The following is a 143,772-nucleotide window of genomic DNA, read 5'->3' as shown; positions in this document are numbered from 1 at the left end:
TTTGTCCAGCCAGGCTTTTGTTGAATTCCATGAGTTCAGAAATTTCCTGGCCAGCTTGCATCTTTTCCTGTATGCTGCCAATTCTTGGTCCTTTTCATGGGGTTAACTTTCCAATCTTCAAAAATCTACAAGGCTCATTTTCAGCACCTCCAAGCTCCATCCTCCGCCTCTTGGCATGGAATTCCAAGTGCCCTCCTAAGCTCTAAGGCTTTGCCTGGCTCCTCCTGAATGAGAAACTTAAAACCAAGGACATGCTTCAACATCACCAGTTTAATCCCCCTGGGGGCTCCATTTGCTCTCTCTGCCAATCTAACTCCTTTATAACTCGTGATCACCTCTTCTGGCTTTGTAGCTTCTCCTCATGCTGGCACTGTCCCGGACTTTGCTTTGATATCCTTATTTCATCCATGGAGGAGATTGTTTCCCAGGCGAAACTTATGATCAGCAAGCCTTTCCTTGAGGTTCTTGTGTTTGCAGCGTGGAATATCTGGAAGCAGAGAAATGCTAAAGTACCTGACAGCATTACTCTTGGTACGTCCTCTTGGTTTTCTAACTTCAAGAGGGGTCTCTTCTTTCTTACAGAATGAAGGATTAGCTTGCTGCCTCTCTCAGACTCTGGCTGGATTGGCTTGATTCTAGCCCGAGCCCTTCTCTCTAGTTTCCCCTTTGTACACCCCCTTCTCTAGTCCTATTATTAATAAAATTTACTGTCGGAGCCTCCAGATGCCACCACTACCAAAACCTATATGAATCATCAGCACATCTCCCTCTATTTGTTTGGTTGGGAGGCAGTATTCCACCCTGGATAAGCTCACTAAACTTGAAGGAATATCCCCAAGAAATGTTTGACAGGCTCATCTCACCCATTTGACCAAATAAGCTCTCATCCATGCACAATTAATCATGACTGTTGGCAATAGTTGGTGATAATTACTGCAATGTTGGCATTGATAAGTGATATAGGTATTCACACTTATGCTTAGTTTCCGGTTGTTGAATCATGTTGTCAACTTGTTCCTCAGTAATTTGTTGTGAGATAAATAGGCACATAAATAGGAAAACGCTGGTTAGCCAACCATAAAGATATATATAGAAGCTGGTTACATAAACATGATGATTTTAATCTACTGAAATGCCAAATGCAGCTAGTGTTAACGTCTGCTGATTAGCGCATGATTACTGTTATTAATGAAAGTTAATGCCATATTTATTTAATTAATAACGTCCATCCATCCCAAACAAAATGCTGCACAATCTCATCCATCAAACATGTGTCCCGACATGGAGTGTTTGTATTCCATCCTGAATTTTCAGGTTGTCCCATCCCATTCAACCTGACCATGTCTAAACGCTACCTTGTGTGAACCACATGAGCCTGGTGTTGCATATCTAACTCACGGAGATTTAAGTAGCATCCGGTAAAAGTTGCCTGTTAAGATTTATACCAAACTTTTCCATGCTAAAAGCTACGGCAGATAAGACTACTGCAATGTCTTGGCAATATAAATTGAATAGTCTCATCTACAGACATATTGGAGCATAGATCTGACCCTTATATGCTGAAAGATGGTATTATGAATTACAGGCTTACAGCTCTATTATGGGGAATAAAAGCCTCGTGGTACATGTTTCACTGAATAGATTGCTTCTTTTAGTGGCCACCGCTCACCTTTTTGTTTAGATATGATGATCTACTCCCTCCTTTCCGGTTTATAGGGCTCAAATCTGAAATCTCATCAACCAAGGTAAATTGTGAGTGGATGACACTAGTTTTAACTAGCCAATGAAATATTTCTCACATATTCAATTTCCGAGGCAATAAATGTAGCACCCTCTTTCTCATTGGACTTGCATGGTGGATGTAGAGAAAGATGCATGCATAGCCACTAATTTCCTTTCTTTAATCTCTATGAATTAAATATGGTGTGGGACTCAAAGCACTTTAATCTGAAATTTTTGAGATGGGCCCTATAAACCGGAAAGGAGGGAGTATCATCTTGTATGTACTCTTTACTAACCACAGAACTCATTTTTGCTGTATGCTTTTTTTTTTCTAGGTTCGTGCAACAGTCTCTGAACTCCAGAACGCCATTAGAGTGTTCAGTCTGCTGTCTGTCGCATCAACGTACCATTCCCATGGTTTTGATGAGAGGAAAATAGACACGCATGTCGAGTATTGCAAACATTTGCTTGATGCTGCCAAGGTTCATCGTGATGCTGCTGAGCAAGCTGAGCAGCAAACCAAGCAAAAATTGGAAGTTACCCGTCAAATTGCTTTAGCTGATGAAGCTCGCCGGAGGGCTGAAGAACAACGGAAATTCCAGGTCTTGCTCGTGCTGCATGCATTTCATCATAAATGTCTGTTTGTGTTTGAAAATATTATATGCTCATGTCTAATGTGGTGCTGGTAACAGTTAGAAAGAAGGAAGCAAGAGGACGAGTTAAAGCAAGTAATGCAACAGGAGCAGCACTTCGAGCGTGTCAAGGTATTTTTATATATTACCGTGCGTGTTTCAGTGAGAGCTATGGATGTCAAGGTTCGTTCATACGAGTGTTAAAGGACGATTCAAATCCACCCGTGAAAACCGGCCTATACAAAGCTTTGAGCTAGAGCTACTAGACTTGCCTGCACATAAGAGCATCTCCAACAGACCCGCGATATTAGCGCCGCGCTGAATAAATTGCATTTTTTGCGCGCGCAGCCTTTCCGAACGCTCCAACGGAGGCGCAAAAAACGTGCGAGTGGCATAAGGGTGTGTTTGGTTGCTGTCACCAGGTGAAACGGCACGGGTCGGACCCGCACCAGAGGCGCGTCCCTGCGTTTGGTTTATAGGTGGAACCGGAACCAGGTCGTTCCCACGAAGCGAATATTCCTCCAATATGCGGAGGAATCACGCGGAATCGCTCCTCCCCACTCGACCTCCTCCTCCCTCCTGCTCGACCCCGCTCGACCTCCTCCTCCCTCCTGCGCACGTGCGCCGCCGCCCCCCTTCTGCTGCGCCGCCGCCGCCCTTCTGCTGCGCCGCCGCCGCCCGTCTGCTGCTGCGCCGCCGCCCCCCTTCTGCAGCGCCGCCAGCCCCCTTCTGCTGTGTCGCCGGCCCTTTCCCTCCCTCCCCTTCCTCCCTCTGCAGCGTCGCGGCCCCTCTTCTGCAGCGCCGCCGGCCCCCTCCATATGTTGCGCCGCCGGACACAAGCGCTGCGCCGCCGGCCGCACCACATCAAGCGCTGCCGACCCCCTGTTCTGCACCGCCGGCCGGCTCTCCTCTCCTCCTTCCCTCATTCGATCTGCGCAGAAGGGCTGATCCATCTCCTCCTCTTTCGATCTGCGCAGATCGAGGCTTGAGGAGTCCATTCCCAGCTACAAGAGCTCGATTCGGCGACGGGGATTGCACGAGCTGCGAGCTTCCGATCCATGGCGGAGTGGTGCTGCACCTGCTGGTCACGAAAGGGATACAGAGAGCTGACAGAGAGGGAGGAGAGAAAGGGAGGAGGAACAGAACCCAACCAAACACTGGAACGGAACCATCCCGTTCCACTTTTTTGCTCATACCAAACACAAGAACGGAACCGACCCGTTCCTCTGGAATGGAACCATTCCATTCCATGACAGTTGGTTCTCCAACCAAACACACCCTAAGTGGTTCAACGCGCGGGGCGAGACGGCATCGCGCGCTGCACACTCGAGCGCCTGCGCCGCACTGCCGCCACCCTCTCCGGCCGCCCCGCCCCGCACCGCCGCCGACGAACTCGCCCGATGGACGGCCGCGCCGACATCACCCTCACCCCTTCCTACGCCCGCGACCACTCCGCCGCCGCCGCAAACCCTAGCCTGGGGAGCTTTGACTTCGCCTCTGCCGGTGCTCCTCCAACTACCATATTGTCAAAATGAACATGTTGCAAGCGCTGGCTGCTCGCGCGCGTTGAAAGTTTAGCCCGTCTATTGGAGCGGCGCGCACGCGCAATTTTTTGCAGCAGCTCGCAAAAAATTGCTATTTCGACATTGTATCCTTATTTTAGCGTGCCGCGCGGTTGCGCGCCTGTTGGAGATGCTCTAATAAAATTGAACTAGCACCCTTCCATCGGTTTTGGTCTGGTTGATTACAACCTGAGATTGAACACCCCCTAGTTCGTGCCAACTACGACCTAAGCACTCGAATATTTATATTTCATTTTGCATGAATCAATAAAACAAATATAAAATTTTCATGATCCATTGACAAAAAGCAAGAGGATAATCAAGACACTCATTCCTTCTGCTTAATACGCTCTCTGTTAGAACTTTAAAGGCCGTATTTACTGTGCCTGCACATTTCCCTTTCCTTTGGGCAACGAAGAGTGCATTCTCCACTTTCTTATCTCGAAAATTATAGCTGTTCTTTTGTTCCCCGGGGAGACCAACTGGGGTATGCGGGGTATGCCACTCCATTATTGAGATATGTTCTTGTTGGTATTGGCCCCAGGCCATTTGCACCTACAGAAGACATAGTCTTTATACTGTCTGATGTGACGGTTGCTTATGTGGGGAAAACTATTCAATCACAAATAAGTTGCAATGTTTCCTCACGCTGTTTGGAACGGATATCTCTCAGTATATGTATTCTCATCTTGCAGTATTGAATCACTGAATAATAGGCACTATTGGGAAATCGTCAATAGTCTTCCAAATATTTGCTATGTATAGCAATGGGGACAGACCATATTTTTCTTATCCATTATGTGAGATCTGCTGCTGATCATGCAACTTAAGCACCTACCTATTAATTTCTCCTAAGCTGTGATGTCACAGACACATTTGTTTTTTGTCTGACAGCTTATATCACAATTTGACAATGTACTGTTTCTCATTAGGAACAATGGAAAACATCCAACAACACCCCTGGTAAGAGAAAAGATAGGTCCAGGCATGAAGATGAAGATGGGGACAGTGGCAAGAGGAGGAAGAAGGGTGGCAAGAGGAGGAAGGATCAGAAGACAAGGATGCAATATGAGGACGATGAAGAAGATCAATACAGAAATGAACCAGAAGAAGATGATTATGCAAACATGACAAGGGATCCTGGTGGTGACAAACCAGAGAAAGCCCCAGATCACCTTCTTGCGGCTGCTGGTCTTGAGGATTCTGACGCCGAAGATGAAACGGTTAGGGTTCTGTTCTTTTCCATAAAGTCAAAATACATTCATTTATATACATCTAAGTTTGTTTTCCTCTTTGGTCCAACACATAAGTGTGAATCAGTATTGCCATTTTGGGAGCTTTCAATGTTTGTTCCTGCCATGCAATGCAAATTATTTTGCTCCATGCGTATTTTGTATTCACTGTTCAGCTCATAAGAAAAGTTATATTCTTTTTCCAACCTTTCTGGGGGTACTTTGGTGCAAAGTTGCCTTGATTAACTCTTTTGTACTTGTAGGGTCATTCTCAATCCGTGATGGAGCGGAAGAGACGAGCATGGTCAGAATCTGATGACGACGAACCGGTGCAGCGATCAGTGCAACCTACTAGCCCCGAATGATCAGAGTGAATGATTTAAGTAGAAGGACGAATCTCGCTCTTGACAGTTAGGATGGACTTGATGTTCATTCGTACATTAGGTTATGATGTTGTTGTAGAGGTCCCAACAGTTTAATTTACTTTTGGGCTGTAACAAACTAATTTCCGCGTTTTTTTTGGTGTGTGTGGAGGGGATTTCTTTGCAGTAGTTCTAGAGCTAAGAGAAGTAGTTCTAGAGCTAAGAGAAGATAAACCTTAGGGGCCGTGTTTGCACCATACTCACGAAGCAGTGTATGTATCTGAAGTCACGATACGAGTTTCTACGTTATCCTGTAGGATGTTTTATGACTATCCTGTCTTCGACGGAAATTGACAAAAATGATCCCTCGAGCAAAAGAACATACGAAGTGAACCCTAGGTGTCACACTACACTGTGTGACGTTTAAGTCGTGGACGTCACACGCCCTGACCACCTGGCAAAGAGGACTCATCCCCCAAGCAGTGTGATGCCTAAGCCTCAGGCGTCGCACAATGTAAAGTGTGGCGCCGAAGGTTTAGGTGCCACACTTTCACTTATACAGCAAAGGGCCAGCCCCCCTCCCCCCCCTCCTCATTCCCCTCCCATTCAAACCGGCGGCTGGCTCATCTCCAAGTCTGAATCCCCTCTTCATCCCCTTCAGATCTGGTGATTTCTTTCGTGGATTGATCCCTCAAGCTTGTCTACGAGGTAATCTCTTTCGTTTTCCATCTCTCTATCCAAATGGAATTGGTTATTTTTCAGATTTGGGTTAGTTAGGTTGATATTCATATTTTGATTGGATTTGAATTGTAGATGAGGAGTTAGGATATGAGTAATATGCGTTTTTTTTAAGATGAGTAGATTCATATGAGTATTTTTTTAGTAATATGTATAGATGAGTGGATTAGTAGATGAGTAGATTCATATGAATATTTTTTGAATATGAGTATATTCATAAGTTTTTTTTGTGATATGTTGGATGGTGTGTCTTTCGAATGATGTTTATGACGTTGAACATCGGGCCTATTTGATGTCGGAGAAGAAAATGGTAAGTAGATTATATGTTAAAAATCATGTATTTATTTAATAAGATCAAACTGTAATGATATCACTCACTCCTATCTGTTTGCAGGAGCTTATGCCCTTGAAGATCTGGTCTCACGGGGCATCGACTGTAATGCAGTACGATGAGCGGTACACACCATATATCGAGATGACATGACTCCTTCCATTCATTCAACTTGTGAGTCGGTCAACGCCCAATCTGAACGCTGCGGCAATCACTGCACTTATTGATCGGTGGAGGCCGGAGACCCATAGTTTTCACCTCCGGACCGGAGAGATGACAGTGACTCTTCAAGATGTTTCCATGATCACCGCACTTCCGATCGAGGGGAAGCCTCTTTGTATGAGCACTGATTCCGAGGGATGGCGGCAACAAATGGAGGCCCTTATTGGTATGTCGCCTCCAGAGCCGGAGGTAGAAGATGGAGGGAAGAAAGATAGAGTCTCGGCCGGCGCTCCTTTCACTTGGATTGCCGTCAACTTTGCTCATTGTCCTGAGGACGCAAATGACGACGTCATCCAGACTTATGCTCGCGTGTGCATGTGATATGTCATCTCTAGGACTATCTTCGCTGACGGCACTGGCAAGAATGCTCCATGGATGTGGCTGAAGGCATTGACTGTTTTCGACAACAAGTTCAGTTGGGGCTCGGCCGCACTGGCCTACTTGTATCGACAGGTAATAAATTGTTAATAGTAAGTACTCTCTGTTATACTTTTCTACTAAACTAATCCATGTTTGTTGTTACTTGTAGTTGGACGATGCTTGTCGCAGGTTCACAAAGGACAGTGGAGTTGGTGGTTGTATGCTCCTACTTTCGATATGGAGCTGGGAATGCCTTCCTGTTGGACGCCCTAAAACCGCTAAGTGGAATAACTCTGGTGATGCACACAAGTTCCAACTCAATCCAATATGCCTGCAGGAAAAACATCTTTGGCTAATGCATTGTCCCCTTATATGCAATTGGGCGGTTGAGTTTCATCTTCCGCATCGTGTGATGCATCAATTTGGGTTGTTTCAGCCACACCCGCCGGAGTGGGTGGACACCGACACACAGCTTCACAGGTAATAAATCATGCACAATAAAGAACTACTGATGGGTTTTGTTTTTAGTGTTGAGCGAGCTACTGATGGGTTTTGTAAAAAGCATGTTGGATAGGAGGAGGCAGCGAAAGATCAAGGATTGGCATAAGCATCATAAGAACTATGTCATCATGTTCGAGCAAAGTGTGCATACAGCTATGAGTACGCAAGGAACCCAGCACCGCGAGCATTGTCTGCTTGCGTTCAACAACTACGTAAGATGGTTTCAGGAGAGTACTCGTGTCGAGATTTGTCCGTCGGCTTACGAGGAGGACATATTGGAAGAACCCACTGAGTACGATGCACTTGCCCATGGCGAATACAACAGGCTAATTCGCGAAGGGTACCAAACTTCCTTCGCCCCTGTCCTGAACTTTGTGGTAAGTGTGCTCACCTATGTTAAGTATGAACGTTAGTACACATATTCACTTGCCTTACATGTCATTTTCTTGTGATCATAGCGCAAAGAGGTCAAGAAACAAGTTGATGAGTCCGTAGCTATTCTAGACAAGACACTTGGAGGAAAAAAGGAAGAATCTGCACTTCGACTTTTCATAAAGGTGTTGTGTCATTATTAAGATTTTGCCGACGAATGAAACATACGATACCTTATATATGTCATTTATATTTGAATCTAACAGGAACAGGGCAAGAAGTTGCGGCGCCTATCCAACATTTTAGGTTGCCGTGATCCTGAATATGTTTCACCTTCGAGATCTAGTTCATCCCAAAGAAATACCCTAGACGATTCAACTTCTTCGGGAGCTCGTATGGACGATGGTGACATTACCTCGACAGCTCATTTAGAGGATGATGTTGACACTCCAGAGGTATGACATAGCCATCATACATTGTGCACTTTCAACCTTCATATGTATGACGATATTGTTTTCGCATCATAGGTTGCGGACGAAATGACGTTGAAGACTTTCCAACGCTCCGCTTACATGTTGAAGCCTAGGAAGGAATTTAGGCGGTACTCACCGGATGATATGCACACAAAGGAAAGAACCCGGTCGCCGGGGGCTCTCGTTTGTCAAGGATGAGAAGCATGGACGATGAGGATGACGATGACGATGACGATGAGTTGGATGAACCGGAGCCATTTGTAGTTGTGAGAAGAAAGAAGCTAGCTTCTAAGAGGGGACGAGGCCCCAAGATGTGAACCGGAGCCATTTGAAGTTGTGAATCATTTGCACTTGTGGGTGTTGCACTTGTGTTGTGAACCACTTGCTTACCGCGGGTGTTGTGAACCATTTGCTGTTAATGCTATGAATTGTGGGTGTTGCACTTCTAAAAGGGTTTAATGCTATGAATTGTGAACCATTTGCTTACGATGATTTATATGCTGTCAATTGCTGTCAAAATATATGTTGTCAATTGCTGTCAAAATGTTGTGAAAGTATATGCTGTAAATTTCTGTCAAAATGCAGATGCGAGTAGGTTTTCACATGTGTGACGCCCAAGGCTTAGGCGCCACACATGTGCAACGCCCAAGGTTTAGGCGCCACACATGTGCAGCGCCCAAGTCTTAGGCTCGACCACATGAACCATGCCCGGGTTAGTGGTGGCAATAGCTCCCAACAAACTAGGTAGTCGGTTGTATGCTTGCTCACAATCACCATACAACATCTTGAATGCGGCTTGCTTTGCTTTCCATGCCTTATCATATTTCACCTCGTACTGAAAGAGGGCTTTCACAAGGTCCTGTACACTTTTGTGCTCATTGTAGGAAGAGAGGAGATGGAGTTGGAAAACCTATAAGCGATGAACTCGGAGGTGAGTTGTCTATGGCTTTGCGACGAAAGGTCACCATCAACCCTCTTGCCTCGACACGTGTGAGGCATATAACTGACAATGTTCCATCATGGTCCTCCTTTCCATGGTCTTGCACGGACAATCCAAGGACACCCTCTATCCTCACATGCAACCGTGTAACGCAGCTTCATGTTTGAATGAACAACTTTGTGTGGCCTATAATGCGTAACAGAATATTCATCCAACCACATCTTCAGTTCAAGGAATGTTTGGAACTTTGACCCCGGCAAAATAATATTCTTCCCATGTTTGTCCCGGTGAGAAGGTGGCCTAACTCCAAACAATATGCCTTCGCCTCCGTCAACCACGGCTTCATCCGCAAGGCTAAGATCCTCGAACAATGGTGTCCGGTGATCCCGCTTTAATACCTTCGTGAAAGCTTCAACCTCCTTTGCCGTGAACCCTTCCTCATCAACTTCTTCATCGGGACCCTCATCGCCAGACTCAGATGCATAGCCACGTAAGTACGGAATAGAATGGTCCATTGTCTCTTGCAAATTATATTTGTCCAAATCACCAAGGTTGTTGTCATGAAGAACAATACCATCATTCTCATCATCATCGTGCTCATCATTAGCCTCTAGCAATGGTTCATGTTGGATACAAGATTGTTGTGCTGAAAGAGGTTCAATGTTGGACTCTTCATTGATGCGTGGGGGACTAGCTTCAACAATCGGAGAGGCAACCCGGTTCAAATCCAACTGCAAGGTAGGAACATTTGTTTCGATGGCAAATAACTCTAGAGCCTTCTCTAGTGATTCGGCCACCGTATCCTTGTATGCAAGCCAACGTTGCTCGGAGTTGACACACATGGTCTTCCAACGAATGTGCATTCCGAATCCCACATTATGCCTACCATCAAACTCAACTACATCACTAGGGTCCATCCAATTCAAATCCTTTCGGACTTGTTCCAACAATTCAGCATAACTAGGACAGAAAAACACCATGTCAAGCTCACCCGGGTCCGGATTAATATTGCCTTTTAAAAAGGCATCCTTGTCCACGTGATGAACATAAACACATGTTCTTCCCATCCCTAAACAACACAACATACAATATTTTTTATAAGCAATCATACAACTACAATATCTACTTACTAAAAATAAACCCTATTCCTAACTTCCAAACATCCATAACACTAACCCTAACCCTAACCCTATCCTACCCCTAACACAACCAAACATCCATAACCCTAACCCTAACCCTAAAACAACCATAATGCAAACATCCAAACAACCCTAATCCTAACCCCATCACACCCCTTATCCTAACATACAAACAAATACAACAATATCATATACATCCCACATTTCATGAAAAACTAGGGTTTCCTCAAATTTGAACAAAATGACCACAAGAGATTTTTGTTTGGATGAGAATGAGGGGATAGGTGGGGATTACCTTAGTGGAGGGATTGAACAACCAATGCCCGGTCCAAACCTTCAGATTTGGTGATTTGGAGAGGGATTTGAAGAAGGGCCGATATGAACACAGTGTGGGAGAGGGGGATGGGGAGGGGAATGAGGAGGGGGGGTGGGGGAGGGGGCTGGCCCGTGGCTGTATAAGTGGAAGTGTGGCGCCTAAGCCTTCGGCGCCACACTTTACACTGTGCGACGCCTGAGGCTTAGGCGTCACACTGCCTGGGGGATGGGCCCTCTCTGCCAGGTGGTCGGGGCGTGTGGCGCCGACGATTTAGGCGTCACACAGTGTAGTGTGGTGCCTAGGTGTCGGGCGCCACACGAAAGGGTCAGACAAGTGAAATATTTTGCGTTAGGGTTCACTTCGTGAGTTCTTTCGCCCGAGGGGTCATTTTTATCAATTTTGCCGTCTTTGACATTGGCGAGGGTAGGCCTGGCGCAGTGGTGAAGTACTCCCCACTTGTGCCAAGAGATCCTGGGTTCGAACCAGCCTCTCCGCATTGCACTATAACAGGGGTAAGACTAGGTTCCTATAACCCCTCCCTAAATGTGTGGGAGCTTCTATGCACTGGGTTTGTCCCTGTCTTCGACATTGGTCTGGGCTCGTCTTGTGGTTTTTTTGGGGTGCTCTATGTGAAGGGTGGAAATGCAAAACTAGTACAGTAACTTTTTGCAAGACAACTAACTATGTTCCCGATGAAGCACACCTATGTCATGGCGGAGCATAATTGAAGCAAACCGGAAAGGAATGCTCTCACATTTCATGTATCCAACGTGGAGCGCACCGATGATCAGCCTCGTTGTGCTATAGCCACTTGTCGTGTGTGGAAGCCACGCGGGTAGACCAAGTCCTATGCCATTGGATAGTGATTTCGGCATGGGAAACGTTTCGGCACGGTGTGCTAGCCGAATGCTTTGGCAGGTCCCGCGCATGTCGTGCGATCCCGCGCGTGGACCCTCCCTTCCTTTTATGCTGCGAAGCGTCATTTTTTGTGACAATTGTTTTTTTTTTTTGCTACTATCGACATGATTTTTGCTGCAAACGTTGATGATTGTTGCTACATTTTGTCCACTAAAAAAGTTGCATCCAAGTTTAATTGTAAACCGAGTTTGTCAGATTTTTTGCTATAATCGTGTTATTTTTTGCTACAACCGGTATCATTTTTTGCTGCAATCGTTCACTAAAAAAATTGTATACACGTTCGTCAGAGTTGCAAACCGAGTTCACTGGATTGTTTTGCTACAAACCCACATTTTGCTTTGCTACCATGCATCATCAGTGTTTTTTTTTGCTATGACCATGTTGATATTTTTTGCTACAACCATATTTTTACTACATCCATATTAAAATTTACTGCATTGTAGCCGAAATTTGCTGCATCAACAATTTTTTATTATATGAACAGATCTAACGATGCAGCCCGCGTGCAGCCGATGGATCGGGCTGCCGGCCGAAAGATTCGGCCGGCGCAGAGCGCTGCCCTTTCGGCATCCATCCGATGGATAGACGTTCGCTTGGTGCATGAGCCCCACGTGAGATTAGCTATTCCTGTTTCTTCCTCTTTTTACTTTTTTACATTCAAGTCCCTCTTTATTCATTGGTCATAATGGTTAGAGGCAATCCTCGTTTTACTGACCACTGTTTCGGGGTTCTTTCTAAAAAATAAGACCAATGAAAAGACATGCAAATACTTTTGCGTATTCACGGAGAAAAGAGAGTAGCAATGACCAGTAAAACCGCACGCACAAGGATATATACGCGCATGTTTCAATGTTGCAGTGCAGCTAACTTACATGCTTCAGTTCACCATGCCCAAGCCAGTGTCTCAGAAAATATTACAGGAAGAGAGTCATTCATAGCGCCACGCGCCATCTCACTGGATGTTTCCCCGTTCAGGCCAGACCGTCAGAGCCCTATGCCTCCACAGAAAATCAGCTGTGCCTGCTTGACGATGCTAAGATTAAGCACTGGTTCGATGTTGAAACTACAGTGATAAGCTACTACTAGTCTACTACCTACCTATAGTAAGCACCGACCGGCAAGTTAATCCAGAGTAAGCAGAGTACAGGGTGATGGAACAGGAGTTCAGTCATCATCATCGTCGTCATCAGAAATGTCTATCAGTATCACCTGACCAGCGGCGATGGAGCATGGAGCTGGTGGTGGCTGTGACTGATCTGCAGGGGTCTGAGTCATCACCTGACCGACAAGAACGTCCATGGATGGAGCTGGTGGCTGGGACTGACCTCCAACTCCAGGGGCTTGAGTCACCAACTGACCGACAAGAACGTCCATGGATGGAGCTGGTCGCTGGGACTGACCTCCAGCTCCAGGGGCTTGAGTCACCACCTGATCGACAAGAACGTCAATGGATGGAGCTGGTGGCCGGGACTGGCCTGCAGGGGTTTCAGCCATCACCTCGACATCGACAGCAATGACCTCCAAGTCTGGAGATGGTGGCTTGGTTTGTCCAGACGAGGCCAACTCATCCGGTCTGACCTTGATGGAGCTTGAACGTGCTCTCTGAACCAAGCGTTCCCTCTGCCTTTTCCTCCGCAACGTTCTTTTGTTTACGAACGGCTCGGCCGATCCACTCGAACACTCCGATTCGTAGAAGTTCTGCCACAGGCTGAAACAAACGTACTCTTTTCTCTCAGCAGAGCCCCCAGCCTTGCTTCCCGCCGCTCGCCTCTCCGGCGCGGCACGGCTCGACTGCTTCGGTTCACTCCGAGTGCGAGGGACGGCGGGCTGAGCGGCTGTTTTCGGGCAGTCTTCAGGCTGCTGATGCTGCCTCCGTGCCTTCGCCGAGGAGCCGGATTTGGTCGGCTGCTTGAGCGTGCTTCCCGTGGCAGCAGCCCGGGAAATGTGTTTCTCCAATGCGACCAGGTCTTGCACCAGCTTCAGTTTCTTCTGAGATGCACAGGGCCGCACACCGGATCTCTGAGGGTCCTTCCCGGAGGTGTCGCTTCTCGGCGGGTTTGCGTTGCTGCAACTCCCTGGAGAAAAGAACCCGCGCTCCTCCGACGTACCAGATGTTTTCTTCCGTTTCAGTCCTCTGGTCCGAGGGGCAGCAGAGAGGACAATCGCCTTCCGAGAGGCATCTGCCTTCTTTGGGGAGCTGCTGCCCAGTGATTTTGTTGCATCGCCGCGACTCCCGGTAAGCAATTGCTCGCGCTTCGCCCATGCGATGAGCTCTTGCTTCGTCGTCAACCTTCTCGGAGGGGCAGCAGACAAAACAATTGCTTTCTGAAGGTCTTCAGGCATATTACTGTTGCTTGCCTTCTTCGAGGAGCTGCTACCTCCTGCATTTGGTGGACAATGTTTCACACGGATGCTGGAAGTACCAAGGTTCACATAATGAAATGATTAAACAAAATAATCACTACAGCAACACGTTCACATGACCCACCAAGTGTACAGCTGATCTATTTTTTGTTAGATATCATGGTTTCAGTTTCAGTGCCACTCAAACACCTTGTTTTTTTTAAAAATTAATTGTATAGCATAAACAAAAGAATCTATAATAGATAAACACCTACAACATCAGCCAAGAATTTTATAATACATGGTAGCTATCTTGATTCTTGAGTGTAACAGGCTGCAGAAGAAAAAACAAAATGTGGACACAGACAGTTGCATGCTGACAATTTAAGATACAAGATTGTAAGAATGACCGTAAACCGTAAATTTCAGGTGAATTGTGTAGTGGTAAAACTGAAGCACGATAGCCAAATTTGACCTCTATACTCGTTATGGTTAGTTTAGAGCCCATAACCAACGGCGTATTAGATACTACTACTTGGTTCTGACATAGTGACATGTACCTTTTAGAGCCATCTTTTGTGGTGTCACTGGTGGTTTGGTCAGCACATATGTACCACCACAATCCATCTTGTGGCTGTAGAAAATAGCATCAGTCAATACAGCTTTGAAGTTTATCCAAACACATACACCTTCGAAGTTCACCATGCAAACATTAGTCGAAAGTAGATATTATCTAGAAACAGAAGTCTCTGAGAGTATTAAAAATAACAAACAAATGGCACATGCATCTAGTTACGAGTTTGAGACGTCATTCTGCATCTAACAGATTCAGAGGCAAATTTCAAAAAGTAACGAACCACCCAGAGTTCAAGCCTTCAGTGGTATATCTTGTCGAGTTTGTGCGAGGAAAACAATTAAGAGTGTGACGTACAATCAAGAATGTGAGTTATTTGTCAGGGTAAATTTGTGCAGTCTTACTTGTGCCAGTGGCAAAGCATGTTGCCACAGGTTGGATGTTGGCTAACATTCTCGATACAGCAGGAATCAGATGGATGTTTCAGCTTCTTGGCCCTCACAAGTGTATGGCCACACGATTCACACTGAAATTTCAAACATTGAACATGCCAGTAGGAGGTAAACCAGACTGAGATTTAACAACAAAAAAGAAAACACTAAAAAGAGAACTGTGGAAAGTAGGTAGTACCTTCCACAAAAAACCCTGTATGTTGCAGGATTTCTCCTGACTGAAATCATGAGTAGTTGTGATACAGTAGCCACCTGTCGGTCTCTGCAGGTTAGGGTGGCGCAAGCAAAAGCCAGGATCATCAGTGGTCTGTAATGGTTACGAACATATCTGCCAGAGAATACTAACCGCGTGATCCTCGCAGGGGCAAGTGTTGATAGCATCCATCCAATCACGAAAAACAGGGCCATGGCTGCATTAATGCAGAGAAAATAAGCAGCAGGCAGGCAGGCTATGAGAAGGCTAAAATTTGGAGCACACAATCTTACTTAAATGGATACAAGTATTTTACCCGAGGCTCGTCAGACCATGCTTTAGAAATATGATTGCGTGAATCATCAGATGCAGCAGGGCGTTCTTCGTATCAGCATTCGTGCGATACTGCAGCGCTGGCTTGTAGAGTGTTATTCTGTGCAGGTCTCCAAAGGAACAGGATCCGAAACACCTGCTTATGTGCAACCGAATCAGTGCTTACTATTTTATTTTATTTTCATGTAAACTAAGTACTCCCAACGTAAAGAAATATAAAAGCGTCTAGACCACTAATTTAGCAATTAAATTAGTGATCTAAACGCTTTTATATTTATTTCTTTGCAGAGGGAGTACAATTTAATAATTGAGAAAATAGCAACTAACACGTGTTTTATAGGCCAGGATCAATCAACATACAGTAAGAAAATGCTCAGCAAGCAGTCAATGGGGGAAAATGCTGTATTTGAAAAGAAGAAAAAACATCAGGATTCGAAGTCATTGCACCATCGGACAAAAGATTCGACTTGGACCGGAACGAAAATCAAAATCTGCCATGTCGATCGAACCGTCAAATGCTAAATAATTACCAAACTTCTTTTGAGGCGATTCGGAAGAATCTACGGCAGCACGATCCTATGCAGGGATCATTCCTGAGAGACGCTAAAATAAATCCAGCGAGCAAGCCATCTCCTGACGGGGGCTCCAGCAAAATCCTGGCGCCCACCCCAACCCCCAGCCCACGAAAAAAGAAAAAAAGAAAAAAAAAATCAAAGGGACGGGAGTGGAAGGGGCGTACGTACGTGATCGCCTTGGTGCGCGGGGAGACCCACTCGACGGAGAAGGCGGCGTCGGCGAGCGCGCAGCGGAAGTAGAGCTCGTCGTAGTGCCGGAACAGGTCCCACAAGCCCGGGTCCTCGTCGCCGGCGCCCGGATCCATGGCCTCCCCTGCCTCAGGCGAGCGGCGGCAGCTTCGCGGGCAAGGATGAAGCAGCAGCAGCAGGAGCCGCCCCTCCCTCCGTCCTCCGTCCTCAGGCGAGCGGCGGCAGCGGCAAGAAGAACCGGTGAGGGGGAGTCTGGCCGGGGTTCTTAAAAAAAAAAAGTTGGTTGGGGCTCTTGATCCTGGAGGAGGCCGCCGCTGCCGGTGCATGCAAGCAGAACCGGCGAGCGACGGAGGCCAGAGGGTAGAGTGGGATGACCGGAGGAGGAGGCGCGTGCGACAGTGTGCGTCGTGGGGGGGGGGGGGGGGGGGTGTCAGTGACGATGACCGCTGACGGGTGGGCCCCCGTGGAGACGCTGGTTCCGCTTCCGCGTGGGTGCTGTGCGTGTGGACGGCTGGGATGCTGCGACGCTTGGATTGGGCGCGACCCGAGCCGCCGGATGGAGAGGTCACGCGCGGGCTTGACGGACTCGCCCTGGCTCTGGCTCTGGGGCATGTGGGTGCGTGGGGTGGGCCCCGCGCCTGGCAGGAGATGAAACGGGGCAAAGGCGCTTCCAGAAAGGACTGGAAGCGCATACCGGAACTGTGCAACTTCTTTTTTTTTTACCGTGCCCGTCTTGTTCGGCTTTTTACTGTTTCTGCCGCGTTACCGTCCAAGGAAGCGCTCTTGTTTCTACAGCGCTCACGTTTGGATTTAAGGAGTTTTACTGGGTTTTCGTAGCGAGCAAAAGCACTGTTTCTACCCCCGCGATTCCACAGGAAACTGAAAAGAGAGAAGGGGGCACATAGTGTACAGTGCGCGGGGGTGCAGATGAGGCGCAAAGTTGATAGAGATTTAACCATAGTTTAGAGCAAGTATAATAGGCTATAAGTAGTACCACGTCATCGAAAATCACTGCTGGAGGAGAGAGAGTGAAGGAAAAAGAAGGGAGCGGGGGCTCCGGTTGTCGCCGACTACAACGCAAGAAACAAGAAAAACAGCAACATGCACCGGTGTGAGCAGTCGTTCATTTTCCTGTAACCAATCAAGAGTGTATTCTTGCCTTCCTTTACATGCAAACATTAAATAGTACTAGCTAGTTTACAGCCAAGCTATTGTACTAGTAGACTTTTATAAGGGCTGTATGTAACATGGCATTGACATATAGCCAGCAGCAGGCTTTGTTATTAACCATGCTCTTACAAAAATTTAGGGATCTGATTTTTTTTTATAATCCGGGTCCATGACGGTAGGCTATAACAGCCTACCACCAAAGATCCTGGCGGTAGGGGTGCATGCCCTATTGTATTTTTTTTAAGTATCAGATACAATGTGTGTTCGCATCTACTATCGGGCACCTTAACGGTAGAGTTGTACAGGTTATAGAAAGCCTATTTGACAAGGTTCCGTCGCGCTGATGTGGATAAGTTTCTTACCGTCAGGAACCGTGGCAGTAGGTTGCTATACCCTACCGCTATAGACCCCGACGGTAGAAAAATGATCAGATCCTAATTTTTTTACAAATCAAGATCAGATCTCGATCAACTATTACAAAAGGGTCAAAACATGAAATTTTGCAGCCTCTCGTCGGAGCTCGAAGTCGGCCAACAGCCATTCTTGTGTTTAACCACCGAGAACGAAGCAAAACCATAAGCTAATTTCTAGTTGCTCGTAAATGTAATGGGTCAACAGAGCGTTTGTTTTACACGCGCCACTGCTAAGTAACAACAACGATTGTTTCTGTCCAGCGTCACTACTATGTATTTGTAATTTTTTAATTTATACACCGTTATACAATTTTTTATATGGCGGCAACGAAGAGGTAGCGAATGAAACACTAATTAGATTGAATTGGATAGTTCCAATTGACCAAGTTGGATTGGTAGGACGATATGATGTTCGGATGACACAAAAATGTTGAATGATAGGCACACTTGTATGACGTCTCAACATCATATCGTCCTACTAATTCAACTTGGTTAATTGGATCCATCAATTATAATCTAATCCATCTTTTTCCACTTAGTGATATAACAACTCATCATATTATCATAACTCATCATAACTCATCCTCATAGTCATATACGAACTCATCATCTAGCATATCACAAGTTAACCAACACTAACTAATTGCTATCATAATAATTAAATAACTCATCATCATTCTACAACATGATGGGTACTAGCTAGAACCTACTACTCTTTTCTTGGTAAAATAGTATAAAAAGATAAACTTCTCCATATCCCCTATGAAGAATACAAATCAACCTATCTCCAACCCGTGGCCTGCGTAAATCCTTATTGTCTTTGCCAAGTGGTTGCATGTATGCTTTTATTTCTTTGCTCCATCCTTCAATTTTCAGGGTTCCATCCCTTCGATACATCGAGTATGAACTTGGGAAACTTACCGGCAAAATTGATCGTAAGCTAACAATATCCAAACAACCTTTCATAAGCATCATGTTAGGCACAATCTCGGATGGGAGTTTTTGTTGAAGAACATAATAATAACATAGTTTGGAATCTAGTTTTGCTTAAGAAGAATATATGCAAAAGATGGGCTAGTGACATAATAGTAAAAAATATTTTACAATGATATCTGAAGTGATGTTAACATGGTTCAACTCATGCATTAGTGACACGTATCTAGTGTAATTGTCGCCAATTAGGTAATTGGTCCTAAAATGCTCAACATCATTAATAAATGAGATCGGATATTTTTTTTCCGACCAAGTTAGCTCGAAGCCTTCAGTGTAGTAGGTCTGGACTACTATCATGTGTGTATTTTTTGGAGATAAGAAATAAGTTGATAATTAAAAACAAACAAGTTTAGTCGGGATGAGAACCAGATATTATTCAATAAGTAATATAAATTACTTAAAATATTCGTTGACAAACTCACATGGAGGTAGAACTGGAATCAAGTGACCCACATACAACCGAATTTCGATAATATTTTTACGATCATCGTTATGACCAAGATCAAAGGTTATTTGCATGTCCTCCTCAAACCCTTAGGCCTTGCATAACGCTCTCCAACTGGAACAACCCAAATATGTGTGATCTACTACAGTTTTTAGCTTAACATTAGAAGTGAAAAGTTTCTTCCTTAGGTGACCTCTCCCGGTCTCCGCACTCTCCATATCTTTGAAATGGAACTTGTCCAAGACATGTAGTCTTGCATGGTAGTGAATGCACTAGTCGAATTATAAAAAAATTACAGGTTAGTTAAAGCAAAAAGGACATGTCATGCTTTACTACAAAAAAATACATGTCGTCGTTACATACGGTAATAATTTGGAAGCCTCTTTTAGCGTGACGGTGGAGGACGTACCATTGTTTAGGTGAGGATAACAGTCGCATATATCCCTGTCCTCGGTGCAGTAATCGCACTCAGGGATCCTATCGTCGTTAAACATTTCCTCTGTTCATGCTTCAAATATTAAAAATCGACGGTGGAGGACGTACCATTGTCTAGGTGAGGATAACAGTCGCATATATCCGTGTCCTCGGTGCAGTAATCGCACTCAGGGACCCTATCGTCGTTAAACATTTCCTCTGTTCGTGCTTCAAATTTAAAAATCAACGACAATTATACCAAGAAATCAACACACATATCACTATTCAGCATGGGATGAATTTTGGTATGTCGAGGCTTCCTTGAAAAAACTCTTATATCTCATGATGTATATGGTGCGTACTCCATCACACTCATATGATGGTGTATATGGTGGACACTCCCTCACACTAATATTATGACCGTCGGTGCTAGTCGCGCCTCCGTTCGTCCCCGCGTGCATTACCAAAATGTCTAGCACACAGGGAAGAAGGAGGAAGCGACCCACATGACAACAATTGGGATTCTTTCTCTCTAATATTTTGATCGTCGGTGATGGTCGCTTCCCCTACCTCTCTCGCGAAGGTATATGTCGTGAAAAGAAGAGGAGGAAGTGAGCCCCACGACAACAGTCGGGATTGCTCCTCTTTGATATTTCGATCATCGGTGATGGTCTCTTCCACTACTTCTCTGACACATTATACCAAGGTATATGTCGGGAGAAGAAGAGGAGGAAGCAACCCCCACAACAACAGTCGGGATTCCTCCTTCAAGAACAAACAAAAAGTCACACAAGGAGCTATGACAGACTCGAAGTCAACCCTAAGCATTAGTCAATTAACATGGCCTATGTTTTGCGGGAATGTCGTTTAATTCCTATTCAGAATAATTACTGGCACTTGATATTTCCTACTTTATAGCAAAAGTCCATCTGAAATCCATGAAAAATTTAGACACGACCTTTGCTAAAACACGACATATCGAACGCCTGAAATTTGCCGGAAAGGAAATGAATCAACATTCCGACAAAACATAGGCCACTCGGAGGTGTTCTGTGCAAAATCATCCCTTGGGTGTCGATCCATTACGATGATGAAATCTCTTCTGTTGACCTTGAGCGTTCCTTTACTTGATGTCTCCAGGTCGCTTGTGTGCTGCTGACACCCTTCTCTTTGTTTGTTTTCTTGGGATGATAAATTCGTTGTCCAATTTGATCCTTCGTGAGATTCTCGATTCCTATGAGAGATCCCTCCAGCAACTTCAAATACCATTGTACGAAGGCCCCACAATGGGCGCCAAATGTCGTGGTTTTGTCATGGCATATGTCCTAGTGCAAGGACTTAGGTGTGAGGCCATCGCAACCATGTGGCAGCTTGGGTCATTATGCAATCATGGTTGCGATGGCCTCACACCTAAGTCTTTGCACGAGGACATATGCCATGAAAAAACCACAACACTATGGGTAAGAAAGGAGACCCCAAGGTTCCAATTTTACCATCCACTACGAGAAAAGGTACGGTTCTCAGCACCAGCGCTACGCTTGATTCACCTTACGTTATGAGTAAGTTTGCTTCACCACCATCACTTGCTGCTTCTACTGAGTCTGTCACTATGCCTGATACTTTTGATGATGCTTCCACTACTATTTATGAGCCCGGTTCACTTGGTTATTTTATTGAGTCTTAGATTGCTAAGGCTGCTAAACAGTCTGGAATTGAATTTCCTGTTACGCGCTACCCCATTGGTAGATCTTTTGGTTACCCAGGCTTGAGTGGTCTCAAGAAAAGAATTCTTGATGATGATTTTATTGAACTTGATGATGATTTATGCAGGGAACTTACACAGTGTGCTGACTCTGACCCTGCTTCTGTTAAGAAGGTGCTTGAAAAGCATTCTATGAAGAACAAGTTTACTCCTGATCCTAAGTTTGCTTCATCTCCTATTTGTATTGAGGATGCTGATTTTGATTTCTTTGTTGATCTTTCACTTATTCCACAGTTGAAGCTCATCCTTTTTATGGCAGAGAAGATGACAATGCTATTGCACACCTTACCAAACTCACTGAGTTGGGTGGCTTATTCACTACGAAGGACATGCAGAGAAATTATTATGTTACTAAGCTACTTCCTTTCTCTTTGAAGGAAGATGCTAAAGCATGATATGATGCACTACCATGTGGTTCCATTAAAGACTCCTCAAGATTTAGCTCAATCTTTTGTTGCTAAATATTTTCCTGCTGATAAACAACATGCTGCTTTACAAAGAACTTATAACTTTAAACAGTTGCACGATGAGCACCTCCCTAAAGCTTGGGGGAGGTATTGCACTTTGCTTAAGGCTAGACTGGGACATGGAATCCCTAAGAATGAATTGCCGACGTCTGAAGAGCTTCGGCTGATACCACGACGTCGAGTACCCATAACTTCTCCCACGTGAAGGTTAGTGCGAAAAGGTCTCCCGACCAACTCAGATCAAATACCCAAATTCATTAGCATTTTAATTAATCTCGAGGATGTGCGGCAAGGACCAGAATGCCCGGCCACACCTCGTCACATTCACGCGGGAATCCACCGGCAACACAACTTTCATGTTCCCAGTAGCACGGTCAAGTAACTGTGTGGTTGTAACATGAGAGGGATCAGACGTATCACCCTCGATGGATTCCGAACGATGTAACCGTCAAGGTGACCAGCAAGGAATCACCCTCGATGGACCATCTTGATGGGTTGTATGATAGAGTCATTATCGGAGTTGGTGAAGGAGGAATCACCCTCCGAGAACCACTGCCGGTCAACTACACTACAGAGCTAACATCAGGAGTACGTATCAAGGTGTCACCCTCGATACTCAATAGTAGCTCTGCAGCGTCGTACAACTAAGGGGGTGTGAGTGATGTAGCGGGTCTTCTCTCGTCGATCAGATGATCGAGACTTGATGAAAAGGCAGGGGCAACTAGACTAAGGGGGGTCAAAGGGGATCACTGCTCCACCTGTACTAAACAGTTTAATGTGTGGTAGAGTAAAGTAGGAGTTCATCAAAAATAGGTTATGCATCAGATATAGGAGCTAACTACAACATTAGCAGAATCTAATGCAAGCATGAGGGAGAAAGGAATAGGCAATATAGGAATGATCAAGGGGGGTTTGCTTGCCTTGTTGCTCTGTGGTGAAGGGCTGGTCGTCAGGAGTGTGGTCGTACCCGATAGCAGCGTCAGTCTCGGGGTCTACCAGAGAGAAGAGGGGGAAGAAACAATAAATAGAATCTACAAATGTAACACGATGCATGACATGGCAATATGCAAGGCTAGGCATGAGCTAACGCAGTATTATACGTCATGGACGGATCGGGAAAATACCTGACGATATTTCCCGGGTCTCTGGCTACTACCACAAAGGCGAAAATGATGGAAAAGTTCCATGTTCGCTATGATAGAGACGCCTCACACACAAACAAATAGCGTATCCGGGTTCGCCTCGTTTACTGATCAACTTTCATGTACAAAATATTTTCATCCGGATTACGGATTATTTTTTATATATTTTTACTAATAATTTAGGAACTAAATAGATTTAATTAAATTCAATAAGTAATTATGACCTCACCATGATGTCATGGTGACATCAACAGTCAACAGTCTTAGTTGACTGGTCAATTCTGACCAATAGGTCCTCATGACCCACAAGTATAGGGGATCAATCGTAGTCCTTTCGATAAGCGAGAGTGTCGAACCCAACGAGGAGCAGAAGGATCTGACAAGTGGTTTTCAGCAAGGAAATATCTGCAAACACTGAAATTATCGGTAACAAGTGATTGTGTGGTGAGATGATTCGTAGCAAGCAACAAGTAACAAAAGTAGCAACGGTGCAGCAAAGTGGCCCAATCCCTTTTGTAGCAAGGGACAAGCCTCGACAAAGTCTTATAGGAGGAAAAACGCTCCCGAGGACACACGGGAATTTCTGTCATGCTAGTTTTCATCATGTTCACATGATTCGCGTTCGTTACTTTGATAGTTTGATATGTGGGTGGACCAGCGCTTGGGTACTGCCATTACTTGGACAAGCATCCCACTTATGATTAACCCCTCTCGCAAGCATCCGCAACTACGAAAGAAGAATTAAGACAAAATCTAACCATAGCATTAAACTAGTGGATCCAAATCAGCCCCTTACGAAGCAACGCATAAACTAGGGTTTAAGATTCTGTCACTCTAGCAACCCATCATCTACTTACTACTTCCCAATGTCTTCCTCTAGGCCCAAATAATGGTGAAGTGTTATGTAGTAGACGTTCACATAACACCACTAGAGGAAAACAACATACAACATATCAAAATACCGAACGAATACCAAATTCACATGACAACTATTAGCATGACTTATCCCATATCCTCAGGAACCAAAGTAACTACTCACAAAGCATAATCATATTCATGAACAAAGAGGTAATGAGTAGCATCAAGGATCTGAGCATAAACTCTTTCACCAAATAATCCAACTAGCATCAACTACAAAGAGTAATCAACACTACTAGCAACCTTACAAGTACCAATCAGAGTCGCGAGACGGAGATTGGTTACAAGTGATGAACTAGGGTTTGGAGATGAGATGGTGCTGATGAAGATGTTGATGGTGACGAGTCCCCTCCGATGAGAGGAGCGTTGGTGATGACGATGGCGATGATTTCCCCCTCCGAGAGGGAAGTTTCCCCGACAGGATTGTCCTGTCGGAGCTCTAGATTGGTTCTGCTCAAGTTCCGCCTCGTGGCGGCGGAAAATCCACGAAAAAGCTCCTCTCTGATTTATTTCCGGACGAAACCCTTCGTATAGCAGAAGAGGGGGGCCAGTGGGCGAGCAGGCTGCCCACAAGCCCTCATGGTGTGGCCTGGGGGTGGCCGCGCCTTGCATGCTTGTGGCCACCTGCACGCGCCCCTCTGGCACTTCTTCGGCCCGATATTTTTTATAAATCCGGAAAAAAAATACTCGTTGATTTTTATGGCATTTGGAGTTGCGCAAAATAGGTATCTCAACTTTTCTCCACTTTCAGGCCAGAATTCCAGTTGCCGGCGTTCTCCCTCTTCATGTAAACCTTGCAAAATAAGAGAGAAAACGCATAAGTATTGTACCGTGAAATGAAATAACATCCCAAGAAGCGATAGATATCAACATGAAAACATGATGCAAAATGGACGTATCAACTCCCCCAAGCTTAGACCTCGCTTGTCCTCAAGCGAAAGCCTAGCTCAATAAATATGTCCACATGTTTAGGGAGAGAGGTGTCGACAAAACAAGATACGAACATGCATGCACAATGATCAAGATCAAAACAGCAATACCAAATATGATCTCTCATGCTAAAGTGATAATTCCTTCACAAAGTATAGCATGGATCAAGAACCTTACCGAGAAGTAACAACCGGTAGCCTTTAGTCATTGAAGCAATTGCAATTTATCACAACATCAGAAAGAGTCAAATAAGAGCTTGTAAAGCAAATCGACATACTCAATCATGCTTTCGTTCTCTGCAATTGCTACAACTCACGCGGTACTCATGAGATCAAAGTTTGAGCTGGACACAGAGAAAGATAGGGGCTTACAGTTTTGCCTCCCAACTGCTTACCTCAAGGGTAATGTCAACAATAATAATTCATGAATACTTACCTCCAAGTTGACATATGAATATAGACTTTCCCAAGCATATGACGTTAGCCAAGACAAAGGCGAAATAGGGAATTGGTGAAGATCACCATGACTCTTTCAAGGGCAAAAAGTAAAGGTACAAGAGAGGCCCTTCGCGGAGGGAAGCAGAGGTTGTCATGTGCTTTTGAGGTTTGGATGTGTGTCCTCTTAGTGCGGAGGAACGTCACTTTATATTGCCTCCTAGGATAAAGAACTTTATTATGCAGTCTGTCGCTTTTATGTCTTTCTCATCACAAGTTCGTACAAAGCTTATTTTGTACACACTAATAGATCATACATATTAGAGAGCAATTTTTATTGCTTGCACCGATGACAACTTACTTGAGGGATCTTATTCAATCCATAGGTAGGTATGATGGACACTCATGGCAAAACTGGTTTGAAGGTTTATGGATGCACAAGTAGTATCTCTACTTGGTGCGGGAGGTTTTGGCTAATATGAGGTGGAATCAATCGTCACATGCTAAGGGATCTCTAGACATATAACATTGTTCGGAACCAAGCAAACACAATTCATTATGTTGTCTTCCTTGTCCAACATCTACTTCTAGGCATGTAATAGTTTAGTGAGTGTTCACAATCATAGATGGTGTCAGAGATGATATATTTATATGTGAACCTCTCCTTCTTTATCACTTCCTATTAATTGCAACCATGACCAAGGTCTACGTTTGCCTACCCTCAACAAGTTTCAATCCTCATTCTTTTTATATGTGAAGCCATCACTTCCCATAAGATCATTACATGATCTTTCATGCTTTTGTTCTATTCTCACTCTTTTGATCATGGCAAGAGGCAAATCCCTTCAACTAAGACACTCTTTATTATATGACTCACGAGCTTGAATACATCAGGGTGACACAAAGCAAAACTCAAGACTAAAACACTAAGACTTTTAATCTACTAGGGAAAGAGAAAAATGAAAAGAAACAAACTAAAACAAAGGTAAAAGCAAAAGATGTGATGGTGATACGATACCGGGGCAACTCCCCCAAGCTTGGCACAAGCCAAGGGGATTGCCCATACCCATGCTCAGTTGTCTTCCTTTGGAGGTGATGGTGATGGAGTTGTTACAACATGAGTTTGATCCTACGTCTTACAAGGCATAGGTGCTCCATCATGGAAAGATGAACGAGTCTCCGGAATCCTCAAATCTGTAGCCAATCGTATTGATTTAAATCTATATTCATACTGACAGTTTTGGTTCTGCAGGTCATAGATCTGGGCCTGGAGTTGATCAATCCTGTCATAGAGCCTGGAGAGATGCTTCCCAATGTCATTGGCATCAATCATGTGCTTGTTGGTGAACTCCATGATCATCATATGGTTGGCGTTTAGTCCACGCTCCACCATCCCTTGGCACTTGAAGACTTGTTGCTCCATTGCTTCGAGCCTCGTCTCCACGCTTCCGGTATTATTAGGCCCCTCAACATCATGGATGTGCAACATCCCCTCACGCATCTCGATAGATTGAGGGTGTTGCACACTCCCGTGAGGTAGGGATTGATGACTTTCTCAAAGATCTTGTCTTTCGGAGCTTTTGGGGAAGTCATAGCGATCTAGATCTGCAACAGAAACAGGCTCGAAACGAAAAACAGAAGAGATCTGCGTGATGCAGGGGTCAGACCAAACGAGAGTATATATAATGATTTTTTTCATACCAGAAGGAGTACCCCGCACGAAAACGGAGTCCGGGAGGCGCACGAGGTGGCCACAAGCCCTTACGGCGCGGCCAGGGGGTGGGCCAGTGCCGTGTAGGCTTGTCGCCTCCTCGCGCACTTTCCGGACTACTTCCAATTTTTGTATTTTTTTCAAATATTTTTTTCAAATATTCCAAAACGGAGAAAATTACCTACTGGAAAAGTTTTGGACTCTGTTTTCTTACCGAATCACATACCTCTTCATTTTCGGAGTCTGAAACAGGCTGATAAATATCCCTTAGGTATTCTTCCGGAGTTATGGTATTGATAATATTGCTTTCAACATTTATGGGAGTATGATACGTTGGAGATAATTTTTGATGGTTTCATGCTATTATCTTGTCAAACTTTGGATGTTTTGCATGCCTTTTATTTATTTTTTGGGACTAACTTATTAACTCAGTGCCAAGTGTCAGTTCCTGTTTTTTCCATGTTTTTGACCCCTTTCAGAGGAGATTTTGAAACGGAGTCCAAACGGAAGAAAATCCCCGAAAAGATTTTTTCTGGAATGGAAGAAGATCAGAGAGCTTGGGAGCCAAGGCAGGGGAGCCCCAGGGGCCCCACAAGCCCCCACCCCGCGGCCTGGGGTGAGGTCGCGCCATCCAGGCTTGCGGGCCCCCTGAGCGTCCCCTGACCTAGGGGTTGCACCTATATATTCCCTAAAAATCCCAAAAAAATCAAGAGAACATCGAAAGTACTTTTCCGTCGCCGCAAGCTTCTGTCTTCGCAAGATCCCATCTGGGGCACGTTCTGGTGCCCTGCCGGAGGGGGGATTCGGACACGGAGGGCTTCTTCATCAACACCATGACCTCTCCGATGATGCGTGAGTAGTTCACCATATACCTACGGGCCCATAGTTAGTAACTAGATGGCTTCTTCTCTCTCTTGGATCTTCAATACAAAGTTCTCCATGATTTTCATGGAGATCTATCCGATGTAATCTTCTTTTGCGGTGTGTTTGTCGAGATCCGATGAATTGTGGATTTATGATCAGATTATCTATGAATCTTATTTGAGTTTCTTCTGATCTCTCTTATGCATGATTTCATATGCTTGTAATTCTCTTTGAGTTGTGGGTTTTGTCTCGCCAACTAGATCTATGATTCTTGCAATGGGAGAAGTGCTTGGTTTTGGGTTCATACTGTGCGGTGACCTCACCCAGTGACAGAAGGGGTAGCGAGGCACGCATCGTGTTGTTTCCATCAAGGGTAAAAAGATGGGGTTTTCATCATTGGTTTGAGATTATGCCTCTACATCATGTCATCTTGCTTAAAGCGTTACTTTGTTCGTCATGAACTCAATACACTAGATGCATGCTGGATAGCGGTCGATGTGTGGAGTAATAGTAGTAGATGCAGAAAGTATCGGTCTACTTGTCTCGGACGTGATGCCTATATGTATGATCATTGCCTTAGATATCGTCATGACTTTGCGCGGTTCTATCAATTGCTCGACAGTAATTTGTTCACCCACCGTATTACTTGCTATTTTGAGAGAAGCCTCTAGTGAGCACTATGGCCCCCAGGGTCTACTCCACACCATATTTTCAGCCTTGCACTTTTTACTTAGTTGCACTTTCCGCCTTCAGATCTCACTTTGCAAACAATCTTGAAGGGATTGACAACCCCTTTGAAGCGTTTGGTGCAAGCTTGTTTGTGTTTGCGCAGGTACTCTGGACTTGACGAGGCCCTCCTTCTGTTTCGATACCTTGGTTCTCAGACTGAGGGAAATACTTACTGCTCCTGTGCTACATCACCCTTTCCTCTTCAAGGGAAAAACCAACGCAAGCCCAGCCTTTGTCAACGTGTCAATTTCTGGCGCTGTTGTCTGTGGGATAGTAGAGTACCTGAGATATATTGCTTGATTCTGTGCCCATTTACCACTCTCGGACAATTACCTTCTGTGTTGTTGATATTGATAGCACCAGAATGATATACTTCCTCAACAACATAGGGACCTTCCCATTTAGAGAGAAGCTTGCCTGCAAAGAATCTTAAACGAGAGTTATATAGAAAGACATAATCACCTACATTGAACTCACGCTTTTGTATCCTCTTATCATGACACCTCTTAACCTTCTCTTTGAACAGCTTGTCATTCTCATATGCCTGAGTTCTCCACTCATCAAGCGAGCTAATATCAAATAACCTATTCTCACCGGCAAGTTTGAAATCAAAGTTGAGCTCTTTGATTGCCCAATAAGCTTTATGCTCTAGCTCTAGAGGTAAATGACATGCTTTACCGTACACCATTTTGTACGGAGACATGCCCATGGGATTCTTATAGGCAGTTCTATAAGCCCACAGTGCATCATCGAGCTTCTTAGACCAATTCTTTCTAGACCTGTTGACAGTCTTTTGCATAATCAGTTTAATCTCTCTATTACTTAGCTCAACTTGACCACTGGACTGAGGTTGATAGGGAGACGCAATTCTATGGTTGACATCGTACTTAGCAAGCATTTTACGGAAAGCACCATGAATGAAGTGTGAACCACCGTCGGTCATTAGATATCTAGGGACTCCAAATCTTGGGAAGATAACTTGTTTCAGCATCCTGATAGAGGTGTTGTGATCAGCACTACTAGTGGGGATAGCTTCTACCCACTTAGTGACATAATCAACAACAACTAGGATATGAGTATACCCGTTGGATTTTGGAAAAGGTCGCATATAATCAAAGCCCCAGACATCAAATGGTTCAATGACAAGTGAATAGTTCATAGGCATTTCCTGACGTTTACCGATATTGCCTACTCTTTGACATTCGTCACAAGACAAGACAAACTTACGGGCATCCTTGAAGAGAGTGGGCCAATAGAAACCTGATTGCAATACCTTGTGTGCAGTTCTATCTCCCGCATGGTGTCCTCCGTAGGCCTCGGAGTGACACTTCTGTAGGATTTGTCCCTATTCATGTTCAGGTACACAACGTCTAATAACACCATCTACTCCTTCCTTATAAAGGTGAGGATCATCCCAGAAGTAATGTCTCAAGTCAAAGAAGAATTTCTTCTTTTGCTGGTATGTGAGACTAGGTGGTATATATTTGGCAACGATATAGTTTGCATAATCAGCATACCACGGTGCACTACGTGAGGCATTGATGACACTCAGTTGCTCATCGGGAAAGCTGTCATCAATAGGTTGTGGGTCATCAAGAACGTTCTCCAACCTAGACAAGTTATCTGCTACAGGGTTATCAACACCCTTCCTGTCGACAACGTGCAAATCAAATTCTTGTAGCAAGAGAACCCATCTGATAAGTCTAGGTTTAGCGTCTTTCTTCTCCATAAGGTACTTAATAGTAGCATGATCAGTGTGAATAGTTTCAGTGAATACTCACAACATATGCCATGGGTAGGCTAAAGTCGGTGAGAACCGAAGGGACAAAGGTGGGCGCTGGGAACGAGGTTGGTACACGCATGGGACACACGATGTACCCAGCTCCAGGGCTCTCCGTAGAGATAATACCCCTAATCCTGCCGGAGTGTTTGATGTATAGGAACGTCGCTCCTGGAGCTGTGTTGGGAGGAGGAAGAGGGGAGCAGCCGGCTCGTCTCTACCTCTCTCTCGGTGGTTGGTGAATGTGTTGTGTTGAATGACCGGTGAAGGATCGGCCCCCGTGCATGGAGGGCGACTAGGGGGTTTTATAGACGAACCCACCGGCCTATAATATGGATAAAGCGTACAAGTGTTGGACCCGGCTGGCAGCTTCGCCAGCTGGCCAGGGGCCCACAAGGGTCTTGTCTTGTCGATGGGGGGCCCGTCGGCTGCATGGTCTCGATTGCTTGTGGGACCCGCCGGCTGGCCAATGAGGCTCTCGCGTAAGGCTGACGCTGAGCACGCGCTGTACGTCAAGCGTCGCCTCGCGAGATTCTTCATGGGCAGGTAGTACGACCGCCTCCACTGTTCCCCACACCGAGTGCAGTAATGGAGTCGGAGCGTGACGGTCCGACACTATGTAGGTGATGGATCAGACCCGGGTAGGTCAGCGGCGTGGCCGCCGACGCTCGTACCTGCCGGGCGCCCTGATCCAGTACCTTTGCTGACGCGTAGCTACCTTTAATCGTGAGGTCTCTTCCTGACCTATGATCTGATGTGACTTGTGATACTCGGCCGGCTAGCCTGCTTGGACAACTGGCTTGAGTGTGGCTGCCTCCTCCCCAGTCTAGCTGGTGGGACCAGGCCGGCTCTGAAGGGGAGGCCGCCTGGATTCTAGCCGGGAGGGGTTGCCTGGCCGGCCAAAAAGGTGGCCGCCTCGTCCTCTAGCGGACAGGTGATGCCTAGCCGGCCAGAAGACTTGGGCCTTGGGAATCTTCATGCGTCCATGTCCGTTGGGCTGGAAATGAAGGAATAGGCTTGATGAGCCTACCCCGGGGTTATCCCCCCGACAGTAGTCCCCGAAGCTGGCGAGGTCTGCCGCCTGCGGGCGGGCAACCTCACCGGCTTGTTGATTTGTCTTGATATTTTGGCCGCTATTCGCGGCGAAGGACGCCGGCTTCGGAACCGGGTGGCTTCGAAGGAACGCCTCGGTCTAGTCGTAACTTCTTCGGAGAATGCTATGTGTCGGGCCCCGCCTGGCGTAATGATGGCGATTACTGCTGACGGGACCGAGCCTGGGCCCTGGGTCCCGCCACGACGCCCCCTCGGCCTCCGCACGGGAGATCCTCCACGGATTTACTCCGCGATGGTTGGGCTTAGGGAAGCGTTACTGCCCGTAATACACGGGACTAATGGGGCCCGGTGCGCACCGGATCCCCTCCCCACGATGCTTCGTGGGGGTTTAAATGGGACACGAGGGTTCCGAGGAGGCCATTCGCCCCCTCTTCTCGCCCTGCATCCGCGCTCTCTCCCTCCTGCGTCCTCAGAAGAAGAGCTCGCGCCCTTCGTTTTCTTCATCCTCGCCGTCGCGACATTGCCGATTACTTCGAGCTCTCGCCACCCGCAGACATGGCCGGCGGTTCTTCCTCGAAGAAGTCGTCGGGCAGAAGGCGTCCTCGCAGGGGGCATGGTGTTGGAATTATACCCTAGAGGCAATAATAAATAAAGTTATTATTATAATTCCTGTATCAAGATAATCGTTTATTATCCATGCTATAATTGTATTGAATGAAGACTTATATACATGTGTGGATACATAGACAAAACACTGTCCCTAGCAAGCCTCTAGTTGGCTAGCCAGTTGATCAAAGATAGTCAGGGTCTTCTGATTATATACAAGGTGTTGTTGCTTGATAACTGGATCACGTCATTAGAAGAATCACGTGATGGACTAGACCCAAACTAATAGACGTAGTATGTTGATCGTGTCATTTTGTTGCTACTGTTTTCTGCGTGTCAAGTATTTGTTCCTATGACCATGAGGTCATATAACTCACTGACACCGGAGGAATGCTTTTTGTGTATCAAACGTCGCAACGTAACTGGGTGACTATAAAGATGCTCTACAGGTATCTCCGAAGGTGTTAATTGAGTTAGTATGGATCGAGACTGGGATTTGTCACTCCGTGTGACGGAGAGGTATCTCGGGGCCCACTCGGTAATACAACATCACACACAAGCCTTGCAAGCAATGTGTGACTTAGTGTAAGTTGCGGGATCTTGTATTACGGAACGAGTAAAGAGACTTGCCGGTAAACGAGACTGAAATAGGTATGCGGATACTGACGATCGAATCTCGGGCAAGTAACATACCGAAGGACAAAGGGAATGACATACGGGATTATATGAATCCTTGGCACTGAGGTTCAAATGATAAGATCTTCGTAGAATATGTGGGATCCAATATGGGCATCCAGGTCCCACTATTGGATATTGACCGAGGAGTCACTCGGGTCATGTCTACATAGTTCTCGAACCCGTAGGGTCTGCACACTTAAGGTTCGACGTTGTTTTATGCGTATTTGTGTTATATGGTTGGTTACCGAATGTTGTTCGGAGTCCCGGATGAGATCATAGACGTCGCGAGGGTTTCCGGAATGGTCCGGAAACGAATATTGATATATAGGATGACCTCATTTGATTACCGGAAGGTTTTCGGAGTTACCGGGAATGTACCGGGAATGACGAATGGGTTCCGGGTGTTCACCGGGGGGGGGGGGGGGGCAACCCACCCCGGGGAATCCCATAGGCCTTGGGGGTGGCGCACCAGCCCTTGGTGGGCTGGTGGGACAGTCCAAGAGTGCCCTATGCGCCAAGGATAGAAAATCAAAGAGAAAGAAAAAAAAAGGAGGTGGGAAAGGAGAGAAGGACTCCACTTTCCAATCCTAGTTGGACTAGGATTGGAGGAGGACTCCTCCTCCCCTTGGTGCGCAGCCCTTGGGGCTCCTTGAGCCTCAACGCAAGCCTCCCCTCCCTCCTCCTATATATATGGAGCAATTAGGGCTGATTTGAGACAACTTTTCAAAGGCAGCCCGACCACATACCTCCACGGTTTTACCTCTAGATCGCGTTTCTGCGGAGCTCGGGCGGAGCCCTGCCGAGATCAGATCACCACCAACCTCCGGAGCACCGTCACGCTGCCGGAGAACTCATCTACCTCTCTGTCTCTCTTGCTGGATCAAGAAGGCCGAGATCATCGTCGAGCTGTACGTGTGCTGAACGCGGAGGTGCCGTCCGTTCGACACTAGATCGTGGGACGGATCGCGGAACGGTTCGTGGGACGGTTCGCGGGGCAGATCGAGGGACGTGAGGACGTTCCACTACATCAACCGCATTCACTAACGCTTCTGCTGTGCGATCTACAAGGGTACGTAGATCGGAAATCCTCTCTAGTAGATGAACATCACCATGATAGGTCTTCGTGCGCGTAGGAAAATTTTTGTTTCCCATGCGACGTTCCCCAACACCTGGTTGGGCAGCGACGTCGACGAGGGGCACATCGAGGCGCTTCATCACCATCGACTGCTGCCCCCAGCCTCCCAAGTATCGGTGCACCTCCCCAGCTTCGAGACCGCTCCCGCGCCCGCCGCGGGAGAGGTCGTGGTCTTCGTCGAGCACTTCTACCGGGGCTTCGGGCTCCCGGCTAGCTCCTTCTTCGCTGAATGGCTCCAATTCTTCGGCCTGCAGCCGCACCATCTGGCGCCGAATGCCATACTGCAGCCGGCCGCCTTCGTGGTCCTGTGTGAGGGCTTCGTGGGGATCGAGCCTCGCGTCAATCTGTGGCGCAGCCTATTCTTCTTCAAGCAGCAGTCCATCGCCATGGAGAAATCCAAGGTGGACAAGCTCCGGGGGCCGCGCCCCATGACGCCGTGCGGGGCCACGTTGGTGCATCATCGCCTGAAGTCTAGCTTCCCCCAGATGCCTCTGCAAGACTCCATCAAGCATTGGCAGAAGGGTTTCTTCTACGTGAAGAGTGCCGACCCGGCCGAGGACGCCCTCAACATGCCCCCATTCGCCATCGCTCCCCTGACGCGGCGGAACTGGGATGCGGAGACTCCCAGGCCGCACCCTGAGGTGGCGCTTATCTGTGCCCACCTCGACATCTTGGAGAAGAGCGGCCTCCTCGGCCGTGACCTGCTCGCCACCATGGTGGTCCGCCGGATTCTGCCTCTGCAGAGGCGGCCGCATCTGGTCTGCCAGATGAGCGTGATCCATGCCGGCTGTCCACCAAGAGGTTTACCCTAGGCGCTGTAGGGCGAAGGGTGAACCTGATCTCCACCGCCCGCATGGATGAGGGCGGGGAATGGACATGGGGGATGTCCCCGTTCAACAGGGCTCACCCGCCTCCGATGGTAGCTTTACTCCATTCTTCTCTGTTGTTTTGTCTTGAAGCCGGTGGCGTTGCTGAGCCTTTGGTTGAATTCTTTTTTTTGTAGTTGTTCGAGACCCTGCAGGGGTCCCTCCGTCAGCCCGCTCCCGATGTGGAGGTGTACGACGCCTCCGAGATTGAGGACGAGGGCGCGGTGGAGCCCCGCTCAGACTCCTCCGCCGGCTCGGAAGATCCCCTGGAGTCGGAAGGGACCGAGCCGTCTGGTGAGTATACACGGCACGCCGTAGCAGACTGGACGGACGCCGATGAGGTAGCATCATTCTGTTCTGGTGCAACCTTCGAGGAAGACTCTGATGAGGTGGAGGAGGTCACCAGCCCACCACTGGCGCATGGCCGGCGTCAAGATGGCGGGGCGACCGCTGTCGACGAGGCAGCCGGGAAGAAGGGCAAGGGTGCCACAGCTTCCCGGCCGGTCTCTAAGCGGCTGGCGCCGGGTCCTCCAGCCGGGTAGCGAGCAGGCGGCACCAAGAGGCACGGTGGTGGTGGCCGGAGGCAGGTCCGTGTAATTGCGGGGTACGGTTTCCTCCTCGTTTCCTTTGCCCATCTTGGGATGAGCTTTGTTCCTTAGGAGCTTTGTTTGACAGGGAGGCAGAGGATGCGGATGTAGACACCGCCTCCGTAGCTGAGCGGGCCGGCTGGGCAGCAGCTGATGCTGCCCAGAGGGAGCTTGAGATAGAGTCCAAGCGCCGGTGGGACACGACTGCGGGGAAGGCTGCCGTGAGTCAGCCTCGCCCCAGCCGGGTCGAGAGGCCGGTGGAGAAGCGTGCGAAGGCTAGACATGACCCCTCCGCACATGCCCGTGCGGAGGAGCCAGCTAGCGAGGCCGCCTCCAGGCCGTCCCGAAGGACTGAGGGGGCCCAGCCATCCGAACCGGCGGCCTCGACGCCGGTGGATCTGGAGACGATCCCTGACTCTCCCCGGGCCGAGGCGGCCCCCGACACGCCGGAGCTGGACCTGACGGCGCCGGACGCGGCCCCTGACGCCCCAGGGGCGACTATGGATGCGCCGGACGCAGCCCATCCGCCTCCTGCGGGGGATCTAGCGCTGGCCGGTACGGCGCCCGAGCCGGCTGTCGAGACGGCACTAGGAGCCGACGCCATCGTTGTTCCTCAGCACGGGCGTGTTGCGCCAGGAGCCGGGGACCGGGCTGGGAGCCGGCCTATGAAGACATGGTGGTCGGCGAACTTGGCCCGCCTGCGACTGCCCGCTGGCACCGTTCTTTCCGGCGTACCAGAGTTGGTGACGATGTTCTCCAGCAGCCGGTTGAAGGTGGAGCAGTCGGCCAGCATGGTATGCGGCGACATGGAGCGCCTGGAAGCCCGCACCCAGGTAGGCCTTGCCTTCTTTGGTTTTTTGTACTTTTGTCTCTTCTCTTGGCGTTAGTGGGGGCGCGACAGCGCACCCACTGGGTGTAGCCCCCAAGAATCGGGCAGGTCGATTGCCGACCGGTCCGAATCTCTTGGAGGCCCTTTTCCCTGCATAGTTTTCTACAGTGGGGGCACGCTAGCGCACCCACTGGGTGTAGCCCCCGAGAATCGGGCTGGTTAGGTTTTTAACCAGGTCGAATCTTAATCCTGTTCCCTTTTTCTCCCTTTTGGCAGGTGCTTTATGATGCTCAGGTACAGGCGTACAACGAGCTACGGGACCAGCACCTGGGGGCCGATAGCCGGATTGCCGAGCTTGAAGCCCGGCTCGGCGAGGTCGTCATGGAGCGTGATGCCCTGCGCAATGCTGGTGGCCGGGTCCAAGAGCACCTGGACCTTCTTCAGGCGGAGAAGAAGGAGCTCGAGGCGGCTGGCCGGGTCAAGTTGGAGCGGCTGCGGGCCATGCTGCAGGAGAAGGAGGCCTCCTACTCTGCCGACGTGGACCGCCTCGCGTCGCTTCACCTCAAGGAGGTGGACCTCAAGGACGCCGCCTTGAGGGAGAAGGATGAGGCCCTTGTCCAGAAGCAGACGCAGCTGGCCAAGGCTCTGGAGTCTGCGGTGACCCTCCAGGAGGAAGTCGCCCACCTTACTCATGCGAGTAAGGTGCGGGAGCGCGAGGTCCTCGAGGTCTCTCATGAGACCGACGGCGCCTTCCATCGTGGGTCTCTCTTCCTTGTCTTATGTTTGGTCTTTTTGCCGTCTCCTCCTTTTGTTGTGTTCTTATGTCCTGGTTGCCGTCATTCCAGGTCTGTTCCCCGAGACCCAGAGCGCTTGGCCAAGTCATGGTACCGGAACCTGAACTTGGGCAAGCTGGCTGCCCAACGCGACAGCTCAGAGGCGGAGCTCCAGGGCATGGAGGAGGAGCTTCACGTGAGAGCCAGCGCCGTCGCCGAGTACGCAGCCTGGGACGACTTTGTTCTGGAGCGGGGTGAAGATGGCGGTGTGATCACTGAAGATTGCACGGCCTTCAGCCCTATGATGCCGACGGCAGCTCCGACGAAGCGGTCCGGGCTGCGGAATCTGCTGTCGCCTCCAGCGGTGCGGCGTATGCCGACTCCGGTGTTGGCGGAGCCGGGGGCCTCAGCAGGGGAGACGGCGCAACCACCTCGGGAGCAGCCGGAGGCGGTGATGCTACCACATCAGGAGCAGTGACCAAGACGACCAATGAGGCCGTTGTCCCGTAACCGGTGTCCTTTTGTGTTTTTGGTTCTACCCCCGGAGGGATGTAATGAACGTGGGATGTGGGCCAATGCTTTTGTGAATGTATATATTCAGCATTATATTCGTCACCAAGCGTGTTGTCTTATGATCCTGTCTTTTGATTCCTGGTTGACTTCTCTTAGCCGAAGCCATCAAGACATAAAGAACAAGACATAAGCCAATCAGAGGTCGGCTTGAATGAGATCGTATGATCGAGCCAACCCGAGCCGGCGACCCAAGTGTAGCCGGACTTTGCATGTATTCGACCTTACCTGGCGTCACCTCACAAACCAGGCGACCGGAGCCAGCTCGCAGGTTCGTACGAGGGACCAGGTATCAGCCGGTACACTATGTGTCCATTTACAAGGGAGGGCGTCCGAGCGGCTAGCGACCCCCGAGCTTGTTTAAAGCCAGCAAGGGGCCGCGCTGCGTAGCCTCCGAGCTTGATTAAGCCAGCAAGAGGTTGTACGCGGTTTAGCCCCCGAGCTTAATGAAGCGTATCAGAGGGCGTACACTGAGTGAAAACTCTCAATAAAAAGAAACATGAAGCATGCTCTTTTTATCGCATTTGTTGTTCCCGCCAATCAGAGCCCTTCTTGAATGAGATCGTATATATGATCGAGCCAGCCCGAGCCGGCGACCCAAGTGTAGCCGGACTTTGCATGTATTCGACCTGACCTGGCGTCACCTCGCAAACTGAGCGCCCGGAGCCAACCCGCAGGTTTGTACGAGGGACCAGGGATCAGCCGGTACACTATGTGTCCATTTACAAGGGAGGGCGTCCAGGCGGCTAGCGAGCCCCCGAGCTTGTTGAAGCCAGCAAGGGGCGCGCGCTGCGTAGCCTCCGAGCTTGATTAAGCCAGCAAGAGGTTGTACGCGGTGTAGCCCCCGAGCTTAATGAAGCGTGTCAGAGGGCGTACACTGAGTGAAAACTCGCAATAAAAAGAAACATGAAGCATGCTCTTTTTATCGCATTTGTTGTTCCCTGAAGAGGGAGGAAGATACATGTGCATGCTATTTCCTTTGCTTGACTTCTGCCTTTTAGCAATAGAACGGGCGAAGCAACACCGCGTTCCATGGACGTTTCGTTTCTTGGCCGGAGTCGTCCCTCTTGCGCTTCCTTGGCTTTTGGGCGTCAATCAGGTAGTAAGCATTGTTGTGCAGCGCCATACTGATGATGAAGGGTCCCTCCCAGGGGGATGAGAGCTTGTGCTGGCCGACAGTGCGCTGGATTCTTTGGAGGACCAAGTCTCCCTCCCTGAAAGAGAGAGGCCTGATCTTTTTGCTGTGGTAGTATCTCAGCTTATGTTGGTAGATGGTTGTCCGGCTTAAAGCTAAGTCCCTTGCTTCTTCGAGGAGATCCACATTGTCTTCTCTGGCCTCCTTCGCCTCCGTTTTTGTGTATAGGGTGACCCGAGGCGAGTCGAACTCGACATCTGTGGGAATAATAGCCTGAGACCCATATACCAGAAAGAATGGAGTGAAGCCGGTCGACCGGTTGGGCGTGGTGCGGAGGCTCCATAGCACAACCGGCAGTTCTTCAATCCAACAGCCTGCTGACCTGACCAGTGGTGCCACCAGCCTTGGCTTGATGCCGGCTAGGATCAGGCCGTTGGCCCTCTCTGCTTGGCCGTTCGACTGAGGGTGTGTCACTGAAGCCAAGTCAAGCCGGATGCCTACCTTGGAACAGTAGAGCGCCAGGGCGCCCTTGGCGAAGTTGGTGCCATTGTCGGTGATGATGCTGTGGGGAACGCCATATCGGACAGAGATGTCTGTGCTGAACCTGACAGCAGTGGGGCCGTCAAACTTTTTGATATGTCTGGCTTCGATCCACTTGGTGAACTTGTCGACGGCTACCAAAAGATGTGTCATCCCTCCGCGAGCCGTCTTGAAGGGCCCAACCATGTCCAGTCCCCAGACAGCGAATGGCCATGATAAGGGAATGGTTTTGAGTGCCGAAGGCGGCATGTGGCTCTGTGCACTGAAGCGTTGGCAGCCTTCGCATTTGTCCACCAGATCCACGGCTTCCTCGAGGGCCGTGGGCCAGTAGAATCCATGGCGGAATGCTTTGTCCACCAGGGTTCTGGAGGCGGCGTGATGCCCACACTCCCCCTGGTGGATGTCTCTGAGGATCTCCTGCCCTTTTTTTGATTCGACGCAGCGTTGGAACACGCCGGTCGTGCTGCGTCGCACCAGTTCATGGTTGATGATGGCGTAGGCGGCGGACCTGCGCTGGATCTGTCTCGCCTCCGCCTCGTTCTGAGGAAGTTTGCCGCGAAGAAGGAAGGCCAGAATGGCTTGAGCCCATGATGGAGCCGACACAAGGGTCGCCTCTACTTCGTCTTGACTGTTGGAGGCTTCTGCAGCCCCTAAGCTTGATGGTGTTTTTGGTGCTATTACTGCAGCCGGCTCATCATCTACCTCCATGACGTCCACCCATTGGGAGGATTCGAGCCCGGACAGAGCCGGGGTTGTTGTTGTAGCTGGTGTCGCCATTGGAGTCGGTTGGACCAATGGAGCCGGTATAGGATCCACAAGCGGTGTGGTTGGTGGAGCCGACGGCGCTTGCACCGTGGATTCAGTCGGTGCCGCATTCGGAGTCGGTGCCGCCAGCGCAGCCGGCGTAGGGTCCGCAGCCGGCGTAAACGGCGGAGCCGATGGCGCTTGTATCGTAGAGTCAGCCGGTACGAAGATTGATGCTGACTCGGGAGACGGCTTGATAGACGGCTTATGGAGTTGCTCGAGGGAGATGCCGGCTGGAATGGCCTGTCTCATGGAGCCGATTTTCGCCACTGTATCGACCGCCTCATTTTCCGCCCTGGGGACGTGGTGGAACTCACAACTCTCGAAGGGGCCGTTGAGCTGCTGGATGAGGAAGCGGTAGCTCGCCATGTTGGCGTCCCTGGCGTCCCATTCGCCAGAAACCTGCCGCACCACCAAGTCTGAATCGCCGAAGCATATGAGCCGCCGGATGCCGATCTCCTTGGCAAGCCGGAGGCCGTGAGCCAGTGCTTCGTACTCGGCAACATTGTTGGAGGCGGCGAAATGGATCTGGAGAGCGTACTTGAGATGGTCCCCCTTTGGATACGTCAAGATGATGCCGGCTCCCAGCCCTGTCCGCATCTTCGAGCCGTCGAAGTGCATCCGCCAATGCGTGGAGTCTGGAGGTGGTGGCTCAAACTGGGTCTCGGCCCAGTCGACTAAGAAGTCGGCCACCACCTGTTATTTGATGGCGGTGTGAGGCTCGTACCGAATATCATGGTCCACCATGGCGATGGACCATTTGGCAATTCTTTCCATGGAATCACGGTTACCCATGATCTCTGAAAGCGGAGCAGTGCTCACCACAGTGATGGCATGCTCTTGGAAGTATTGCTTCAATTTCTTTGCAGCAAGGTAAACACCATAACACATTTTCCGATAATGAGGGTAGTTATGCTTAGAGGCGGACAAGACCTCGCTAAGGTAGTAGACAGGGCACTGCACTGGCAGGGCCTTGCCTTCCTCTTTACGCTGAACTACCAACACTACGCTGACCACGGGAGTGGTCGCCGCGATGTATATGAGTATGGGTTCCCTTTCAGATGGGGCTGCCAAGATTGGCAGGCTCGAGATTACCCGCTTGAGGTCACGGAAGGCTTCGTCCGCCTGGTCGTTCCACTCAAACTTTGTCGTCTTCTTCATGAGCTGGTAGAGTGGAAGGGCCTTCTCGCGAAGCCGGCTGACGAACCGGCTGAGGGATGCCAAGTAGCCGGCGAACTTCTAGACGTCGACGATCCGAGCCGGCCGCACCATCCGCTCGATGGTGCGGATCTTCTCAGGGTTCGCTTCGATGCCGCGGGCGGACACGAAGAACCCCAAGAGTTTGCCGCCTGGGATCCCGAAGACGCACTTCTCAGGGTTGAGCCGGATCTTGTATTTGCGCAGATTGGCGAATGTCTCCTGTAGGTCGTCGAGGAGGCTGAAGTGCTGCTTCGTCTTGACGACGATGTCATCCACATAGACGTGGATGTTTCTGCCAATCTGTGGTAGTAGGCACTGCTGCATGCAGCGTTGGAATGTCGCACCTGCGTTCTTCAGACCGAACGTCATGGTGGTGTAGCAGTAGGCCCCGAAGGGCGTGATGAAGGAGGTCTTCAGGCGATCAGCTGGATCCAGCTTGATTTGATGGTAGCCTGAATAAGCATCCAAAAACGACAGCAGTTCGCAGCCTGAAGTGGAGTCGATCACTTGATCTATCCTAGGCAACGCGAAAGGGTCTTTCGGATAGGCCTTATTCAGGCTAGTGTAGTCGATACACATTCGCCAGGTGTTGTTCTTCTTCAGCACAAGGACTGGGTTAGCCAGCCAGTCCGGGTGGAAAACCTCCATGATGAAGCCGGCTGCGAGGAGTCGGGTGATTTCTTCTCCGATCGTGCGCTGCTTCCCCTCGGCAAAGCGGCGCAGGGGTTGTTTCACCGGCTTCGCATCCGGTCGCACGTGAAGTTTGTGCTCGGCGTACTTCCTCGGAACACCCGACATGTCCTTGGGGGACCATGCAAAGATGCCCGATTCTCACGGAGGAAGTCGATGAGCTCGCCTTCCTATTTGGGGATGAGGCCAACCCCGATGGTGACGCACTGCTTCGGGTTGGCAGGGTCGAGTGGGACCTGCTTGGTCTCTTTGGTCGGCTTGAAAGAGCCCTCGCCAGCTGATTAGGACGGAGGAGAAGGAATCGTTGGTTGCTCGGTAGCCTGGGCCACGAGCCGGTCGATCTGCCGCTTCTCCTCAGCAATCACCAAGGCGTCGGCGAGGCGGCTGCTATCTTGGGCACACTCGAGCGACTTCTTGTAGTCGCCAACAACAGTGATGATGCCCTTCGGACCCGGCATCTTCATCTTTAGGTAGGCGTAGTGCAGAATAGCCATGAATTTGGCCAGAGCCGGTCTTCCTAGCAGCGCGTGATACGGGCTACTGAGGTCCACTACCTCGAACCACATGGACTCTCGGCGGAAGTGGGCCTTGTCGCCGAAGAGGACGTCTAGCTGGATCTTGCCGATGGGCGAGCAGGACTGCCCAGGCATGATGCCATGGAAGACAGTGCTGGTTGACAGGACGTCCGTCTCCTTGAGCCCGAGCTTGAGGAGAGTGTCGAGGTAGAGGATGTTGATGCTGCTGCCGTCCTCGACCAACACCCGGGAGAATCGGCGGGTGAGCCTTTTGGAGGCGAAGGTGGGGTCGAGGATGAGGGCGTATGATCCCGGGTTGGGCATCACCGCAGGTTGGTCCACCCGGCTCCATGTGATTGGTTTGTAAGACCAATGCATGTACTGGGGAACCGGGGGGACAGTGGCGTTTACCTCGCGCCGTCTTTGGCGCAGGCTGTGCTTGTCGTCGCCTTCGCTGGTGAAGACGACGAACGCTCCGTCTTGATGAGGATAGTCTTCTCGGTGATGACCGTCATCGTGAGGCGGCGGTGGCGGAGGCGGAGCATGGTTGGGAGCCGGTGCATGGGGCGCCGCCTGTGCACCCGGAGGAGCCGGCAGGCCATCCCCTTGCGACAGCCGGCGCGCAACGCTGCACTGTCGAAGGGTATGGGAAGACGGCATCGCCCCAGAATGTATCTTGCAGGGGGCGTCGAGCAGCTGGTCGAAGGACTACTTGGGCAGCCAGTTGGGGTTGCTCCGGTTGGGACGCTTTCGTGGAGGGCCGGCTTGAGGAGCCGACGCCTCGCCCTCCACATTGGCCACCAACTTGCTGTTGGAGCGGGGATCCATCTGATCTTCCTTGCGCTTGTAGTTGTTCTGGCCGCCACGTTTGTCCCCAACCGGCTTGGGAGTAGCCGACATAGGCACAACCTTGTCCGAGGGGTCACCTTGATGCACATTGCGGAGTCGGCCGTGGCATACTTGTCCGCCTTGGCCATGAGCACCGCCAAAGAGGTGGGCTCGGCGCACATGAGCTTGTGCTTGAGGAGGGTGCTGTCTCGGCAACCGTCAATGAAGTATTGGATGGCTTGTACCTCATGCACCCCCTCGCAGGAGTTGCGGAGCTTAGTCCACCGGGTGACGTAGTCGCGAAGGGGTTCGTCGGCTTTCTGGACGCACATGGCCAGCTCGCGGGGCCAGCGAGGGCGCTTGTAGGTGCCGGTGAAGTTGCGGACGAACGCCTCCTCGAAGTCCACCCAGGAGTTGACACTGCCGTCCGGGAGGCTGTTAAGCCAAGTCCGGGCCGAGTCGGCCAACATGAGTGGCACGTAGCGAACCGCTACGCGCTTGTTGCCCCTGGCAATGCCTACGGTCGTGGTGTAATCAATCAGCCAGTCTTCTGGCTTGGCCGTGCCGTTGTACTTCGGCGTATCGCGAGGTAGAGTGAAACCTCGGGGGAACGGCTCCCCTCGAATCCGGGGGCCGAAGCATGCCGGACCGACGGGTTCGTCTTCCTCTAGGAGGGCTGACTGGGCTAGGACGATGAGACGCCAGCGGGCGTCCCGCTCATCCTGGGTGGCGTGGGCGCCAGCCCCGGTAGCAAGAGGGGAGGCGCCTCAGGAGCCAGAGGCATGAGTTCTTCACGGGGGAGGAACCTCACACCCCGAATCGCCCTCGTCGCCTCCGCGACGCAAGCCCGAAGTGTGCTCGCTCTGGCGCTGAGAGCGCCGGTCTTGGCTTCCCTCGCCCCTCCGCCCGGAAGGGCGATGCGAGGAAGATCCTTCTGCGTGGTGCTGGCCGCTAGGGTTGCGGCATGCCCCCGAGTTCGGTCCCGGGGACTTCGGTTGAGCCTGACCGGGGTCAAGCCGAGCGTGTTGCTGGTTGGCGGCGTCAAGGAGATCCTTGACACGCTTCTCCTGGAAGGCGCGCTCCTCGCCTTCCAGGCTTGCCATCTCCTCCATGGCTGCCTGCGTCGCTCGCATGTTGGCCGCAGGAGTCTCGTAGGTGGGCAGATCACCGCCTAGAACCTCGGCGATGAACCGGCCGCGGCTGCGGACCGATCCAAGCCGGCTAGGGGCCTCGGAAATCGGAGTGAGGCCGTATGCGGAGTTATACTCGCGCTGCGTAGCCTCCAACCGACGTTTCGCCGAAGCTACGGCGATGCCCTCCTCCAAGATACGCTTGCGAGCCTCCTCCAGCGAGGCCCGAGCGTCTGCACGGTCGGCGGAAGTGGTGACAGGTGTCTTCAGGCCGGCGATGGCGTCCCGAAGAGTATCAGCAGTGGCCGCAGCGGGCTCGCCAGCGCCTCCGGAGGCCTTGCCGGGAGCCGTGCTGGTGCCAACGCCGATAACCATCACCTCCACGGTGTTGGAGACGGCAGCAACGTGGTATGGGGTGAAGAACCCCACCGACGGCGGAGGGCCGTCGAAGATGAGGAGGTTACTGGGGTAAACGTCATGGGCAGGCATCTCAGCGATAGAGAGCCTGCTGAAGCTGGCGCAGAGCGCCTCAACGTCGAGGTCCTCGCCGAAATAGCGCGGGCCGTCGTTGAGACGAAGGTCGCTGAAGAGAACGCTGAGGTTCTCCATAGCAGTGACGACGACGCTAGGGAGCGCCTCGTCATCCGAATCTTCGTCCGAATCCGCATGGCGGACGGGGACGTCGATCATCATGGGTGTCGCCTCGTCGAAAGCGGGCTCCACGGGCATGCAAACTGATCCGGACGCGATGCATCCGGTGGTGTAGGTGCGGGGCCCCGCCCAGCGCGTAAAGCCAGCCGATGCCGCGATCGGCCCCACGGTGGGCGCCAAATGTCGGTGAATACTCACAACATATGCCATGGGTAGACTAAAGTCGGTGAGAACCGAAGGGACAAAGGTGGGCGCTGGGAACGAGGTTGGTACACGCATGGAACGCACGATGTACCCAGGTTCAGGGCTCTCCGTAGAGATAATACCCCTAATCCTGCCGGAGTGTTTGATGTATAGGAACAGAGTACAACGTCGCTCCTGGAGTTGTGTTGGGAGGAGGAAGAGGGGAGCAGCCAGCTCGTCTCTACCTCTCTCTCGGTGGTTGGTGAATGTGTTGTGTTGAATGACTCGTGAAGGATCGGCCCCTGCATGGAGGGCGACCGGGGGGTTTTATAGACGAACCCACCAGCCTACAATATGGATAAAGCGTACAAGTGTGGGACCCCGCTGGCAGCTTCGCCGGCTGGCCAGGGGCCCACAAGGGTCTTGTCTTGTCGATGGGGGGGGGGGGCCGCCGGCTGCATGGTCTCCATTGCCTGTGGGACCCGCCGGCTGGCCAATGAGGCTCTCGCGTAAGGCTGACGCTGAGCATGCGCTTTACGTCAAGCGTCGCCCCGCGAGATTCTTCATGGGAAGGTAGTAGGACCGCCTCCACTGTTCCCCACGCCGAGTGCAGTAATGGAGTGGGAGTGTGACGGTCCGACACTATGCTAGGTGATGAATCAGAGCCGAGTAGGTCAGCGGCGTGGCCGCCGACGCTCGTACCTGTCGGGCGCCCTGATCCAGTACCTTTGCTGACACATAGCAACCTTTAATCGTGAGGTCTCTTCCTGACCTACGATCTGATGTGACTTGTGATACTCGGCCGGCTAGCCTGCTTGGCCAACCGGCTTGAGTGTGGCCGCCTCCTCCCCAGTCCGGTTGGCGGGACCAGGCCGGCTCTGAACGGGAGGCCGCCTGGATTCTAGCCGGCAGGGGTTGCCTGGCCGGCCAGAAAGGTGGTCGCCTCGTCCTCTAGCCGGCAGGTGATGCCTAGTCGGCCAGAAGACTTGGGCCTTGGGAATCTTCATACGTCCATGTCCATTGGGCCAGAAATGAAGGAATAGTCTTGATGAGCCTACCCCGGGGTTATCCCCCCGACAAATAGTGACTTTGGAGTCAACTATGTAAGACCTGAACTTTTCACATGCAAACACGACTGCTAAAAATTCTTTCTCCGTAGTAGCATAGTTTCTCTGGGCACTGTCTAGAGTTTTACTAGCGTAGTGAATAACATTCAACTTCTTATCGACTCTTTGCCCTAGAACAACACCAACAACATAATCACTAGCGTCACACATGATCTCAAAAGTAAGTTCCAATCAGGTGGTTGAACAATAGGTGCAGTTATCAAAGCCCTCTTAAGTATTTCGAAGGCTTCCTCACAATTATCGTCAAAAACAAAAGGAATATCCTTTTGTAAGAGATTGGTAAGAGGCCTAGAAATCTTAGAGAAGTCTTTGATGAACCTTCTATAGAAACCAGCATGACCAAGGAAACTTCTTATACCTTTGATATCTGTGGGGTATGGCATTTTCTCGATTGCATCAACCTTAGCCCTATCGACTTCAATACCACTTTCAGAAATTTTATGTCCTAAGACGATGCCATCATTAACCATAAAGTGGCACTTCTCCCAATTCAAGACAAGATTGGTGTCTTTACATCTCTGTAAGACTCGATCAAGGTTGCTCAGGCAATCATCAAAAGACGACCCGTAAACGGAAAAGTCATCCATGAAGATCTCGACAATCTTTTCACAAAAGTCAGAGAATATAGCCATCATACATCTTTGAAAGGCGGCAGGTGCATTACATAAGCCAAAAGGCATACGTCTATAAGCAAAGGTACTGAAAGGGCAGGTGAAAGTGGTCTTCTCCTGATCAGATTGTGCAACTGGTATTTGGGAAAAACCAGAATAGCCGTCTAGAAAGCAAAAATGTGCGTGTTTGGACAACCTTTCTAGCATTTGGTCGATAAAAGGCAAAGGGTAATGATCTTTCCTAGTGGCTTTATTCAATTTCCTAAAATCGATCACCATCCTATAGCCAGTAATAATCCTCTGTGGGATCAATTCATCCTTATCATTAGGGACAACGGTAATACCTCCCTTCTTAGGGACGCAATGCACCGGACTCACCCAATCACTATGAGCAACAGGATAGATAATACCCGCTTCCAGGAGCTTTAGTATTTCTTTTCTTACTACTTCTTTCATCTTAGGATTTAATCTCCTTTGATGATCAGCAACTGGTTTGAAATTAGGATCGGTTTTAATCTTGTGCTCGCATAGAGTGGGACTAATGCCCTTAAGATCATCAAGAGTATATCCAATAGCAGCACGGTGCTTTCTCAAAGTTTTTAGTAACTTATTTTCTTCATGCTCTGAGAGGCTAGCACTAATTATAATAGGATATATCTCTTTTTCATCAAAATAGGCATACTTAAGAGTATCAGGCAACTGTTTAAGCTCGAACACAGGATCACCCTTTGGTGGGGGTGGATCCCCAAGCAGTTCACCAGACAGATTATTCTTAAGGATAGGGTATTGTTCTAAGACAACTCTATCTATCTCATCCCTTTCATCCATATGCATATCATTTTCATGCTCAAGCAAGTATTGCTCTAAGGGATCAGTAGGAGGCACGACAATAGAAGCTAAGGCAATAGTTTCATCCTTACTAGGCAACTCTTTTTCATGAGGTTGTCTACCAAACTTGGAGAAATTGAACTCATGTGACACACCTTCAAAACCAACAGTGACAGTTTGCTTCTCACAATCAATATGAGCATTGACAGTATTGAGAAAAGGTCTACCAAATATGATGGGACAAAAGTTATCTTGTGCGGTAGCAAGAACGAGGAAATCAGCAGGATACTTTGTTTTACCACATAAGACTTCAACATCCCTAACAATTCCCACAGAGCAGATAGTATCTCCATTGGCAAGCTGAATAGTGACATCAATGGGCTCTATCTCAACAGGTGCAATCTCATCTTTGATTTCATCATATAAGGATTGAGGTATTGCACTAACACTAGCACCCACGTCACATAAATCATAGTAACAATGATCTCCTATCTTAACAGAAACAACAGGCGTGCCAACAACAGGCCTATGTTTGTCTCTAGCGTGAGGTTTAGCAATTCTAGCAGCATCTTCATAGAAGTGAATATATGTCCCTCAACATCGTCGGACAGAAGATCTTTGATAATAGCAATGCCAGGTTCAACTCTAATTTTCTCAGGGGGTGCAGGTGTTCTAATGTAGCCTCTACGTATCATAGTTGAAGCTTTAGAATGATCCTTTATCCTAACAGGGAAAGGTGGTTTCTCAACGTAAGCACTGGGAACAATAGGATCATTATAGGCGATGACTTTCTCTTCAACTGGAGTGGGTTTAACTACATTAACTTCTAAAGGAGGATGATATTTAAACCACTTCTCTTTGGGGAGATCAATATGAGCAGCAAAGGATTCACACAATGAAGCTACTATCTCAGAGTCAAGTCCATACTTAGCGCTAAAGTCACAAAAAGTATTTGTCTCAACAAAGGATTTAACGCAATCAAACGTGAAATTCATACCTGGCTCCTTACCTTCTTCAAGCTCCCAATCTTCAGAGTTGCGTTTAATTCTCTCCAATAAATTCCATTTGAAGTCAATATCTCTCTTCATAAAAGAACCGGTACAAGAAGTGTCAAGCATGGTGCGATCATCATGAGAAAGCCGAGCATAGAAGTTTTGAATGATAATTTCTCTCGAGAGCTCATGATTGGGGCATGAATATAGCATTGATTTAAGCCTCCCCCAAGCTTGAGCGATGCTTTCTGTGTCACGAGGCCAAAAATTATAAATATAATTCTGATCATGATGTACTAAATGCATAGGATAAAACTTTTGATGAAATTCCAATTTCAACCGATTGTAGTCCCATGATCCAGTATCATCACATAGCCTATACCATGTCAATGCCTTATCCTTCAAAGATAAAGGAAAGACCTTCTTCTTGAATTCATCCTCGGGCAAACCTGCAAGCTTAAATAAACCACAAACTTCATCTACATAGATTAGATGCAAGTCTGGATGTGATGTTCCATCTCATGTAAAAGGATTAGCCAGCAGTTTCTCAAGCATACCCGAAGGAAATTCAAAGCAAATATTTTCAGTAGGTGCAGCAGGTTGAGGAGCAACTCTTTGTGCTTCCGTTCGAGGTGAAGATACCCCGAACAAGCCCCTCAAAGGATTAGTATCCATAGTGACAAGTGACAATAAATTTCAGCACACTATATGAATGTTTCCTTACCAAGTTCCACTTGCCAAAGGCGCTTCACTCCCCGACAACGGCGCCAGAAAAGAGTCTTGATGACCCACAAGTATAGGGGATCAATCGTAGTCCTTTCGATAAGTAAGAGTGTCGAACCCAACGAGGAGCAGAAGGATTTGACAAGTGGTTTTCAGCAAGGAAATATCTGCAAGCACTAAGATTATCGGTAACAAGTGATTATGTGGTGAGATGATTCGTAGCAAGCAACAAGTAACAAAAGTAGCAAAGGTGCAGCAAAGTGGCCCAATCCCTTTTGTAGCAAGGGACAAGCCTGGACAAAGTCTTATAGGAGGAAAAACGCTCCCGAGGACACACGGGAATTTCTGTCATGCTAGTTTTCATCATGTTCATATGATTCGCGTTCGTTACTTTGATAGTTTGATATGTGGGTGGACCAGCGCTTGGGTACTGCCCTTACTTGGACAAGCATCCCACTTATGATTAACCCCTCTCGCAAGCATCCACAACTACGAAAGAAGAATTAAGACAAAGTCTAACCATTGCATTAAACTAGTGGATCCAAATCAGCCCCTGACGAAGCAACGCATAAACTAGGGTTTAAGCTTCTGTCACTCTAGCAACCCATCATCTACTTACTACTTCCCAATGACTTCCTCTAGGCCCAAATAATGGTGAATTGTTATGTAGTCCACGTTCACATAACACCACTAGAGGAAAAACAACATACAACATATCAAAATACCGAACGAATACCAAATTCACATGACTACTATTAGCATGGCTTATCCCATGTCCTCAGGAACCAAAGTAACTACTCACAAAGCATAATCATATTCATGACCACAGAGGTAATGAGTAGCATCAAGGATCTGAACATAAACTCTTCCACCAAATAATCCAACTAGCATCAACTATAAAGAGTAATCAACACTACTAGCAACCTTACACGTACCAATCGGAGTCGCGAGACGGAGATTGGTTACAAGTGATGAACTAGGGTTTGGAGATGAGATGGTGCTGATGAAGATGTTGATGGTGACGAGTCCCCTCCGATGAGAGGAGTGTTGGTGATGACGATCCAACGATTTCCCCCTCCGGGAGGGAAGTTTCCCCGGCAGGATCGTCCTGCCGGAGCTCTAGATTGGTTCTGCTCAAGTTCCACCTCGTGGCGGCGAAAAATCCACGAAACCTCTGATTTTTTTCTGGACGAAACCCTTCATATATCAGAAGAGGGGGCTAGTGGGCCAGCAGGCTGCCCACAAACCCTCATGGCGCGGCCTAGGGGTGGCCGCGTCGTGTAGGCTTGTGGCCACCAGCACGCGCCCCTCACGCACTTCTTCGGCCCGGTTATTTTTATAAATCTGAAAAAGAATCCTCGTTGATTTTTACGGTGTTTGGAGTTGCCCAGAATAGGTATCTCAACTTTGCTCCACTTTCATGCCACAATTCCATTTGCCGGCATTCTCCCTCTTCATGTAAACCTTGCAAAATAAGAGAGAAAAGGCATAAGTATTGTACCGTGAAGTGAAATAACAGCCCAAGAAGTGATAAATATCAACATGAAAACATGATGCAAAATGGACGTATGAGGTCCCACACGTCATACTCACATTTTAATTTAGTTTAATTAATAATTAATCAGACTAATTTAGGGGAGTGGGACCCACGTGTCATTCTCTAATTAAACTAAACTAATTAACACATTTAATTAAACAAATTAATTAGTGTTAATTGGGTCTGGTCCCACGTGTCATTCTCTAATTAAACTAAACTAATTAACACGTTTAATTAAACAAATTAATTAGTGTTAATTGGATATGGTCCCACGTGTCATTGGCACATTAATTTAAGAGCAAATTAATTAAAATGGTTAATCTTAATTATACTTAATTAGCTAATTACTTAATTTAATTAGTTGTTTATTCTAATTTTTTACTCATTTTTCAGGGTGCTTGGGCCCCCTTTGTCAGTGTGTAGTGCGGTTAGTGGGGGGGGGGTTAGCCCCCACTAACCAAATCGGCTAGGAGATGGCCGGGTGGCCTCAGGCCGAATTGGCCATGGCGAGGGGCAATGCCGGCGGGCCAAGGGCCCGGAAGGAAGCAACGGCGGGAGGAGTGAGAGGGGCGACATAGCGGGTTGTGGCCAGCGGCCAGAGGCAAGCCGCAATGCGACACGTGCGGCCAATGCGACGTCGGGGCACGAGAGGCGCATGGCGGGGCGACGTAGGGTGCGGGAGCGCACGGGGAGCGCAACCCGTCGCGGCCAAGGTGCGAAAGCGGGGAGCAGGAGGAGGTGCAGCGCGACGCGGAGCACGCGGCGAGAGAAGGGGCGGGTCGAGGCCATCACGCGACGAGCGCGGCGGGGCGAGGTCATGGCCACGGGGACGGGCCGGACGAGCAGAGCGGTGGCTGGGGACGGGATCGTCGGAGCGAGAAGGGAGGAAGAGGAGGGGTTTTTTTGCTCACAACGTTGCTGGGGAGGGGGCGGTGATAACCCACAAGTGTAGGGGATCGCAACAGTTTTCGAGGGTAGAGTATTCAACCCAAATTTGTTGATTCGCCTCAAGGGGAAGCGAAAGAATATTCTCAAGTATTAGTAGCTGAGTTTGTCAGATTCAACCACACCTGAAAGATTAGTGTCTGCAAGCAAAGTATTAGTAGCAAAGTAGTATGATAGCAACGGTGTGAGAAACAGATGTGTTGACGGCACACTATTCCTAACTATTGTATCAATGGCGCCAGTAGGTTGCACGTGGACGGGGAACTATTCTTTCCCAGCAACGGTGTCAGAAAAGGGTCTTGCAACAAGTAACAACGAAGTAGCAAGGAACAGCAGTAGTGACAGCAGTAGCAAGGAATAGCGGTAGTGACAGCAGCAGCAAGTAACAGCAGTAGCAGCAAAGTGGCCCAATCCCTTTTGTAGCAAGGGACAAGCCTCGACAAAGTAACGTAGCAAGGACCAGTAGTAAAAGACTCGTAGGCAGTGGATCGATGATGGATGAGTGTGACGGATGTGATTCATCATGTAACAGCTATAACACGGAGAGATAAGTAACTAGCTCCCGTTCGTCAATCTAATGTAGGCATGTATTCCGTATGTAGTCATACGTGCTTAGGGAAAAGAACTTGCATCACATCTATTGTCCATCCCTCCCGTGGCAGCGCGGTACTAATGGAAACTACGGGATATTAAGGTTCTCCTTTTAATAAAGAACCGGACCGACGCATTAACACTTGGTGAATACATGAACTGCTCATACTATGGTTATCTCCGGGAGTGGTTCCGGCTATTGTCACTCCGGGGTTGCCGGGTCATAACACATAGTAGGTGACTACAACTTGCAAGATAGGATCTAAAACACACATATATTGGCGACAACATAATAGGTTCAGATCTGAAGTCATGGCACTCGGGCCCTAGTGACAAGCATTAAGCATGGCAAAGTAGTAGCAACATCAATCTCAGAACATAGTGGATACTAGGGATCAATCCCCGTCAAAACTAACTCGATTACATGATAGATCTCATCCAACTCATCACCGTCCAGCAAGCCTACGATGAGATTACTCACGAATGGTGAAGAGCATCATGGAATTGGCGACGGAGGAAGGTTGATGATGACGATGGCGACGATTTCCCCTCTCTGGAGCCCCAAACGGACTCCAGATCTGCCCTCCAGATGAAGAACAGGGGGTGGCGGCGCCTCCGTATCGCAAAACGCGATGAATCCTTCTCTCTGATTTTTTCCGGGCGAGACGGAAGATATAGAGCTGAGTTTGGGGGCGGTGGTGCCACGTGGGCCCCACAAGCCTTTACTGCGGCAACAAAAGTCCTCCCTTGGCGCTAGGAATTCTTCTTGTTACTTCTCTGGTTTGCGTCGGTTCTTCCCTTGAAGAGGAAAGGGTCATACAGCACAGGAGGAGTAAGTATTTCCCTCAGTTTGCGAACCAAGGTATCGATCCAGAAGGAGGGCCTCGTCAAGTCCAGAGTACCTGCGCAAACACAAACAAGCTTGCACCCAATACTTCAAAGGGGTTGTCAATCCCTTCAAGATTGTTTGCAAAGTGGGAACTGAAGGCGGAAAGTGCAACGAAGTAAAAAGTGTAAGGCTGAAACTATGGTGTGGAGTAGACCCTCGGGGGGCCATAGTGTTCACTAGAGGCTTCTCTCATAATAGCAAATATCACGATGGGTGAAAAAATTACTGTTGAGCAATTGATAGAACCGTGCAAAGTCATGACGATATCTAAGGCAATGATCATACATATAGGCATCACGTCCGAGACAAGTAGAACGATACTTTCTGCATCTACTACTATTACTCCACACATCGACCGCTATCCAGGATGCATCTAGTGTATTGAGTTCATGACGAACAGAGTAACGCCTTAAGCAAGATGACATGATGTAGAGGGATAATCTTAAACCAATGATGAAAACCCCATCTTTTTACCCTTGATGGCAACAACACGATGTGTGCCTCGCTACCCCTTCTGTCACTGGGTGAGGTCACCACACGGTATGAACCCAAAACCAAGCACTTCTCCCATTGCAAGAATCATAGATCTAGTTGGCCAGACAAAACCCACAACTCGAAGAGAATTACAAGGATATGAAATCATGCATAAGAGAGATCAGAAGAAACTCAAATAAGATTCATAGATAATCTGATCATAAATCCACAATTCATCGGATCTCGACAAACACACCGCAAAAGAAGATTACATCGGATAGATCTCCATGAAGATCATGGAGAACTTTGTATTGAAGATCCAAGAGAGACAAGAAGCCATCTAGCTACTAGCTATGGACCCGTAGGTCTATGGTGAACTACTCACGCATCATCGGAGAGGTCATGGTGTTGATGCAGAAGCCCTCCGTATCCGAATCCCCCTCCGGCAGGGCACCAGGATGTGCCCCAGATGGGATCTTGCGGAGACAGAAGCTTGCGGTGGCGGAAAAGTACTTTCGATGATCTCCTGATTTTTTTGGTATAATTAGGGAATTTATAGGCACAACCCCTAGGTCAGGGGGCGCTCAGGGGGCCCACAAGCCTGTGGGTCGCAGCCTACCCCCTGGCCGCGGGGTGGGGGCTTGTGGGGCCCCCTAGGCTCCCCTGCCTTGGCTCTCAAGCTTGCCAATCTTCTTTCATTCCAGAAAAAATCTTTTCGGGGATTTTCTTCCGTTTGTACTCCGTCTCAAAATCTCCTCTGGAAGGGTCAAAAACATGGAAAAAACAGGAACTGGCACTTGGCACTGAGTTAATAAGTTAGTCCCAAAAAATATATATAAGGCATGCAAAACATCCAAAGTTTGACAAGATAATAGCATGAAACCATAAAAAATTATAGATACGTTGGAGACATATCAAGCATCCCCAAGCTTAACTCATGCTCGTCCTCGAGTAGGGAAGTGATAAAGAATGACTTTTTGATGTGGAATGCTACCTAGCATAGTTGTCCTTTGCAACTTATTTCACGTGGCATGAAGGTTCAGATCCGTAATATTCAAAACAATAGTTTGCTATTGACGTGAAAACAATAATACTTCAAGCAAACTAGCAAAGTAATTATGAACTTTTAAAATAACAAGGCCAAAGAAAGTTATCCCTACAAAATCATATAGTCTGGCTATGCTCCATCATTCTCACACAACTAATGTAAATCATGCACAACCCCGGTATTGTCCAAGTAATTGTTTTCGAACTCTTACTTTCTCAAACTTTTTGTAACTATCACGCAATACATGAGCGCGGGCCATGGATATAGCACTATAGGTGGAATAAAGTGTGGTGGTGGTTGTGAGACAAAAAGGAGGAGATGGTCACATTGACTCGGCGTATCAAAAGGCTATGGAGATGCCCATTAATAGATATAAATGTGAATGAGTAGGGATTGCCATAGAAAGGATGCACTAGAGCTATAAGTATGTGAAAGCTCAAAAGGAAAACTAGTGGGTGTGCATCCAACTTGCTTGCTCATGAAGACCTAGGGAAATTTTGAGGAAGCCCATCATTGGAATATACAAGCCAAGTTATATAATGAAGATTCCCACTAGCATATGGTAGTGACAAAGCAAGAAGCTCAATCATGAAGAACATTTTGCTATCATGAAGCACAAGTGTGGAAAAAGATAGTAGCATTGTCCCTTCTCTCTTTTTCTCTTTTTTCATTTGGGCTCTTAGGCCTCTTTTTTTTCTTTTCTTTTTTTCTTTTTTGTTTTTGGGCTCTTTGGCCTCTTTTTTTATTTCCTCACATGGGACAATGCTCTAATAATGACGATCATCACACTTTTATTTACTCACAGCTCAAATATCACAATGATGATGACTCCATAGGAAATGCCTCCGGCGGTGTACCGGGATGTGCAATGATTTAGCATGGCGTATGACGTTGAAACATCTCGCTAGCTATCTTACGATCATGCAATGGCAATATGAGAGTGACGGCACAAGTCATGAGACGGAACGGTGGGAGTTGCATGGCAATATATCTCGGAATGGCTATGAAAATGCCATAGTAGGTAGATATGGTGGCTGTTTTGAGGAAGGAATTTGGTGGGTTTGTGCAACGGCGAGAATTGCGCGGCACTAGAGAGGCTAGCAATGGTGGAAGGTGAAGGTGCATCTATAACATGGGCTCACATTAGTCATGAAGAACTCACATACTTGTTGCGGAAGTTTTTATTAGAAATCGAAACAAAGTGCTAAATGCATACTCCGAGGGGAAGGGTTGGTAGGTGTAAACCATTGCGCGACCCCGACCTCAACACAAAGGATGACAATCAATTTCTCAATTATGCTCCGACTTCCTAACATAGCGGTTCACCATACGTGCATGCTATGGGAATCACTAACTTCAACACAAGTATTTCTAGATTCACAACACCCTACTAACATAACTCTTAATATTACCAAATCCATGTCTCAAATCTATTTGAGAGGAATCAAAACTTCTCTTTCTACTCAATGCACATGAAGATGGAGGTTTTTGCATCCTCTTTGGGTACCTATCACATTTGGGACTACTTTCATAGGATAAGCCAACTACCAAATCACGCACCGCCGTGCTCTAGAAGATATAAGTGAAGCACATAGAGCAAAAGTATCTAGCTCAAAAGATATAAGTGAAGCACTATGAGCATTCTAGCAAAAATCACGATGAGTGCATGTCTCTCTCTCTCAAAAAGGTGTGCAGCAAGGATGATTGTGACACAAAAAAAGGAAAAGACTCCTACGATACAAGACGCTCCAAGCAAAAACACATATCATGTGGTGAATAAAAATATAGCTCCAAGTAATGTTACCGATGGATTGAAGACGAAAGAGGGTATGCCTTCCCGGGGCATCCCCAAGATTAGGCTTTTTGGTGCCCTTGAATTTGGCTTGGGATGACTTGGGCATCCCCAAGCTTGAGCTCTTTCCACTCCTTATCTCTTTGTCCATGAGAACATCACCCAAAACTTGAAAACTTCACAACACAAAACTTAAACAGAAACTCGTGATAACATTAACACAAGAAAACAAACTACCACTTCTTTTGGTACTGTAGCAAACTTGAATTCTATCTATATTGATGATGAGCTACTGTATTCTCATTTTTCCATGGCTAGTACCCCCCGATACTAACCATAGTTTCATCAAAACAAGCAACCAACTCAACAAAAACAGAATCTGTCAAAAACAGACCAATCTGTAGCAATCTGTATACTTCATATACTTATGGTACCTCAAAAAATCTAAAACATTACGAAGGCCTGGGCAAAAAGCATATAAATTAGCAGCAAAAAGAATCAACTCAAAATATCTTTCTGAATGAAAATGAAAAATCATCTCGTGAACGAAACGTTTCTATCTTTTTCCAGCAAGATCAAACAACCATTACCAAGACTAGTCATAAAGGATTTGCTTGGCTCAGACACAAAAAGAAACACAAAAACACACAATCACAACAGAATTGTGATGGCGTGGACGCAACAAAACAAAAAGAAAAAGATAAATTCATTGGGTTGCCTCCCAACAAGCGCTATTGTTTAACGCCCTTAGCTAGGCACAAAAGTGATAGAATCACGTATCGTCGTCTTTGGTGCTCAAACCATAAGTGGCCCTCATCATGGATTCATAAGGCAATCTTATTTTCTTTCTAGGAAAGTGTTCCATGCCCTTCCTTAAAGGAAATTGAAATCTAATATTCCCTTCCTTCATATCGATGATAGCACCGATAGTCCTTAGGAAAGGTCTACCAAGAATAATAGGGCATGTAGGATTGCAATCAATGTCAAGCGCAATGAAATCCACGGGTACATAGTTCCTATTTGCAATAATAAGGACATCATTGATCCTTCCCATGGGTTTCTTGACAGTAGAATCAGCAAGATGCAAATTAAGAGAACACTCTTCAATCTCATTAAAACCCAGAACATCGCATAAAGACTTTGGAATCGCAGAAACACTAGCACCCAAATCACAAAAAGCATTGCACACATAGTTTTTTATTTTGATTTTGATGGTAGGTTCCCACTCATCATGAAGCTTTCTAGGGATAGAGACTTCCAATTCAAGTTTCTCTTCAACAGATTTTATCATAGCTTCGACGATATGATCGGTAAAGGCCTTGTTTTGGCTATAAGCGTGTGGAGAGTTCAACATGAATTGCATCAAGGAAATGCATTCAAACAAGGAGCAACTATCATAATTGAATTCCTTGAAATCCACGGTAGTAATTTCATTACTACTCCAAGTTTTAACATCTTCTACTCCACTTTTTATGCTTTTAGCATCAAGATAGATGGACTCCAAATCATTGGGGCACTTTTCAACCAAAGTGGATTCATATCCAGCCCCATAATCATTAGGTTTGACACAAGAAAACAAAGATTCAATGGGAGTCACACCAAGCACTTTAAGATCTTCGTGATTCTTATCACGAGAATACGCCTTTTTAAGCCATTCATGTCTAGCACGAATTTGGGCGGTTCTTTCTTGGCTCTCAATCATGGAAACACGCATAGCTTTTAAAGTTTCATCCATGTTGATTTTCGGAGGAGCACATCTAACTTTCAAAGCATCAACATCACAAGAAATTCTATCAACGCTCTTAGCCAAATCGTCAACTTTGAGTAGTTTTTCCTCTATGGACGCATTGAAAATATTTTGAGAGTTGATGAACTCTTTGATATTACTCTCTATATCAGAGGGTAATCTATTGTAATTTCCATGAGTATTGTTGTAGGAGTTGCCGAAGTTATTACAGGAGTTACTAGGAAAAGGCCTAGGAACATAGTTTCCTCTAAAAGCGTTGTTGTTGCCAAAGTTATTCCTACCAACAAAATTAACGTCCAAGCTAGCGTTGCTACTCTCAATCAAAGAAGACAAGGGCATATCATTAGGATCCAAAGGAGCACTTCTACTAGCAACCAAATTCATTAACTCGTCCATCTTAGCACTTAATGAGTTAATTTCTTCTATAGTGTGTACCTTCTTACTAGTAGGTGACCTTTCAGTGTGCCACTGAGAGTAGTTTGTCATGATGTTTTCTAAGAGCTTTGTGGCTTCCCCTAACGTGATTTCCATGAACGTTCCACCTGAGGCGGAGTCCAAGATATTTCTAGAAGCGAAATTCAAGACAGCGTAAAAGATTTGAATAATCATACAAAGACTCAAGCCATGAGCGGGACAATTTCTAATCATTAATTTCATTCTCTCCCAAGATTGTGCAACATGTTCATGATCAAGTTGCTTGAAATTCATGATATCATTACGGAGAGAACTGATCTTAGCCGTCGGAAAATACTTGGATATATAAGCATCTTTGCACTTATCCCAAGAATCGATACTATTTTTGGGCAAAGAAGAAAACCAAGTTTTTGCGTGATCTCGCAACGAGAAAGGAAAAAGCTTCAATTTAATCACGTCATTATCCACATCTTTTTTATTTTGCATATCGCAAAGCTCAATGAAGATATTGAGATGGGATGCGACATCTTCACTAGGAAGGCCAGAGAATTGCTCTTTCATAACAAGATTCAGCAAAGCGGCATTGATTTCGTATGACTCCGCACTAGTGGCGGGAGCAATCGAAGTACTAATAAAATCATTATTATTAGTATTCGAGAAGTCACAAAGTTTGGTGTTTTCGTTCATGGTGACTTCACCAAGCAAACAAGCACACAAGCAAACAAAGAGCAGGCGAGAAAAGGCGAACGAAAAAGGCAAATTGGTGAAGTGGGGGAGAGGAAAACGAGAGGCAACTGCCAAACAAAGTTAATGCAAGAGATGAGTTTGCGACACCTACTTGGATGAGTTCTTGACTTGATCTTCCTCCCCGGCAACGGCACCAGAAATTCTTCTGCTGCGGCAACAAAAGTCCTTCCTTGGCACTAGGAATTCTTCTTGTTACTTCTCTGGTTTGCGTCGGTTTTTCCCTTGAAGAGGAAAGGGTGATGCAACACAGGAGCAATAAGTATTTCCCTCAGTTTGAGAACCAAGGTATCGATCTAGAAGGCGGGCCTCGTCAAGTCCATAGTACCTACGCAAACACAAACAAGCTTGCACCCAACGCTTCAAAGGGGTTGTCAATCCCTTCAAGATTGTTTGCAAAGTGAGAACTGAAGGCGGAAAGTGCAACGAAGGTGTAAGGCTGAAAATATGGTGTGGAGTAGACCCTGGGGGCCGTAGTGTTCACTAGAGGCTTCTCTCATAATAGCAAATATCACGGTGGGTGAACAACTTACTGTCGAGCAATTGACAGAACCGCGCAAAGTCATGACGATATCTAAGGCAATGATCATACATATAGGCATCACGTCCGAGACAAGTAGACCGATACTTTCTGCATCTAGTACTATTACTCCACACATTGACCGCTATCCAGCATGCATCTAGTGTATTGAGTTCATGACGAACAGAGTAACGCCTTAAGCAAGATGACATGATGTAGAGGGATAATCTCAAACCAATGATGAAACCCCCATCTTTTTACCCTTGATGGCAACAACACGATGCGTGCCTCGCTTCCCCTTCTGTCACTGGGTGAGGTCACCGCACGGTATGAACCCAAAACCAAGCACTTCTCCCATTGCAAGAATCATAGATCTAGTTGGCCAGACAAAACCCACAACTCGAAGAGAATTACAAGGATATGAAATCATGCATAAGAGAGATCAGAAGAAACTCAAATAAGATTCATAGATAATCTGATCATAAATCCACAATTCATCGGATCTCGACAAACACACCGCAAAAGAAGATTACATCGGATAGATCTCCATGAAGATCATGGAGAACTTTGTATTGAAGATCCAAGAGAGAGAAGAAGCCATCTAGCTACTAGCTATGGACCCGTAGGTCTATGGTGAACTACTCACGCATCATCGGAGAGGTCATGGTGTTGATGAAGAAGCCCTCCGTATCCAAATCCCCCCTCCGGCAGGGCACCAGGACGTGCCCCAGATGGGATTTTGCGGTGACAGAAGCTTGCGGCCGCGGAAAAGTACTTTCGATGATCTCCTGATTTGTTTTGGGATTTTTAGGGAATTTATAGGCGCAACCCCTAGGTCAGGGGGCGCTCAGGGGGCCCACAAGCCCGTGGGTCGCGGCCTACCCCTCTGGCCGCGGGGTGGGGGCTTGTGGGGCCCCTGAGGCTCCCCTGCCTTGGCTCTCAAGTTTCCCGATCTTCTTCCATTCCAGGAAAAATCTTTTCGGGGATTTTCTTCCGTTTGAACTCCGCTTCAAAATCTCCTCTGAAAGGGGTCAAAAACATGGAAAAAACAGGAACTGGCACTTGGTACTGAGTTAATAAGTTAGTCCCAAAAAATATATAAAAGACATGCAAAACATCCAAAGTTTGATAAGATAATAGCATGAAACCATCAAAAATTATAGATACGTTTGATACGTATCAGCCCTCACGACGCGGCCTAGGGGGTGGCCGCGGCCCATGGGCTTGTGGCCCACTGGCACGCCCCTTCCGGTGGATCTTTGTGCAGGTATTTTTCTTTTATTCCAGAAAAATTCTCCGTAAATTTTCAGGACATTCCGAGAACTTTTATTTTTGCACAAAAACAACACCATGGCAATTCTACTGAAAACAGCGTCAGTCCAGGTTAGTTCCATCCAAATCATGCAAATTAGAGTCCAAAACAAGGGCAAAAGAGTTCGAAAAAGTAGATACAACGGAGACGTATCAACTCCCCCAAGCTTAAAGCCTTGCTTGTCCTCAAGCAATCCAGTTGACAACTGAAAGAGACAAAAGAAAAACTTTGACGAACTCTGTTTGATCTTGTTGTTGCAACTATGTCTAACACATAACCAGAATTTCAGCAAGATCACAAGCAAACCACATAAGCAAATGACATCTAGATCTCACCGTAAACTCATATCAATGGCATAATCAACTAGCGAGCAAATAATAATAAGTCTCAAACGTCAACACTTCAATCAAAACAATCATGAAGCAGTACGAATAGATGGTATCTCGCTAGCTCTTTCTGAGACCGCAAAACATAAATGCAGAGCACCTTCAAAGACCAAGGGCTGACTAAACATTGTAATTCTTGGCAAAGAACATCCAGTCACAGTCATACTCAGCACACTTAAAAGCAAAGCATAAAAATGACAGAGGTGCTCTCTAATTGGTGCTTTTGTAAGAGGAGGATGACTCAACAGGAACATAAATAGACAGGCCCTTCGCAGAGGGAAGCATTGATTTGAGAGGTGCCAGAGCTCAAGCTTTGAAAACAGAGATAATAATTTTTGGTGGCATGCTTTCATTGTCAACGCAATGACTAAGAGTTCTCAACATCTTCCACGCTACACATGTTATAGGCGGTTCCCAAACAGAAAAGTAAAGTTTTGACACCCCCACCACCAATCAATCACACTCCACGGCTAGCCGAATCCTCGGGTACCGTCCATACCAACATCAATCCTGGGGGAGTTCTGTTTGCAATTATCTTTTCGATTTGAGCATGGAACTGGGAATTCCAATTACCGACCCCTTTCTCGTGAATGATAGTGAATAAACACATATCGAGGATAACACGCCTAGCATGGAAGATACTAATAGCCCCCTGTCACCACATGAGCGGTTCGGGCATGCAAAACAGATTATTTCTTGAAGATTTAGAGAGTGGCACATGCAAATTTACTTGGAACGGCAGGTAGATACCACACATAGGTAGGTATGGTGGACTCATATGGAACAACTTTGGTTTTATGGAAGTGGATGCACAAGCAGTATTCCCGCTTAGTACAAGTGATGGCTAGCAAAAGACTAGGAAGCGACCAACTAGAGAGCGACAACAGTCATCAAAATGCATTGAGATTAACTAAACATTGAGTGCAAGCATGAGTAGGACATAAATCGCCATGAACATGAATATCATAGAGGCTATGTTGATTTTGTTTCAACTACATGCATGAACATGCGCCAAGTCAAGCCACTTTAAACATTCAAAGGAGGATACCATCCTATCATACTACATCATAGTCATCTCAACATTCATGTTGGCAACCAAGGCAAACCATTATAAGCTCCTAGCTAAGTAAGCATGGCATAAGCAACTATGATCTCTAAGTTGTCATTGCAAACATGTTTCTCTCACAACAAAGCTGAACTAGGAACAGTGAGCTAGTCATATTTACAAAAACAAAATAGATCGAGTTCATACCAGCTTTTCCAGGCTCAGTCACTTCACCATATATCGTCATTATTGCCTTTCACTTGCACGACCGAACGATGCGAACAATAATAAGCGTGCTCGTGCATTGGACTAAAGCTGGAATCTGCAGGCAAACACAAGGGAGAAGACACAGTAATATGGCTCTTTGAAAGCTAAACAGGTATGCATGCAAGAGCCACTAAACATTGTAACCATGGTCTTCTACCTTGACCCAAAGAAAAAGAAAACTATTTACACGGGAAAGCTCCCAACAAGCAAAAGAAGAAAAGAAAATATTTTTGGGTTTTCTCAAACTAGACAGACACACGAAAAGAAAACGAGAAAAAGAAAATAAACTAGCATGGATGATACAGTGGCAAAGTGTGAACACCGGCTAACAAAGTGAAAGCATAAGCAAGAATGTAAAGTCGGTGAGAACACATACTCCCCCAAGCTTAGGCTTTTGGCCTAAGTTGGTCTACTCCCATGGAGGGAAATAACCAGCTCCGGGGTACTTTTCCACGGGACGCTAAGACAGAAAACAGGGAAAACTATACTAAATCTATCATTTTTATTCTAAGCAACTTAAAGTGAAAGCTTGGAACAGAGGTTTGTGACTCCTTGATTCATCCATCTCATGGTCATCGAAAGAAATCCGTCAATGGGGTTGATCAAATCCCCTCGACAAAACTTCTCGAATCGCAAAAGAAGACGGAGAATTTCTCGAATAGTCACTAGGTCACCTCAATGGGGATGTGTATGTCCCCAACAAGAAAATCATACTTCATCTTGACACGAGGAATAGGGCATTCAAAGCTCCCAATAAGAATCGATGAAGTTTTTTCGATAGCATTGATGCAATGTACTCGATATTGTTTCTTCGGAAAGTGCACCGTATGCTCATTACCGTTGACATGGAAAGTGACATTGCCTTTGTTGCAATCTATAACAGCCCCTACAGTGTTTAAAAAGGGTCTTCCGAGGATGACAGCCATTGCATCATCCTTGGGAATATCCAAGAAAACAAAGTCTGTTAAGATAGTGGTGTTAGCAACCACAACAGGCACATCCTCGCAAATGCCAATAGGGAAAGGAGTTGATTTGTCGGCCATTTGCAGAGATATTTCAGTGGGTGTCAACTTATCGAGTTCAATCCTACGATAAAGAGAGAGGCATAACACTAACACCGGCTCCAAGGTCGCACAAAGCAGTTCTAACGTAGTTGCCTTTAATGGAGCAAGGTATAGTGGGCACACCGGGATCACCTAGTTTCTTAGGAGTTCCAGCCTTGAAGGTATAATTAGCAAGCATGATGGAAATCTCAACCTCAGGTATCCTCCTCTTATTAGTCACAATATCTTTCATGTACTTAGCATACGGAGACATTTTGAGCATATCTGTCAAATGCATTTGCAGAAAGACAGGTCTGATCATTTCAACGAATCGCTGAAAATCCTCATCATCCTTTTTCTTGGATGGTTTGGGAGGAAAGGGCATAGGTTTCTGAACCCATGGTTCCCTTTCTTTACCATGCTTCCTAGCAGTGAAGTCATTCTTATCGTATCTTCTATTCTTAGGTTGTGGGTTATCAAGATCAACACTAGGTTCAATCTCCACATCCTTATCATTGCTAGGTAGCATCATCATGAACATCACTATTGATATTATCATTAGGCTCATGTTCATCACGAGATTGTGTTTCAGCATCAGAGACAGAGGCATCGTTTGGACTCTCAGGTGTAGCAGCAACAGGGTTGCTAGCATGCAGGTTCCTATCATCTTTCTTCTTCTTTCTAGGATGACTAGGTGCATCAGTGCTAACTCCTTGAGAATCTTGTTCAATTCTCTTCGGATGACCCTCAGGATACAAAGGTTCCTGGGTCATTCTACCGCCTCTAGTGACGACTCTGACAGAATTGTCATTCAACTCATTGAGCAAGTACTTGTTCTACTTGAGTAGTAACCATAGAGGCATGTTTACTCAAAAGCTTAAGATCATTGACGTTTCTGTCCACAGAAGCATTTAAATGACTAAGCATACGAGCATTTTGTTCCAATTGTCTGCTAACATAATCATTGAAACTCTGTTGTTTGGCAACAAAGTTATCAAATTCATCCATGCATAAGCTAGCAGGTTTATCAAAAGGAATATCACTCTCATCAAACCTACGTAGAGAATTTACTTCTACTACTTGTATCAGGTTATTGAGACCATGGATCTCTTTGATAGGTGGTAGATTTTTGACATCTTCAGATTTAATGCCTTTCTCTCGCATAGATTTCTTGGCTTCTTGCATACCTTCGGGACTGAGGAATAGAATATCTCTTTTCTTCGGAGTTGGCTGAGGAGGTGGTTCGGGAATAGTCCAAGCATTCTCATTGCACAAGATATTATTCAACAGAATCTCAGCTTGTTCTACGGTTCGTTCCCTAAAAACACTACCAGCACAACTATCTAGGTGGTCTTTAGAAGCATCGGTAAGTCCGTTATAGAAGATATCAAGTATTTCGTTCTTCTCAAGAGGGTGATTAGGCAAAGCATTCAGTAGCTGGATGAGGCTCCCCCAAGCTTGTGGGAGACTCTCTTCTTCAGCTTGAGCAAAGTTGTATATTTCCCACAAGGCAGCTTGCTTCTTATGGGTAGGGAAATATTTTTTAGAGAAGTAGTAGACCATATCCTGGGGGCTACGCACACAACCAGGAGCAAGAGAAGTGGACCAGGTCTTAGCATCATCCTTTAGCGAGAAAGGAAACAACTTGAGGATATAGTAGTGGCGGATCTTTTCCTCACTAGTGAATAGGGTGGCTATATCGTGCAGTTTGGTAAGATGTGCTACAACCGTTTCAGACCCATAACCGCGAAAAGGATCAGATTCGACCAGAGTGATTAACTCAGGGTCGACAGAGAATTCATAATCCTTATCGGTCACAAAGATAGGCAAAGTGGCAAACTTCGGGTCGTATTTCATCCTAGCGTTCAGAGATTTTTCTTTCCACTTGCGTAGTAAATTCTCAACATCATAGCTATCCTTACATGCAAGAAAATCCTCAGCTATCTCTCCCTCCATAACATAGCGCGTATTAGGCATAACAGGCAATTCAGGCATAGTAGCAGGTTCTACTTCAATGGTATCAGCAGTTTCAGAAGTATCATCACATCTAGTAGCAACTCTAGCAATATGTGCATCAAGGAATGCACCAAGTGGCAAGGCAGTATCAGGCATAGTATCAAGCATAGCATCATCAGGCATAGTATCAAGCATAGCATCATCAGGCATAGTATCAAGCATAGCATCATCAGGCATAGTATCAAGCATAACATCATCAGGCATAGTATCAAGCATAGCATCATCATAAGCATCATGGGCAGCAGAAGTAGCATCATCAAGCACAGGCGACATATCAAGATTTTAGCAGGAGTGTGAGTTAATCCCGTGTCCGTGTGTCTGTGGGTATCCATCTAGGATATCTATTCCTACTCGGTTTGGGTTATGTCCAGCTGAGTAGTATATATATACTTGCACTCCCGTGTAAACTTTGTACCAGAAACCAAGAAAAAAGAGCAAAGCAATACAAAGGCACGATACGGGCCTGTTTGCAATAAATCGATCAGATTTTCTGCCGAGTTACTAATCGACAGCGATCCGCCGAAGACGTTCGATCGCTAGCTTAGCTAGCTTTGCCAGGAATCCATCCAGCTGCCTGTGTGCTTGCTAGCTTGCAAGTACACACGATTGTAGCTCCTGGTTGATTGTACGGATCAAAAGCCAACAATTGGTATCTAGAGCCTCGACGATCTACGATCTACGATGACGGACAGCGACGCTGAGTCGGTCAAGTCCGGCAAAGGCGGTCCGAAGGCGAACAAGAACGGCGACAAGGTGAAGAAGGGCGGCAAGTCAGCAACGAGTGGTGGAGGAACGAGCGGCGCCAACGTCCAGGCGCATCGCAACATCCCCATCCAGTACCCGATGCTCACCGACGCCAACTATGGCGTGTGGGCGGTGAAGATGAAGATTATTCTCCGAACCCTTCGAGTGTGGCAGGCAATCACGGACGACGACGTCGATGATGAGTCCGACGAAGGTGCCATGGCCGCCATTGCCCAGTCCGTGCCGGATTCCGTGCTAATGACATTGGCGGAGTTCGAGACGGCAAGAGAGGCGTGGAACACACTCAAGGAGATGAGGATCGGAGAAGATCGTGTCACCAAGGCTCGGGCACAAGTGCTGAAGCGCCAATTTCACAAGTTGCAGATGGAGGAAACTGAATCGGTGAACGACTATGCCACGCGTCTTACTACTTTGGTGGGAGAGATCCGTGCGCTTGGTGCAAAGCTTGAGGAGACCGAGATTGTGGAGAAATTTTTCAGTTCAGTGACTGACAAATTCACGTACATCATCGGCACGCTCGAGCAGCTTTACGACATCGACGACATGACCATAACGGAGGCGATCGGACGCCTGCGGACGTGGGAAGAGAATGCTCGTGGCTGTCGAAAAGGCAACGGAGGAGGTAGTGACCAACTCATGTACTCGCGTGCAGATTGGGAGTCCCCAAGTAGCAAAGGAAGGCGTGATGGCAACGAAGGCTCAAGCAACGGAACGCGTGGCGGACAAACCGGAGAAAGCAAAGGAAAAGGCCAGCCACAAGGTCGTGGTAAGGCAGACCGATCTAAAAGGCAGAAGCAACGAAACTTGGATATGTCCGAGGCCAAGTGCTATAACTGCAACGAGATGGGTCACTTTGCAAAAGATTGTCCGGAGCCTGACAAACGGGAGATCAAGGCAAAATTGGCAAAGCAGGAAGACGAAGGTCCTGGTCTTCTGATGGCCAAAGTTTGTGATCTCGCTGAAACGGTGGTTGTGAAACCAAGCCGGAAGGTGCTAATTCATGAGAAGAAAGTGACACCTAAGTTATCCGGGTATCACAACGTATCGTGGTATCTCGACACGGGTGCCAGTAACCACATGACGGGATGCAAGGAGAAATTTCTCGAGCTGGAATATGATGTTGAAGGCTCGGTCAAGTTTGGTGATGGTTCAAATGTGGAGATTTGTGGGCAAGGATCTGTCCTCTTCGAGGGTCTCACAGGCAAACATCGCATACTCACCGGAGTGTACTACATCCCACGGCTTCGCAACAACATCATCTCTATCGGGAAGCTTGACGAGAATGGATGCAAGGTGAATATCGAGAACAGAGTGATGACGATCTTCGACAACCTCCGAAATGTGCTAGCTCGTGTTAATCGCACACGGAATAGGCTCTATATCCTCAACCTTGATAAATCTCAACCGGAGTGTTGGCTTGCCAAGAGTGATGATGATTCGTGGTTATGGCATGCTAGATTTGGACACGTTAACTTCTACGCCTTGAAGAAGATGTCAAAGATGGAGATGGTATCCGGGATGCCAGTTATCGACCATGTTGATCGAGTATGTGACGGGTGTTTGGTTGGAAAACAGCACCGCAGGCCATTCCCTGCTCAGTCTACCTATCGTGCAAGTGATGCACTCGAGCTGCTCCATGGTGATCTATGTGGCCCTATCACCCCGGAAACTCATGCTGGAAAGAAGTATTTCTTCCTTATGGTAGACGACTACTCGAGATATATGTGGGTCGTTCTCCTACAGTCTAAAGATGAGGCGTTTGAAGCGTTCAAGAAGCTGAAGGCTACAACGGAGATGGAACACAAGTTGAAGGTTCGCGCTCTACGGACAGATCGCGGCGGAGAGTTTACGTCGAACGAATTCAACGATTACTGCGAGAAGATTGGCATAAAAAGGTTCCTCACGGCACCTTACACGCCGCATCAGAACGGGGTCGTTGAAAGGCACAATCGAACCGTCGTTGACATGGCAAGGAGTTTACTCAAGAGCAAGAACCTGCCGGGGAATTTTTGGGGAGAAGCTGTCTCGACGGCGGTCTATCTTCTCAACCGGGCTCCAACGAAGGCGGTGATAGGCAAGACTCCGTATGAAGCAATTTACGGACGTAAGCCGAATGAGTCTCATCTACGGACGTTCGGGTGTGTGGCACATGTGAAGACGGCGGAGCCGCACCTCTCAAAGCTTGCCGATCGTAGCACCAAGATGGTGTTCATCGGATATGAGAGCAGTTCTGGCACCAAAGCATACCGTTTCTACGATCCACAAACCAAGCGTCTACGGATTTCATGCGACGTCGTGTTTGAAGAAAACCAAGCGTGGAATTGGAGCGCCGCAGCCGACGGTGCTCCAAACGGTAACATATTCACGGTTGAATTTCCAACTGATGATGATGCACGGGAGGATGTCCAGGTGGTTGGCAAGACACCCAACCAAGGTGACCACAATGGTAGTGATCATCATGGTGCCGACACCGACGACGACGGCATAGGTCGCAAGGAGATAGCGACGACGCCGCGCACGACACAGGCGGAGATCTCGATGACAACATCGACAACGAGGCGCATAGTGACGACGACAATCAAGATGATGGTCACGGTCACGACGACTACGCCGACGACACAGATGTCGATGATACACCAGGGTCTCAGCCGTCTTCCTCAAGTGCATCAACATCGACACAATTTGTGTCACCTCCTTCGCAAGCCACAACGGATTCCTCAGGGCCTCGTCGCTACAAGACCCTCAAGAAAGTCTACAAGTACACAAAGCCAGTTACGCTCGAATACTCCGGACTATGTCTTTTCGGAGTTGAGGAGCCGGCGAACTTCGTAGAGGCGAGCAAAAGTCCTAGTTGGACGCATGCCATGGATGAGGAGATGAAGGCGATTGAGAGCAATGGCACGTGGACTTTGGTAACCCGACCTCCAAACCAAAAGACGATAGGTTTGAAGTGGGTTTACAATTTAAAGAAGGACACGGAGGGTGCCATTGTGAAGTACAAGGCAAGACTCGTTGCAAAGGGCTACGTACAACGTCAAGGAGTTGACTATGATGAGGTGTTTGCATCGGTTGCTCGACTCGAGACGGTGAGAGTGCTCCTAGCTTTGGCAGCACAAGAGGATTGGAAGGTTCATCATATGGATGTTAAATCCGCTTTCCTCAACGGTGATCTCCCAGAAGAAGTGTACGTAGAACAACCGCTCAGCTGCGAGAAGAAAGACGAACAAGCGAAAGTTGACAAGCTCAAGAAGGCACTTTACGGGCTGATGAAAGCGCCAAGAGCTTGGAATTCAAAGTTAGACCAAAGTATGGTCATGCTCAGCTTCAAACGATGTGCCCTTGATGATCCGAAGGGCAGTCTACAAAGCACCAAAGAAGAGGTGAAGATTGAAGACATGACCAAAAAGGAGTGTTGTCATCAAGCTATGGACGAGCCGACGATAGTAAAGACGGTCCATAAAATGCTACGAGGGACGGCAAAGGCAATGTCAATGATGACAGTTATGAGAAGCAGCAGTCGCGTTTGGGACCCAGGTCGGAATTAAGGACATCGTGATTAGGGGGTGAATGTGAGTTAATCCCGTGTCCGTGTGTCTGTGGGTATCCATCTAGGATATCTATTCCTACTCGGTTTGGGTTATGTCCAGCTGAGTAGTATATATATACTTGCACTCCCGTGTAAACTTTATACCAGAAACCAAGAAAAAAGAGCAAAGCAATACAAAGGCACGATACGGGCCTGTTTGCAATAAATCAATCAGATTTTTCGCCGAGTTACTAATCGACAGCGATCCGCCGAAGACGTTCGATCTTTAGCTTAGCTAGCTTTGCCAGGAATCCATCCAGCTGCCTGTGTGCTTGCTAGCTTGCAAGTACACACGATTGTAGCTCCTGGTTGATTGTACGAATCAAAAGCCAACAAGGAGGTGATGTTGCAAACTTACTCATAACTGAAGGTGAATCAAGTGCAGAGCTAGATGGTAGTTCCTTACCTGTCCTCGTAGTGGAAGGCAAGACTTTAGTTCTTGGATCTATCAGACTCCTCATAGTGATCAGCAGACGTCAATTCCAAGTGACTCGGAGAATATAGTTGTGCCTCCCCGGCAACGGCGCTAGAAAAAGGTCTTGATAACCCACAAGTGTAGGGGATCGCAACAGTTTTCGAGGGTAGAGTATTCAACCAAAATTTGTTGATTCGCCTCAAGGGGAAGCGAAAGAATATTCTCAAGTATTAGCAGCTGAGTTTGTCAGATTCAACCACACCTGGAAGATTAGTGTCTGCAAGCAAAGTATCAGTAGCAAAGTAGTATGATAGCAACGGTGTCAGAACAGATCTGTTGACGGTAGACTATTCCTAACTGTTGTATCAATGGCGCCAGTAGGTTGCACGTGGACGGGGAACTATTCTTTCCCGGCTACGGTGTCGGAAAAGGGTCTTGCAACAAGTAACAGTGAAGTAGCAAGGAACAGCAGTAGTGACAGCAGTAGCAAGGAACAGCAGTAGTGACAGCAGCAGCAAGTAACAGCAGTAGCAGCAAAGTGGCCCAATCCCTTTTGTAGAAAGGGAGAAGCCTGGACAAAGTAACGTAGCAAGGACCAGTAGTAAAAGACTCGTAGGCAGTGGATCGGTGATGGATGAGTGTGACAGATGTGATTCATCATGTAACAACTATAACACGGAGAGATAAGTAACTAGCTCCCATTCGTCAATCTAATGTAGGCATGTATTCCGTATGTAGTCATACGTGCTTAGCGAAAAGAACTTGCATGACATCTATTGTCCATCCCTCCCGTGGCAGCGGGGTCCTAATGGAAACTACGGGATATTAAGGTTCTCCTTTTAATAAAGAACCAGACCAACGCATTAACACTTGGTGAATACATGAACTCCTCATACTATGGTCATCTCCGGGAGTGGTTCCGGCTATTGTCACTCCGGGATTGCCGGGTCATAACACATAGTAGGTGACTACAACTTGCAAGATAGGATCTAAAACACACATATATTGGCGACAACATAATAGGTTCAGATCTGAAGTCATGGCACTCGGGCCCTAGTGACAAGCATTAAGCATGGCAGAGTAGTAGCAACATCAATCTCAGAACATAGTGGATACTAGGGATCAATCCTCGTCAAAACTAACTCGATTACATGATAGATCTCATCCAACTCATCACCATCCAGCAAGCCTACGATGAGATTACTCATGAACGGTGAAGAGCATCATGGAATTGGCGATGGAGGAAGGTTGATGATGACGATGCCGACGATTTCCCCTCTCCGGAGCCCCGAACGGACTCCAGATCTGCCCTCCAGATGAAGAACAGGGGGTGGCGGCGCCTCCGTATCGCAAAACGCGATGAATCCTTCTCTCTGATTTTTTCCGGGCGAGACGGAAGATATAGAGCTGAGTTTGGGGGCGGTGGTGCCACGTGGGCCCCAGAAGCCCTTGCTGCGGCAACAAAAGTCCTTCCTTGGCGCTAGGAATTCTTCTTGTTACTTCTCTGGTTTGCGTCGGTTCTTCCCTTGAAGAGGAAAGGGTGATGCAGCACAGGAGGAGTAAGTATTTCCCTCAGTTTGAGAACCAAGGTATTGATCCAGAAGGAGGGCCTCGTCAAGTCCAGAGTACCTGCGCAAACACAAACAAGCTTGCACCCAATGCTTCAAAGGGGTTGTCAATCCCTTCAAGATTGTTTGCAAAGTGAGAACTGAAGGCGGAAAGTGCAACGAAGTAAAAAGTGTAAGGCTGAAAATATGGTGTGGAGTAGACCCTGTGGGCCATAGTGCTCACTAGAGGCTTCTCTCATAATATTAAATATCACGGAGGGTGAACAAATTACTGTCGAGCAATTGATAGAACCGCGCAAAGTCATGACGATATCTAAGGCAATGATCATACATATAGGCATCACGTCCGAGACAAATAGAACGATACTTTCTGCATCTACTACTATTACTCCACACATCGACCGCTATCCAGCATGCATCTAGTGTATTGAGTTCATGACGAACAGAGTAACGCCTTAAGCAAGATGACATGATGTAGAGGGATAATCTCAAACCAATGATGAAAACCCCATCTTTTTACCCTTGATGGCAACAACACGATGCGTGCCTCACCACCCCTTGTGTCACTCGGTGAGGTCACCGCACGGTATGAACCCAAAACCAAGCACTTCTCCCATTGCAAGAATCATAGATCTAGTTGGCCAGACAAAACCCACAACTCGAAGAGAATTACAAGGATATGAAATCATGCATAAGAGAGATCAGAAGAAACTCAAATAAGATTCATAGATAATCTGATCATAAATCCACAATTCATCGGATCTCGACAAACACACCGCAAAAGAAGATTACATCGGATAGATGTCCATGAAGATAATGGAGAACTTTGTATTGAAGATTTAAGAGAGAGAAGAAGCCATCTAGCTACTAGATATGGACCCGTAGGTCTATGGTGAACTACTCACGCATCATCGGAGATGTCATGGTGTTGATGAAAAAGCCCTCCGTATCCGAATCCCCCCCTCCGGCAGGGCACCAGGACGTGCCCCAGATGGGATCTTGCGGAGACAGAAGCTTGCGGTGGCGGAAAAGTACTTTCTATGATCTCCTGATTTTTTTGGGATTTTTAGGGAATTTATAAGCGCAACCCCTAGGTCAGTGGGCGCTAAGGGGGCCCACAAGCCTGTGGGTCGCGACCTACCCCCCTGGCCGCGGGGTGGGGGCTTGTGGGGCCCCTGAGGCTCCCCTGCCTTGGCTCTCAAGCTTCCCGATCTTCTTCCGTTCCAGAAAAAATCTTTTCGGGGATTTTCTTCCGTTTGGACTCCGTTTCAAAATCTCCTCTGAAAGGGGTCAAAAACATGGAAAAAACAGGAACTGACACTGGGCACTGAGTTAATAAGTTAGTCCCAAAAAATATATAAAAGGCATGCAAAACATCCAAAGTTTGACAAGATAATAGCATGAAACCATCAAAAATTATAGATACGTTGGAGACGTATCAAGCATCCCCAAGCTTAACTCCTGCTCATCCTCGAGTAGGGAAGTGATAAAGAATGATTTTTTGATGTGGAATGCTACCTCACATAGTTGTCCTTTGCAACTTATTTCACGTGGCATGAAGGTTCAGAATCGTAGGATTCAAAACAATAGTTTGCTATTGACATGAAAACAATAATACTTCAAGCAAACTAGCAAAGTAATTATGAACTTCTAAAATAACAAGGCCAAAGAAAGTTATCCCTACAAAATCATATAGTCTGGCTATGCTCTATCATCCTCACACAACTAATGTAAATCATGCACAACCCCGGTATTGGCCAAGTAATTGTTTTCGCACTCTTAGTTATTGATGATGCTGATGGCGATGATTTCCCCTCTCCGGAGCCCTGAACGGACTCCAGATCTGCCCTCCAGATGAAGAACAGGGGGTGGCGGCGCCTCCGTATAGAGCTGAGTTTGGGGCGGTGGTGCCACGTGGGCCCCACAAGCCATCACGGCGCGGCCTAGGGGGTGGCCGCGGCCCAGGGGATTGTGGCCCACTCGCACGCCCCCTCCGGTGGATCTTTGCGCAAGTATTTTTCTTTTATTCTAGAAAAATTCTCCGTAAATTTTCAAGACATTCCGAGAACTTTTATTTCTACACAAAAACAACACCATGGTAATTCTGCTGAAAACAACGTCAGTCCGGGTTAGTTCCATTCAAATCATGCAAATTAGAGTCCAAAACAAGGGCAAAAGAGTTCAGAAAAGTAGATACGACGGAGACGTATCAGGCGGCGAGGCTTGAGGAAGCCGGACGGGGAAGAGGCGGTATGGTGAGGGGGCTCTGGTGACGGACGCCGACGGCTCGCCGGGGAGGGCCGGCTAGATCCGGAGGCGGGACGGGTGCCGCGAGGGAGAGAGCTCTCAGGAGGAGAGGGAAATGTGAGTGAGGGTTGGGTAGTTTTAGGGTTATGCGGGGTTTATATACCCCCCCCCCCGGGTTAGGTGGGCTGGTTTGGGCCGAGTGGCCGAGTGGGGCCTTTTGTGTTTTTTTCTGTTTTATTAATTTTTAGTACTTAGCACTTTTGTAAAAATATGGCACGAGGTCCATTACATTTTTATGATCTGACACAAAAATTGGCAAAGGTTTGAAATTTTCTTAATTTAAAAGGCATCCCATTTATTGTTTAGGCCTTAGTTTTAATTAGTTTTGAGGTACCAAATTTATTCAAAAAATGATGGTTGCAGTTTTATAATAATTTAGGGATTATTTAGAACCCATGCATGAATTTTATTTTCAAGTTTTCAAAACTTTTAAATCCACTTTTGAAATGAATTTGAATTGCCAAAAGAAAATTTAATCAAAGTTTTATTCCAACCGTGATCTTAACTAGATTAGCAAAAGCATTAGCTTAATCTTGACCATCAATGTAGCTTAATTATAATGATTATTGTAGCATAATCCGGGGATGTCACAAGTACACACTGTGAAGGGGACACATACCCTGAAGATTTATATGACATAGGCTTGGAGGAAGATGGTGATGACTCTCAAGAGATTGTAGTTGAGAAGAAGGTAAAAAGGCCTGGGCCTACAAGTAGGTCCCACTCTAGTGGTGCGAGAAGCATGAATAAGGACTGGTATCCATCTTCAGAAGAGGATGATACAGGCTTTAAAGCTTATGATGATGGAAATGAAGCAATGTCTTTTGTAATCCCCTCTGATAGAAGGAGCAGAGCTAAGAAAAGACGACCCACGGTCTAGTATGATGAAGTGAGGCTACATCCACATAGCTGCACTTTTGTTCTGTCTAAAATTAAAAAAATATCTTGTCAATCATATTTCAATAGAGATGTACTGAGTTAATATATGTTGTCAACAATAAATTATTGGCAATTATAACAACACCTAAAATAAATATATGTTGTTAATGATTATAACATCAACTATATTATTTGCACCAAATAATTTAATAGAGCATAATTTTCTACTGACAGTAATAATTTTTTGCACTACTAAGGAGAGCATAATTTCCTAATGGCAATTGAATGGAACAGAAACTAACTAACATTAACTAATTACAGTGCTAAGCAACATACCTTCTCCTTCGCACAAGCAAGAAAGCGTCGGCCAGTGTCCATAGACTCAAATGCAACTAGCGTGAGGCAAGGCTCAAGATGCAGACGACGAGAAGAGAGTTCATGAGCAATGCCAATCCATTCACACCATGGGATAGTCCTAGGAAGTTAAAAAAATTGAACAAATCACCGAGCTGTTAAGAAATCCCCAACTGAAGAACCCTAAACCTAACCGTAAATGCCGGAATCCCCAAATGAACGTACCTGGCTAGTCATTGACTCGTCATCCGAAGAAGAGCTTGACCCCTCGCTCCAAGTAACCATGGCAGAGCGATGGACGGCGGCGAGTCGATGGTGGGCGTCGAGGTGAAGACAACGCGGGGGTCTGATGTGTTCTGGTCCGACCAGCCACCCGTGCGGGCCACTCATACACGGGGAAGGAAACAACCGTCTCCCGCCGTCTAACGACGCCCGTCAGCCCGCGCCACGTCGACCGGACAGGTTGGTCCCACCTATTGGTTTGGCCGTTTTCGATGCCAAATCGACCGGTCAGTGCTCCGCGTTACGCATTAGGCTCACAACCGGTGGTTTTTTGTGACGTGGCTCAAATCTGGTACTAACATGTTACCCTAACCCAAGTGTGATGGTTTTGGATAAATAACTCGTTCTATTCCTATATGATGCTTTATTTTGAGGTAGCGAAATTTGCCGTATGGAGCAAAGATCAACACTAGGAGTACGAGACAGATTCGTAGTACTTCCTTAGTCTTAAAATAAGTGTCTTAATCTTCGTATAACTTTATAATAGCTCTATTACAAAGTTGAGACAGTTATTTTGGGATATAGTGATACTTCGTAGTACTGCACGTGAATTAATCTGTGGTTGGATGACCAGAGAAACTGTGACATTCGTAGCCCATTAGGGTTTTAAGTCTTGATGCTCACATTTATTTCTAAATTTATTTCATGATTTCTGACCATGCACATTCAGTGGAATGAGACGTTTTCGTGAACCAAGAGATGCCTACGATGACTTTGTAAATCTGAAAAATGATATGACGGCTCAGTATTTTAAAAATGTTTATAGAGATATAACATGCACGTATGTATTTATAAGAATGAGTATGTGCACGTGTATGTAAACGCTTGAGTCTGTGTACTGTGTTAATTAAAAAGAAAAGACTCGCAGTGCTGTAGGAAGGGGAAATCCGACACCTCGGCGTGGCACGCCCAGACTTCCAGCGCGCCAGCCCCCCAACACAAACCAACCCGCCCAAAGCCGCCGCATCTGCAGCCACGCTCGCCTCATCGACGCCGCGCCCGGTGCCCCGCACAGCAACCCCGGCACGCCCGCGACCGTGCCACAGAAAGCAGGAACGAGACCACCGACACCAACAGCGCCGCACCGACGACGACGACCGACGCCGTCACGTCGTTCGGCCCGGAGCCGCTTTCTCCACCTGAAACTGAAACGCATCCAAATGTTCAAAACCCTGCGCCTGCGGCCCCACTCCACCCGTCGGGCCCGCGCCCACCCCTACATCAACCCCCGGTCGCGCCACGAGACGCCCATCTTTCGACGCCGCCCGTGCCTTTCTCCGGCGGAACCCCGGGAGGACGCGGCCCGCATGGACATCAAGGAGCGGATCCGCCGCGCGCCGCGGGAGGAGGAGGAGGAGGTGGCGGCGTCGCCGCGCGGGAGGAAGGGCGGGGCGGCGGCGACGCTGCGGTGGTCCCTGCCGGCCGCGGCGCTCGTCATCTGCGCCGTCCTCCTCCTCCTGCTCGCCGGGGGCTCCGCCGCGCGGAGGGGCCGCCTCCTCGACGCGGGTCCTTCCTCCGGCCGCGATGGCCCGCGCCCCGTCCGGCCGCCGCGAGACGGTACGTACGTACTCCGTACGCGGCAACGAACCAAAAGTATGGCGGCGACGGTTTCCATTTTTGTAGTTCGGCCGGACCACAGGTTTTCGTGTAAGGCAACTCTGAACTCTCCGGCTAGTACTGTGGTACTGGTACCTACCTGTGGATGGCGACGTTACGTTCAGGAATGCCAAGCATGGCGCCTTCAACGTCTGGGCTCCATGACTCTGTCCCTCTGTTTCGACATGTGCAAAACTTCCCGAGTTCTTTTCCCAGTATTTTTTTGCGTCAGTGTGGCCCTTAAACTTTGAAATGTTGCAAGTTGCTAGGTTTTGATACGCTTGTTGTTTACTGATGTTTAGAGTGTGTGATGGTAATCGTGCAATATGAGCGCAGTGAACACCATTGCCTGCAGAACGGTTGGGGTTCTGAATGCTGCCCCGAGCTCTCATTACATGTGTGTGTGTGTGTTTGTACTAATTGCTAAATTACTTCGTATAACGTGATATCCATAGCACATGAGCATTGATGCTAAATTACTTTATCATCATTTGCCATGACAAACAGTGTGTCAGTGTCAGATTTGTCTAGTTTATATATGTTCTGTACATGAATTCTGATGCAAAGATTTTTCTGCTTTTGTGTTTTCAGAAGATGGCACCTCAGGATCTCCGGAAGTTGTCAGGGACAAATTACTTGGAGGCTTGCTAGTTCCTGGTTTTGATGAACAATCATGCCTAAGTAGGTACCAATCAGTACTGTATCGTCGAATATCGCCCCACTTTCCATCTACCTACCTCTTGGAAAGACTAAGGGAACAAGAGGCCCTCCAGAAGAAGTGCGGCCCGCATACTGAATTATACAAGAAATCTATTGACCAGCTTAAGTCTGGTCAGCATATTAAGGTTATGGACTGCAACTATCTGGTCTGGACAGCTTACAGTGGTCTAGGGAACAGGATCTTGACAATTGCATCAGCATTTCTGTATGCCATCCTTACAAACAGAGTCTTACTTGTCGACGAAGATAAAGGCACCGCAGATCTCTTCTGCGAACCATTTCCGGAGACTTCATGGTTGCTACCGTCTGGTTTCCCCATTAAGCAGTTCAAGAACTTCAGCACTGGCTCTCCCGAGAATTATGGAAACATGCTGAAGAGTAAAGTTGTTCACCCTAGCCCTGCTTTTGTCTACCTTCATTTGGCTCATGACTATAGTGAATACGATAAGCTTTTCTTCTGTGAAGATAATCAGCAGTATCTTCGAACAATCCCATGGCTGATCCTGAAATCAGATAATTACTTTGTACCTTCACTTTTCCTGATCCCGGCATACCAAGAGGAACTCATGAAGCTTTTCCCCCAGAGAGATGCTGTTTTCCATCACTTGGGACGCTACTTGTTTCACCCTAGCAATGCCGTCTGGGGCATGATTACGAGATACTATGATTCTTATCTTGCCAGAGCTGATGAAAAGTTGGGTATCCAGATCAGAGTCTTCGACACGGAAACTGGTCCGTTTCAGCATGTCCTGGATCAGGTCCTTGCATGTACGATAAAGGAACACTTGTTGCCAGAGGTTAATACTCAAGAGCCAATGGTCTCACCAACGAAGGCCAAGTCGAAAGTTGTTCTAGTTACTTCTTTAAACTCAGGATACTATGAAAAATTCAGAGACATGTACTGGGAACATCCTACGGCAAATGGTGAGACGATTAGCTTCCACCAGCCAAGTCACGAGGAACATCAAAACTCAGACAAGAAAATGCACAACAGGAAAGCCTGGGCAGAGATATATCTGTTAAGCTTATCTGATGCCATGGTGACTAGTGCATGGTCAACTTTTGGGTATGTTGCCCAGGGTCTCAGTGGTTTGAAGCCATGGCTTCTGTTCAAGCCTGAAAACCGCACTGCCCCTGACCCGCCTTGCCGCCAAGTTCTGTCCATGGAACCTTGTTTCCATGCTCCACCTTTCTATGATTGCAAAGCTAAGAGAGGAGTTGATACGGGAAAACTTGTCCCGCATGTAACACATTGTGAAGATATGAGCTGGGGGCTTAAGCTAGTCAATCCGAGTTAGTGGTAGATGTGGTGCGTGTTTTCTATCCAATTCATATATGTATAGTGCAAGCTAATATATGCTTAGTTGTGTGATATAGGGTACAACTCTGTTTCTATATTACAGGAAAGCCTTTTTTGGCTTGATTGATATAGATGCAATTGCATGAACTGCTGCATTTGTTCTCAAAGATATGCTCTGCAGCTTGCAAGACATGCTAGTATAATTTTCCTTGTCTGTATTATTTTCGTGTTCTGCTACTTGCATTGAAGCATATGCAAAAAACCATGGCAGCATTTTTCTGCGGCAACAGCGAAAACATGCCATTTCTGCTGCTGCGGCAGAGTTTTGCCGAAAAGCTGCCATATCTGAGAACTGCAAAAATGCTGCCATTACAGAGTTTCATCGGAAAAAGCGCAAGCATAGATTGCATATTAGGATCAATTGCAAGGACAAGAAGCACCATTGTTTCGATAAACTACAAATGTATCTTATTTGCATTTGAAGAAAATCAATTTGTCACCGCACCTGTACTGTCAACTGTGTAGTAAGTTTTTTATAGTTCCTCCCACGTAAGTTCCACATTCAGTTTTGTGACTAATAGAACCTTGCAAACGAAGGGACCTGAGAAGAAATGCGCTTCCTGTAAGAAACCATAGTGGTCTGTTGTGCCACACCTTCAGATGAGGACAAGGGAAAATAAACGAAGTTTCGAGACAAAGAGTTTTCAAGACAAGGTTAGTGCATGAATGATATTTTTGTTGAACGGGTCTGAAAGATGGGTCAAAAGATTATCGATGGGCCCAGCATGAGTCACGGACGCTTGCACAATAAAGCCAAGCATAGCAACCATCGCCAACCTCCCTGCGATTGGTAGAAATAATATCAGCAAATTACAAATGTTACTACAGGATTATCTTGCAAGCAATTGTACTTAGAGACATCGAACCTACCATTCTTGATTTCTTTCAGCTTCACTTCATTCGCATTCTCTATATCTTTGGCCAGCCCCATTGGGTTAAATAGTGGACCCCCAGGGTACCTGTTCAGATTTGAGAATTGTGATGGTAATTTAATTAAAGCAGAGAGCCAGAAACTTGCCAGGGGAAATGTTTTCAGTCTTTGGTTTGGAGGATTTTGCAGCACTTACCCTGGCTGTAAACCTTCAAGTGAAGCTTCTATACCAAGGAATGTCCCTTCCTTTGCTTGTGATCCTGGACTAACGAAGTCCATGTACCTCTTGGTTTCGACAAATCTGCGGAGGATCAGAGTTATGATAGAAACAGGTCAGTCTTGTCCTGTTTGAAGTCATTACAGTCTACACCATTTAAAACATCCGAGTTACTGGGAGAACTCTTATACAGCTGAATCAATGTTTCAGTTGGATGTTGAATTACCCCATCAAGAGAAGCTGGACAAAGAAGAGTGCTGTGGTGTTGGCAAAGTCAAATTTCGTGGCACCTGCTTCAAACCACACTGGTAGGTTGCCGATTCCTGACACACGGATCAACTAGACAGAAACACACCAATTAGACCATGCTGTATGATAGAAGCTCAGGGGAGCACCGAGGCCATCGATTTCATGTTTGGTTCCTGTAAGCAAGGATGCTTCAATGTGGTAAGAATGCTACTATGAATCTTGGAAAATGAAATCCTGAGATGCTCTTATGGAGCTGATATGTTGGATATGATTTTGCTGGTTGAGATTGTTATTTTCATTTGGATCAATAGTTCCCTGTCTCATATCTTTGGTTTCTCTTCCTATTTTATTTTTTTGACAAGAGGGGATCACCCTTCCATTTCCATTATCAAAATTCAGAAGTCATGCTGGGTTTCTCACTCAGTTTTGCATAGTTTATCCTAATTTAGGCACCCCTACACCTATTTTTTTGCAAAATCAAGCTTGAGTGCTAATGTGCTATGGTTACTGAGAACATGTCGGCATTTTGCAGGAATTAACAAAGAGGTCAAGTGAGCAGCTTACATCGGTTCCGAGGATGCCGGCGACCCCTGCCATGGCGAACCGGCAGTGCACGAGCTCGGCCTGGACGTACCACTTCAAGTCCTCAGGCTGCTCCCCGAGGCCCAGGGGGTCGAACCCGTAGTCACCAGGCAGCCTACAACAACAAACGCCAAGCAAAATCCATCAGCCTATCAACCAACCATCGCCGCCGGCAGAGATTGCCACAGGTGACTGACGTGCCGTCGAGGTACGCCGGCGGGTCCAGCCCCGGCAGCCAGGTCGCGCGCTCCGCGATGGCCCGGACAGCAAACCGGGCTCGCGGCGACTCAGAATGGTGCCCAGGCATAGCGACCGTGCTCCTGCTGCTGAAAGGCGCGGGCGGCCTGGAGGAGAGGGTGCAGACTCTTCCATGTGCGTTAGCTGCTAACGCCATGGCCGTCGCCGGACTCGGCTGGCTGATGCCTTGCTGGCCTGACTGCTGCCGGCGATGAGGGTCCTTCGCTCCTTAGCTGCTGCTGTTCCGCTGGGGCGTGTGGGTGGTGTGTCGGACGGATCAAAGCCGTGGATATGGAACAAGAGGCGTTCCTACTTCGTAGCTCCAGTGGCTCCCGAGTCTGCAGCTTTGCGCGCTGGTTCCAGGCTGGAGTGCGTTGAACGGTTTGGGCCCAGGATTTTCCTCCAACGGCCTGGTTGGGCCGTCGTCCGCCTACGGTTTGCTGCCACGTCTCGTCCTCCGGAAGTCACTTTCATGCGCCGCTATTTGGCACATTCTCAGTTGCCATCACGTATCACGTTTTAAGCGCTTACTTTGATAATTTTTTATTTTTCCACCCGCGTTTTCGTTTTTTTTTGTGTTTCGTTTTTCGCACATCTCTAAAGGCAAGAAAGCATATTTTTTGGTTTTTTCGTGAGAGGCACGATTTTGCTTTCGCGAGAAGTACAGTTTTGATTTCGTGAGAGACATGGCCGTGCCTCTCGGAAACGGAAAAATGTGTTTTTTATTATTATTTTTGTAAGAGATACGGTTTTGCTTCCGCGAGACACACGGTTTGAAAATATGAATCTACGAAAAAAACTCATAGGTTACGACAAGCGACATGCATGTAGCGTGCCACTTGTAGTGATCTTTGAAAGGATTACTCCCTAATTAGTGATTTCGTCCGGGGCCTTCTATATGCCGCTTAATGCGGCAAGGAATTGTGGCTTCCCACGGGGGCACCTCGCCTGGGCCGGCCAATTCATTGTGGCTCCACAAGTCATGGCTTCACACAAAGGATGCTTCGCCTCACTATGCGGCAGATTTCAAATTTTATAAAAAATTTAATTCTGATTTTGGGAAAGAGAATTCCTTTTCAAAACACAAACATTAGTTGGGAGTCTCAATTTTTGAAATTAATAATTTCTTCAGATTTCCAAATTTTCTAATATTGTTCGTAAAAGAACACACATTTTGATACATGGGAAACTTTTTGAAATTTTGAACATACTGTTGAAAACGGAACATTTTTATGAATTCATAAAAAAAATTGAAACACAAAAATTATTCTTAAATTGTGAACACAATTTTAGAAAGAGATTCTTTTTTTTGAAATTCCTGGACACTTTTTGAAACAAAAACATTTTTATGAAAATCATGAAAAAAATCGAGTATGAGACTATTTTTGTAAACACAAACATTTTATGAAAATCGTGAACAAATTTTGAAAAAGTGAACAATTTTGAAACAGAAATATTCTTATGAAATAATTATTTTGGAAAAGAAAACATTTTCCGAAATTCAGAACAAAAATTTGAAAATGTCAAACAAAAGAAATAGGAAAAGGAAAAGAAATAAGAGAAAGAAAGAAAACACACAAAAAAAATATTTTTGGCGAAACAAGAACAAATTTTGAAAAACAAGAATATTTGTTGAAAATCCGGTACATTTTTTGAAGTAATTAACATTTTTTTAAAACGATCATTTTTAAAATTTAGAATATATTTTCAAACAAGAACTTTTTTGAAATTTAAGAACAATTTTCAAACATGAACTTGGTTTAAACAATATAAAATAACCTTGAAATAGAAAAAATAAAAAAGAAACAGAAAACAAAATAAAGAATAGGAAAATGAAATTTGAAAACCGGAATGAAATCTGAAAAAATGAACAAATTTAAGAAATATGAATATTTTTAAATTCCAGAAAATTTGTTGAGTAAATAAATAAATATAAAAAGGAAAAATGAATGAAAATATTTGTGCATATCATATGGGTATAGGAGATTTGCCTTTCAGCTAAAAGGAAACAAGGGTGAAATTTTAAAGATATGTGTTTGGGATGAACGCAAACACGAGGTTGCGTTTTATGTTTTCTTTCTTCAGTCTTTGTGTGAAATGCAGCTTAGAGGTTGCCCAAGCATACAACTCACAAAAAAGAAAGAAGTTGCCCAAGGATGCTTGACCGTTTGGCGGATTCACCTGTTTGACTGCCTAGGCAGTTTGGCTAACCTACTTTTTTGGTTCTTATTTCTCATAACTGACTGAAGTGGATTGCACATAGTGTGGTTTAACCAACTCAGACGGCTTCCATGTCGGCCAGACATATATTAGAGGGTGTTGTTGTCTTACATGAAACATTATATTAAATCCATTCGAAGAAACCAGATGTGGTTATCTTCAAAGTAGATTTTGAGAAGGCGTATGATAAGGTTAAGCAGTCGTTCCTCCAACGGGCCTTACGTATGAAGAGTTTTGACGATTCCTAGAAGAACCGGGTTGAATCCTTTGTTCAAAAAAATAGTGTTGAGACTAGGGAAAATGATGCCACCTGGCATTATTTTCACACACAAAAGGGACTACGACAAGGGGACTCGATGTCGACTATTTTTTTCAACATAGTGGCAGACATGTTGACATTTCTTTCCAAGGAAGGCGGTCAAGTAGGTGGACTGGTACCCATGTAGTGAACGATGATGCGTCCATTCTAAAATATGCAAACGACACAATTCTTTTCATGAAACATGAGATGACAAGGGCTAGAAATATGAAGCTAGTCCTATGGCTTTTGGAGAAAATATCAGGATTGAAGATCGAATTTAACAAAAGTGAATTGTTCTGCTTCGGGAGAGCAAGGAAGGAGAGAAAGCTTACAGACAATTGTTTGGATGTGAATTGGGCTCCCTACCATTTAGTTATGTAGGTATCCCAATTCATCATTGTAACATATCCGATAAGGAGTGAAAATGCATTGCAGATCGTTTGAAAAACTAAGCTGTTAGAAAGGTAAGCTTATGTCTTATGATGGACGACTTGCTTTGATTGACTTAGTGTTGATTAGTATGTCGATGTTTCTACGTCTTTCTTTGAAGTGCCTGTAGGGGTACGAAAATGGTTAGACTTCTACTGATCATGATTTTTTTGGCAAAGCGATGAAAAGAAGTAAAAAATTCATGCTTATTAAGTGGGATATTATATGTAGACCGAACGACCAGGGTGGGCTAGGGATTGAGAACTTGGACGTTAAGAATAAATGCTTGCTCAACAAATGGATGTACATGCTTTTGATGGAGACCGAGAGAATGTGGTTACATTTTTTTGCGAAATAAGTACCTACATTCCAAGACTCTGATTTAGGTTTAGTTCCAATGACTCTCATTTCTAGAAGGGGCTAGTGGGAACAAGAGTTGCATTCTTTCATTAAACCAAATTTATCATTGAAAACGGTAATACGACTAGATTCTGAGAAGATACTTGGTTAGGAAAGACACCAGTAGCCACACAATATTCTTCTCTATACAATACTTTGCAACATAAGGATGCTTATGTTTCTACAATATTATAGTTCGTCCCTTTAAATATCGAGTTCGCAAGGTCCCTAGTAGGTGAACCATGGGACAACTAGTTACATCTCGTGCGGAGGTTGATGGATGTTCAACTCTCTGATGAGCCGAATAGGATTCATTGAAAACTATCCGTCAATGGGATATTCTGTGTCAAGTCCATGTATTTAGACCTAATAAACTCTGGTCCAATTCTGAAATCTATTCATATTTGGAAGATTAAAGCTTCTTTGAGAATCGAAATATTCATGTGATTTGTGCACAAGGAAGAGATTTTAACTAAGGAAGCTTAGCCAAATAATGATGTGAGGGTAGTAAACGATGTTGGTTTCATGATCGGGATGGAAATATAAAACACCTCTTTCTCATATGTCTTCTAGGAGAACTTTGATGACGAACTATTCATCTAGCTTTTAATGTTAGCCATCCAACTAGTATTAACACGTTATTTGGGACGTGACTTCATGGAGTGGAGCCAAGTAGTATGACTATGTGTATTACTCTGGGCTATATGAAACTACAGAAATGACATGATTTTTAACAGATAAACTCTTATAAACTTTTACCGGTTTTTCCGAGAGTTACTGCTTGTATTCGTATATGGCCATTACTCAGTCATGCGGTAGTCAGGAAGTATATGTTTATTGGGTGCAAACGATGAATAACGATAGCACGAGATAATTACAACCGGTTTAGATAATGGTTCAATAATAAAATAAGCGTTTTAGTCATCTTGTTTTATTTTTATCGGTTGTGGTAATTTTATTTATCATTTTACTTTGACTTTTTCAAAAAGTGACTACTTTTGAGAGATCATTTGTAGGACTTTTTTTAATAATGTGGCTGTATGAGACCGGGGAGATCAAAAACATGACATCTCAATTCGCAAAGCCCTTTTCACTCCTGCATTTTTCAGTTATATAGTGTTTGTTAACAAATCTAAACACGATCAGACTCCTCTGTCTGTCCATAATACGGAATAGAATCTACACGATCAGAGATGGGTTGACGGAGAGAGGCCCCTTGGATTTCTTCCCTTGACAGGGAAAGAAACCCGCGTTCCTTCGTTTATTCTCTCTACTGTATATGATAAATCATTGAAGAGAATCTCATGATAATTTAAGTTCGAAAATGACAAACTGATTTTCTTCTTGTTTAAGCCGCGTCGCTTGCGCAACACGTATCATGTGGACCCGTGCATGACCGCTTCCACCAATCGTCCATATCCCTCGAGACCTCCATCAGATCGCACCTTATCCTCTCTCTCCCTCCCTTCCCCTCTCTCTCTCTCTCTCTCTCTCTCTCTCTCTCTCTCTCTCTCTCTCTCTCTCTCCGTGCTTCTTCTTCCCCGACGCGGCTAAACCTCACCTCTCTCCTACCCACTCCTCCGGCAAGCTCAACAACCCCTCCTCCGGCGAAGCAACCACTCCTTCTCCGGTGAAGCAGCCACTTTACCGGACCACTCCATCGCCATCGCAACATTAGATGGCGCCGCCGCATGCGCGCGGCTATGCTGCACTCACGCTGCGATGCAGCCCTCGGGCATCGGCCTAGAGCTCGATGCTGCAAGGAAGCTTCATCGGCAGCGTTCGGAGCTACAATGAAGCTTCACTGACGCTGCAACGGAGCTTCACTGACGAAGTCGGAGCACCCCATCGCCGTCGCAGCATCAGACGCCATGGCCACATGCGTGCGGTGGTGCTGCAGTGGAGCGCTCATTGTCGGTTCCCGGTGCTGTGATGAAGCGCTCACCCGACGGTCCGGAGCTCAGTGCTGCAAGGAAGCTTCACTGGCGGCTGCAATGGAGCTTCACCGACGGCGCCCAGAGCTGTGATGCAACGCTCAGAGCTGTAATGAAACTTTACAGACGCTCCAATGGAACTTCACCGGTGAACCCGGAGCTGCGCTGCAACGGGCGATGTTGCATTATAGCTTCACCGACGGCTGCACTGAAGCTTCACCGGTGCCCCTGAGCTGCCATGCGGCGGTGTAGGCGTCGCAGTGATGCGTCGGCGAAGCATCGCTGCGTTGTCGACAAGGAGCCACAAAACTAGGATTTGGATATGGTCGCTGATAGGGGATCAAATACAAACGTACTTGATCATATCAGTCAAATATACATTATATACTTCAGGTTTCGTCGATCGTTGGAAGGAGGGGGGTAGGCCCCTGCTCGTCCCCCTGTCTCCGCCCCGACAAGGAGGTGTGGCTCCTGCTGCGAGCATGCGGCCCTGCGTTCCTATGAGAATGTATACATTGCTTACATTGGTCCAATCCAACGGCTCTCAAAGGATGCAACCAACGCCTGATGACCCGAATGATTTTCTAAAAAATCAGTCGATTGATTTGTAGCAACCGCATTTAAGTTCACTCAGGGTTTTTTCACTGTTCTGACTCACGTGGTGGGGTAAAAAAAATCATAGAACGAACTCGTCCCGAAACATTTTCACGTTTTGACCCTTTTTGAAATGCCATATACCGTGGCGTTGTAGGTCTACAGAGAAACGCCAGTCTAATGGGGCGTTGCTGGCCATGTGTGCAACGCCAGTCTACTATGGCGTTGCCGTCCGTTTGTGCAACGCGAGGCACACTCGCGTTTCTGGGCGTAATATCTGCCCCTAACCCGACCCCGTCGCCCACCAACCACCTATTCTCCTCTTCTTTCCTTCTTCCTTTGGCAAAAAAACTCTCCCTCCTCCTGCAAATCCCCCCTTCGATCTCCCTCCTCCCTCAACCGTTTTGTTGGTTCTTTGGGGCAAATCGAAGAGGCCGGTAAGCTCCTCCAATCCCTTCAATTAGTTTTTGCAATGACTTTGTATTTTTGTAACTTTTTCCTCATGTGTTGTAGCCCTAATAATGAGTATAGTTTTTACAATAATTAGTATAGATGTTCTTAGTTTATGTAGTAATGAGTATAGTTGTTCCATTTGTTTTGCATTGTATTGGTTGGTTTATGATTATCGATAAGAATTAGTGTTAGTAGATGATTATTGATAAGATTCAGCGTTAGTAAATTAGGCATAACCCAAACCCTAACCCTAACCAACCAATCCCTCCAATCGAAGAGGCCGGAACGAGCTTCACCGGCGAGGTCGGAGCACCCCGTCGCCGTTGCAGCATCAGACGTCGTGGCCACATGCGTGCGGCGGTGCTTGAAACGCTCGTTGTCAGCTCCCGGTGTTGTGATGAAGCGCTCACCCGGTGGCCCGGAGCTCAGTGCTGCAAGGAATCTTCACTGACGGCTGCAACGGAGCTTCACCGACGGCACCCAGAGTTGCGATGCAACGCTCGAAGCTGCGATGAAACTTCAGAGGCGCTCCAACGGAGCTTCATCGGTGAACCCGGAGCTGCGTTGCAACGGGTGATGTTGCATATAGTTTCACCGACAGCTACACTGAAACTTCACTGGTGCCCCTGAGCTGCCATGCGGCGGTGTAGGCGTCACAGTGCTTCGTCGACGAAGCGTCGCTGCGCTGTCGACAAGGAGCCACGGAGCCAGGATTTGGATATTAACGCTGACAGGGGGTTAAATAGATACGTATTTGTTCATATCAGTCAAATATACACTATATACTTCTGGTTTCGTCGATCGTTGCGAGCATGCGGCCCTGCGTTCCTATGATAATGTACACATTGCTTGCATTGGTCCGATCCAACGGCTCTGAAAAGATGCAATCAACGGCTGATGGCTCGAATAGTTTTTCTAAAAATCGATCGATTGATTTGTAGCAGCCGCATTCAAATTCAGTCACGCATCTGGTTGCCCCTGCTGCCCGAGCCCGACGTGACGCCGAAGGAAGAAGTCGGCTTCGCGGGCAGCAGGATGGAATTTCCGCGTAGCGCGTACCGTCGGGATACGTACGTGTACTCATTAGCTTTTTTTTTGTTGTTGAGTGGAACGTGTACTCATTAGCTGCACAGATAAAATATCCTAAAAAAGAGCTGTACAGATAAATATGTACACGTCTCTTTCTCTGGCCTGTACGTCAAGTAACGCCGATATTCAACGCTGTCCGGTTGCGATGTTTTGGGCGGTGGCTGCGCGTTGTGAGCCTTTGTTTACAGGGGGGAGGGAATCAGGATGACAGACTGTTCGTTCTGGGATCCAGATCGAGTATGGAGTATGCTTTGCGCCAGGGCCATGCAGAAATTCCATGTTCTTTCCTTTGCCTCCAAAGCAAATCCAAATCCAAGTACATGTTCTTTTCTTTTGTTATGTTATATGCAGTACAGTACCTGTTTTCCGTCGATCGGATCGAATCGAATCCAGTGGAAAGTATGTATGTATCTTATCGGTGGTGTGGTCAAAACTCAAAAGTGGAGCAGGCAGCTGTTTCGACCGTGGGAAACGACGGTGGATTAATTAAGACGTGACGGACGGACCCTCGTTTTTACGCCACGGGATGCATGGCGACCGACCACATCTTTATCGGTTTTTGGGGAGTTGTGGTCGTCAACAGCGCGCGCGGCGGTTTGCTGCTGAGCGGTCAAAAAGTATGTGCAAAATATCTCATGGAAATGTTGAGTAGAGTAGTATAGTAATGAGGATAAGGACTGCACCCAGAGTTTAGAGAGTACGGAGTACGAAACAATATCTGTGAAACAGTCTTTAATTTGTGTGGGAGAATCTCGTGAGCATTGTGCACATTTTGCAAGAAAATGCCGGATGTGTATCGTTTATTGAACTCGTGTTGTAGTATAAGATTTATTATGTATGTTGTGATGGGCGGTGATCCACTGATCATGGCTTGGAGTTGGACCAGAAGTTGCCGTCGTCCATCATCATGATCTCGTGCAGCCCGTCCCAGATCTCCTGCTCCCGCGCCACCGGCCTCCCCTGCTCCGGCGCGTGCGCCGGCGACGACGCGTTTGACCCGCACTTCTCGCGAGGGCTCTCCGGCTGCCGCTGCGTAGCCGCCCAGGACGAAGCAGAAGCAGAAGCAGAAGCAGACGCGGATGCCGACGATGAGGCGGCGGTGGCCGGGAAGTTGAGCTTGGCGCGGTGGCCGCGGAACTCGAGCGCGGCGACGTCGTATGCGCGGGCGGCCTCGGCGGCGGTGTCGAAGGTGCCGAGCCACTTGCGCACGGCGCGGTGCGGGTCGCGGATCTCCGCCGCCCACTTGCCCCACGGCCGCTGCCGCACGCCCCTGAACTTGCTCCCGCCGCCGCCGCCCGCGCGCCGCTTGCCCACGCCGCCGTTCTTCACGAAGCTCGCGGCCGAGCACCCCTCCCCCTCGCTGCTCGACCCGGTCGTCGCCGCGGCCGCGAGCTCGCAGCCGGGGCACCCGTCGGCGCCGCACCTGGCGCACGCAGAGGCAGGCGCCGGAGCGGCGGCGGCGGCAAACGACGGCGTCGACGGCGCAGGGTGCACGTGCACGTGCACGGCCTGGGCGGCGGCGTCCCCGGACACGACGGAGATGAGGGCGCGGAGGAAGAGCGAGTCCTCCTGCTCGGAGTTGGGGAGCTGGAACCCGCCGCCGCCGCGCTCCAGCCTCGGCACCATGACGCAGCCGAGAGCGGCGAGGTCGGTGTCGCGAGAAAGGTTGTGGGCGGCGTTCGTGTGCTAAGGTTTCGTGATCCCACTGATGTTTCAGGTAGTTCGGGGGCGTGCGTGTTTTATAGCGGCATGGAGGACGCGCGCGGTTTTTGAAGGGGCGGTGTTTTGGACGCACGTTCTTGTCGTGGGAAGGGAGGTGGAAACGGGGGGCGACTGGCTGGATCGAGCGGATCAGCACCTGCCGACGTCTCACGGCTGGTGTTATGGCGATGCTTGAGCTGTTCTCACACGCTATCAAATATCAATGTTGTCGAATTTGCGTTACTTAGACACAAAATCCATTACATAATGTGTGGCGATCTTGAGATTTCTGGGGGTGTATTTAGGTGATCATCAATCTTTTGAGAGTAAATTCTGCATTATTACTTTGATATTCCATCTGAAGTGTCAATCTTTTGTAGTATAGTGCATTTCATAGTCATTACGACCTGAGATTCTTGGTTCTTGAAATTCGCAGTTTTAAGGTGGAGAAATGCCACATGCCGAGTTCATCTTATAGGATGACGTGGCCAACAAGTGCGCCATGCATCAATCTCCCATTGTTCGTTTGGGAGAAAGACTAGAGTGGTGAAGCTTTAATTCTCGGCCGATGGATCGGAGATGGGAAGAAAGGGAAACGACTAGAGTGGTGAAGCTGATATGTGTTATACGGAATAGTAAGTAGCCTTTGTACTACGCGTGCCACAGAGCCTCTTTCCAAGGCAATGCCCAGATCGTTATGTATTTCGTACATCTCGGAACTTCTTCGACAAGGAATTTTGTTACCTTATAACCGTTATACTTACGGTTGCCATCAATCGGGGCTTTGAACGTCGGCTTCCTTGTCATCAGTTCACCAACTTTCTTGACTTTCCGACATTTGGCATGCGTCACCCCTTATACATGGCCTTATGACTTTGCGTAGACCATAAATAGTCACCCAGCCTGGTCACTGCGAGCCCAATTGTGAATTCTTCACATAGCTTGTCCTCCACGTCAGAATTCTCACCGATGATATGTTGGTTGTGTGCGGTTGGCCCCATGACCCAAGATACTAGATGTATCTCCCAGCATTGAAACCGTGACCCACCTTTATAAAGACCGCCTCTTTCCTAACCCTGTCTGGAACCATGTGGCTATCTAGACAAATGAAGATTTACAAGTGTGTCTAACTTCTTGATATACTCTGGGAGTGTCTCCAATCGATAGAATGATTCGATTGCCAAGAAGTTGAAGAAGGCACACGATCGTTGCAGGGTAGACCGTCTGTACAACATGAAACATACAGAAAGAGATGAGCATGCATTTCTATAGTCACTCGTATGACGGATTATGAGGTGGCGATATTAGCTTATGAGACCATCAAGCAACTCGAGATGACGTATGTTGGAGCCATGCCCACAAGTGGCGTCGGGCGAGCGGTCTCTATGTTTTTTAGTTCTTATTAGGTTTTTGTGACTTTCCTTCAAAAAACGTGCCTCATCACATACGCACCATTTTTATCTATATGAAAAGATAGTGCTCGTGTGAATTCTTTGGAAAATTAGGCCGACAGAGTGTCGCACCAAATGACGAACTAACAGGCTGAAAGGTTAACCCAACTTGCAAGATTTACCAAACCATGAAACCAAGTGCAACAAAGAATGTTGCATTGTGCATGTTTGCTTTTATTATTTTTTCTACAAAGTTATCCTAACCTAATAATAATTAATATAGATTAAAGGAAGTATTATAAATTACGGAGCTGTTAGCAACTTTTAAGCCTTTCTTAACATGACATCTGTATTACTACCCCAGGATGGTAAACACCAAACACACTTTCCCATAACATATACACGGTACGCTACGGGTACTTTTCAATTCAAAACACGGAAATGCACTTTGATTTTTTGGTGTACATATATCGGATATGATGAATAATAATAATTAAAACAAGGGACATGCTACTGTCCGTCGGCTGATTTTTTGATTTTCTTTTGCACTCGTATACAATTGTTCGCGTATAAAAATATCCACCATTGACTTCTCGATTGTTGCATTTTCTTTTGTAGCGCTGAAGTCAACTTTGATTTTTCTTCCATGGAATTAATTTTTTACGAGAAGAATCGGAGGTCAAGTTATTTTAAAGATATCTTCTGATTTTTTTTGAAATTTTGAATTACTGTCATTTTTCTGTACAACGTCCATGAAGCAAACATTCTTCTGTCCATTCAGAAACAAGCTATTACGTGACGGTGCAAGAGAGAAAAGAGAGGCGGTGAGCCGTTGACGAAAACGGCTACGGCGCTAAGCCTCGCGCTGTCTATCGGACAGAACGCTGACAACGGACTGGATCGAGGACTTTGACTGGTTGCGGGAGGAGAAGGCAAGAAGCGTGATGCGGATAGTCAGCGCAGCTCCCACCGTCATGGGGGTGTGTGAAAGCGAGAGCTCGCAGGATAAGGCCGGCCTGGAGTATGGAGCGCTGCTGTTGTTTAACACGGGCGGCTCGCTCTGGTCGGGTCGGCCGACCTACCCATGCATGCGACCGCGAGATGGATGGATGGATGGATCATGCGACGTGCTTTTCGCGTGCCCGACGTCGTGGACGTCGGCGTATCGCGAGACGTTCGAAACCAGTTTTTTCTTTTTCTTCTTCTTCTTTTCCTTTTCGATTGTCGGCTCGTGTTCAACCGTTTCTTTTTTAACTGGGGACCGGGGACGCAAGGTGACGAACTGCCTGCGTCACCCCGTTCGGTCATGAAAAACCGACTCCTCGACGTCGTTTGCGGTAAATTGGTTTATGGCGGGATGAAGCGGGGCGTCTGTTTTTAACTTCTCTTTTAGAGCATGTACGATCAGAGATCCATCGCCCGTCTCAAACGTTCCGACAGGTCATTCGGTTACTCATCGGTTACAAAAAACCGATTCAACCGGACACGTGAGACGGATCTTAAACGTCTTGACTAACCGACATCCCTCATATCTAACCTAAATATGAAACGGATATGAGAATCGTGTGAACGTCTGGACACACCCGCCTGGTCCGTGCGGGCCGGTATGGGCCCTACATATATTCGTCATCATTCGCCCGTTGGATCAAACCCTAGCCATTTTACTCCACTCTTCACTATTCCCATCCGTCATCCAAGCTCAACTACATCGATCTCCGGCCTTCTTTGGCATGGCGAGCAGCGAATCCGAGTCCTTCACCTCCAGATTTCTCAACCACGAGCTCATCCCACGCGGCCCCGGGGAGGAGATGGTTGTCCGGCTTACGCTCCGCCGCTCCCGGTAGGTGGCCGTCCTTCGGGGGTACTTCGACTCGCATCATCGAAAATCCAATGCGTTGGCACAGCCGATGCTTGGATCCGGCATTGCTGCCTCTCACCGGAGGCAGTGCTATGTATGGTGTTCGAACGTCGTGGCAGGCACGCAACCCCTCCGTTGGCGCGCTGAGGATGCACCCCTGGGTGTCCTCGGACGCTAACATGGCACGACGTGCCCGCCATGGGAGGCAGCGGGCATGGAAGGCGACGGAGGCCCTCGCGGCGATGGCCGTCGGAGAGACGTACTCACGCTCTCACGTGCCCTGTGTAATGCAGGGATGCGGGCGCAACAACTGCGTCGTGGTCGACATCATCTCCTTCCAGGAAGGATCTGTCATCGACGTGACGTCCATCGGCACCGTCCAGGCCACGAGCTGCGACGAGGAAGGGTAGGGCATGAAAGGCGACGGGATCTCGACTCCCTTGAGTCGGCTAGTGTCCAGTGTCCTACTCTACCTCGTCGGCGACCAGACCGACAATACGAGGGGCGCAGCCGGCCACCGGACATGTGCACGATGAAGTTGGATGAGCTCCGCTTTTTTAGGTTTACGTTGTATGTAATAATATGGATTCGAGGTTTCTATTTTGAAATATCCAATTCTAGAATGCACTATTTAGAATGTGATCGATCAATGACCCCGGACGCGCCCGGACACGTCCGCAAGCTTTTGAGGTGCCGGCTTTATAAATTGCGGTTATAGATGCTGTTACGTTTGGTTGCGTAAATTAGGGTATTCTGGTTGTAGATGCTCTACAACCGGACTTGTAAATTCGCACCCTATACGTCCATGCCCGTGGACGTAGCTGGACCGCCCATTATATGTCCTTCCTGGTATTCCACATATCTTAAATCCGAATTCTCAAGTACATGCACATTCCTCATACTCATCAATGTTGCATGTAAATAACAAATATTGATAGCGAAAATATATAATTTATGGTAAAATTGATAATGAGGGCACAACTCAAACATTAACTCTTTTGTCTCCATTTTTGAGCTCATATTTGCTCCACATGATCGCTGAGTAGCTGCAGGTACGTGATGGTCTTGAAAATTCTGATGCATATGCAAAAAGTTCATAAGCTGATTTGCATCTTGATCTTTCAGGATTTTGACTTGTTCTTTGGTGCTTCCAAATCATTTGTTTGGAATACCCCATCACCCTCATCCTCGATAACCATATTATGCAAAACAACACATTAGCTACCACAAGGTTTCTCGCCCGAGGCGGAGGACGAAGAGGAGAGTAGAGGAGCAAATGGAATCGGTAAAAAAAAACACCATCACCATCATTGTAGTACGTAGCCAACTAGTCATACTTATATTGGATATCACCTACGACATCCATTATAACACATATTGTCAATCAATCAATCATCATGATATGTTCTTCTTGTTCATGTGTCTTGCTCTAGATGTGTAAGTAGTTCGGGAAGGTCATGGGTTGATGCATAGCTCTACGACCCGATGTATTTGTGGATGGATCGATGGAAGTACTTTGAATTAATGTCCCATATGTGTAACATAAAATTGCTTCGTAGTTGTTTCTTCGATCGTTCGTGTTCGTCATCCCTGCAGGTACCCACGATCATGGAGAACGAGCCAAAAAGAGGCTAAAGGCAGGGAGACCGTGATGTTTTATACTGAACACGAGTGACAACAAGTTTTAGTACGGTAACACTTATCCGATCTTTGGGGATACAAGAGGTGTAGTCATTAAACGTCCAAAGCTTTTTTTTATTTCCATCTTAATTACCGAGGCGACACCGCATGACGGATAGGGACTTCGGTTGGACAACCGGTTCTTGATGTCGAACGTGTGTGAGTCAAGATGTAATTTGGACACATCCCCCACTTTGATATGTAGCAAGCACATCTCGATGGATGACTTTTAGGTTACAAATTAAGATCATAATGGTCCCATAAAAAGTATGGTTGTAAGAACAAGTCCTGCACGTAACTTGAGTCTGACCTGGTTAACTTGATTCTGACCCTCTCAAAATCTAGAACCATGTCTATCGCAAAAGCTTGGTTGAAACCCCTGACTTCAAGGGTGCCTTCGTGTCGTGATTTCGATAACCGAGGGCCATCTCTTGGAAAAAAGTGATAATCCTTTGTGCTCCTTTATCGGATCACTAAAGTTACTAATAAATCTTTTTATGGCACTATTGCCGTGGTGAATTTGTGTGCCTAGTGTTTGTGTTAGAGTCTTATTTTAGCTTTTAGTTTACTTTTTGTTGCAAGTGTTGTCACAAGAAAAACGAAAAAGATTACCACGGCTCGTAATCTTGGAAGCTTGGTTGTTCCTACCAACAGTTTCATGCGTTAACCAATTGCACAACATGATGTTTCAGCCGCTGAGTATGAGAATAAATTCAACTTAGTCTCTATGGTTCAACATGACCAATTTGGAGGCTCTACTTCTGAGGATGCAGGCATGCATTTGCATACTTTTCTTAGTTATTAACGTGACACGCATAAAGTATTATGAACCTTACACTTTGAAGTCGCATCTATTTCCTTTCTCCTTGAGAGAAAAAGAAAAATAATGGCTCATAGCTTTGCCTAGAAGCAGTATAACTTCATGAGTGGGTGTCGTGATAAATTTTTATCTAGGTTTTGCCCACCTGCAAAAATTATGCAATTGCGTTCGTAGATAAGAAGTTTTAAGTAGGAAGATCATGGCCACTACCACTTGCGTGGGATCGTATGAAGGGGGCTATAGTGAATTGTCCTAATCATGGAATGGAAGAATGATTACATAATCATATGTTTTATAAGGCCTTTAATCCTATGTCGAAAACTATGTTTGACACTTATGCAGGAAGAACTATTATGGGTAAACTCATCGATGAAGCTAAAACGTTTTCAAATGATATGCAAGAAAACCATGCCCAATGCCATGTTGGGAGGACTACAAACAAAAAAGTTAATTCTATTAAATAAAATGACATGGAGTTGGCCACTAAAATTGTTCAAATCATCTCCGTAGTTTAAGGTAAAGAAGAGGTAAATGTAAATGCTATTACCCAAGAAGATGTTAATGATATCAATTTTATTGCTCATACTAGCTACAACACCAACTGGAAAAATAATGGGTATGCTCATAGATTGCCTTATCCTAATAATGGAGAACCTAGTAATTTTAATGTGATGAAAAATGGTAACATAAAACCTTTGGAGGAAACTCTGAATTTTTTTGTTGCTAGTCAAAATGAAACCTTTAAATATATCTCAAAGAATCATGATAACTTGCTTGGTCAATTGACCGGTAAGATTGCTGCACTCACTAACGATGTTCAGGCTTTAGATGGAAGCACAAAAAGCATGGTGGCACATGCTGCTAAAATTTCGGGGAGTCATACTTTGGTTCTATCCAAGTTTGCAGGTAAACCGAAACCTAACCTTGTTGAATATTTCAAGATGATGATAAGTAACAAAGAAAATCTAGAAGAGATTATTGGAGCCATGTTTCCGAGTATAGATATACAATTGCAGACTTCTTGAAGATGGTAGCAATAAAGCACCCACTACCCGAAGTATCAAATAACAAAGCATATAATGTCTTTGTTGATCACGTTGCCACCAAGGTACGTGAGTTGGATGACAGAAGAAATAAGCTATTTGGTAAGCTACCTACTAAACAAGAAGATATCTTCAAGCCTACTATCGACATTGAGATTGGTTTGAATGAATTCAATGCTTTGTGTGATATAGGTGCTACTATTTCCACTATTCCTAAACCTGCTTATGATAGTCTCAACCTTGGTCCTTTTGTTACTACTGAAATTAAGTTGAATATGTCCAATTCTACCTTTACGAAGTAGTAGTGCTTAAGCATAGTGTTATAATTCAAATTAATGATTGCCCCATTATGATTAATCTTGGTGTAGTTAATATGCCTAAAGATCCCATTGCTCATATGATTCTCGGTAAACCATTTCTTAGGACCATAAAAACTGTTATCAATGTGTTTGAGGGAAATGTAAGATTTGACCGTCGTGCAAAGGATCGTTTTGTGAGACATTTTCCCAGAAAAAGAAAATAAAAATTTACAGTGAAGACGACATTATCGTCAATGCTCGAAGCTACGAGTTTGTTGTTTTTGTACCCAAGTGATCATCACTACGGTCGAGCTATTCGACTGAAAACAAGTACTTCGTGGGAGGCAACCCACACGAATAATGTACAAGACTAAGTCTTGTTTTATGTATTTATTGTTTTAATAAGAGAGTGTTGAAGTTTTATAGTGGAGGTTGAGTTGAGAAAAGGTTGTGCTAGTTAGCAGTGGCGTAGCTAGGGGGTGATCCGGATGGTCAATGGACCACCCTAAGATTTCTCCACAACCTAAATATTATAGCAAAAAATGAGTAAAATCTAATGTGGGTAATTAAATATAAATAAAAGTTTTATTATTGGACCACTCTGAGCTGGCTAAGCTGCTACTAGCGAGGGGTTTGTCATGTGCAAAGTTGCTGTACGTGTCATAGTAACATCTGAAAGCCTGGGTATATACTGATTCAAGCCTTCAAGGTATCAGTATATACGACTGAAAGTCGAAATGCGCTAGCGATTCAATTATAATGCACTATTCATGCAGGTTCGTCACAGAGAAGTTGGTACCGTCCATCATCATAATCTCCTGTAACTCATCCCAGATCTCATGCTCCCTCGCCACCGGCCTTCCCTGCTCCGGCAGCTGCGGCACGTACGCTGACGAGGACGCGTTTGACCTGCAGTTCTCCTGGATGATCTCAGGCAAGTGCTGACGCTGCGCAATGGCCCGTGAGGAGCCAGAAGCCGACGACGATGCAGACGATGACGCGGCCGCGGCCAGGAAGTTGAGCCTGGCGCGGTGGCCGCGGAACGCCAATGTCGCCGCGACGTCGTGGGCGCACGCGGTCGCGGCCTCGGCGGCGGCGTCGAAGGTGCCGAGCCACTTGCGCATGACGGGGTGTGGGTCGCCGACCTCCGCCGCCGTTCTACCCCACGGCCGCTGACGCACACCCCCGAACTTGCCTCCCCTCCTCTTTCCCGTGATCTTCCCCACGCCGCCATCCTTTAAGAAGCTCGCGGCAGAGCACCCTTCCCTCTCGCTGCTGGAGCCAGCCATCGCCTCGGCGGCGGCGAGGTAGGAGCCGTGGCAGCCGTCCACGCCGACGCACCCAGCAGCTGCAGCAGGCGTCCCCGCGGCCGGAGTGGCAGCAAAGGGCGGCGGCGAAAGCTCCAGGTGCAGCGTGGGGACGACGGTGTCCGTGTCTCCGGACACGACGGAGATGAGGGCGCGAAGGAAGAGGGAGTTCTCCTGGTCGGAGTTCGGGAGCTGGAACCCGCCGCCGCCGCGCTCCAGCCTTGGCGCCATGACGTGCACTCGTGCAGCTCAGCTGTGACGTATACGTGCGTACGTACGTGTAGCAAGAAAGTCTTGCTCTCGTGTGCTATGCGGCTGAGCTATTCTCACTGATGTTTCAGGTGTAATCTGATGCGCGCCGTACCTTTTATAGGAGTCTTGTACGGTGCAGAAAGTTCATCGGCGCCGCGCGCGCAATTTTTAAAGGCGAGTTTGTGCACACGTTCATGTCGTGGGAACGGAGGTGTGGAAAAGAGGAGAGTGGATGGATGATTAAGCAGATCCACACTGCTCACGGCTGTTTACAACTGTTCACACACGCCCGTATTTAGCAAAAGACTGTTTGATAATAGGTGGCAGTTTTGACGAAGATACGGTGATGCACATGGTTCCACAAGCACCCATTATGAATGATAAACGCAAAAGAAAATGAAAGTCGCACAATTCAAGACTTTAGGTTATCAAACTTAGTCGGCTGTTCTAATTACATGTGTAGTATCATGAAGAAATGACACCCATGGTATTCTTGACGAAGAAAACAAATCCGGACGTCCAGATTACATGAAACATGGTCTTTTCTATAGCATCGATTTTTGTCTTCCTGCCTAAAATACTATTGATGCCATTTCTTGATTAAAAAAATCACGTATAAGCGTAACACTCGACCGTTTATGTTACAAAAATTCAGAATGTCTAAACTTTACTACTCCCTCCTTACCGGTGCATAGGGTACCTTATGAACTGCAGCACGACCAAGGTGGCAGCATATTGATGGATAAGAAAAAATTGAATCGGTCATCCATCCAATTAAATTCTAGATTTCTCTCCTCTAAACACAACAGTTAAGCGGATGCCTTTTTAGCTACTTCATGCAGACCCACCTACTTTATTACATGTAAACCGGTTTTGATTTCCTGGCTAATCAGCACCTAGACACACTCCATGGAACCATCATCTAATATTCTCTGTGCTGTCACATCAATAAACTGGAAATTTCTCTCACAAAAGACACATTTACTAGCGATCCATCCAAAATCCATCAAAAAGACGTTTTGCATTTTATTTCAGAAACAAGGTACTAAAATACGTGACGGTGCTAAAAGAAACAAAGGAGAACGGCGTTAGCTGGAAGTGGAATGAACCCCTGCGACCTCGCGCCGTCTGTGGAACGGAACGCTGAGAGAGGACTCGTAGACGTAGACTTTGATCCCCCCAACTTGTTTGGAATGAATGGAATACTCAGAGCTCCCAGCGGCATGGGGTGTGAAAGAGAAAGATGCCTGTTCAGTTATATTATGTCCATAAAAGCAAAGCTTTCACACATGCATATATACGATCCGACAAATGTCTGTTCTCATAGTATGTATGTAGGTAAACGCTACCACCACTTGGTCTTAAAAGATCAAAGCCTGAAAGAAATGCTCGAACACGAGCCGGCATGAAAGCAACAGTGGTTCGGATACAAAAAAAAACTCTTTTCGATCGTGTCGCGGTACCCCGACGGCCACGACAGCGGGGACGCGAAAAGCACGTCTCTTTGTCTATCTCGCATGTACGGTAGCTGAGGCGACCAGGTGTCGACCTGAGAAGGTAGGCTCAATTTGCCTCTAAAGCCAGAAATGCAGTAGATACCGCCGTCTTGCCGCCCTCCCTCCGCTCGACCTCCCCTTTCCAAAGTTGTGTTCGCCACCGCCTCCCGCCGGTCCGCAAAACGCGTTTGCAGTTTGCGCAAAACACCTATTGCAAGCCGACGCGGGCTGGTACAGATGCAGACCTCGCATAATAAATCCGTAAAAAAGTATATTCGCGGAATATGCTTTTTTACAGGTCGGCTTCTGCGGGTTCTGATCTGGTGCAGCTCCTTCCGGTTCGTAAAACTTAGATTTACAACTTAAATTGATCTACCATAATGTTTTTCTTTGCTTTTGCAACAACATTAGATACAAAAGATATCATCAATTCGTGGCTAGAATAGCAAAACCAAAGAAAACAAAAACCACAAGTATGCATTTCAGAAGATTTCCAACTTCCATAACTGCTCCCACTAGTTGAATCAATATCTTCTCCATGCACTCTTTGCTGATCTGCGGATTCTTGATCTTGTTTTCTTCATCCTTAATCTTTGGTTCCAAAGAAGTAGACGTTGCTTTCCCTCTAGTTGCACATGCAGCCGCATTATTGCCTTCGATTGTACTAAGGAGTGCACTAACATCTATTAAGTTTGTTTCTATCAACAAATCAATGTATTGGCCTTCCCAAAACCAAAATGAGCATCCATCGTCCTACACAAAACAATGAGGAAGCTCGAAGTGAGCTACCACAATTGAATTTAAAGAATGAGTTATGAAACGAGCTACCCCAAGGGCATGTACCCCGTCGTTTTCCCATTTGTAGAACACCCATCTGGGGGGTGTCGGCGTGCCCGAAGTGAGCCGCAACACTTGGCGCCGGCAGCCGTCGCACTGTATGAGCGGCATCGACAGGCCACAAAGACGTTGCACGAGCGCCGAGCCCGGTGGACGGCCGGACGAGTCCATGCCCGCAAACCTTCGACGGCGGCGGGCGGACGAACCCGTGCGTGCATGCGGCGATGCGGCCTTGCCTGGGCTGCGGGAGAGGCTCCTCGACCAGTCCATCGCCTCGGGCAGCAACCGGCGGCCGGAAAAAGACAAATCCGGCGATGAAGTGCCGCAGATCCAAATCCAGCGGCCCTCCGACGAAGGGGGGAAGGGACGGGAGGCCTCGTGCATGTGGCGGCCTTCCAGCATGCTCCTACCGGCTGCTGTCGCCGGAATCTTGGGCGGCGGCCGGCGGCGGCGCGAGGGGGGAGAGGAGAGGTGGTTGGTGGGAGAAAGCGAGGGATGAAATGTCCCCCACCAACCGCTTCCGCATATATGCAGGGCACCGCAGCCGCGAGGTGGAAACCCGCGTTTTTCCGGGTTGGGGTCGGGAATTTTCCGCGCCCCCTAAAATTTTTTGCGGACCGGGGCGGGTTGCGGGGTCTGACCGGGCTGGCTTTTTGGCCCCGGCCCGCATTTTGGCGGTTATTTTACGGGTCGGGGCGGGATGCGGGGTCTGCTAGAGTTGCTTTCATTGGCGTGAGTCTAAGAGCACATTCAGACATTGAGCCCTCTAGAAGATTCTTTTACGTCGGTTGGAGTTGCTTCGCCGTAATGTTTATTCTAAGGATGTTTTTTTTTGAATCGTTGTGCTCCCAGCCATCAGACGGAGCACCCAACGCCGGCCACGCGTTCTTTATGTGGTTCCTGTGCCATGTATGGAGGAGAAAGAAAAAGAAAAGAGAAAGAGGGATGTGCAGCTGATGATGGGCCATTTGCATGCAGAAAGTAGCACCGACGCCCCCGACACCCCTGGGGGGGCTGGGTTCGGCCTGGGTCAGCCGACGCTATTTTTGACCAAATCCAACGAATAGCGAGACGTTGGGATGCGAGTGGGACTTTTTTCGTCCGGCGATGTTGAAAAAGTGCTCCTCGAGGCATCTTGGGAGAGCATCTTCAACAACCACACAAAAATTCCACGTCCAATAAAAGTTATAGCGCGCCACAGTAGCACCTTTAATGCGTCGAGACCAACATTGCTTTAGGAGACGTCAAAAAGCGCGCTTTCAAAAAAGCACGCAGTGCAAATTGTGAAGCGCGCGCAATGCGGCGCCTAAAATATGTTGCCCGCGATAAAGTTTTTCAGCGTGTGTCTAATTTTTTTTAACACGCGCAGTATTTTACAACATCTGTTCGAGCTGTTCCGTACCCGAAAAAATATTTTTTTAATGCACGAAGCTTTTTTTAAACGCGTGTTGGAGATGCTCTAACCCGAACAACTTTGGAGAACCCCAAACACCCTTCCTCCGTGCTTAAAGTTTCTTACTAGTTCATGCCGGTTACCGCTCATACACGGTTCGGCGTCGTCGTGATCGTTGCCCCTCACGATATCCCTGTCTTCGGGGTCGTGCTTCACACAAATGGACTGACGCTCAAAAAATTTCAGGCACCTAACGATTAGCAAATGTGTTTCTATTAAGTAGTAATTCCGATTGATCCTAGTTGGCTGAAACTAAAGTGATAATCATCTCACCCCCTTGCACTTTTGCAAAAAAAAGACGTCCGCTAAAAATGAGGAGTGTAGATGCTTAAACTAGGGAGGGAACTTTTGGAACCTAGGTGAATATACATCCTATAAGCAAAAAAAAAAGAACAATTCAACGAAAAATCAAAAAATCTGAAAATATATTTAAAATAAACTTGACCTTTCATTATACTTGTAAGCAAAATTCCAAAGAAGAAAAGTATACTTTTACTTCTTTTAAAAAAACAATATTTTGATCAAATTAGTGTGAATAGTAACTTATAATTGCAAATACTTTTTGTCTTTTTTGTCCAGAAGTCAATGTTGACTCTTTTCATGAAATTTTATATACTAGTGCAAAACAAGTCAAATTTAATCTAAAAATACTTTAAAATTATATTAACTTTTAATTAATTATTAAAAAATTATATAAATGCATATAGAATCATGAACAAAAGTGTATTTTTCCGTAAACTAGGGATTACTAAGCTTTCTCAGGACGTGAGGGATCGGAATGGACAAACAAGAAATCGTGGACGCTGTTACACTAGTCGGTGACACGAAGATGTTTTGTGAGATTATAGTTTACGAGCAATAATTCATGGAAATAGGCCTTTTCCGCTTAATAGATAAAACATCAATTAAAGTTCCACCATTAGTTTACGAGCATCAACAAAAACAATGCCCAAGCCAACAAAACAGAAGAACAAATGACATCCACAGCCCGCCTGATCTGGAGCCAACCAGCCTGCTTGCCACCCGCGAGGATATGACACTACGGTCTTGAGGTCATCCATACTGCCTTATTGAGATCGCCAACACGAGGCCAAGAGGACGAAGAGCGGGAGCGCCAGAAATCGGGAGCGATGACACCGAAGCCACACACGAGGGAACAACCTTTACTAACGTCGTGCAAGAGGCCCGTGCCTCCAACATTGTCACGATCGCTATCCGGACGCGAAAGCAGGAGCCTACGAGACGACCTAGGCTTGGTAAGGCCCAAAAAGGGACCGCAAAGCCCTGGTTGCCACGCTGCCCCACCGTCGCTCCTCCGCCTTTCGGAAGTCAGCAGACCACCCGCCACCACGACAAACCAACCCCGCCGCTGCGCCGGACTGTCCGCCGCCTAGGTGCACCCCACGATGCGCTTCGTCCTACATTGGCGCGACAATGCAAGTGGAAAGGCCAGGGTCCGTCACCATCGGCACCATCCGGTCCAGGCCCGTCGTCGAACGCCAGCTACAACGGTGGGATGGGAGGGATGGAGAGGACTCTAGGAGGAAAGAACCGGGGCCGCAGCGGTTGCTGGTGGGGGTGATGCGGTCGTGTGACAGAGGGGGGTCGCGGGCTCGCTCCTGTTATTTAGATGGTGACCACACTTTTTCATCTTTCGAATCATGCAGGGTTGTTTCAGCACATCCCTGTTTGATTTCCTTCCACTGTGCCAAAGTGTCTGCCCACAAGGTCATTTCTAAAATGAAATTGGTTCCATCCTTTCTCAGTGACATCAGACAGACAACTTATTTTTTATTTTTTATTTTAAAAAATATTTTTGTGGATGACCAAACGAGTGCGCTCATATACGTTACTTGGGAAAATTGTCGAAAAAGGAAAGTTACCCGGGAAAATGAAGCTGAAGAAGAGTGAGATGCATCATGGGCACTAAAAAAGAGGCAAATTTTGAAGCACGTGATTGTTAGAATTAAACCCGACGTGAATCATGCATGGAGCAGTTCTTGTATTATTTGTATTGTAAACCGAGTAGGTTTAGTACGTTTCTCCAAGTCGGTTTGATAGTACTAGCAATCTTTAGCATATATAAATATGCCTGTACCCCGCAGCCTTGTAGCAAGGTCGTGAGAAACAACAAAAGAAAAATCATCACGTACGTACGTGTGGCAAACAGCCAAAGTCTCCTGTGTGTGTGTGCGCCCAAAGGCTGTTGCGTACGTACGTGTTTAGCCTGGGAGATCGGCGAGCTGCTTTGCACTGCGATGCATCGGCTTTGTACGGTGCGTCTCGACGTAAAGCACTTCGTCGAGTTCGTCAGCAAGTTGCTTTGTTTTGTCATCGTCTTTCGTCGTCGGTTGTACCGTGTTGTCGGAAAGTACTCGACGACGTGGTCTGGGCCAACAATTGGTATCTAGAGCTAGGTTGATCTTCTAGTAACGGAAGATCATGTCGGAGGACGACAAGGCCCAGCAGCTGGCGGCGTACACCGGTGCGGCTAAAGTATTTGCTGCTCCGGCGAGTTCGTCGTACCCACGATTTGACCGTGAGAACTTCGGGGTCTGGAAGGCCCTGATTGAGTGTGGTCTCCGCGCCAACGTGTTGTGGGATGCAGTCGATCCAGGAGGCGACACTTTCAAGAAGGAGGGAGCTGAGCATCGGAAGGATCGGCAGGCGGCGTCGGCGATTTATTCGGTGATGCCGATGGATGTCCTTCAACACGTGATCGTCAAAGAAACGACGAAGGAGGTGTGGGATACCTTGAAGCTCATGTTCGAGGGACATGACCGCGTCAAGCAAGACAATCTCCAAACTCTTTTAAGGAACTATAAGACTTTGGTCATGGGCGACAAGGAGTCCGTGGACGCGTTCGCTTCACGGGTTGCTACTCTCGTCAATCGGATCCGCACACTTGGAGAAAACCTAATGGAGGCCTCGGTTATCAGTCGGTTCTTGCGCGCGGCTCCTCCCCGGTACCTGCAAATTGTCACGGCGATCGAGTAGTGCATCGATCTCGCGACCCTGTCCATTGATGATCTCGTCGGATGCTACAAGGCTCACGACGAGCGTATGCGGTACAGCCTCGGGGACGGGAGGAACGATGAGCTTGTCATGCTCACGCGGGCTCAGTGGCAGGCGCTGGACTCAAGGAGAGAAGGTGAGGGCTCTAGGAGTTACGCTCGTCAAGATTGTGTGCCAAACGAACAAAATCAAAAGGACGCCAGCGATGGCGCTCCGAAGAAGAAGAAGAAGTTCGACAAGCGCAAAATCAAGTGTCACAATTGTGGCATCATGGGGCACTTCAAGTCGGAGTGCAAGAATCCCCCAAAGAAGAAGGCGCTCATGGCCCAGCAAGGAGATGAAGGTGACATGATGTTGATGTGTGAACTCGTGGACGAGGAGGATCCAGTTCTTCAAGTGTCGGCTAAAGAAATTGCCGCATTGCGTGAAGGAAGAGTTTTCTCTCAAGATCATGGTTCGGAAACCCGTATCGATGCTACGGATGTGGGGGGTGATTCCGAAACTTACATCAATGCTATGGGTGTAAGTGCCAACTTTGCTGGAGCAAAGGAAGCGCTCATTGTGTGTGCTCGGCCATGGAGAAGCGGCCTTGCTACAGACATGAGGGGTGATTCCAAAGCTCGTGTCGAAGCTAGTGACGCGAGAGGTAATTCTGAATTTTGTGTCGATGTTACAGACACAAATGGCATTTCTGTTTACGCTAATGCAAAAGCAGACATGAGCGCAACAGCTAGTAGTGGCAATCGTGACCCTTGTGCTACGTTTGGGACGCACGAAGGAGATGGACCAGAAAGGCCAAAGAACAACAACACTTACCCAGTTCGGGCCAGAGCTGCTGGTGGCGTGCGTGGAGGATCTTTTAGTGGTGGAACGGATGGGCTTGGCTCATCAAGAGAAGTTCCACTAGGCTGCAACTCAGGCGTGAAGGTTGTCCAGCCTGGTCCAGAGGGAGAAGGAGGCCAATCTGCTTTGGTGCCTAGTTTAGGTGAAAAGTCAGGAAGCTCAACTTAGGTTGGAATTTTTGCATCGCCAAAAGAAACGTGCGCAGCAGAAATTTTCATGTCGCCTCCGACAGTAATGGAAGAAAGGACAACATCACCTACACTCGTACAGCTACAACCGGTGTTAATTGATCCGGTAAAGATCAAAGGAAGTGGGCGAAGGTGTCTAGCAATTGCCGAGAAACCGGCAGATTTTGAAGACGCAAATATGAAGGAGTGTTGGCGTCATGCTATGAAAGAAGAGTTGGGGTCGATCCACGACAACAATGCATGGGAGCTTGTGGATCTTCCCAGCAATGAAAAACTATGGAGCTCAAGTGGGAATTTACGATCAAGAAAGAAGCTGAAGGAAATTGTGTGAAGCACAGGGCGAAGCTAGTGGTCAAAGAGGACATGCAAGATGAAGGTGTGGGCTTTCAAGAAGTGTTCGTTCCCATTGCACGGATGAAATCGGCGAGATTACTCATCGCTCTCGCGGCTCAAGAATCATGGAAGATACATCACATGGATGTAAAATCCACGTTCTTGCACAGTGAGATGGAAGGAGATCTGTACATGAATCAGCGACTGAGCTTCATCGAAGAGGGAGAAGAGCACAAGTTATCAAAGCCACACAAAGTCTTGTATGGGCAACGGCAAGACCTTCGGGCATGGAACATCAAACTTGACCAGACTATGATTTCTCTTGGATTTGAGAAAGCCCCGCTAGAGCATGCAATGTACAAGAGAGGTGATGGAAGGGATTGTCTATTAGTTGGCATCTACGACGATGATCTATTGATTACTGGAGCAGATGAAGAGGTGATTGCAAAGTTCAAGCTACAAATGAAGGAGCTTTTCAAGATGGATGATCTAGGTTTTTTGAGTTGCTACCTCGGACCAGAGGTATATCAAAAGGCGGAAGGGATCACACTATACCATGAGGCATATGCAAGAAGGGTACTTGAAATTTATGGCATGCAAGATCGCAATCCAATTGATGCTTCAACGGAGCCTCGTCTTGAGCTGAGCAAGATGGTGAAACTACTCGGCTACCGTGATAGTGACAAGGAATGAATTGCTGACAGCCGTAAAAGTACCTCGGACGTGGCACATTTCCTTGGTGGAAGCGTAGTAAGCTGGCTATCACGAAAGCAGAAAATGGTGGCATCGACTTCAAGTGAAGCAAAGTGTCAAGGTGTGTGGGTAGGAAGGCCACACGGTGATCTCATGGATCGAGATCCGGAACAAGTGGTGTTCAATGTTGACAGCGAGTCTATATTTTCTCTACGTGGGGATGCAGTGCGGCATGACAGGAGCAAGCACATTGATACAATGTATCACTACATGAAGGACTGCGTGGAAGAAGAGAAGAGGGAGGTCAACTACAATCGCACCGATGATCAACTGGCGGACATGCTGAATAAATCTTTGGATCGAGAGAAGAACCTGAAGATACGAAGAAGGGTAGACGTCGGAGCTGTGACATCACGACATCGTGTTTAGGAGGGTGATTGTTAGAATTAAACCCGACGTGGATCATGCATGGAGCAGTCCTTGTATGATTTGTATTGTAAACCGAGTAGGTTTAGTACGTTTCTTCAAGTCGGTTTGATAGTACTAGCAATCTTTAGCATATACTAGTAAATGTGCCCGTGCGTTGCAACGGGAGAAAAATAAAAACGCTATTCGAAGAACCGCCAATCTTGGATTCGTGAGTAACAACAATATGTTCTCGTATGAATAATGACATGTCAGATTAAACTATTTTCTTTAGCTTATAAATACCTTGTAAAACTAAAATTAATAACCTATCTTACTTTGATGTTATGGAAAGAAAAATTGATCCATTTGTGGGAACATAACTCGATCCGTTGGAAGTCTATGACCATGAAGGTTAACCGGCATTGTGAAAAACTAATAAGAAACCAAACCTTTTCTAAATCATCCATTAAATTTACCCGCTTTCCCCTTACTACAATTACATGAATAATCATTAGTATTCAAATTAGTAGCATTGCCAAGCTTAGGTTGAATAAATAAGTTTACATCATACCTGTGTTCGGCAAGAATTTTTAATGTGTACAAACCTTAAGAAATGATGTCCAGCTCGACTTTGTTTGGATGCATCCGAGGCGAGTTGTGGGCAATCTGACTAGGCACTCCTCCATTCTTCTTCCATGCACTCTCTTTCCGCTGTGTCCTTGACACGCAAAGAGGTTGAGAGACATACAATCAACACTTCTTTCATTGTTGGGGTGACATTACTTTTATGGGCTAACTCCTCATTCATAGAGTAACCGAGCCGTTTAGTATGACTGACTTGTTGCAAATCGGTGTTCTCCATAGAAACTGCATTTAGTTCACCAATTGTACTTTGCTAGCTGCTACTCTAGCACCAAAATCTTTCCAGTACTCTTCATGATTTGAGGATGTTTAGGATTTATCAACTAACACTCACAGTGGATTGAATGGATGGAGTATATAGCTAGTAGGATCAAACAATTCATCCTTTGATGATTGATTAATCAGTGAATTGTCAATTTATCATTTTTCTGAACATTTGCTTGAGTGGATGAGCAGGATGAATAAGTTAATTTAGTTGGGGGAGCATATCCTAGTATAGTGGGCGCAGCCCTACTTGACGAGCAAGTGTTGCGTCTTCCCTATCCTGGACCTGTGGTTGGGCAAGCACTGCTCACTCACCCGCATGCAGAGGTGACCGCTCTCACGGGATGGAGGAACAGGTGAGCGGAGTGAACAGCGTCATAGGTAAGATGTAGAAGCAAAATTGGTGGTACTTGGTCAGTTACTGTAGGCAGTTTGAGGGAACATCTCAAATAGTATTAGACACGTGTTGTTTACTCAAATAAATTCTACGTATTAGCAAATGTAGTAGAAAGTCGACACATTTGCACACATATTGTATCATGAGATGAAATCTAAATAAACTGAGTTAGGTGAACAATGTACTGTTTCATATACAAAAGCTTTACACCGCTGCTGACACAACATAAATAAAATTCAGTTCATTGACCTGATAGTTGAAATTAGAATCCAATCAAAACTTCGAGACTCCCAGTTACAGAAACAACAAGCAGTGGATAATATGAGATGGAATATGCATGGCATTATTTTTCTCAGCATCCTAGTTCACACGAAGTTACCAGCTGGTGGTACAATCAGTTGTAGCAGTCGAACAACTAACAGATCTATTTAACTGCAAAGAGGAGAGCGCACTCTGACTTGAAATCATTCAATGAAATTACTGCCAGGTCAGCCCGATAGAAACCACAAACCATGATTTAGAGTCGCCATCACATCGTACCAAATCTAACACTGCAGTGTGTCCAAGTACGCGGCAGTGTCGTACCAAGCCCAAGTAAGTCGTCCATTTTAGTCACGTAGCTAAAAAGATTCTTTTGGAAGTAATAGTAAAAAGCTGAAAATAGATATAGTATTTTCATAAAGATAGCCAAAAAATAAGGCATTTCCCACAAACTATATGGATGTTTACAAATAGAGGTCTATATTATCTTTCGCCATATACATAGAAAAATCTATTCATAAGGCATACAGGAACTGAAATAACTAAATAATGACCCCTAAATCTATAGCAGAAAAATGCATTTGTACAGTAACTCTACACGTTAGCAACAAAAGGAACCAGTTACACACCAAATAACAACATGGAAATGTTCTTGCTTGGTGCTTGTGTCCACGTGAGGCAGGGAGACGTAAATACCACACATTAACATGAGGCTGGCAGCAGAACCTGCTCCTTGCGCAACCGCGTTTTGGTCAACAATTCTATATCTAGAAAGAGGACCAAGAAACTAACAAAGAAGGTAAAGGTCACACTGGTGTAGAATTTACGGCATATACCACAAATTCCTCAAAGTAAAGTAAATCCACACTTGCATATGGAGCAGACCAGTGAAAATAACATCTGCTAAAGGTGCATTCATATGAAAGGAAGTGACTGATTTAGAAAGATTATAAAATCTCAGGTGGCTGAGAACCATGCTAGAAAAGATTGTATTAGAATTCATTATTATTCTTGTGGAAAGAACATATATCTGTACCTTACCACTCCAATCAGAAGCCATTATACTAAAATGCAATTGGTTTTGCTAGACTACTTGGTCCACCTTTCCTCGCCCAGCGAAGCTTAAAAGATACACATATAACTCAATGAGAAAAAAATGAAGGACCAATTGTTTTTTTTAAAGGCAATTTGCATTCTTAGATCTATAGGAGGGCCAGATGCCAAGTGACAAATCAACTGCACCTTCTGAATACTCATCCAATGTATCAACTCAAATGTGGCCAACTCCTCAAAAAATTGAAACAATGAAGGGAGTATTTTTATTTGTACATGGATTGATTTTATTTGCTCCTGATATTTGCCTTCTCCCGGATAGCATTCATGTAAACCTGCCACAAAACCAGCGATCAATCCCTCAATTCAATGGATATAAGATGCAATGCACAGATGTCTTGCTCATCTGAAAACTATAATAGAGTATCTGCGTACCATATCCTGAGTAGCGCGGTGCAGCAGCATGGTTGGCTTGTCATACATCCAACCATCCTTGCCACTGAAGATCATGGATTTGAACCTGCAGTTGCAGTCATATCCTTAGCAGGGGAAAATCGTCAACTCATCCCGAACGAGAGGTCGATTCTGAAGCCAAGAAGGCCATGAAATCGCCCAGATCCAGGTGCATATCAATATGGCAGAGACAAGCAAGAGACGAGAGAGTGCATGAAGAGATTAGGGATAGGGCGATGTACTTGTTGTTCACAGCAGCAGCCGCAAGTGTTCCGACAATGGTGGCAGCCCGGATGCTGAGGCAAGTGACCACTGGTTTTTTGGTAGGGCGAACTGAGCAGAGGAGTGGAGAACAACATCCAACGACAGATTGGAGGAACTGTGGGCGATAGCCGCCGGATCTGGATGGATATCGTCGCCGCCGCGCCGCCTGGCTTCTGCATCACGGCCAGCTTCGACCTCCAGCTCGCTGTAGAGCCGCCCGTTCGAAGCCAAGCCGCTCCAGCGCGCCTGAGACCCCACCGCCATCGGATCCACACGGAGGTTTTGCCCAAGGACGCAAACAGTCGGCGGCGAGGGGAGGAGGAGAAGGGGGGAGGGGCGAACGTGATATGCGCCGGAGTTACAGCTTTCCAGGTTTTTTTTTGAAAAAACGAAATGTTTTTTCCACTTAATGTAGGACTGCGGGTTGATTTCAAACAAATAAGGAGACTTTTCTGCAAAAATGCCACGACGGACGAACAGAAACCCTATTTGCTTTATTATTAGGGAGAGATAAATATGCCTGTATCCCGCAGCCTTATAGCAAGATCGTGAGAAACAATAAAAGAAAAATCATCACGTACGTGTGGCAATCAGCCGAAGTCTCCTGTGTGTGCGCCCAAAGGCTGTTGCGTACGTACGTGTTTAGCCTGGGAGATCGGCGAGCTGCTTTGCACTGCGGTGCATCGGCTTTGTACGGTGCGTCTCGACGTAAAGCACTTCACCGAGTTCGTCAGCAAGTTGCTTTGTTTTGTCATCGTCTTTCATCGTCGGTGGTACCGTGTCGTCGGAAAGTCCTTGACGAGGTGGTTTGGGCCAACAGTGATCTGGCTTTGGCGGCCATTGCACCGACTACAGGTCGCCTTGCTTACCCAACATTCTTTGAAAAAACGCGAAGAGAAGAAACGAATAAATCATCCACCACATGGATCACGAAGTTTTGCCATCATCCAGCATCATGATCTTCTGCTCCCTCGCCACCTGTCCTACCTACTCCCGTCTTCCATCTTCCATGTGCCGGCGACGACACATTTTGACCCGCCGTTCTCGCGAGGGCTGCCCGGCAACGGCAAGTTCTACGACCGCGCAGCCGCCCAAGAAGAATCAGAAACAGAAGCCGACGCCGCCGACGACGACGGCGATGCGGCCGCGTCTGGGAAGTTGAGCGTGGCGCGGTGGCCACGGAACTCGAGCGCCGCGAGATCGTAGGCGCGGGCGGCATCCACGGCGGTGTCGTAGGTGCCTAGCCACTTGCGCGCGGCGCGGCGCGGGTCGCGGATCTCCGCCGCCCACTTCCCCCACGACCGCTGCCTCACGCCCCTGAACTTGCTCCGCCTCCTCCTCCGCGTGATCTTCCCGACGCCGCCATCCTTCACGAAGCTCGCGGCGGAGCACCCTTCGCCCTCGCTGCTCGAGCCGGCCGTCGCCGGCGCAGCGACGAATACGCAGCCGAGGCACCCGTCCACGCCGCAGCTGGCGCACGCAGCTGCAAATAACCGCGGCGTGGACGACGGCTCGAGGTGGTGCAGCCTGGGGACGACGGCGTCCCCGTTCACGACGGAGATGAGGGCGCGGAGGAAGAGGGAGTCCTCCCGCTCCGAGTTCGGGAGATGGAAGCCGCGCTCCAGCCTCGGTGCCATGGCGGGTGCAGCAAGAAAGTTTGGCGTCTCCTCGGAGAAGAGAACGACGTACGGCGGAGAGGAGGGCGCTGTGTGGGTTGAGCTCTAGCGCTCCGGTGTTTGACGTTGTTTGGTGCCGCGCCACCTTTTATAGGACGTGCATGTCCACGCGCATTTGGAACGGCCATCACGTTCTTATCGTGGGAACGGCGCGTGAGTGGGGAAATGCCTTGCTTGGTTGATTAGGCACTGCTGACGGGTGGTTGGTTACGACGATATTTGAGCTTTTTGTTTTGAAGTGTTCGACGATATTTGATCTGTTCACACACGCCATCATGTTTTAAAATAGGTTTTACTTACGCAGTAGTATCGAATCGTATACTGCTGGTACTATCAGACATCTGGCGAATCTTCTAAAGCGAAATTGTATACTATTGGTACTATCAGACTACTCGTACTATTGTATTGTAAGAAAAACGTTTCTAGAGCATCTACATCGAACCCCTTAACTATCTTCTCCGAGATCAAAAAGCTTTCTCTTCTGTTTTCCTCTTTTTAATTCAGCACGTATTAAGAGCAGCGAACGGTCCAGTTCACCTGTGTACGAAGCGTGCTTACGCTAGCGGGGCTACCGACAGTTGGCTTACTGAAACTCCTAGTTTTCTGGTAACCAGTCTATTGGCTAATTGCTCAGCGAACACCTTTTTATTAATAAAGCTCTGAGAATTCGTCGCCAAAAAAACCCCTTAAATACGACCCATAAAACGCCAGCGGGCACTGACCGAACACGTTTTATTTTTCTCTTTTCATATCCGTAATCTTCATGTACGAACCCTCGTATCCATACAAATGCATGCAACGCTACGTAAAATCAGAGATCCATATTTTTCATCGGATCGAATTGCTTCGCCGAACAAAAAAATCATAGTTCATCGACAAATTCATAATACAAACTACTTAAGCATAATTAAAATATGAACAAAACTACTTAAGCATAATTAAAATATGAACAAAAAGATCATAGTTTATCACCATTTCCTCGCTGACCCCTTCCCCTTTCGGTCATCCACGCCGTTGTGCCCCTCCTCCATGTAGGTGTTGGCGTGCGGTGAGCGTCGTCGTCGTCATCGGAGTAGGACGTGGTGGAGACGCCGTTGTCGTCCTCGTCGCAACTGCATCGCATGCCGGACAGCCTGCGGAGCAGGTACTCCTGCTCCTTTGCTTGGCGGGCTGCTTTCGCCTTTGTCGCCGCCTCTTTTGCTGCCTCGCGCTCCGATAACTGGATAGCCAGTCGAAGCCCCTCGGCATTCTTGCGATAGAGGCGACACGCATCCGTATATGCCGCCGTCAGTTAGCGACGAAGGACGCCCGCGAGGAGCGCGTCCTCGGGATCGACCGACGCGCTCGAAGTCAAACGCCGCGCGGCCAGCGCCTCCCCCTTTCCCTAGCCCGCTATTGCTCGCGATTGGTTGCACGCGCCTCGGATTCCGGCGTCCTCGTGCGCCCCGTCCCTGATGCGGGTACGAGGACCCAATGGTCGTCGGGCACCACTTCCGGAGCAGAAGGTGGTGGAGGTGGGCGGCGTACCTGACCTGGAGCAGACCTCCCGGAGCGGGAGCGACCGGAGCTGCGCGTCTCGCCAGAAGGGCATGCGACGTCGTCGGCGCTCCGTCGGCGTGCGACGAACCCGGAGGATGCAAATCCACCGTCGTCGGTGCTCCGTTGGCGTGCGACGGGCTCGAAGGATGCAGATCCACCGCCACCGGGGCCGCCTTGGCCCTACAGCAACCGGCACAACGCGATGCGGAGGACCACCTCCTCCACATCGATGTTCGACCCGTCGGAGCTGCTTCCGTCACCGGCCATCGAATTGAAGCGTGGGGAGGGAAAGTGCAGTGGACGGAGAGTGAACTGCCGAATGTCAAGGGTTTCCCCGATTCGGGTATTTAGTGGGGTCCGTGGTGGGCCGGGCTCACGTGTCGGTGGGGTCGGTGGTGGGCCACGCAGTCAGGCATGCGTGCCCGGGCGCCCCCCCCCCTATCCGCCCCATATTTGGGCTGGATATGAGGGGTGGCAATCAACCCGGGCGTTTGAGGCCCGTTTAGAGAGTCCGTCTGGATCCATTTTTCGTGACCGGACGGTCTGCCCGGACGTTTGAGAAGGGTTTGCCCGACTGTAAATGTTCTTAGGAGTAGCTATTAATAAATAATAATTAATCTTTTTTGTGAATCTTTTAAAATTAAATTGTATACTTTCTCTATCTCAAAATAAGTGTCGCAAATTTAGTACTAAGTTAGTATAAATATAGTACTAAAGCAACGACATTTATTTTGGGACGGAGGGAGTACTATTTTACCGGCAAACAAAACTGTATACCACAGTATATATCTTAGTACATTTTCTTAATTCATCATTTTATCCGGTGGATTTATCTTTTGAGATGCATTTTATTATATTTTTTACCTAAGATCATTGATTTCGTCACGTTTTGCAAATTACTGGATGAGAATGCAATGGGCTAAGTAATTATATGGTTGATTGTCGAGAAAATCATTTTAACCAGAGAATTAGCTCAGAAGGGGTTGGAAAGGTAGCAAATGTTACAAGTTTTGTGGACATGATGAAGCACTGATAATTTATTTTTCGAATGCACTCTTGCCATGTGGAGTTTTTCTTCAAATGTGTATGATTTGGTGCTTGGATTTTTTTGACAGAAGATAGCAAAAAATTGGTTATTGTTGGTGTCTCCGCCATCTTCTGGACCATTTGAGGATGCAAAAACGATATTGTTTCAGATAGAAAATGGTTAGTGTGACCCAGTTGTGCTCCCCACACCGATATATCATTGGATTCCCAGTTAGGAAATTTGCAGATAAGGAAGGAAAATGTAATGGTGCTGATGCTCGGGAAGGAATCAAATAACATGTGGCAAGTGAGGTCTATAGACATCGCAATGGTGGCGTCCAGGAGTGCTCAAGATTAGTGGCTAAAGTTGATCATTTCTCTGATGACTTGTCTTGAATCATTAATAAAAAAATGGCTAACCACAACGTATGTTGATGGCGCATCGTTTCCAACCAATGCTGACACTATGTTTTCCAAATAGCGTCGGCGTCGTCATTTTTCGATCGTCAAGACAAGACTTGAAAGATATTGGTATTAGAGAAGAGCTTCAACGGCCCACATCGCTTAAAATAACCAAGGAGATGGTTAAGGAAAAAAATTGGCCATAGCCAACGAGACAGACAAGGGCAAAACTGTGTCGAAACCAAAGATGATTATTTTCCCAGGTAGCTTCATTCTCGACGAGGATGAGCTTTCTCAAGTTTTCAACTACGTGGACTACATCAAAGTTCCTTCCAGTTACTCAGGTTCATATGCAGATATGTTGACACAATAAAGTAAAGGTTTACCAAGATGAAGTCCCATGACTATCATGTGATGATGTCACAATTACTTTCTGTAGCTCCGAGGGAGATAATGGACGATCATATCTGCAACACACTTCTTGACTTCTGCAACATTTTTTATGTTATCTTTTGAAAGTCATCAGTGTGCGTCATCTCACACGACTACAAGAAGAGATCATTTCAATACTATGTGAGCTTGAGATATATTTCTCACCGTCCTTTGATGTGACGGTGCATCTGCTAGTTCATATTGTTCTTGAGGTTAAAGACCTTGGACCGACATTTTTGCATATCATATTTCCGTTTGAACGGATGAATGGAACTTTGAAGTGTTACGTTCGTAACAGGGCCCGTCCGGATGAAAGCATCGTACATGCCTATCTGACCGAGGAGTGCATATCATTCTACAATGATTATATGGATGATGATTAATCTTTTGGTTTGCCCATGAGCAAGCATGCCGATAGGCTTAGGTCACTCATGATTTAAATGTGAATATACAAAAACCGCCGAGACAACTTTGACAAAGCACACACATTAATGTTACGACACGCAGTTATAATCAGTTCTTAACAACAGACTCACAAGAACACCTTAATAAGAGAGCATGCAATGGCAGGAAGGCACATGACCGAGGCCCAAATCATTAGAGAGCACAACTCCAAGTTTACGGCTTGGTTCAAAGAGCGAATTCGGGATAACCCACTGTCAACGGGTAATGCCAATGCAAATCTCATCTATGCATTATCAATAGGCCCCGCATGCACTGTATCTATCTACTAATCATATGATATCAATGAATACACATTCTATACCGAGGCAAAAGTCAAAACTGTGATTAACAAAACTGAGGTGTGACGATACTTGCGTTGACCGAAAATAAAAATAATAGATACTACAAGGATCGAAGAGATATGAAACTTGAGTGTGACGAAGATTACACGGTGCCACCGTTTTGGGTCTGATGGGCGAAGAATGTCGAGAAGTAAGAACAAGGTTTCATTACCATGTGTCGCACTGAAGCACAAACTGCTGGTGCAAAGGGTGTGAAAGGAATTCCTCTCAAATATGAGCCTTGGGTATTCATTATGTACGTGTCACAATACTCCGATATAACTATAACACTATAAAACTGAGTCGAGTTGTCGTCACGAGAGCCAAAAGAAACATCCTTGGGATGGACGGAGTTGTCAACGAGAATAATTATGATTAGTTTGACGTGGACCCAAAAAAAAGAGGATAGTTATAACTATGATCAAAATTTTGACCTTTGTCCTTGATGTCTTCTGGCAGGAGCGGCACTCTAGAGCCAGGAGCGAGGGGGTGCCTCTACGACGAGGCGGCATCTTCAGGAAATGACTCGGTGTGTTCGAGTAGTCGGTGCCCGGTGGTATCCCTTGGCGGCACGTCTACCACCTTCTTCTGTAGTCTTTGATGTAGTCGGTAGAGGTGGCTTCTCTTCTGCATTTTTTCTTGGTGTTAGGCTTGTGGCACTTGTGCAATTTGCCCGGGGTATTTTATTTTTTATTTTGACTTGTTTGTTTGAGGGTTTCCATACCGATGTGTGTCGATTCGGTCATTTGTGTCTTTATTTATAAAGATGGATGAATGCCTGTTTGAAGATATGGTCAAGTTCCTTATATTTAAACCTGCCTACTTAATTCCAATCTCAGATTTTCACGATGCTCATCATAGCCTTTACTGTGTTTCGCAGAAAAAATAAAAAATAAAATCAAAAGAGACTTTTACCGAATTAGCTAGAAGAAGTCAACATTGTGTGTGCCAAAGCTGTGTGACTTCGCGCTATCTGTGGGAGCGAACAGTGGCAAAGGCGTGCTATGAGACTTTGACCAGGCTTTGATCAACTTCATAAATAAATTCAGTACTAGGAAAGTCAGCGCTCCCACGGTCACCCGGGTGTGAAAAGCGAACCCATATAGAGGAATAAATAGGGCCTCGTTCTTCCCAAAGCAGGTCGGGTTGGCCCATCCTCGCAAGTCGTGGGTGTGTCGGCGTACCACCTTTGGAAAGTGAGATTTTGAACTCGAGCGGGTGCGTGGCTTTCAGAGCATGGTTAATAGTATAGCCAACTGCTGGCTATAAGCATCTTTATAGCTCATCATATAGCTGGCTTGTACAATAGTTAGCTGTAAAAAAGTATTACTTTTATCATATATGGCCTACCTTTCATTTTCACAAAACACCTAGGAGCACGTGCTAGAGCCGGCTCTTCACGAAGAGCCCGCTTCCCTTCTCTCTCCTCTTCTCTCTCATCCAACTCAGTAAAAATATAGTATTTTAATCCTTACAGCCTGCTGACTGTACCTTATTGTACTTGCTCTCAGGCCGGCTCGTGTTTAACTCTTTTTTTGCGGGTTCGTGTTCATCGATTTTGATTGGTCGGTTGAGCCGTCAGAGCACTAAGGCATCTCCAATCCGTAGATTTGCTCCCATGTCCGTCCACGGACAGGAAGTACGGTTCGTGAATATGGATGCACTAGCATTGTTCAATGATGTCTCCATACATTTTTAACCGCATTCAAATTAATTGGATAAAATTCATGCAAACTGGCTGATATTCATCAAAGCTTGGATAAAAAATAACACAAATCATTCATACATAGCATGCAAATATGTCTACTATAACATTGTCTTAAATTCGACGCAATTAACCGGATGTCCAACAAGTTTTTCTGTAACGAACCATGTCGTCTCACGCATACTATCCCATCTGGTTCATCCAACAGTGTGTATGTAAATGGCCGTCCATCCCTCCCTAGATGCGTCATGGCAGCGCGTGCGGGCTACATAATGTGTAGAGCAAAATTATGTAAATGAATGATTGAAGCAACAAATTCAGCAAGAAGTAAAATTTAGGATCTCCTCCTCCGCGGCGCGCAATGGCCTCTTTGCCTCCACCTAAGCAACTACGCAAGGGAACTTGGTGACGATGGTATGGATCTGTCGATGAATACTCATAACATATGCCATAGGTAGGCTAAAGTCAGTGAGAACCGAAGGGACAAAGGTGGGCGCTGGGAACGAGGTTGGTACACGCATGGAACGCACGATGTACCCAGGTTCAGGGCTCTCCGTAGAGATAATACCCCTAGTCCTGCCAGAGTGTTTGATGTTTATGAACAGAGTACAGGGTTGCTCCTGAAGCTGTGTTGGGAGGAGGAAGAGGGGAGCAACCGGCTCGTCTCTGCCTCTCTCTCTCTGTGGTTGGTGAGTGTGTAGTGTTGTTCGATTATGGAATGATCGGCCCCCTGCATGGAGGGCGACCGGAGGGTTTATAGGCGAACCCGCGTGCCTACAATATGGATAAAGGGTGCAAGTGTGGGACCTGGCTGGCAACCTCGCCGGCTGGCCAGGGGCCCACTAGAGTCTTGTCTTGTCGCTTGAGGGGCCCGCCGGCTGCATGGTCTCGATTCACAGTGGGACCCGTCGGTTGGCCAATGGGGCTCTCGCGTAAGGTTGACGCCGAGCACGCGCTGTACGTCGAGCGTCGTCCAACGAGATTCGTCATGGGCAGGTAGTATGACCGCCTTCACTGTTCACCACGCCGAGTGCAGTAATGGAGTGGGAGTGCGACGGTCTGACACTATGCAAGGTGATGGATCAGAGCCGGGGTAGGTCAGCGGCGTGGCCGCCGACACTCGTACCTGCCGGACGCCCCGATCCAATACCTTTGCTGACGCGTAGCTATCTTTAATCGTAAGGTCTCCTCCTGACCTACGATCTGATGTGACTTGTGATCCTCGGCCGGCTAGCCTGCTTGGGTGCGGCCGCCTCATTCCTAGCCAGCTGGCTGGACCAGGCCGGCTCAGAAGAGGTAACTGCCTCGACTCTAGCCAGCAGGGGTTGCCTGGCCGGCCAGAGGGATGACCGCCTCGTCCTCTAGCCGGTAGGCGCAGCCTAGCCGGCCAGAAGACTTGGGCCTTAGGAAACTGTATATGTCCATTGTCATTTGGGCCGGAAATGAAGGAGCAGGTTTGATGAGCCTACCCCGGGGTTATCCCCCTGACAGTAGTCCCCGAAGCTGGAGAGGCCCGCCGCCTGCGGGCGGGCGGCCTCACCGGCTTGATGATTTGTCTTGGTACTTTTGTCTCTCTTCGTGACGAGGAGCGCCGGTTCCGAAACCGGCTGGCTTCGAAGCGACGCCTCGGCTTCGTCGTATGTCGCTCGGAGAGCGCCACGTGCCAGGCCCCGCCTGACATAATGATGGTGATTACTGGTGATGGGACCGGGCCTGGGCCCTGGGTCCCGCCACGACGCCCCCTCGGCCTCCGCGCAAGAGATCTTCTGCGGATTACTCCGCGACGGTTGGGCTTAGGGAAGCGTTACGGCCCGTAATACACGGGGTTAGTGGGGGTCCAGTGCGCACCGGATCCCCTCCCCACGACGCTTCGTGGGGGTTTAAATGGGATGCGGGGGTTCCGAGGATGCCATTCGCCCCCCTTCTTGCCCCGCATTCACGCCCTCTTCCTCCCTGCGCCCAGAGAGAAAGAGCTCGCATCCTTCGTCTTCCTCGTCTTCGTCGCGGCGAAGCCGCCAACCCCTTCAAGTTTCAGTCGCAGCAGCCATGGCCGGCTGTTCTTCCTTGAAAGGCCCTCGGCGTAGAAGGCATCATCGCGGGGAGCCTGGCTGGGGAGCAAAGTCGGTGAGGAGCACATCGAGGCGCTTCGTCATCACCGGCTGCTGCCCCCGGCCTCCCAAGTGCTGGTGCGACTCCCTGGTGCCGAGACCGCTCCCACACCCGCCGTGGGAGAGGTCGTGGTCTTCGCCGAGCATTTCTACCGGGGCTTCGGGCTTCCGGCCAGCGCCTACTTCTCCGAATGGCTCCGCTTCTTTGGCCTGCAGCCGCATCACCTTGTGCCGAACACCATTCTGCAGCTGTCGGCCTTCGTGATCCTGTGCGAGGGCTTTGTGGGTATCGAGCCCCGCGTCGACCTGTGGTGCAGCTTGTTCTTCTTCAAGCAGCAATCCATCGCCATGGAAAAATCCGAGGTGGAGAAGCTCAAGGGGCCGCGCCCGATGAAGCCGTGCGGAGCCGCGTTGGTGCACCACCGCTCGAAGTCGGGCTTCCCCCAGATGCCACTGCAGAAATCCGTCAAGCAGTGGCAGAAGGGTTTCTTCTACGTGAAGAACGCCGACCCCGCCGTGGACGCCCTCAACATGCCCCCGTTCAATATCGACCCGCCGACGAGGTTGAACTGGGCGGCAAAGACCCCTAAGCCGATTTCCGAGGTGGCGCTGATCTGTGCCCACCTCGACATTTTGGAGAAGGGCGGCCTCCTTGGCCGCGACCTGCTCACCACCATGGTGGCCCGCCGGATCTTGCCCTTCCAGAGGCGGCCGCATCTGATCTGCCAGATGAGCGGCCGGCATGATCCTTGCCGGTTGTTCACCAAGAGGTTCACCACGGCGCTGTAGCGCGAAGGGTGAATCTGATCTCCACCGCCCACATGGATGAGGGCGGGGAATGGACGTGGGGGATGACCCCCTTCAACAGGTCCCGTCCGCCTCCGATGGTAGGTGGCCTTTTTATTCTTTGTTGTTTGCCTTGTAGCCGGTCGTGTTGCTGAGCCGGCGATCGAATCCCTTTTCGCAGCTGAACGAGAATCTACAGGGGTCCCTCCGTCCGCCTGCTCCCGACGTGGATGTGTCCGACGCCTCGGAGATTGCGGATGAGGGAATGATCGAATCCCGCTCGGACTCCTCCGCCGGCTCGGAGAATCCCCTGGAGTCGGAAGGGACAGAGCCGTCTCGTGAGTACCCACGGCCCTCCGTCGCAGACTGGACGGATGACGACGAGACTCCCTCATTCTTCTCTGGTGCAACCTTTGAGGAGGACTCTGATGGGGTGGAGGAGGTCACCAGCCCGCCATTGACGCGCGACCGGCGTCAAAGGGGCGGAGCGACCGCTGCCGACGAGGCAGCCGAGAGGAAGGGCAAGGGTGCCACGGCATCACGGCCAGCTCTTAAGCGGTCGGGGTCGGGTCCTCCAGCTGGACAGCGAGCAGGCGGCGCCAAGAAACGCCGTGGTGCTCGCCGGAGGTAGGTGCCTATGGTAGCGGGATAAGATTTCCTCCCCCCTTTTCTTCGTTTATCTTGCGAGAAGCTATGTTCCTTAAGGACTTTGCTTGATAGGGAGGCGGAGGATGTGGAGGAAGACACCGCCTCCACAGTCGAGCTGGCTGGCTGGGCAGCAGCCGATGCTTCCCAGAGGGAGCTTGAGACGCAGTCCAAGCGCCGGTGAGACGTGGCTGCGGGGAAGACGGCCGTGGGCCAGTCTCGCCCCAGCCGGGTCGAGAAGCCGGCAGAGAAGCATGCGAAGACTAGACATGACCCCTCCGCGCATGCTCGCGTGGATGAGCCAGCTAGCGAAGCGGCTTCAAGGCCTGCCCCGAGGGCTGAGGAGGTCCAGCCCTCCGAGCCTGATGTCTCGTCCCCTGTGGATCTGGAGACGATCCCCAACTCCCCCAGGGCCGAGGTGGCGCCCAACACGCCGGAGCTGATCCTCAACGCGCCGGACACGGCCCTGTTGGGGAACGTCGCATGGGAAACAAAAATTTTCCTACGCGCACGAAGACCTATCATGGTGATGTCCATCTACGAGAGGGGATGAGTGATCTACGTACCCTTGTAGATCGTACAGCAGAAGCGTTAGTGAACGCGGTTGATGTAGTGGAACGTCCTCACGTCCCTCGATCCGCCCCGCGAACAATCCCGCGATCAGTCCCACGATCTAGTACCGAACGGACGGCACCTCCGCGTTCAGCACACGTACAGCTCGACGATGATCTCGGCCTTCTTGATCCAGCAAGAGAGACGGAGAGGTAGAAGAGTTCTCCGGCAGCGTGACGGCGCTCCGGAGGTTGGTGATGACCTTGTCTCAGCAGGGCTCCGCCCGAGCTCCGCAGAAACGCGATCTAGAGGAAAAACCGTGGAGATATGTGGTCGGGCTGCCGTGGCAAAAGTTGTCTCAAATCAGCCCTAATACCTCAGTATATATAGGAGGGAGGGGGAGGGAAGAGGCAGCCTCAAACCCTCAAGGCTTGGCCGAAATTGGAGGTGGAGGAGTCCTACTCCAATTCCACTTGGAGTAGGATTCCACCTTCCCACTTGGAAACTCTTTCCACCTTGTGTTTTTTCCTTCTCAAACCTTATGGGCCTTAGTGGGAACTTATTCCAGCCCACTAGGGGCTGGTTTATCTCTTCCCATAGCCCATGAGACCCCTTGGGGCGTGACACCCCTCCCGATGGTCCCCGGCACCCCTCCCGGCACTCCCGGTACACTACCGATGAGCCCGAAACTTTTCCTGTGACCAAAACAGGACTTCCTATATATCAATCTTTACCTCTGGACCATTCCGGAGCTCCTCGTGACGTCCTGGATCTCATCCGGGACTCCGAACAACATTCGGTAACCAACCATATAACTCAAATACGCATAAAACAACGTCGAACCTTAAGTGTGCAGACCCTGCGGGTTCGAGAACTATGTAGACATGACCCGAGTGACTCCTCGGTCAATATCCAATAGCGGGACCTGGATGCCCATATTGGATCCTACATATTCTACGAAGATCTTATCGTTTGAACCTCAGTGCCAAGGATTCATATAATCCCGTATGTCATTCCCTTTGTCCTTCGGTATGTTACTTGCCCGAGATTCGATCGTTAGTATCCGCATACCTATTTCAATCTCGTTTACCGGCAAGTCTCTTTACTCGTTCCGTAATACAAGATCCCGCAACTTACACTAAGTCACATTGCTTGCAAGGCTTGTGTGTGATGTTGTATTACCGAGTGGGCCCCGAGATACCTCTCCGTCACACGGAGTGACAAATCCCAGTCTTGATCCATACTAACTCAACGAACACCTTCGGAGATACCTGTAGAGCATCTTTATAGTCACCCAGTTACGTTGCGACGTTTGATACACACAAGGCATTCCTCCGGTGTCCGTGAGTTATATGATCTCATGGTCATAGGAACAAATACTTGACACGCAGAAAACAGTAGCAACAAAATGACACGATCAACATGCTACGTCTATTAGTTTGGGTCTAGTCCATCACATGATTCTCCTAATGATGTGATCCCGTTATCAAGTGACAACACTTGCCTATGGCCAGGAAACCTTGACCATCTTTGATCCACGAGCTAGTCAACTAGAGGCTTACTAGGGACAGTGTTTTGTCTATGTATCCACACAAGTATTGTGTTTCCAATCAATACAATTATAGCATGGATAATAAACGATTATCATGAACTAAGAAATATAATAATAACTAATTTATTATTGCCTCTAGGGCATATTTCCAACAGTCTCCCACTTGCACTAGAGTCAATAATCTAGTTTACATCACCATGTGATTCCAACGAATCCAACACCCATATAGTTATGGGGTCTGATCACGTCTTGCTCGTGAGAGAGGTTTTAGTCAACGGTTCTGAAACTTTCAGATCCGTGCGTTCTTTACAAATCTTTATGTCATCTTATAGATGCTGCTACTACGTGCTATTCGGAAATGCTCCAAATATCTACTCTACTATACGAATCCGTTTCACTACTCATAGTTATTCGGATTAGTGTCAAAGCTTGCATCGACGTAACCCTTTACGACGAACTCTTTAACCACCTCCATAATCGAGAAAAATTCCTTAGTCCATTAGTTACTAAGGATAAATTTCGACCGCTGCTAGTGATTCAATCATGGATCACTCTCTGTACCTCTCAACATACTTTGAGTCAAGGCACACTTCAGGTGCGGTACACAGCATGGCATACTTTAGATTCTATGGCTAAGGCATAGAAGACGACCTTCGTCTATTCTCTTTATTCTGCCGTGGTCGGGTTTTGAGTCTTACTCAAATTCACACCTCACAACGCAACCAAGAACTCCTTCTTTGCTGGTCTATTTTGAACTCTTTCAAAAACTTGTCAAGGCATGCATCTTGTTGAAACTTCTATTAAGCGCTTTCGATCTATCTCCATAGATCTTTGATGCTCAACGTTCAAGTAGCGTAATCCAGGTACTCCTTTGAAAACTTCTTTCAAACAACCTTGTATGCTTTACAGAAATTCTACATTACTTCTGATCCACAATATGTCAACCACATATACCTATCAGAAATTCTACAGTGCTCCCACTCACTTCTTTGGAAATACAAGTTTCTCATAAACCTTGTACAAACCCAAAATCTTTGATCATCTCATCAAAGTGTATATTCCAACTCCGAGATGCTTGCACCAGTCCATTGAAGGATCACTGGAGCTTGCATACTTGCTAGTATCTTTAGGATCAACAAAACCTCATGGTTGTATCTCATACAATGTTTGCTCAAGGAAACCGTCGAGGAAACAATGTTTTGACATCCTACATGCAATATTTCATAAATAATGCAGCAACTACTAACATAATTCTAACAGACTTTCAGCATCGCTACGAGTGAGAAAGTCTCATCATAGTCAACTGTTTGATCTTGTCGGAAACATCTTTGCGACAAGTCGAGCTTTTCTCAATAGTGACTTATCACTATCATCGTCTGTCTTCCTTTCAAAGATCCATCTTTACTCAATAGTCTTATGACCATCAAGTAGTTCTTCCAAAGTCTACACTTTGTTTTCATACATGGATCCTTTCTCGGATTTCATGGTTTCCAGCCATTTGTCGGAATCCGGGCCCACCATCGCTTTCTCCATAACTCGTAGGTTCACTGTTGCTCAACAACATGACCTCCAAGACAGGGTTACCGTACCACTCTGCAGTAGTACGCGACCTTGTCGACCTACGAGACTTGTAGTAACTTGATCCGATGCTTGATGATCACCATCATCAGCTTCCACTTCAATTGGTGTAGGCGCCACAGGAACAACTTCATGCGCCCTGCTACACACTAGTTGAAGTGATGGTTCAATAACCTCATCAAGTTCTACTACCCTCCACTCAATTCTTTCGAGAGAAACCTTTCCTCGAGAAAGGATCCGTTTCTAGAAACAAACACTTTGCTTTCGGATCTGAGATAGGAGATGTACCCAACTATTTTGGATATCCTATGAAGATGCATTTATCCGCTTTGGGTTCGAGCTTATCAGACTGAAACTTTTTCACATAAGTGTCGAAACCCCAAACTTTCAAGAAACGACAGTTTAGATTTCTCTAAACCTCAGTCTATACTGTGTCATCTCAACGGAAATACGCGGTGCCCTATTTAAAGTGAGTGCGGTTGTCTCTAATGCATAACCCATAAACGATAGTGGTAATTCGATAAGAGACATCATAGTATGCACCATACCAAATAGTGCGTGGCTATGACGTTCAGACACATCATCACACTATGATGTTCCAGGTGGCATGAACTGCGAAACAATTTCCACATTATCTTAACTGCGTACCAAAACTCGTAGCTCAGATATTCATTTCCATGATCATATCGTAGACAGTTTATCCTCTTGTTACGACGAACTTCACTCTGAAACGGGATTGAACTTTTCAACATTTCAGACTTGTGATTCATTGAGTAAATACTCTAGTATCTACTCAAATCGTCATTGAAGTAAGAACATAATGATATCTACTGCGTGCCTCAGCACCCATTGGACTGCATACATCAAAATGTATCACTTCCAACAAGTTACTATCTTATTTCATCTCAATGAGAACAAGGCCTTGCTCATGTGGTATGATTTGCATGTCACTAGTGATTCAAAATCAAGTGAGTATAAAGATCCATCAGCATGGAGCCTCTTCATGCAATTTATACCAACATGACTCAAGCGGCAGTGCCACAAGTAAGTGGTACTATCATCATTACCTCGTATCTTTTGGCACCAATATCATGAACATGTGTAACACTACGATCGAGATTCAATAAACCATTGAAGGTGATTGTTCAAGAAAATAGAGTAACCATTATTCTCTTTAAATGAATAATCGTATTGCAATAAACACGATCCAATCACGTTCATGCTTAACGCAAGCACGAAATAACAATTATTTAGGTTTAACACCAATCCCGATGGTAGAGGGAGCGTGCGACGTTTGATCATATCAATCTTGGAAACACTTCCAACACGTATCGTCACCTCGCCTTTAGCTAGTCTCCGTTTATGCTGTAGCTTTCATTTCGCGTCACTAATCACTTAGTAACCGAACCGGTATCCAATACCCTCGTGCTACTAGGAGTACTAGTAAAGTACACATCAACATCATGTATATCAAATACACTTCTTTCGACTTTTGCCAGCCTTCTTATCTACCAAGTATCTTGAGTTGCTCCGCCTTAGTGATTGCTCCCCTCATTACAGAAGCACTTAGTCTCGGGTTTGGGTTTAATCTTGGGTCTCTTTATTAGTGCAGCAACTGTTTTGCCGTTTCATGAAGTATCCCTTCTAGCCCTTGCCTTTCTTGAAACTTAGTGGTTTTACAAACCATCAACTATTGATGCTCCTTCTTGATTTCTACTTTCACAGTGTCAAACATCGCGAATCGCTCAAGGATCATTGTATGTATCCTTGATATGTTATAGTTCATCACGAAGCTCTCATAGCTTGGTGGCAGTGACTTTGGAGAACCATCACTATCTCATCTGGAAGATTAACTCCCACTTGATTCAAGCGATTGTCGTACTCAGACAATCTGAGCACACACTCAACGATTGAGCTTTTCTCCTTTACTTTGTGGACAAAGAATCTTGTTTGGAGGTCTCGTACCTCTTAACAAGGGCACAAGCATGAAATCACAATTTCATCTCTTCGGAACATCACTTATGTTCCGTGACGTTTTACAACGTTTTCGGCGCCTTGCTTCTAAGCCATCAAGTATCTTGCACTGAACTATCGTGTAGTCATCAGTAACGTGTATGTCGGATGTTCATAGCATCCACAGACGACGCTCGAGGTGCAGCACACCGAGTGGTGCATTAAGGACATAAGCCTTCTGCGTAGCAACGAGGACAATCCTCGGTTTTACAGACTCGGTCTGCAAAGGTTGCTACTATCAATTTTCAACTAAATTTTCTCTAGGAACATATAAAAACAGTAGAGCTATAGCGCAAGCTACATCGTAATTCGCAAAGACCATTAGACTATGTTCATGACAATTAGTTCAATTAATCATATTACTTAAGAACTCCCACTCAAAAAGTACATCTCTCTAGTCATCTGAGTGGTACATGATCCAAATCCGCTATCTCAAGTCCGATCATCACGTGAGTCGAGAATATTTTCAGTGGTAAGCATCCCTATGCTAATCATATCAACTATACGATTCATGCTCGACTTTCGGTCTCATGTGTTCCGAGGCCATGTCTGCACATGCTAGGCTCGTCAAGCTTAACCCGAATGTTCCGCGTGTGCAACTGTTTTGCACCCGTTGTATGTGAACGTTGAGTCTATCACACCCGATCATCACGTGGTGTCTCGAAACGAAGAACTGTCGCAACGGTGCACAGTCGGGGAGAACACAATTTCGTCTTGAAATTTTAGTGAGAGATCACCTCATAATGCTACCGTCGTTCTAAGCAAAATAAGGTGCATAAAAGGATTAACATCACATGCAATTCATAAGTGACATGATATGGCCATCATCACGTGCTTCTTGATCTCCATCACCAAAGCACCGGCACGATCTTCTTGTCACCGGCGCCACACCATGATCATCCATCAACGTGTTGCCATCGGGGTTGTCGTGCTACTTATGCTATTACTACTAAAGCTACATCCTAGCAAAATAGTAAACGCATCTGCAAGCACATATGTTAGTATAAAAACAACCCTATGGCTCCTGCCGGTTGCCGTACCATCGACGTGCAAGTCGATATTTCTATTACAACATGATCATCTCATACATCCAATATATCACATCACATCGTTGGCCATATCACATCACAATCATACCCTGCAAAAACAAGTTAGACGTCCTCTAATTTTGTTGTTGCATGTTTTACGTGGTGACCAAGGGTATCTGGTAGGATCGCATCTTACTTACGCAAACACCACAACGGAGATATATGAGTTGCTATTTAACCTCATCCAAGGACCTCCTCGGTCAAATCCGATTCAACTAAAGTTGGAGAAACCGTCACTTGCCAGTCATCTTTGAGCAAAGGGGGTTACTCGTAACGATGAAACCAGTCTCTCATAAGCGTACGAGTAATGTCGGTCCAAGCCGCTTCAATCCAACAATACCGCGGAATCAAGAAAAGACTAAGGAGGGCAGCAAAACGCACATCACCGCCCACAAAACCTTTTGTGTTCTACTCGAGAAGACATCTACGCATGAACCTAGCTCTGATACCACTGTTGGGGAACGTCGCATGGGAAACAAAAATTTTCCTACGCGCACGAAGACCTATCATGGTGATGTCCATCTATGAGAGGGGATGAGTGATCTACGTACCCTTGTAGATCGTACAGCAGAAGCGTTAGTGAACGCGGTTGATGTAGTGGAACGTCCTCACGTCCCTCGATCCGCCCCGCGAACAATCCCGCGATCAGTCCCACGATCTAGTACCGAACGGACGGCACCTCCGCGTTCAGCACACGTACAGCTCGACGATGATCTCGGCCTTCTTGATCCAGCAAGAGAGACGGAGAGGTAGAAGAGTTCTCCGGCAGCGTGACGGCGCTCCGGAGGTTGGTGATGACCTTGTCTCAGCAGGGCTCCGCCCGAGCTCCGCAGAAACGCGATCTAGAGGAAAAACCGTGGAGATATGTGGTCGGGCTGCCGTGGCAAAAGTTGTCTCAAATCAGCCCTAATACCTCAGTATATATAGGAGGGAGGGGGAGGGAAGAGGCAGCCTCAAACCCTCAAGGCTTGGCCGAAATTGGAGGTGGAGGAGTCCTACTCCAATTCCACTTGGAGTAGGATTCCACCTTCCCACTTGGAAACTCTTTCCACCTTGTGTTTTTTCCTTCTCAAACCTTATGGGCCTTAGTGGGAACTTATTCCAGCCCACTAGGGGCTGGTTTATCTCTTCCCATAGCCCATGAGACCCCTTGGGGCGTGACACCCCTCCCGATGGTCCCCGGCACCCCTCCCGGCACTCCCGGTACACTACCGATGAGCCCGAAACTTTTCCGGTGACCAAAACAGGACTTCCTATATATCAATCTTTACCTCCGGACCATTCCGGAGCTCCTCGTGACGTCCTGGATCTCATCCGGGACTCCGAACAACATTCGGTAACCAACCATATAACTCAAATACGCATAAAACAACGTCGAACCTTAAGTGTGCAGACCCTGCGGGTTCGAGAACTATGTAGACATGACCCGAGTGACTCCTCGGTCAATATCCAATAGCGGGACCTGGATGCCCATATTGGATCCTACATATTCTACGAAGATCTTATCGTTTGAACCTCAGTGCCAAGGATTCATATAATCCCGTATGTCATTCCCTTTGTCCTTCGGTATGTTACTTGCCCGAGATTCGATCGTTAGTATCCGCATACCTATTTCAATCTCGTTTACCGGCAAGTCTCTTTACTCGTTCCGTAATACAAGATCCCGCAACTTACACTAAGTCACATTGCTTGCAAGGCTTGTGTGTGATGTTGTATTACCGAGTGGGCCCCGAGATACCTCTCCGTCACACGGAGTGACAAATCCCAGTCTTGATCCATACTAACTCAACGAACACCTTCGGAGATACCTGTAGAGCATCTTTATAGTCACCCAGTTACGTTGCGACGTTTGATACACACAAGGCATTCCTCCGGTGTCCGTGAGTTATATGATCTCATGGTCATAGGAACAAATACTTGACACGCAGAAAACAGTAGCAACAAAATGACACGATCAACATGCTACGTCTATTAGTTTGGGTCTAGTCCATCACATGATTCTCCTAATGATGTGATCCCGTTATCAAGTGACAACACTTGCCTATGGCCAGGAAACCTTGACCATCTTTGATCCACGAGCTAGTCAACTAGAGGCTTACTAGGGACAGTGTTTTGTCTATGTATCCACACAAGTATTGTGTTTCCAATCAATACAATTATAGCATGGATAATAAACGATTATCATGAACTAAGAAATATAATAATAACTAATTTATTATTGCCTCTAGGGCATATTTCCAACAGGCCCCTGATGCGCTAGGGGTGGCCATGGATGCGCCGGATGCGGCCCATCTTCCTCCCGTCGGGGAGGCAGCGCCGGGCGGGGAGATGGCAGAGCCGGCCGCCGAGCCGGCACTCGGAGCCGGCGCCATCGTCGTTCCCCACCACGGCCCAGACGCGCCGGGAGCTGGAGGCCGGGTCGGGAGACGGCCCATGAAGACATGGCGGGCGGCCAACCTGGCGCGCCTGCGACTGTCTGCCGGCACCGCGCTCACCGGCGTCCCGGAGCTGGTGTCGATGTTTACCAACAGCCGGTCCAAGGTGGAGCAGTCGGCCCGCGTGGTGTGCAGCGACATGGAGCGCCTGGAGGCCCGCACCCAGGTAGGTGTTTCCTCTTTGGTTTCTGAACTGAACTTTTCTTCTTTTGCGTTAGTGGGGGCGCGACAGCGCACCCACTGGGTGTAGCCCCCGAGAATCGGGCCGGTCGATCGTCGGCCGGTCTGAATCTCTTGGAGCTTCCTTTCCCTGTGTTGCTTCTTTAGTGGGGGCGCGCTAACGCACCCACTGGGTGTAGCCCCCGAGAATCGGGCTGGTTAAGTCTTAACCATGCCGAATCTTAATCCTGCTTCTTTTTGCTTTTTTGGCAGGAGCTTTATGACACTCAGGCGCAACTTACAATGAGCTGTGGACCCAGGACCTGGGAGCTGATGGCCGGATCGCCGAGCTCGAAGTACGGCTGGGTGAAGCTGCCACGGAGCGGGATGCCCTGCGTGGTGCCGGCAACCGGCTCCAGGAGCAGCTGGCCCTTCTTCAGAGGGAGAAGAAGGAGCTCGAGGCGGCCAGCCGGGTCGAGCTGGAGCGACTGCTCGATACGCTGCAGGAGAAGGAGGCCTCCTACTCCGTCGACGTGGATCGCCCCGCGTCGCTTCATCTCAAGGGGATGGACCTCAAGGACGCCGCCTTGAGGGAGAAGGAGGAGGCCCTTGTCCAGAAGCAATCGCAGCTGGCCAAGGCCTTGGAGTCTGCGACGGCTCCCCAGGAGGAGGTTGCCCGTCTTACTCATGCGAGCAAGGTGCGGGAGCTCGAGGTTCTCGAGAGCTCCCATGAGACCGATGGCGCCTTCCATCGTGAGTCTCTCTCCCTTGCTTTGTCTTTGGCTTTTTGGCCATCTCCTCTTCTTACTGTGCCTTTGTGCCCCGGCTGTTGCTATTCCAGGTCTCTTTCCTGAGACCCAGATCGCGGCCGACACTACCATCGAGGTGAGCCGAGAGGAGTGCCGCGCGGCTGGGCAGGAGGTAGACGCTACCTCCGGCTGGAGCGTGGAGGAGATCGGGGTGGGCCTTCGGGCCCGCCTGTGCGCCCTGGGCGAGTCTATGGCTCAGCTCCAGGTTGCATGCTCATCGATGGTGGCGGCCTTGTGGCCGGAGGGCGTGGAGCCGGCTCGCCCGCTGGCTTGCAGCGGGCGGAGAACGGGTGGATGCCTGGCGCGCCTCTGCCGCGCGTGCCGGGGCTTACATGGCCCTGTGCTTGGCCAAGTCCAGGTATCGGAACCTGGACTTGGGCAAGCTCGCCGCCCAGCGTGACGGCTCGGAGGCGGAACTGCAGGGCGTGGAGGAGGCGCTGCGTGTGAGGGCCAGCGGAAGCTGGCGCAGAGCGCCTCAACGTCGAAGTCCTCGCCAAAGTAGCGCGGACCGTCGTTGAGACGTAGGTCGCTGAAGAGAATTCTAAGGTTCTCCATAGCAGCGACGACGACGCTAGGAAGCGTCTCGTCATCAGAATCTTCGTCCGAATCCGCATGGCGGACGGGGACGTCGATCATCATCGGTGTTGGCTCGTCGAAAGCGGGCTCCACGGGCATGCAAACTGATCCGGACGCGATGCATCCGGTGGTGTAGGTGCGGGCCCCCGCCCAGCACGTAAAGCCAGCCGAAGCCGCGATCGGCCCCATGGTGGGCGCCAAATGTCGGTGAATACTCACAACATATGCCATAGGTAGGCTAAAGTCGGTGAGAACCGAAGGGACAAAGGTGGGCGCTGGGAATGAGGTTGGTACACGCATGGACCGCACGATGTACCCAGGTTCATGGCTCTCCGTAGAGATAATACCCCTAGTCCTGCCGGAGTGTTTGATGTGTATGAACAGAGTACAGGGTTGCTCCTGGAGTTGTGTTGGGAGAAGGAAGAGGGGAGCAGTCGGCTCGTCTCTGCCTCTCTCTCTATGGTTGGTGAGTGTGTAGTGTTGTTCGATTGTGGAATGATCGCCCCCCCTGCATGGAGGGCGACCGGGGGGTTTTATAGGCGAACCCGCTGACCTACAATATGGATAAAGGGTACAAGTGTGGGACCCTGTTGGCAGCCTCGCCGGCTGGCCAGGGGCCCACTAGAGTCTTGTCTTCTCGCTTGAGGGGCCAGCCGGCTGCATGGTCTCGATTCATAGTGGGACCAGCCGGCTGGCCAATGGGGCTCTCGCGTAAGGTTGACGCCGAGCACGCGCTGTACGTCGAGCGTCGTCCAACGAGATTCGTCATGGGCAGGTAGTATGACCGCCTCCAGTGCTCCCCACGCCGAGTGCAGTAATGGAGTGGGAGTGCGATGGTCCGACACTATGCTAGGTGATGGATCAGAGCCAGGGTAGGTCAGCGGCGTGGCCGCCGACGCTCGTACCTGCCGGACGCCCCGATCCAGTACCTTTGCTGACGCGTAGCTACCTTTAATCGTAAGGTCTCCTCCTGACCTACGATCTGATGTGACTTGTGATCCTCGGCCGGCTAGCCTGCTTGGCTAGCCGGCTTGGGTGCGGCCGCCTCATTCCTAGACGGCTGGCTGGACCAGGCCGGCTCAGAAGAGGTAACCGCCTCGACTCTAGCCGGCAGGGGTTGCCTGGCCGGCCAGAGGGATGACCGCCTCGTCCTCTAGCCGGTAGGCGCAGCCTAGCCGGCCAGAAGACTTGGGCCTTAGGAAACTGTATATGTTCATTGTCATTTGGGCCGGAAATGAAGGAGCAGGCTTGATGAGCCTACCCCGGGGTTATCCCCCCGACAGGATGACATACCAGTGATATGATAACGACCTCATGTTGCGTTCTTACATCATGTGCATGTCATAGGACACAATGTGATTTCGATCATGAAACGATTCATGCATTTGCTGCCAGAAGGTTAGCGGATACGGTCAACCACACATCGCAAAACAGCTGATCCTCCACGCTCGAGTACGTTGACATCCTTCTTACTCTGAAAAAAGTACATGGTGTCCCAAATTAAGCTCAATGTCATTTGATCGAACACCTGCCAGGTGTGGTGTCCACCATGAAGATCACCGACAAAGAGGTGGGGTGTACCTGGGTACAAATGGCTCTAGGATAGACGGCGCCATCGTAAAAGGCGAGCGGGCACATCAATGTTAATTGTGGATGATCGACAATGCTTCTGCGGCAACCAGAGAAGTACAACAGTGGCAGCGGAGGTGGAGGTGCGGATGCATATCTAGGGGGAGAAGAGGCGGAGTGGAAGAAAATGGGTCCCGGAGGGGGGGATTTAGTGGGCCTCGGGTGTCACAGTCCTACATGCCTGCTGCCTCGACTTTCGCACCCCCATTCACTTTGTCTTCACTTTGCGGGAGAAAGTGTGTTCGGACCGTCGAACGGATCGATACATGACCCCATTAGATGGCACAATACATCTGTGGTTTGAACATATGCATGCGGTTTAAAGGTCAGCGTTGGAAATGCCGTAACTAGAATGTGTGGGGCTCGTGGCGTGGTGTGCCGAGCAACCGTCACAAGTCGCGCCTTGGGCATACCTAGAGGAACATATTTTTTTCATTTTTTGTCTTAATTCTAGTTTTTGGACCATTTTTCCTTATTTTCTTCAAAGTAAAGCATTTTATTATTGTTTTCTTCACCTAAAACACAGTGTGAAAAGTGTAGTTCTTGTTTTCAAAATTAAAATATATAGTTGTGCTTTACAGTGAAGCACAACTGTTCTTTCACGTGAAAGCTGCTACGCTTGATGTAAGTGAAAAACACATTTGTACCTCACGATGAAGTATAGTTGCGTTTTTTGAAAAGTGAAAAGGGTTACAATACGTGTTTTGGTGCGAAGCATAATTGTATTTTTGGTCTTTTCCTGGTTTTTAGGTTTATCGTTTACCTTTTATTCCCATCATTATCCTTTTCATTTTTTCCTTTTTTCATTCCTTTATATTTTAAATTTTTGTTCAACCTATTAACATGAGATTTAGTTTCAAAGATCTCCATATGAGAAATGTAACGGTGAAAAAGTTTGCAATCCAGAAGCAAGATTCAAAAGATAAAATAATAAAAAACAAATTTAAAAATATTTTGGGTTGTGATACGTGCCGCACATATATTGCAACACTTGTCACCATCAGAAGGATATGTGACCTTTGCAAGGTTACCCTTTAAGCAGTGACTTCGCTTTATATCGCCTACTGAGAGATGTATCCCTGACTTGCCTACAGTTGCAGTCAGTGGACCGTTCCAGTAATGAATGTACACTTTTTGATTTTCTGTTCGTTCCTTTGGGTTCGTTTCTTCGTTCTCTTCGTTTTCACCGGTTTTCCACGTTTCTTGATGGAGTTTCTTTTTTTCTTTGGCATTCAATTTCTTCTGCGTTTCTTTATGGTTTCTTCGGCCTTTTTGTTTTATATATTTTTTGGTGTTTCTTTCATGGTTTTCTTTGTTTTTCTTTTGTGTTTTCAACACGCAATTTCTTTTCTCAAAACATATTATACATTAAATTTTCAACATTTTCCATATACAATGATGTACAATTTTTTAAAATACTTGTTTCCACCATTTTTTTTATATGTGTTAAACAACTTTTCAGTTACATGCTCAAGATTTTTTTAGTTGGCACGAATCATTTTTGTTAAACCATGGAAATATTTTGAAAATTGTATAATCATTTCTAAAAATGTCGTGAACATTTTTCCGAAATGCAAGTATCTCTCTCTAATGTTATGTTCTTTTTGGGAATGGTAAGCAACATTTTTCATAACACACAATCATTTCTCTTACATTATATAAAATTATTTAAAAATGCCGTGAAAGTACATTTAAATGCATGCATTTTTTTAGTGATACGGAACATGTTTTTTGCATTGCGTATAAATTTGTCTGAAAAATGTAAGCACATTTCTTAAAATTTCGGCTTACATTTTTGTGAAACACAGGACATTCTTTTTTTTTTGAAAAGCTGCACAAACTTTTTTTTAACACTTAATTATCATTTCTGGAACCTGTGGTGAACATTTGTGAATATATTTTTCATATTAGAAATACAAACAAAAGTAGTAAAACAAAAAAAATACATGTGCTTTGGAGTCAATGCATTACCTAAACATTTGTCTGAACAATGTAAGAACATTTCTTAAAATTTTGGCTTACATTTTTTTGAAGCACAGGAACATTCTTATTTTTGAAAAGCTGCAAAAAACTTTAGTTAACACTTCATTATCATTTTTGGAACCTGTGGCGAACATTTGTGAATATATTTTTCATGTTAGAAATACAAACGAAAGTAATAAAACAAAAAAATGCGTGTGCTTTGGAGTCAATGCTCCCACCAGGTCCTGGCCTGGTCCAATTATGAGATACCACAGGCGACACATATAGCCGCACCGGATTGTGCGTCGACTATTTCTCGCCTTAGTTCCACGGTGAACCCATATAAAGGATAACTACAGAGGAACTCAAACAGTGGTTTCCTCGGAAGAGTTCAAAGGTGCTAGCAGGGCCGGTCGTAGTTAAGGTCCTCGGAAGAACTCGAACAGTGGTTTTCTGTTTTTCTTTTTTGATGTTTTTCTTTTCTTTTTTATACCTTTTATTTTTCTTTTCATTTTCTACTCATGTTTTTAATTTATTTGTTTTTTGTATTTTTCTTAAATTTTTATATTTTCCTTTTTCATGTCCATTTTTTATGTTCGTTTTTGTATTCTATCTATATTTTCATATATTTTAATAACATTTTCTTTAATAAGTGATCAACATTATTTGTATATACACGTCCCACATTGTCCAAACGATTAACCAATATTTTTTAAATACTTGTTTGACATTTTAATACTAATTCGATATTTTCAAATACTTGTTCAACATTTTTCGAATATTTTCTCAACATTTTTATTACTTATTTAACATTTTTAAAATACTAGTTTAACATTTTTAGTACTTATTCAATATTTTCAAATCCTTGTTCACATTTTTTGAATAACCGTTCAACATCTTTTAGTACTTATTCAACATTTTTCAAAACCATGGTCAATATTTCTAATACATATTCAACATTTTCAAATACTTGTTTAATATTTTTCAAATACTCGTTAGTGCACATGTAACTCTAATGCTGCAGGTCGCACATTAGATACATGTCGGGCATTATTTTTCATTTGAATTTAATTTCTCTACTGAATGGCAGGACCGAGTAGTCATAGAGACACAATTTTTAATTGAAATCCCGTTTCATTGCTAGAAGTGGACCCCATGCCACATCATCCAAACACGGTGCCAAATCAGCATACTTTACATTTACAAAATGAAATTAGCACCGTATTTGCACATCCATATCAAGTTTTAGAACCATTTGACGTATTTTTCAAGTTCACAGACTAAACTGAACATCCGTGTTTAGTTCAAGCACCAGACGTGATATTATCTCAAAGTAAAAAACGTGTAGAGCTCCTCTGGTTTTATTTTCTACCATCAATCTTATGTACTTTCTCCTCTTCCTTTCTTTTCTCTCTCTATTTTTTTTTCTTTGTCACCTCTTATTCTTCTAATGGTTTTTGTGAAAATCGTATCATCCGCCTCACCTTTTACTGACTTATCATATATATTTTTCTTTTGTATGTGCTTGCCGAATAAGGGTTATCAAATTAAATCATATTTTTGCACAATCACACTAACATGGCTCGGTATATCACGGCTAACCAAAGAGAATATTTATTCACCATTCTTCACTTATATTTTCTCGCTTCAATCTTGAAGACAAAGTGAGCCATGGCCCGTATTCTTATCTAGATTTTTCTCTAAAGATTTGGCCCAATAATAAAGGATGGCCCAGTGAGCAAAGCTATTGCAATGGCGTTCAGCCAGGGAGCTCCTGTTCGGCGCCTTAAGCAGCTGAACATGTAGCTGGCGCCCGTTGCAATGCATTGTTGGGCTGGCTCACGAAGGTTGTGTGCAGCGAACAAAATTTGCAAGAAAAACGCAACAACAAAAAAATGGTTCCCCCAAGAACCAAACTCACATCGCCACGTCCTTGTTCGAGCTTAGCTAATCGAAACAGCCATTGCACACTTGTGATTTTAGAAGGGCTAAATTCTAAGAACAAGTATAGCTGGGATATTTATTTACCACTTATTTTTTTTTCTTTTTAAGAAATCATGAATTTAAAAATGTTCCTTGATTTTGGGCAATAGTTCACCGCTTTTGAAGAGAAGTTCACAAAACTTAAAAAAGTTCACCAATTTTGGAAAAGCTTTCTGAAAATATTTAAAATGTTCATCATTTCAAAAAGTTCACTGGTTTCGAAAAAAGTTCATCGATTTTGGCAAAAAGTTCATTGAATTTGACAAAAAAAAGTTCATCGCTTTTGAAAAAAAATCATCGATTTTGGCAAAAAGTGCATCGACTTTGACAAAAAAATTCATCGAGCTTCAAAAATAGTTCATCAATTTTGAAGAAGTTCACAAATTTGAAGGAAAAATCCATTGATCTTGAAAATAGATCATCGTATTTGGATAAAGTTCATCAAATTTTTTTAAAAAATATCAAATTTGAAAAACGTTCATCAATAGTAAAAATTCAATTGAATTAGAAAAAAGTTCATCCAATTGATGGTAAGATAAAGCAAAAACAGAAAAAACGAAAAACAGAAGAAAAATGAAAAACAGAAAAAACAAAAAACGGCAGTGTAAGGTAACAAAATGGCATGATGTAAATTTTTACATTAAGTTCTCTTGATCGGGTGGTTATCCGAGTGCAGAGTGAATCAGAAGATCCCGGTTCGATTCCCAGCTCTTACAAAAAATTTACGCATTGAAAATCAGGAAAAAAACACACTATCAAAACGGGCCAAGCCCGTCTAATGCGTTGTAAACGTCGGGTTGCAAAAAAACTAAAACCAACACTATCAAAACCCTAAATAGGGTTTGCCGTACAGTCATCTTAGTTTTGTCTTGGTTGGCTAGCGTCTTGTGGAGTTGTGTTTGTTTGTGACTATTTCTTTTACAAAAACCGTGTGCACAAGTATAACATACGTTTTGCATATTTGAAATCATGTGCAAGGATAGGCAACATCACAACTACACGTCGTTTGCCAAAATTATGTGCACAACATTGCACACATTTGCATCTTTAAAAACATGTGTAATGATAGGCTACATCATATATACACATCTTTTGTAAAACATGTGTGCACGACATCATACAGAATTACATTTTTAAAACCATGTGTGATATTACAACATCACAAACACTTTATTTCTGAACTATGTGCAATGTTACATCACACACCATTTATTTTCTATCATGTGTGATAGGCGGGTCTTGATAACATCATTTTGCGCTAGTGGCATATGAAATCAATTCATGCATTTCATTCGATATATATATATATAGAAAAAATACATCCTACCATCCAGGGGTAGTTACCCCATATGTTCTATATACTATCATGCGGTAGTATATATATTAATTTATCATTTTTATTATGTTTGTATATTATATATAAGATTTTTCAAAGTGAGTTACATGAAAAAAAAATTACAAGTTAGCCCATAGTTTTATTATATTTGTGAAATACATATATTTTTGTACGTAAAAAATAACATCCACAAAATATGATACATACTACCCAAAAAATGGTATATATACTACCTAAACATTACTATATAGTACATACTAAGCGTACATACTCTTCAATTTGATAGATACTGCATACAACATACAAAACGCAAGTGATGGTAACTACCACCGGTGGTAGATAAAATTTATCATATATATATATATATATATATATATATATATATATATATATATATATATATATATATATATATATATATATATATATATATATATATATATATATATATATATAGGGAAAATAGATTCTACCACCTATTGATAGTTACCACCTAAGAATCCACCGTTGATCTGATGTGCACGGATGGAGCATAACCTTTATCCTAGATTGTCTCGAGAACTTATAACGGGCTAAATGAGGTTCCACCAGATCCGTTTAGAATTGATGGTCCCATCGTGAGCTTATCCCTTATTTTGAATCCATGGTACGTCATCCTTATCCGGCTACTAACGAACATAGCTAGTCTCTCTACGTGAAAAAAGCTTTTATTTGTACCATCTAGTTACCAATAACAAAACAAGCTGGTCTTTCTTTTCTCTATCTAATTGTTCAATCTCTTCGGAGTTTCTTTCGTCACCGGTTGGCTGGCCCGGCGTCGTCCCTCGTAATTTTTTTGCCGCCGGTGAGACAACAAAATAGCGGTTGACCAACGTTGGCCCGTTCTACTTCGTGACCAGATAAGCGGTACCATCTTTCTTCATTTGCATCAGCACATGGAGAACCAAATGCTAGACGAGCTCATGATATAATCCTTTGATATCTTATCATCTGTAGGGACATCGGTTGAAAAATTAAGTGAGATCCACCTGCTATGACACGAGAGCGAGCCCATCAGTGACCTCAACGACGACGCACCCTGCGCATGTCCAATTGGTGAATGAATGATGTTTCCTAGGTGAACCACATTGGATACGAATAGCGCATCTCTTATGACGCTGTACGACGGTACACAATGACCATACACGTAGATCAGTGAAGGCAACGGCGACGGCCGCGATGTACAGCCGCAATTGAATTTCCCATAGTAAACAGGAATATCACCAGAACACTGTCACATGAATGGATGGCAAACTGCATGATGTATGGATGACAACACGTGCATGTATACATAAAAGATTTTGCCATCTTCGTAACTTCATACAAGCACCATCTAGAAGTAAATATACTTCGGTGTATATTCTCAGTAAACTATTTTCTTAGGGTAACATTAAACTGTTTGAATTTAAGTTTGTAAATATTTATTGTTTCATATATTCCAATTTTCTAAAGACCTCCAATGAATTAGGTTCGCCGGCCGGGCGCCCCGTATACGTACACTCGTTTTTATATACACCATAAATTTATATTACATACTTGCTTATATAAATGGTATATACTCCGTAATATCTGTACAACTACACACTACAGTTTCTATATACTTCATACTTTCTGTATTTTATCCTATCAAGCCGCAGACAACACTCTTATATCATGTACTCCTTATTCCATACTACATAATCTTTCACAAATACAATCTACTCCTTATTCCATACTACATACCTTTTCTCAAATACAATATACTCCTTACTCCATATATACAACATACTTTCTGTGAAATACAACATACTCCATACTCCCATACAATCTACATACACATGATTTGAAAGTTCCTTATTATATTTTGCTTCTTTATTCCAAGGAAACCATAGTTTTGTATGTGCTCCAGAACATTTATTTTTCAAGCGTTCTGAGTGTACATACTATATATACTTCATACTCCATACTCCAGCTCTTCATACTACATCTAAATACCAAGTATATTTTTTAGGATATATTTTTTGAATATATAGTATGTACACTCAGGATGTTTGGAAAATAAACGTTTTGGAGCACATATAAAACTATGGTTTCCTTGGAATAAAGGAGCAAAATATAATAAGGAACTTTCAAATCATGTGTATG

The 143,772-nt window shown here is 46.9% G+C and overlaps 7 protein-coding genes and 1 long non-coding RNA gene across 9 annotated transcripts in view; 3 read left to right on the top strand and 5 right to left on the bottom strand.

Moving 5' to 3' along the window:
• Window positions 1-5,839, top strand: part of LOC123404486 (protein CTR9 homolog) — a 19,527-nt gene extending 13,688 nt beyond the window's left edge. The window contains exons 21-24 of the mRNA XM_045098421.1: window positions 2,058-2,324; window positions 2,415-2,486; window positions 4,849-5,139; window positions 5,412-5,839. Coding sequence (XP_044954356.1) covers window positions 2,058-2,324; window positions 2,415-2,486; window positions 4,849-5,139; window positions 5,412-5,513 — 732 coding nt within the window. The 3' untranslated portion in view covers window positions 5,514-5,839. The remainder of the gene's footprint in view (window positions 1-2,057; window positions 2,325-2,414; window positions 2,487-4,848; window positions 5,140-5,411) is intronic.
• Window positions 5,840-8,306: 2,467 nt separating this feature from the next.
• Window positions 8,307-9,026, top strand: LOC123406043. The gene is made up of 2 exons (XR_006612000.1): window positions 8,307-8,489; window positions 8,562-9,026. It is a non-coding gene; the product is annotated as an uncharacterized LOC123406043 (long non-coding RNA).
• Window positions 9,027-12,623: 3,597 nt separating this feature from the next.
• On the bottom strand, window positions 12,624-16,884 carry LOC123401759. Of its 2 annotated transcripts, XR_006611180.1 has the most exons (8): window positions 16,459-16,884; window positions 15,699-15,851; window positions 15,536-15,599; window positions 15,368-15,451; window positions 15,142-15,263; window positions 14,724-14,797; window positions 12,919-14,201; window positions 12,624-12,840 (listed from the first exon to the last, which is right to left on the bottom strand). XR_006611180.1 is itself a non-coding variant. In XM_045095612.1 (7 exons), the coding sequence occupies exons 1-7, from the start codon at window positions 16,803-16,805 to the stop codon at window positions 12,985-12,987; spliced, it is 2,061 nt and encodes a 686-aa protein (XP_044951547.1). In that variant the 5' UTR covers window positions 16,806-16,884; the 3' UTR covers window positions 12,624-12,984. The 2 variants fall into 2 exon arrangements, 1 of the variants encoding a protein (XP_044951547.1); XM_045095612.1 differs by having other exon boundaries at window positions 12,624-14,201.
• A 59,759-nt stretch (window positions 16,885-76,643) lies between these two features.
• Window positions 76,644-80,526, top strand: LOC123405723 (galactoside 2-alpha-L-fucosyltransferase-like). The gene is made up of 4 exons (XM_045099305.1): window positions 76,644-76,708; window positions 77,302-77,412; window positions 77,500-78,188; window positions 78,795-80,526. Exons 1-4 carry the CDS (start codon window positions 76,644-76,646, stop codon window positions 80,243-80,245), a joined length of 2,316 nt encoding a protein of 771 aa, XP_044955240.1. The 3' UTR covers window positions 80,246-80,526.
• Window positions 80,527-80,624: 98 nt separating this feature from the next.
• On the bottom strand, window positions 80,625-82,788 carry LOC123404545 (photosystem I chlorophyll a/b-binding protein 5, chloroplastic). Its single transcript, XM_045098471.1, has 6 exons — window positions 82,424-82,788; window positions 82,209-82,341; window positions 81,622-81,734; window positions 81,375-81,479; window positions 81,178-81,266; window positions 80,625-81,088 (listed from the first exon to the last, which is right to left on the bottom strand). Exons 1-6 carry the CDS (start codon window positions 82,618-82,620, stop codon window positions 80,952-80,954), a joined length of 774 nt encoding a protein of 257 aa, XP_044954406.1. The 5' UTR covers window positions 82,621-82,788; the 3' UTR covers window positions 80,625-80,951.
• Window positions 82,789-90,418: 7,630 nt separating this feature from the next.
• On the bottom strand, window positions 90,419-91,683 carry LOC123403736 (ethylene-responsive transcription factor ERF109-like). Its single transcript, XM_045097650.1, has one exon. It carries the CDS (start codon window positions 91,506-91,508, stop codon window positions 90,747-90,749), a length of 762 nt encoding a protein of 253 aa, XP_044953585.1. The 5' UTR covers window positions 91,509-91,683; the 3' UTR covers window positions 90,419-90,746.
• Window positions 91,684-99,425: 7,742 nt separating this feature from the next.
• Window positions 99,426-100,227, bottom strand: LOC123401086 (ethylene-responsive transcription factor ERF109-like). The gene has a single exon (XM_045094804.1). The coding sequence runs from the start codon at window positions 100,210-100,212 to the stop codon at window positions 99,439-99,441; it is 774 nt and encodes a 257-aa protein (XP_044950739.1). The 5' UTR covers window positions 100,213-100,227; the 3' UTR covers window positions 99,426-99,438.
• Window positions 100,228-113,298: 13,071 nt separating this feature from the next.
• Window positions 113,299-114,565, bottom strand: LOC123404133 (ethylene-responsive transcription factor ERF109-like). Its single transcript, XM_045098055.1, has one exon. The coding sequence runs from the start codon at window positions 114,468-114,470 to the stop codon at window positions 113,907-113,909; it is 564 nt and encodes a 187-aa protein (XP_044953990.1). The 5' UTR covers window positions 114,471-114,565; the 3' UTR covers window positions 113,299-113,906.
• Window positions 114,566-143,772: the final 29,207 nt, after the last annotated feature.

Source organism: Hordeum vulgare, chromosome 6H (genome assembly GCF_904849725.1).
Source record: "Hordeum vulgare subsp. vulgare chromosome 6H, MorexV3_pseudomolecules_assembly, whole genome shotgun sequence".
Taxonomy (NCBI): Eukaryota; Viridiplantae; Streptophyta; class Magnoliopsida; order Poales; family Poaceae; genus Hordeum; species Hordeum vulgare.
The sequence above is the reverse complement of the archived record's forward strand: the minus strand, read 5'-3'. Positions and strand labels throughout refer to the sequence as shown.

What these genes read in the sequence shown, in the direction of transcription:
- LOC123404133 (XM_045098055.1), bottom strand. Translation starts at nt 114,470, where the DNA reads ATGGCACCGAGGCTGGAGCGCGGCTTCCATCTCCCGAACTCGGAGCGG.
- LOC123401759 (XM_045095612.1), bottom strand. Translation starts at nt 16,805, where the DNA reads ATGCACCGGCAGCGGCGGCCTCCTCCAGGATCAAGAGCCCCAACCAAC. An exon ending in GCCCCTGCGAGGATCACGCG is followed by an intron (nt 15,452 to 15,535) that starts GTTAGTATTCTC and finishes CCTAACCTGCAG; the next exon opens with AGACCGACAGGTGGCTACTG. An exon ending in ATGCTTTGCCACTGGCACAA is followed by an intron (nt 14,798 to 15,141) that starts GTAAGACTGCAC and finishes TATTTTCTACAG; the next exon opens with CCACAAGATGGATTGTGGTG.
- LOC123401086 (XM_045094804.1), bottom strand. Translation starts at nt 100,212, where the DNA reads ATGGCGCCAAGGCTGGAGCGCGGCGGCGGCGGGTTCCAGCTCCCGAAC.
- LOC123403736 (XM_045097650.1), bottom strand. Translation starts at nt 91,508, where the DNA reads ATGGTGCCGAGGCTGGAGCGCGGCGGCGGCGGGTTCCAGCTCCCCAAC.
- LOC123405723 (XM_045099305.1), top strand. Translation starts at nt 76,644, where the DNA reads ATGGACGGCGGCGAGTCGATGGTGGGCGTCGAGGTGAAGACAACGCGG. An exon ending in CGGGGGTCTGATGTGTTCTG is followed by an intron (nt 76,709 to 77,301) that starts GTCCGACCAGCC and finishes ATGCACATTCAG; the next exon opens with TGGAATGAGACGTTTTCGTG. An exon ending in TATAGAGATATAACATGCAC is followed by an intron (nt 77,413 to 77,499) that starts GTATGTATTTAT and finishes AAAGACTCGCAG; the next exon opens with TGCTGTAGGAAGGGGAAATC.
- LOC123404545 (XM_045098471.1), bottom strand. Translation starts at nt 82,620, where the DNA reads ATGGCGTTAGCAGCTAACGCACATGGAAGAGTCTGCACCCTCTCCTCC. An exon ending in GTCCAGCTTCTCTTGATGGG is followed by an intron (nt 81,480 to 81,621) that starts GTAATTCAACAT and finishes GATCCTCCGCAG; the next exon opens with ATTTGTCGAAACCAAGAGGT. An exon ending in CTTGAAGGTTTACAGCCAGG is followed by an intron (nt 81,267 to 81,374) that starts GTAAGTGCTGCA and finishes AAATCTGAACAG; the next exon opens with GTACCCTGGGGGTCCACTAT.